The sequence below is a fragment of the Paroedura picta genome, chromosome 6, assembly GCF_049243985.1.
Source record: "Paroedura picta isolate Pp20150507F chromosome 6, Ppicta_v3.0, whole genome shotgun sequence".
Lineage (NCBI taxonomy): Eukaryota > Metazoa > Chordata > Lepidosauria > Squamata > Gekkonidae > Paroedura > Paroedura picta.
The window spans coordinates 64,023,776-64,145,671 of record NC_135374.1 but is presented as its reverse complement, the minus strand read 5'-3'; the positions used below and the strand labels follow the sequence as shown (position 1 = coordinate 64,145,671).

The 121,896-nt window shown below is 42.3% G+C and overlaps 1 protein-coding gene across 5 annotated transcripts; it reads right to left on the bottom strand.

Annotated features, from left to right (window-relative positions):
* Window positions 1–747: 747 nt before the first annotated feature.
* Window positions 748–107,169, bottom strand: AGPAT3 (1-acylglycerol-3-phosphate O-acyltransferase 3). Of its 5 annotated transcripts, XM_077342835.1 has the most exons (10): window positions 106,395–107,091; window positions 96,682–96,794; window positions 33,490–33,716; window positions 25,618–25,787; window positions 24,060–24,221; window positions 23,276–23,429; window positions 19,918–20,020; window positions 13,990–14,065; window positions 6,569–6,767; window positions 748–3,844 (listed from the first exon to the last, which is right to left on the bottom strand). In XM_077342835.1, exons 3-10 carry the CDS (start codon window positions 33,665–33,667, stop codon window positions 3,756–3,758), a joined length of 1,131 nt encoding a protein of 376 aa, XP_077198950.1. In that variant the 5' UTR covers window positions 33,668–33,716; window positions 96,682–96,794; window positions 106,395–107,091; the 3' UTR covers window positions 748–3,755. The 5 variants fall into 5 exon arrangements, with proteins under 5 accessions (XP_077198950.1, XP_077198952.1, XP_077198949.1 ...); XM_077342837.1 differs by lacking the exons at window positions 96,682–96,794; window positions 106,395–107,091 and adding an exon at window positions 107,151–107,169; XM_077342834.1 differs by lacking the exon at window positions 96,682–96,794 and having other exon boundaries at window positions 106,395–107,090.
* Between the last annotated feature and the right edge of the window lie 14,727 nt (window positions 107,170–121,896).

The following is a 121,896-nucleotide window of genomic DNA, read 5'->3' as shown; positions in this document are numbered from 1 at the left end:
ATTTGGATGGGAAGCCACCAAGGAAGGCTGCAGTTGCTATGCAGAGGAGATCAATGGCAAACCCTCTGCTCTTCTTTTCCTTGAAAACCCCCTCGTCCTTGTCAGTTGTGACTTGAAGGTACACAATTGTCAGTGGTCCTACTGGCAGTTCTGTGCCATGACTTTGTTTGGTTTATCATCTTATTCGTACCCTACTACTAATTTTATTCTGCTAAGCTTTATTGTATTGTGTGTTTTCTCAGTGACATAACGTGATTTTTAAAAAGTTATTAGGACTGTGAGATGTGAGATATGTTTATGAGTAAGGTTATGTTGCTGAATGAAGGTCTGGCACACTCATTAATGGTAATGGTCCCAATACAACAGATAAGGCCCATAAAAAGGGCTGCAAATTAAGTGCACCTAATGACAGGCTCACTTGCAGGCAATGGCTTGGGCCCAAAGGCTTCCACAACTAGCTTGGTAGACCCAAGCAGGGAAGGAGGGGAGAGGGAGAGAGAGAGATTGAAAGCATTTTTTGACCAGCAGCTGTTCTCCCTTTCCTTCCCAATGCCGCTTTGCAACCCTCTTTTGGAACTGAGGGAAGTTAAAAAAAAAACAGTGACACTGGATGGGCAGCAGGGGAGTTTCTATAATAGGTTCTGCTGGGCACCAGCCCTTGGTGCACTTAAAATAAAGAGAAAGGGTAAACGTGTCATGCTTGAATGATGATTAAAAATGAATAATGATAACAATAAAAAAGAAAGCTCATGATATATTTGTTTATTATTGCTCTCAAAGGGCTTGGTAGTCAAATATACAAGCTATGTTCTATTAAACCAGAAGAAAATAGTGTAAGGTATAAAATCTATGCTTACTGTTTCAGTCCAAATCACTTGATATTCTTTATGAGACAAACTTACTGCTATTTCCAATAATATTCTTTCACACGCTGCATATTTATTTTAAAAACCTATTTGAAGAGACAAACCAAAGTTCAAGCCAAAAAGATGAGCTGTCATGTACTATATTGTGCAATACAGTACACATCAGTTTTCAAAATTGATATGTCTTTGGAGAATTGCGAACAAATTAAATGTGTTTACTGTGATTAAGAACAGAATGATTTTGCATGATATGAAAAAGAAAGGAGGAAATTAATCTGCTTTTTCTCCCCAAAATGTACATGCATCACTCCCCTTAGCTTTAAACAGGAGTTATTCTGTACAGAGTGGAGACTGGACACCCATTAAAAAGATTTTGTATACTCTGTCTTGTCTTTTTATAGCCTCTTCCTGCTCAACTACCACCACCACCTTTGCCCGACTAAACTGTTAACATTTCTTGCTCCATCCACCCCTAATAAATCCTTTGATCACATAGAATTGTACACATAGCTAAGGGTCTTCCTTCTTTACAAGCCCTGCTTTGTTTTTGATACTGAGTGCAATTAACACATATTCAACATCATCTTCAGAAAGCAATTATACAGCATCTATTTTTTTAAAAAAACCTTTCCAACAAGCGACTTATTTACTAAGTTTTTTAAAAAAGCAAGTTTGCTTGCCCTCTGGTTAGAAATCAGAGAAAAGTAGAGGCTTATTTGTTCATCTGGGTAGCTTGGTTTAAAAACAAAACAAAAAGCAGAAAATATCCACTGAGTTATAAAACCCAGTCATGGCTGGAATTTGTCCATTCCTCAAGAAGTACATTTTCAACTTCTAATGAAGTTAATAACAGCTGTCCGTCCTTAGAGTACAGGTAGATTTTATCGCCTCTCAGGCAGCACACTTTGCCTGTTCTGGGCCTGATAGTGCAATCCTTTGGTGGGGGAATGGTGCAACAAAACCAGGTGGGCTGTGATCCAAAGTACATATTTTTCCAGACTTCAAAGTTGCTAGTACCAAACAAATTTTGAAAATTAATAATCCAGGTGGATAGACCTGCATGCAGTCAGAGCTTTTGCTGCCACATTTTCCTCCTACTGAAGAATCAAGCACCTGTTCAGTAGGAAATCTAGCATCTCTCTTCAGCAATAGGAACTGTGAGAGCAGAAGGGACAAGCCAGCTGTATGAACTGGTTTTCAACATACCATTCTCTCCCACACATGCCTATCAGTAATTCTGATCCTGCCCATAAGACCACTTTAAAAACCTTACATTCAGAAATCCCAAAGCAGTCAGGTACATGAGAAAGCAAAGGTAAGCCATCTCCATAAATAATTTTTCCAGTACTTGAAGGAGCAAGCAAAAACAAAAGAAATCAAAGCATATTTTGAAAAGTCTTAAATGAGCTCCTACAGGTAAAAAATGTAACATATAATAGGTAAAGTAAAATAGTATGCAGTTACCCATGGGTATATGAGAGAAAGGAAACCAGTGACTTTATACAATTAAAAGCTTCTCTTCAATAAAATAAAGTGTGCATTAATATCACATCTAGCATAGCTAGTTCAGCTTTGAATTCTGTTTCCAGAGTTCACAGATTTTCCTGATCTGGAGCTGAAGACAGAAGTTTATCCCTGTACTGGAAGAAGGTATATGCCACTGCCACAGAGTTACAAATAGCCCCTTTTAAAACATAAACAAAACAGCAATCTGCTCATATGCAGCTCCTGTAGATATGCTTTGCATCAGATGACAGGAACCACAATGATCTTACTAATTTGTAGCACAGTCCACAAAAATCTGAACTATCTGGAGTTTAGATGTTAAAGACTTTAGAAAGCATTGAAGTGGCTATTGATTTGGGTGTTCATGTTGTGCTAGGTAGGTAAATGACATTCTAAACCTTAACACATTAACCTGGAAATCCACTGGACTTCAGATGAAAATTCTTTCAGGTAACCATGGTTAAGATTGCAGCCCTGGAAGTATAGTACTCAATGTGTACTATTTCATATGTATATATTTTATTATTATTTTCAAAAACAAGGTATTTTCCCTATCCCAGTGCTGGTTGAGGCTATTTTCATCATAAGCCATGCAGGAAGCTGAGCAGAGAAGATCTTTGGAAGAAACATCAAAGCCAGGGGACTGAATAGCTCAGGTCACATAAATTCAAATGTCAGGGTATAACTTTTAAAAAATAGTCCAAGATATATGTTGGAAGCTGAACCCAAGCAGTTTTTTAGTGGGACACACAGAATGAAGGGGGTGAAAAAACAGTTGAAACTATATTCATACTAGTCAAGTCTGGCCTAAAGAATGTGCTTATTAGTAAAGGACTTGGCCCACAAAATTTCATTATCTGTTTTCTTTTGGAAGTTAATAGATATTACCTAAAAATTCTACAGAGTTTACCAGTTGGCTTCTCTCCCAAGGAACAGCTGTAAATTAACTGGAGATGGTGTTTTGCTTCAATATATGCATTTAAAAAACAGATATAAAAACTGGGTGGGGGAATGGTTTTAGCAGAATGAAATTCAGTGGCTCTCCTTGCAAAGCAAATGTTGGACTCCTGAAAAATAAACCAGTTACCTGAAGGTGTATGTAGCTCCACCCATTAGTTCCCTCCTCCCACCTCTCCCAAAGCAGAAAAGGGTTGGTTTTTTAAGCTCATTTTCTCCCCCAAACAATGAATACAGTTTTCCTCAGGCAGGTAAGTAGTCAACTGTTGCCTTTTCTCTTGAATGTTCCATTTTCTTCAGTCTCGGCTCAAGTATTATTATTAGTTATCAGTTAATAAGAAAAGAAGATAAGTTTTCTAAGTGTCTTTCAGTGAAGTTAATTTGATACCATAGTCTTGTTATGTGTTCGGAACTGCAACAGTAAAATTATTTCTTCTTCTTGAATTCTTGGTTGCCGTAGCTGGAGCCTTTTTCTATTTCTGTTACTCCTATCAGTCTACGAACTCCAAAGGAAGCTTTAAAATAAAAAAGGAGAAAGATCACAAAGTTATTTCAGGAGTTATTCTACAACTTGCCAATGGTACATTATAAATGAAAAGCACAAAATCTCTGCAAGAACAGACATGTATAGTTAGTTGAATCCAACTATCCAACTGTGTAAATTGAAACAATTGTACTGAAACTGTCAAGATACTCCATTCTGGCCTTGCACATACAGGGAAGTGAATGCTTGCCTGCTTGGGGAAAGCCTCTGTCCTCAAGGACAGAGCTGTTTCCGCCTGCTCTGCCCTTCCCCTCCATCTCCTCCAAAAGGAGGGAAGGCAGTGAGTGCTTGCCTGCTAGAGGAGACTCTCTCATCAAGAGCAGAATTGTTGCCACCTACTCTGCCTTACGGACTTGTTTGTTAAGGGAAAGTAAGACTTGTAGAATTGGCTTATTTTATGTATCTGTAGAATTTGACTGTCTTTTGGGTGCTTTGTACACTGTAAGATACTTTGGATCCATATTATATCAAGAAAAGTGGATTGAAAAGTGTCTTAAATGTGTATAATATAATGATGAAGCATTCTAGGGATCCCCAACAGGTCACAGGTCCAGAAGTATCCAATGACTGAAGTGTTCTTTAATGCCCTTAATATGGGTTTAACCTGAACTCTGATCACTATCACCAGAAGATGTCTGCAAAGAATGCCAAATATTCTGCTGAATCATGACACTGCTTAAAAACAAGCTCCATTAATAGCAATGAATATCTTTCAATTTGCCTGCCAAACCCAAACCATCTTTGCATTCTTATTGCTTCTCTAGTGGGATTTGTAAAGAGCAGTGTTGCTCACAAACTTAGGTAGCCATAGTTGGCCACAGCAGAGGGGAAAAATGAACAAAAGCTGGGCTAATTCCTTCACCCCAGGCCTCACAAACAGCACGGGAACATAAACAGTGGGAACAATAACACTGTGCCTATGGCACAAAAAACACCACAGTGAATTCAAAAAGGGATTTTGTCTCTCAAGAGAAATCTTTTAAAAAGAAGGATCATCCAAACAGCTAATGCTGCTAAGCTGCAAAAAGCGGTTCACTTTGTTATTGGTTCATTTAAATAAAGCCACATAATTGCTTAACATTGCCTTGGCTTGTGATCTGAAAGAAGAGCATCACAAGTAAGGTTGCCAGTTCTGCGTTGGGAAATTCCTGGAGATTTGGGGGAGGTGCCTGAGGAGGGTAGGGCTGGGGAGAGGACTTCTGTAGGGTATAAATGCCATAGCCTCCATCATCTAAAGTAGCCATTCTCTCCATGTGAACTGATCTCTGCCACTCAGCTGTAATTCCAGAACTCTAGCTATCGCCCAAACATTGGTAACCTGAGCCACAAAGCCATCCAATGATTCTAAGAGAAAAAATGCCTAAAACAATCTGTGTAATGCTATGGCTGAAGAATTGACTTTGACCAAGGAAGATGCCGCTAAAGTCACTTGATAGCCATAGGCAAGTTATAAAATGTATCTATGTCATGCTGAGGCCCTGGAGATTGGGAAAGAAAAATCTACATGATAAACTAAGATAGTGAGTGAACTAAAACAGGCAGGCAGCAGGACCTTACATTCTGCCCAATTAATCCAGCATGAGCTTTCATGAGTCAGAGCTAACTCAGATGAATGGAAAGGAGTGTATCTGATGAAGTGATCTCTGACTTTTGAACAGATTAACATGCAGACTGTGACTAGGTTTCTCCAAGTGCTAATAGATCTATCAACCACTATAATCCAGAGAAACCAAACAAGAAATAAAAACTGCATGTAACAATCACATTCTATTCTCCCCTTGCCTTGCCCCCAATTAAGCAGAGCAACCTATCATGTTGGTGAGTAACACCAGTGTCTTATTGCACTACAGGCTGCTGCTGCTGCCTCTCTTAGGCCTCTTATGCACGGCGGCAGCTACTGCGCGCTGCTGCCATACCGTTGCGGCGGGCCAGGATGCCCCGCCGTTCCCCCTGTATGCACGGGGCAGGGTATGCTGGGCTGCTCCAGTGTAGCACATGCATGCTGAACGCCAGGACCAAAAGGTAAGCTGGCGCGGCGGGGGAGGAGGTTTGGACAGCCAAGGGAGGGAGAGGGGGGCCCAGGCCCCCTCCGCAAGCCCAGGTGGGAGCAGGGGGTCACCCCTGCCAGCTCCGGGGCTCTGTGGAGCCTACAGGGGCATGCGGTGTCCCTACAGAGACACCGTAGGGTCAGGGCTGGGTGGGCCGACAAGCCTGGTGCTGGCGATTACGCACAGCGCCGGCCCGCCACAGCCCCGGCTTACCCAGGAAGCTACGGAAGATCCTGCGGTCACTTACCGCGGGCCTTCCGTAGCCCTGGGCTGGGAGGCACCTGCACTGGCGGCAGCAGTGAGCATTATCGGTCATTTAACCAAAGCGCTGCTGCCGCCAGCGTGGGCATTATGGCCCGTGCATAATGGGCCTTACACACAACCACTTCAGCTCAGATCTTGAGTCCGGTGGCACCCTTAAGACCAGCAAAGTCTTATTCAAGGCATGAGCTTTCGTGTGCACACACGCTCCTTCAGATACAGTATTCCTCAGATACAAGAAGTGTGTGTGTGCACATGAAAGCTCATACCTTAAATAAACTTTGTTTGTCTTAAAGGTGCTGCTGGACTCTAAATTTGTTCTGCTGCTTCAGACCAACATGGTTTGAATAACACTTCAGCTCAGAATGCTTTGTCAGTTTTATTACCTGCTCCAACAAAGCCCAGGAATGCGAGAATCAGGAGAGGTGATCCACTTGCAAAAATTCCAAAAACAAATTTGAAAAGAGGAGACAGAAGAATTGTGGCCCAGAAAAGAAAGTTTAGGAGAGTCCAAGGTCTTCTGGGAGGCTTGAATTGCTGCCCCGGAAATACACCTTCTTGATTATACTTCTCTTGTAAAGCATCCTTGCAGAGAGAAAGGAAGAAAAGGTATAAAGAAATCCATGGGCTGTGTTCAAGTAACAATACTTAAAATATTTTATAGATTTCAGGGGTTATAGATATTCTTATACAGGCCTGCCGCTGTGATTTGTATTTTTTTTTTTTGGGGGGGGGGGTTGAACCATGATGTTAACAACAGCCACTGATGCATTTCTTTCTGCAGTCAGCCTCAATCTCTTCTTCATTCATTGTTGTGCTCTCTTCTTTCACATTTGCAGATCTTGTACTGTTCTGGGGTACTTCACTTACAGAATGCCAACAACATCAAAGAAACATGTGATCCATTGGATGAATAACAAAATGCGTACATTATTTCTTTGGAAGCTGAATGTGAATTATCCATGCAAATTCAGCCATCACTTATTATTCCTAAATTATTTTATTTATTCTATTTCTATGTCACCCTTTCCCAAAGGCTCAGGGCGACTTACAGGGTTAAAGCAACATAAGATACATTATCATTAAAATTATTAAATATGGTTAACACATTAAAATAATTTAAAATACTTAGCAATAGCTGTGTATTTCATCCTTATTTCAGGGGTAGAAGAAGGCCTTCTGTGTTTCCAGTGATGTTCTCTATTTGGGTGGGTTTTTAATCAATTAATCAATCAATGAGTCCGCTAGTTAATTAATTAGGGAATCAATTAGTGAGGCCTGCCTTTGTGATAGATCCTTTCTTTGCAACTGGCAGAACAGCTCTGACTTGCAAGCCCTGTGGAACAGTGTAGGGCCAGGAACCGTAAGCAGATTCTGGTCGCTAGACTGTGGCGCTCTCAGGGAGACAGAGTGGGAGAAAGAGTCCTGTAGATACAAATGTCCCAGAACACTGAGGGCTTTAAAATTTATCACAAATTCCTGGAATCTGATCCAGTGTCTAACCTGGAGCCAATGCAGCCGGGTAAGCACTGGTTGGATGAGCACTCTCCATGGAGACCCAGTTAGGACCCACACAGTTGCATTTTGGACCAGCTGGATTTTCCAGCACAGTCTCAAGGGTAGCCCTGCATAGAGCAAGCTACAGAAATCTATGCTGGAAGTGACCACTGCATGGATCGCTGTGGCTAGGGTGGGTGCTGACAGATAAGCTGCCAGTTGTTGTACCTGGCAAAGATGGTAGAATGCCTGGCACACAACATTTGTGACCTGGGCCTCCATGGAAAGTGAGGCATCCAAAATCACATCCAGACTGACTGTCTCTGAAGTTGTTAACTGGGCCCCATAAAGAAGAAGAGTTGGTTCTTATATGCCGCTTTTCCCTACCCAAAGGAGGCTCAAAGCGGCTTACAGTCGACTTCCCATTCCTCTCCCCACAACAGACACCCTGTGGGGTGGGTGAGGCTGAGAGAGCCCTGATATCACTGCTGGGTCAGAACAGTTTTATCAGTGCCGTGGTGAGCCCAAGATCACCGAGGTGGTTGCATGTGGGGGAGCGCAGAATTGAACCCGCATGCCAGATTAGAAGTCCGCACTCCTAACCACTACACCAAACTGGCTCTCGGAATTAAACTAAAGACCCGGAATTAACACACCCTCACCTAGGGCATGTCGACCCAGCCAGAGGACTTGGCTGGATTCAACTTCAGTTAACTCCACTTGAGCCACCCAGCCACAGCCTCCAAACTCCTTGCCAAGAAATCTGGGGAAGTCAACAGATGGCTGTCTATCAGCAGGTATAGCTGGGTGTCATTATTAATCTACCCTGTGGAAAGGACTCTACTTAAGCAGAAGACAAAAAACTCACCCTCCAGTGTGTATTCTCCTGATAGTTGTCAGGTAAATTTACAACTGGCGTTCATTGGCAGTTATAATTAATGATACATTATCTCTCAGCCCAAAATCAGAATGGGTACATGTAACATACACTTATTTTGAAGCGTATAGGTGTTCAGAAATATTACTTTAATTCAGAACCATTCTAAACTAGAACTCCATTGTTGGCCCTGGGATCAAGCAGGTTCCTTTGCCTAGTGCAAGTTACCAGAAACCATGTCAGAATGGAAAACATTTTTTTTCATTTAGCTACAGTAAAAGCAAACAGTCACAGGACACTCATATCCATCAAACCCTGTGTGTAAAAACAGAGGGTTATCTAGAATTGTGTACATCTACCTCACAGGCCTGGACCAATGCAATAATGCTACCCCTTCAGAGTCATTTCCAGATCCACTTTGGTCCTTTGCAAAAGTCTCTGGGCTAGCCTTGATCTCATACCTCTGACATGGAAGGGTAACCAGATCAGCATTCATCCTTCAAGTTTATACTAAACAACCTTCTATTTCTGGTACCAGCTTGGAGCAAGCTCTTAGAAATAAGACAGTGACCTATTCTAGTGAAAATATAATTCCTTAGCATATCTGAAAGGCACTCTATAAAAAATTTCCCCCAATGTTCCATTGTAGGTAAAAGGTTACATAGCAAGCAACATTTCTTAATACAGAGAAGAGAAATCAGATCTTGGTCTCCAATATGGAATTAAAGCCAATTCCCAATAATATGATCAATTAGAAAGTTGTAATCATTTCCTTTATCACCACTCCATCATCATCAGTAGCCATAGTGCTTGGATGCATAAAAAAACCTTTGCTTTCATAGTTTATTGGCAGTGTTTGCCTCCTGCAGTTACCATGAGAATTCACTTTTAGTCTTACTGTTCCCCTGAGAAACTGCAATGGAAGAGATCAAGCCAAAAACACTTGTGCTTTAATCAAAGTATCTCCCCATTGATTTAAGAGCTATATACAATTCACAACAGTAATTAGTTTCTGCTATTTCAGTTTCCACTGACGTGATGCATACAGAGAAACCAGTATGAATGTCTGCTCATCTTGGTATATGAATCTTACACCAAAGACGCAGAAAAAACAAAGTTGTACTTACCTGTTCATTACATTTTTTTAAATGTAGACACATACAGGAATTGTGCATGAGCAGACCTGCTATTGGAGAGATTATTATAGTTTAAAGCCTCCAGGAGACACTGCACATCAAATCTCAAGGCTCCTGCTCAGGGATGACATGCTCCCACACAGAAGCACCCTTAGCATCACCAAAGCCAGGAGGGAAGGTATGTGTGTCTGCACAGAAGATACTCAATGAACAATTGTTACAGGTAACTGCAACTTGGTTTTCATCATCAATCTTTTGTGTAGTCCCACATGAGGATTCTAACAAACTACTCATCAGGTGGTGGTGCTTTCCTCATTTGAAAACTAAATGTACAGCCTTCCCACCTTGAGCTTCTCACCTCACCTGAAGATCCAAAGAGTAATGGCTGACAACCAGGTAGCAGCTCTGTCAATAGTATTCCAACAAGGAAAGCTGCCAAAAAAACCATAGCTCTAGTAGAGTGGGTGTGGATGGTTAGCTTTCCCTAATGGTTGAGAGAATCCACTGGAACGAAGTTTGAGATGACGTCCTCTCTCTTTTATTGCGACCAGCAAAACATACCAATTACTGAAGAATTCCAGAGTTCTTCTAAGGTTGGTGCAGTGGTTAAGAGTTTGATGTAGTGGTTAAAAGTGGTGGCTTCTAAACTGACGAGCTGGGTTTGATTCTCCACTCCTCCATGTACAGCCAGCTGGGTGACCATAGGCTTATCACAGTCCTGTTAGAGCTGTACTTACCAAGCAGCTGTGTCATTCAGCTTCACCTACTTCACAGAGTGTCTGTTGTTGGGAGAGGAAGGGAAGGTGATTGTAAGTTGCTTTGAGACTTGTTTGGGTGGTGAAAAGTGGGGTATAAAAACCAACTATTCTAAAATTCTAAAGACTTTCTAACAGCTACGGAATGCAACAAACACTCATTTTCAGAGCTTGGTGAAGGGAAAAAGATGGACAAAATAATATTCTGGGATAAGTGAAATCTGGAAACTAGGCTTTGGGAAAAACCTAAGACTGGGTCAGAAGATTACCCTCTCAGGAAAGAACTTTAAAAACATGGTGTCTGCCTGAAGAGCTACTAACTCACTCTCATTATTCAAAAGCTTTAAGAAATCTTTTGGATAAATGATGTAAGAAGACTCCCCCATCAACTCCCCTATGATGGTCACCAGGTTGACCTTTAGTGAAGAAAAAAACAAATACAATGGCTATACAAGGGCCCAGTTGAAACACCCCCAGTGACTTAGCTGTTGGCTTATTTGTCTTTATTAAGGTCACCATCACATCAGTTTTCGTGGAAAAAAGCATGGAAATCTCAAAAGCTAAGTCCTCAGTCTTGTGCTTGGTTTCTGTAGGCAAAGCAGTTGATCTTGACTATGCATGGTGTTTAAGTACAGCAAGACTCACCATGGTATGTGCTGCACAGCATTGCAGGACCTCAGCATGCGGTCTTCAGTCAGGAGCTCAGAGAATGACAAAAGCCTCTCCCATGAGAAACGCTAGTAACTGGCCATGATGGTCTCATAATTGAAAATTTTGAAACTCAACACAGCCGAAGAATATAATTTATGTCCTAGGACATCTAGCGTTCTGCCCTCTCCATCCATGGGAGTGGAATGCTAAGCCTTTAGATTGCATTTTCTCAATAACTGAAGAAGATGGTGGAGGATGCATTGTTCAACAGTTAAAGGACTCCTCCTTAATTCAACAGAGATGTTCCACTCTTCTAGACGTGAGTTGGATGGATATAGGTTTCTGCCATAGTTCTTCTGTTAAGGTCTTCAAGCTCCTCTAACACCAGACAGGCAATGATACCTGGTGACTCTAAATAGAGGCAAATTAATATCTTGTCCTTTGGCTTGTGTTTGCATGTAACAATTTCTATTTCCAAGGACTGACCACCTGTTTCCCATATATATGGATACCTTCTGTAGGAGAGGCTGGAAAGGGCTCACCCACCCTCCCATCCATGCTCAGATACAATGTGGAACTGTCAGATTACACAGCAGGGTCCTCTCACTTCAGAACAGGTACAGGAGAGCGAGGCCTAAGTGACACAGTTGCTGAAGGTAGATAAGCAGGTGCCTGATGAGGGTAGGAATACAAGTTCATATCCCTGGAATGAGCAAAGATGTCACCCACTCCACCAGATAACCTGAAGACATCATATATAGGTGTGATGGCCATCACATATGCGATTGAGTCTGAGGCCATGGAACTGTTGCCATTTGCTCTGGATCTGAATCATGCAGGACTTGATCCACTGGTAAACCAACTTCTATCCCCCCATCCGAAATCAAAACCAGAGGGCATCTTGGAACCAGAATGGAGTCCTAGGCTTTTCCAGAAGAGCTGGAATAGGCTCAGGAGTGCAGATTTGTCTTTTGCTTTGTCTTTGGTCTTTGTCTTTGTCCTCTTAACTGGTGGCTCCAAAAGGCATGATGAGCTGGAGGAGAGTGCAAGCCTGATAAGACATGTTGCAACATGGATCCAGGCAGCAGAGCCAATCTTGTGGATGTCAAGAACATGACTAAGAATAATTTTTCCAGAGCCCATTTGGATGATGGCTCTGAAGTGTTGCGAGCTTTCTCCCAGAATCCCTTAAGTTTTGAACCCTACCCCCTTGAACTTTGAGGGGCAGGCCTTACATGTGAGGATGTTATGCCCTTTATCCAAACAAAACAGGCACAATCTGTTTGGGTCATTTGCCCCACAATGGGTGCACTTTTTGAAAAGTGCTTTTTGAGCCATTATAACACAGAAGCCAAAAACCATACCAGCAAAGCAATTTCTCACAATACAAATGACTGGCGACTCCATGCAAACAAGCATATCTTTCAACAGCAAATGAGGAACGAAGGGTGGAGGAGCTACTGTGCAGAGTCCCTGGGTAGGAATAAGTTTCTGGCTCCGGTGCAGATGTTCCCTGGAGGCTTTTAGCTGCAGGACCTCTTCAACGGCAGCCCTGTTCATGCACAATCCTTACTGTGCCTGCACAGAAGACTGATGATGAAATATAGTATACCCTCCCCTAGTATACATCATCACTGAATGCCCCTCAAATATTTCAGTATATAAATGAGATGTGCTGTTTTTCCCAGCTACCATAGCAGACAAGGTGACTTATTAAAAAAAACACTGTCCTGAAGGTAATAATCCAAAAAGGCAAGACAAGCAGAGCTCTACAAGCTTTTGCTCAAAAGAATACCCTCTTTATGAAATTAACTGGGAAATTACCACCTAAACGACAAATGCTTTTTAAAAATGCATGAAGAGGGAATTCACACTGCTACTTAAAAATGAATGGGCAACTCAAAGGGAGGACTCAACCAGAAAGTGCAAACTGAAACAACAGAAATCATGCCTATCAAAGGAGCAGGAGGATTTTATTCCCCACTTATCACTACCCAAAAGAGTCACAAAGTAGCTTACAATCACCTTCACTTCTTCTCCCCACAACAGGTAGGTGGGGCTGAAAGAGCTGGCTGATGGTCTCAAAAGTGTATGTTTGAAACCTGTGTCTTTGTGTCTACCTCATAAACTGACCTAAATAAATAATGTTACCTTGCTTGGCATAGTTTATCTCCAATATCTACGTGAAGCAAGGCAATGTTATTTATATGGGTCAGTTTATGCTACATACATACAATACATAGATATCAGCATACACTCAGCAAGACCTTAGGACCTGATAGCCATCAGCCAGTGTCTTCATAATTGGCTTGATTTTTATTTATAAATAAATTAAATAAATAAATAAATAAATAAATACATTTGCTGTGTGATACCTTTTTTAAAGATCTGGGGGGAAGTCTAGGTTATGAGAACTGATTCTCAGTGTTTGATGAATGCCTTTCCCTTGTTTGTTATCAGAAGCCACTGTAACTTGCAAGTGAGTATCAAAAACCCTGAATGGCCCTGTTTGCCTTCAACATGTCTTAATGCCCTCCCCCCCCCCAGTATATACATAGCTCCTAGATAAACTTAGCAGCCCCTCTTAAGATTCAGTGTTGTAAAGCAAGTGATGTGATTGTTTCAAAAATCAATTTTGGCCTTTTTCCTAAGATACACTGCTTTCTATAAAGAATGATGACATTACATAAGAGTGTATGGATTGTTATAGAAAATCTAGACAATGCCATCTTTTAAAAGACATTGATTTTTAAAAATCTGCCTTTCAAGTGGGAAGCATACTCATCACTCAATTATCATTTTGTAAAAAATTGCTTGTGCTTAGAAATGCTGTCTTCTGTTGACAGTTCATAGGATTGTTCTGTAAGACTTAAATCAGACAAATTATTCACCTTTTCCTGGTAAAGTTTATGAAGCCAGTTTGCTGCTTCCTTCTCATCCAGAGGGATATCTTCAAGAGGAAATCTCCTATTTTGTTCAAAGAGATTTTATTAGAATAGAAATATTGAGAATATGTACATTCAAGCTGCTACACATGATAAAATAGGAACTAGCACATTTCAGAATCCTGAATAGGGTTGTGCGATTCGGCCACTTTGGCAGCCGTTCCCTCCGGGCGCAGCCAGCGTCGCGCCGCGGGGGGGGGGGGAGGGCAGTGTTGGCAGCGGCGTGACAGCGGGCGCAACCACGCAGGCGTGGAATTCCATGCCTGCGTGGTTGCGCCCGCTGTCTCGCTGCTGCCGGCACCGCCCCCCCCCCCCGTGGTGCGGTGCTGGCTGCGCCCGGAGGGAATGGCTGCCGAAGTGGCCGAGTCGCACAACCCTAATCCTGAATTCTTAATACAAATAACTCATCTCTTTTCTTTTCACTTCCCAAAATATGCATTTATAAAGAAAAGGCATAAAATATGCACAGCTGTGTCAGTGTAACTCTGAATAACAGTATTTGGACCAAATACAATCAGTCTATCCAGCAATGATTAAGAATGTTTCCACTTTTCAGTGCCATATGTCAAGTATTAATGTCTTTATCCATGTGAAAAATGGCTTCTCCATATTTCTGCTATCAGATTCAAAATGTTGAAGAAGAAAGCTGGAACTCTTTCTGAGCTTCTAATTTTTAACTCTGCAGTGAAGTCACATTGGTTGAACTTTTGACAACTGCCAAAAATTTCATAATTCCTCCTACTTTATTACCTAGTAGTCTCAATGCCAATAAAGCTATTTTCCATGTATTTCCTCATCCACTTGCTAGCCACAAAGTGAGTGTTTCATCATATATGGCACTCAGTTGGTCTCTTGTGCTAAAATCATTAATCAAAATACAAAAAGTACTATCCATGATACTAATGAGCAGCCCTAATACAGCAGAAGTAGCAAAGCGCTACTGATCAAGCCTAAAATGAAAAGCCTTTTGCACCTATCCAACTCCCATTCTGGTAACGGCAGCTTGAACTAAGACTACCAAGTGATACAAAGAAACTCTATGCCACAGGAACCATGCAAAACGCTCACTTATTTCTAATTAAGTAGAATCATTCCCAAAGGCTATGCAAAACTGAGGTTGATCTCCAGAGTGCTTTCTGCTTAGACAAAAGGCTTACAAAACATATGAAGTTGACCCAAGTGGCACATATATTCATTCTATAAGGTACACTTCAATGGTTGAAAGTACTTAGTGTTCCCTTTCCAGGACAGCATCAACCCCTAACCATTCTAACTAGTTATACTGAACTATCAATAACAATAATAATCATTATTATTATTTAATTATTTAATAATGGTATCACTGAAAATCCTGCATTGTCCTTCATGGCAATGAATCTGCCACTAGAGAGCAGTCACAGCTTGTACATTTAGATTCAGAAGGATTAAACATTGGAGTCAGATAGGAAGATAAAATTCTAGAGGTTTGTCTTTGTTTTGTATAACAATACATGTATTGTGGGGGAAACTGGGTTCACATGGTGGTTTCTTCTCTCAGATCCAAACAAATGCAGTCAAATCTTAGATGACTGAACTCCAACTGCACTTAAATTGGCTAGATCAGACATTGTAGAAAATACTCCTGTTACAGTCTGTATAACGTTCATAATGCTCAATGTAAACCGCCCAGAGCTGCAAAGAAATGGGCTGTATAGAAATATAAATAAATAAATAAATAAATAAATTCATATTTACTGTGAAGCAACAGATGTATTTCAGCTTCCCTCTCTACCTCACACTGCTTCTTAATTTATTAGTTTGAAGAAAATTGCTAACATATAGAAAAATCTAGACACCATTTGAATGGCTGTGAAAATCCATCACAGATACATAGAATTTCACATCTAAAAGAGTGACAGGCCTGACTGGTGTGGCTAAAGATGTCATCCTGAGGGGATTGCAGTGCAATCACTGGATCCTGACAGGGGCCAATTGTGGAAGCAATTGGCAGAAAACGCAAACCCCACCTCACTTTTTCTACCCAGGAAGTCCTAGTGAACTCTTGGGGCCGTCTCCAATCCTTTAGGGAGTTTATCTCCCCGGATTCCAGGCTGTCAGCGTTTCAGGTCAAGAGGACGACCGCCATATTCTATCTTGGACTACTTTTCTTTATTTCTCTCTCAAAAGAAACTGCTTTAACCCTCCTCTACGATTTATTTACTGCAAGTGAACGCTGCAAGTGACTGAGTGGAGGACAGCATCTGGCAGCCTCAACGAAAGCCATTAATCAATGCTTCAATAAATTACAGCAAGTATTCTCTCTGTCTGAGGCTCTTTTCGCCTCTCTCTTTCCCTCCTCCTCTTTCTGCCTGAGTAGCCACCTCGAACTTTGCTCCAGGATGAGACTATTGGCTTCACTGACTTCAAAACGTCATCGACTAGTGCCAGGAAATCTTGATGTGCGACCAGCTCTTAAAGGACACCTTGTTTAGCTATACTAAATCCAACTTGCTGAAAGTGCTTTAGTTCTGAACTGCTCAGTTTTTAGTTTCCGTGCTGTTTTTTGGTCTTCTGTTGTTTCTTTTTTTGTTTTTTTCATCCTACACTGAAGAACATCGAAGAAATAAACAGACTTTTGCCTAGGACTGTATAGGACCTCTACTGGCTATTTGCAAAATTGTCTGAGATTGGTTGCTGACTTATAAGCCTAAAACATGTCTATGTTAAAAAGAATGGCCCATTTAATAGAGAAACAAACCCAAGATTTGAAAGCATTTACAGAAGGTTTGCTTAAGAATATTTTCAAGGAGATCCAAGACGGCAAGGAAGATGTTTCTAACAGGAATGATGGATCAATAGTGGTTGATGACAGCACTAAACAAGGTGGGAAATCATCAGCAGAAGAGAAATCTGAAATTTTGTAGATGGAAAAGGGGATGTCGAAACCTCGCAGCCCAGATAAGGTCACCCTTCTTAAAAAGGCATACAGCCATTTCAAAGTAACAGTACACAAGAATCAACCAAAAGATACATGGATCTTTTTTGAAAGTAATCAATTTAAAGGAGCTTCTCAGGAAAAAAATTGTATTGATATCAGAGTCCAGGAGGTGCAGCTGCCTCAAGATTCATCGGTGAATATTCTGCGGAAAAGAGTACAACTGCACTTTCTATGCCAAAGTCTACCTGGACAGAATATAAGTCTATGGGAACAACAAGATGCAGCAAGCCTCGATATGAAACCCCCTTAAGAAGACTGGGGAAGGGAAAGGAGAAGCAATGTTTGAAATCTTTTCTTCATTCTTCTTCTGTACTCTTTTAAAGGTAAAGGTAAAGGTATCCCCTGTGCAAGCACCGAGTCATGTCTGACTCTTGGGGTGATGCCCTCCAGCGTTTTCATGGCAGACTCAATACGGGGTGGTTTGCCAGTGCCTTCCCCAGTCATTACCATTTACCCCCCAGCAAGCTGGGTACTCATTTTACCGACCTCGGAAGGATGGAAGGCTGAGTCAACCTTGAGCCGGCTGCTGGGATTGAACTCCCAGCCTCATGGGCAAAGGTTTCAGACGGCTGCCTTACCACTCTGCGCCACAAGAGGCTCTTGTACACTTTTAATGCAATATAATTGTAAGTGCTGGAAATGTCATGATAAAGTGGGTGTTTTCCCCCCTTTTTTCTTCTTTATTAGTGTATTGTTATAGGGCCAAAGTTCATACTGTTCTACAAGAAATGTTCAATGTTAAGCATTTAATTCAAATCTGAAAATATGGTGTTGAATATCTGTCAGGATGGCTCTTAGACTGTGTCAAGTATAAAATGTCTTATAGGTGGTATGTGACACCAAAAGTGACTGTTAAAATTGCTAAAAACTATGTTAACAAATGTTGGAAATGTGGTAACGAAGTAGGCTTCTTTTCCTAAATGTGGTGGAAATGTGAAAAGCTTATAAGTTTTGGGCAAAAGTTCATACCATTGTGTAGTTAACGTGGGATCTTATATTTCCTATGTAAGCTGAATCTGTATTATTAAATATATCTCTGCAGTGCCTCCCAGCCTAAACTCAAAGCTTAACTAAAAGGAGGCACTTAATGGAGGGGTGTCTGCACGACAGGGTGTCTGCACGACCTGCATCATAGTAGCATACTCTGTCAGAGTATGGTATCTTAAGGTCCCTCCCTTGCAAAATTCTAGATAGTAAGGCAACATAAAGGCACACCTATAGCGAGGAAGAGTCAAATGTGAGAAGTAATTGGGGAGCTCTCCAGGTGGAAGAATGCTAACAAACTGAGAAGAATAAACACATCCAGCTCTACAGATTGTACTGGTGTCATTGTACTTAATCATTCTTATGGCTCCCGGTCTGGTAACTGAATAAAGAAGAAGAGTTGTTTTTTATTTCACTGCCCAAAGGAATCTCAAAGCGGCTTACAATCACCTTCCTTCCTCTCCCCACAACAGACACCCTGCAAGGTAAGTGGGGCTGAGAGAGCTTTGACAGGAAAGCTCTGTGAAAACAGCTAGGTGTCCATGGGCTAGTCACAGCTATTAAGGACCGTGACTAGCCCATGGACACCCAGCTGGCTGCATGTGGAAATCAAATCCAAATCACCAGATTAGAAGCCGCCGCTCTTAACTACTACACCAAGCTGGAGTCCAAGGAAAGATTGAAGAACTGTGGTCATTGCTTGACAGGTTTATCCCAGGGGGAAACATAGTTCTCTCCGATTTAGCCAGGTTAGCCCTCTTGGATGTCGTAGTGTATAATATACCAGGCCCAAGCTACAAGAGATGGTTGTCCCACTTAAGCTTGGAGGGCTACCTAATTGCGACACAATTAGGACTTCTGCTGATGGAACATGGGAATTTAAGAAGAACTGAATCAAAGAACTCCTCTATTTTGTCAATCCAGATAGCAGCCACACATAAATTTTGTATGGTCACCTTGACAATAGATACTTTGATTGCAGCTGGGATATATTAAATCCAAGTTGAATAAAAGAAACAACAGATAATATCTGATGCCACTGTAGTCAGTCTTTTAACATGAACAGCTACCACTGAGCAAGTTAATCTCTGGTCAAACCAGATATAGGGAACCTCGTCAATATAATTACCATGAATTTTCTGCATGTGGTGTACATGAAATTTGTTCCCCAAAGCAACAAACTGTTAACAATAGCCTCTATCAGAGAGGACAGTCCTGATGTTGTTCCTTATAGGAAATGTGTTTACTGCAGTAAGAGTACTATGGCTGGGGAATGAGACAGACAGAACTAAAGTGGCACAGCCCTCCCTCTTAAGAGCTTAGCTACTCCTGCCTCATCCCGAGATAGGAACAATTTCAGCCAGTCCTGCAGTCAGCCTATTCCAAATTAGTTTTTTAAAAACTTTGAGATGTTCAATTACCATTATCTATCTTGCTCTTCAGTTGGCCTTCTCGAAAAAACCCTGGACCAAGCTCATGCTATTGTCAGTCTTCAGAGAGGTACGTTCCTTAAGTCCCTCTGATAATCAGCATGTAACAAAATTGGACTATACTTTTGTATTTCTTAAATCAAATATACAAGAAGCAGCCATAAACTTGTATGGAACTTTATATAAACACTTTTGGGATCTGCACAAATACTCTAAAGTCTATAAGGAACCTAGCTGAAGCAGCCACCAGTACAAGTATTCTTTTAGAAAGGATTCATGCCGTATTGCATTGCCTATGATTATCCCCCAAAGCTCAAATATTAAATGCAAAATGAGATTCTTCTAAATAACACAAAAAGGTAAAGGACCCTACTTCCTTGTAGAAAGATCATAATAGTCATGGAAGCTTCACCACCATTTTTGGTCATAGTGACAACATCCAAATGTATGGCATGCGTCTCATGCCCAATATAAAATGCTTACCTGACACACATGTCAGCTTCATATTTTTTCCCATAAAGGATTCCTAATAAGGATGGGTTCTTATTTCCTCTGAAGTTTAATGTTACATCATATACTGCTGAAACTGTTGCAAGAAATAAGATATAGCTATTATTTCAGTCAGGATTTATTCAATCATTCATTAATTTAAAAAAGATAATAAAAAGAAAATATGGAAAAAATGATCACATATCCTAATTATATTTATCTGAAGATGATTATATATAACAAAATAAATGGAAATAGAAAATATTTTCCCCCAAAACTCCCTTCATTACATTGAAAGGTTTTGGGGTCATTGTCAGGATACAAACATTTTACATTTCATCAAATTCCATAATTGATCTGTTTGTCAACTGAATTATTAATTTCACCATTGCTGCATATGCAATACTGCATATTTTTGCCATTTCCACATACCTGTTATTACTTTTGGCAAATATATAATATAACAAAAATACAGAAGAGAAGATTATTAATAGTAACATAATAGAAAATTAACAGTTTATCTTCGAAATTAACTTCTTTACCCACATTTATACTCATTTAGAGCCGATTCTCATTCTTCATTATAATACAATTGTATATAGTATTTTCTTCTCCTTCGAAGTTTGACTCCTATGGATTCATTTATTGTCATAACACAAGGTTGGATACGAATGAATGGTACACCAGATAATGGATGCACTTTATAGTTCCCCAGTGATCTTGTTCTACAGGCCCAGCAATGGCCAAAATAAGAACTTAGCTGAAGTCCTACCAGCACTAAATTAATCTGGGCCAATCACATTCTATTCAATTCGATGAACGTGAGTCAGATCTCTAGCATGTTTAGTATATCATGATTAAACCAATATATTTAACCACTGTCTTCTCTATATAAATAAAAGAGAAACAGTCTCCAGGGTGGAACCTGTCTGGGTCTATCCGGGCCTGTCTGGCCCTGGAATGCAGGCAAATCTGGCCGCCCAGTGACCCCGGATTGGGCTGGCCCTTAGAGGACTGTTGCCCACCAGGCAACCATGTGTAGCTCGCCCGCCCTCACAACCACACACACGCTGGGCACGAAGGGTGACGGAACTGCGCCCACTTCCCTGGCCCTGTGTGCAGTGGCTGCAGTGCCATGGCAGCAGCGCGGGAGGAGGCTGCTCCACCAGTGACAGAGGCTACGGCTGGGACCAGGCTGCTTTCTCCTCTGTGCCTCGCCAGTGTTGGAGGCGGCAGAGGCACACATGGGAGCGATGTGCGGGGCCAGCCTACGGTGGGGCCCACTGCCAGGGAGAGCGGCAGAGAGCCCTGCCGAACCCTCAGTTGCAACGGAGAGGAGCAGGTGGGGCGGCCCCTCTAGCACCCATGCAACCCTGCATGCAACAGGCTTTACAGTGAGTTCGTTCATAAAATGAATGAGCCTCTTATCAATAACTCTTGTATTTCCACCATCTCTTCCCTGATGGGTCAGGAGAGCTTTCCATTTCATTGTAGTTTGTTGGGCTGTCTGAATTTGGGTGCCTAAACAAATTGTTATTGTTATGTGCAAAGTCGTGTCCGACCCATCGCGACCCCATGGACAATGATCCTCCAGGCCTTCCTGTCCTCTACCATTCCCCGGAGTCCATTTAAGTTTGCCTAAACAAATAGAGGCATATTATTTCCTTTGAACATGAATTTTAAACCATGATTAATATAGTCAATACCATGTCTGAAGGTTGCTTCTTTTCTCATGACCTGCATTCTAAGCAAGAATTAAACCATCATTCAGGCCAGAGGCCATCCACTTTATCACTGGGCCAGCATAGCCCAGGTGGTGAGGCAAGCCATCAGCAGACCAGAAAAAGTTCTGGTGGCTATAATGGTCAACCTGCCATGATCACAACAAACCATAATCAGCATAAACAAATCTGCTATAAACCTTACTCTGCTGAACTGTATTAAGATACCTAACCAATGAGGGTTTTAGCAAACTGGCTTATAAAGTCTTAGTGTCAAGTTACATCCTGGGTGAATTTTTTTAAAGCTATATTAAGTTAGCAGGATCTTCCCAACTCCCTGCCTCACCATTTTTAGCCATGTAGCAACTGATAGATCTTTTTAAAAACCCTGAGCCCTAAGGGAGGGTGGTATACAAATGTAAAAAACAAACAAACAAACAAATAACTAAATGCTTAACAAATTAGTTTCCAGGCAAAAGATATTACATTTGTTCCTCAGAGGAATATAAAGACTTTTATGTACTGAAAGGAACATTTTGTTCTTTAAATATATGAAGTACTTTATCTATTTTTAGATTTTTAGTCCACCCTGCCCCTATAATTCCAGCAGCTGATACTGGCTATCTTTAGTGGAAGGACATCTGCTTAGCATGCCGAAGATCCCAGTTTCAATCTCTGACATCTCCAGTTAAAAGGATCAGCTAGTAAGTGATGTGAAAGGCCTCGACCGGAGACCCTGCAAAGCTGCTGCCAGTCAGAGTAGACAACAGTGACCTTGATGGACCAAGTGTTTGGTTCCATATAAGGCAGCCTCGTTTGCATCTTACAGAAAGGGAACTGAATCAAAGACAATGACTGGCTGAGAGCCAGCCAACTAGTTCCAACACTTTACATTGTGTCATAGAGGCTCTCATAGATTGAGTACCAGGCACATAAACACTGCTGAAATAAGCAATGCTTAATAAGCATTTAAGTGTAAATAAGCTTCTGGCCGATTTCACTGAGATCCCCCAAATTTTCCCAGATTGTGTCCTGTAAATTCAGCATTGATATCAAGTTGCAAAAGAAATTTCTGGAAACCTCCCCAATGAATACTTAAGAAGAGGTTTATAATATTCATTAAGAGAGAGAAATGAGGGAAATGTGGGTAAAGACTGTTTTAAAATAATACTTATCATCCCTCAGTGGAGAAGGAGATGATACAACTTGCTAGGTCCTTCTAACCCCCAAATCTACAGTATTATTGCCTTGATATTGCTAGCTTTCAAGACATAGTAACACACGTCACCCGTAAATACTATTTAGCCAGCCATCTGTCCTATTTAACAGCCTGATCTGTGTGGCTTAACACATACACACACCTCACATGCCTGCTGGGAGTGCTAATGAGACAATGTTTGCACACCACTTTAAAAATGTGAAGTGCTAAGTAGCATTATTAATTTCTCTGAATTAAACGAAAAACTAATTAACATATTAAGATTATTTACAAATCAAATATAGTTGTTTAAATAATGTCCACTTAACTGATTGATACTAATTTTTCCATTTCTTAAAAAATATAGCAGCCAACGATGAAGACTGAATGATTACATTAATTGTGATGCAAGAAAGGCTAAGGAAATAGATACCTGTTCCCCTGAGACACTGGACAGCAGTAGTGAAGCCTTTGGTTCTGGGTAACAGGTGATATTTCAGTTTAGGCAATCCCTTAGATTCTGCCACCTCCATGCTGATACGATGCTTGGTGTCTGTAAAACGAGTTCCTTCACAATACAAGAGAAACTATGGCACAAAAACAAAAAAGGGAAAACATCCAGGGTTACCATTTAAATAAAGAAATCATAGTGTACATGTGACTGTTCTAAGCAACCTGCTATGTCTCATGACCTACATCTAGGCATTAGAGAAAGGACTGCTGGATACTAACAGCCCTAACTCATGGGTGCTTCCCTGAACTATCTCACAAGGCACCCACAGGGAGATCTCCTTAATGCAGGCCATAGTTCAGGAAGAAACCATACTCCCTGTACCAGGCAGCACTTTCCTACCAATGGTCTTGAATACCTTCCCTAGCTATCCCTTCAAGGCCTGGCAACTCATCTTCATCCAAAAGAGGCACACAAATACAAAGATAACCAGTCTGTTATTCCTTTCACCATATCAAGATCTTCTTCACCATATATGGTAAGACTTTTGATAAGAGATGCTATAAAAATTAAGATCTAAAGAAGTTCTGGCTATATAGCTATCATAGTGATGGGTAGTGGTGAAATGAGACTATATAGTATGCTATATATTAGACAGGAACCCAATAATGGTTCATTACAACCTGACAATGAAAAAATGCAAGACTATGTGTTTTCCCACTCTATTCAAAATACAGAAGAAAATGCTTTCCAAATGCTCACTTACCCACATATACTCTGGATAATCAGCCAAGAGTTTTAGCCCTTCAATAACAGTGTCTCGATCTTCTTCCCATTTCCTTTTGCAGAAAACAATCTCTAGGAAATACCACGTCCAGCCAATCAGGGGCACACATAGCAGCTCTTTCTTAGCAAGAACTTTTGAACTCTGAAAGAAATATAGAATGGCACCTATTTCTTGATCTACAATCGTACAATCTAGATCAGTAAGTCTGGTTTCTCAGGCAAAGAAGCGTAATTATAGATACACTAGGGTAGCGATCCCCAACCTGTGGACCGCAGACCACATGTGGTCCTTCGACTAATTGGAGGTGGGCCCCAAAAGACGCCTTCTTCCCCCCCCCCCCGGCCCTTTACTTCATACCCCCCGGCCCTTTACAACACACTTCGGGTGTCATTGCCTCCCATCACTCCCAGATGGGACTATCTCGTTGCAGAGAAACAAGCTCAGGGTTCCCATTGATTTGTCATTGTGATGAGTTAAAATTTCCATGAAAATAAAATGTTCCTCATGTTCATTGTTGTGGTATGTCTGTATCTTATTTTGAAGGGATGTTTAAACAATACCATAGCGATCAGAGAGTGTTAGGGCAGTGGTGGAGAGTAGAGGAGTAAACTACCCCCCCACCGGGCCTCAGTAAAAGGCGTTGAGTGGTCCCCGGCGTTGAGTGGTCCCCGGTGATAAAAAGGTTGGGGACCACTGCGCTAGGGGCCAAACCTGTTGCATTCAGGAATACAACGGGTGCTAGATGGAGGGGGGGTACATGGCAGAATTCTGCAGATAGCCTCCCCCCCACCCAGGACATGGAAAGGCTGCAGGCTGGAGGCCCCCGGGAAGGGAACTCACCGGCAGGGGCAGCTCTTATGCAGCAGGGATCTGCAGCCTCTGAGCTTCGGAGGGACTAGGAAGGAGGAGGGGGGTGGTCAGGGGTGGGGGATGGAAGGCGTTTGGCTGGCCGCTGGACACACAGGCAAGTCAGTTGGAGGAGGAGGCACTCAGGGATAGGAGAGCTGTCCTGAGTGGGTGTTAAGAGTTGAGCGGCACTTAAGCTATGAGACATGCTCCTCCTCCAAAGCTTTACCACAAATATTATGTACAACAGATGTTCCCTGTTACCTTTTAACTGGATATGCCAAAGACTGACTGAATCTAGGACTTTTTACATACAAAGCATGTATCAAACTAACACACATGAAGCTGCCTTATTTTGAACTGATGAAGTAAGTACCGTCTACAGAGTCAGGCAGCAACTTCTGAGGGTTTGAGGAAGAGATTTATCACCTACTATCTCATCCTATTTCTTTTGATCCAAGATTATCTGCATGCAGATCAGATTCTCTGTCACTAATCCTTGGTCCTCTACTGGAGAAGTCTATCAGTGAAAGTTTCAACCACAAAGCCACCCAACAAGTAGTTAGCAATACCATGATGTTCATCCAACTGAACATTTAAAGAAAAAAATTCCCCCTTCTTCCAAACACCAACATGAAAATAAAAAGTTATGGTTTATTAAACAGTAAGTTCAGAACTTATATGAACTTACCCCCAATACACCAAAGCGCTCTGTCATGGTCCAGCCACATAGGAAATCTATTTCAAAGTTGTGGTTCAGGATAATGATGACATGTTCTTTTCCAAACTTATCCACTGCAGCCTGGTCTGAGAACAAAGTGCATTCTGTGCCTGACCACCATTCCAGCAACATCACTAACTCTAGATCACAACAGAAAGAGACAAAATATCTGGTATAGCATCTTATTTTGCCATATATTGCAGTCTATTTCCATCTTGGCTTCTTTTCATGCTGCTCTTTTGCAGCAGCTGTCTGTTGTGCAGTTACATTGCTTCTGCTTTGTGCAATACAAGCAGTCTGCATAAGTATAGCCCAGGACTAATTTACTGCTAACGACAACTAGAAAATTGTAATCCCCACTTCACTTTTAAAGGTAGCATATTCTAGGCTTCAGAGGTGCAGAGATGTTTTAATATGCACTGGGCAGTTTCCAATACATGTTCCATTTTAAAAAATCTTTGATTTTAGTTTTTCTTTTCCCACACAATGCTCTAACATACAGAATAGAACACCCCTTCTGTGATGATAATCATCTCTCGCTCTCATACTCCAATTTCAGTGTCCCCATCCCCCCAAAAAGTCCTCTGAATATTAATTTAAGATTGGCCTTGCCTTTCAAAGTTACTACCCTTAAACATATTTTGGAAATCCATTTTTTTTCTCTGAGATGTAATTCAGTCAACTGCTTAACTAAACTGGAGCACTTAGGAATGACACAGGTCAACTGCTTAACTAAACTGGAGCACAACTGGCCATGAGATTGTATGCTCTATCCACTCACTGTTTTTTTAAATAGATGATGAATTGTGAGTAGGTCTAAACTGAGTTTCCATTTAACTCAGGATCCGTGGCCCATCTCAGAACCTGAAGGTAAGAGATTGGGGGAGGGTGGAGATCCTATTTGCCCTCTCTCAACTGAGTGTGGTTAAGCAAAATTGGTAGCAAAAGCAGTGTCTCCAGGACTGTTTCTGCACTGGAAATACCGCCCCAGCTCCTGTGTGGGAGCACAAATCTGGGGCAGACGAGGGGCACCAGGCTAAATGCTTTCCCCTGCAGGAGCAGGAAGAAGCGGGGCAACCTACCCAGGCTCAAATTCCAGCCTGTAGCCTGGTCGCCATTGAGGAACCTGTCGCCATTGAGGAACCTGTCCAGGCCTTACTCCAACCAACAAGCTGCCTCTAACTTGCAAGAAATATGTGTTTCTTTTAAGAGCACAGCTTTAAACTCCATAGAACATACAAATGTCATATTTTCTATTGAGAATACTAATCAGCTTCTGCCTCCATCATAATTTAAATTACAGTCAGTTACACAGCTGAAGGCAGATTCCTTGTTATTCTTTCCCTGCAATATAACCCTCTGATGATGTTATCTGAAGCCTTTGTCTCTGTATTTGCCTTTCATAAGGAGCACACAAACTGTACTCTACTTTTACTGGCTGCTTCTACCAACAGAAGGTAGTTTTTTGGGGCAGTGGGGGAGAACACAGCAGTAAAGATTTCTAAAGAAATCGTTACAGCTTGAAGTACTAAGGCTGAGAAAAGCCCAGAATCCGAACTGTCTCGGCTACAGGAGATCAGATATCTAATTCATCTATTAAACTGAAATTCTTTTTAGTTTCAAGCAAACCTGCCCCCTAAAAAATTCAATTAGAGATCTTGATGAATATATCCAGGACTAAACTTTATACTGAACAAGTGTCATTTTAAAAGACAGAAGAATGGAAATCAGAGAAATGCATAATTTACAAAAAAATTGGCTAGTTGGGATTAATATGAGGTAGACAGCAATTGAGTGCATTGCTAATGAACCCAGGCTTTAAATATCTTCACTTTAAATGTATTTTAACAATTGAATACTCTAACACCTTCAGATTTTGTTAATCTGTTGATCACCAAGTCTTCAGGGGAATTATTTAGCTCTGACCCTAGGCAAGGTTTTCAACCCTCAATTGTACAAGTGTTCAAGAATCACGTTTGGGTTCTGTACTAGAAAATTCATTCAGCAACACCTATCTAGCAGCATTTTTTACATTCTTTATCTTTGAAGACTGATACTTGAAACAGTTCTGTACATCTATTTTTGTAAGAGTGACAAAATGTTTTCTAGCAATAGACTTCACAGTCTAACTCAGCCTTTTGACCATGGAGACACCCCTGAAATTTCTTCAGGCTGTCAGCTGGCCACACCTCTCTTTCATACCCTATGGATGTGACATGTCACCTGAGAGTGATATCACCCAGGTGAAACTACTGCTTCATTAGCAAGCTTTCTGCCACAAATGAGGCATAATGGAATTGGACACCTGGGTCCAAGTGAAACACATCAATCACTGTAAGGATGGGCTTGAGTCACAGAAGGCTCCTTCTCTCACCTACCCAAGGCTTGGAGCTTGCCAGGGCAGGTGCTAGACTGCAGAAGGCAGTCCCTGCCATCCAAGACCCAGAGCCCACCAGGGGCTTTCTGCAGCCTAGTGCCTTGCCACACGCAGGTGCCAGACATCAGAAGGCTCTGCTCCCCACCACCCAGGGAATGGAGCTTGTGAAAGGCCCCTGTATCACTCCCAAGTTAAAACAAAAAAGCACCAAAAGACATCAACACGCCAACTCCAAGGAAGGACTCTTCTTCCTTTATGCTAGTTGCCATCAATGACACAGGTCAACAAAGAGGTAGGAGCCTTGGCCAGCAAAGGTTTGAATGGCTGGGGACCCTTCCCTTCCTGCCCCCTCCAGGGCCCTCATTGGCCACTTTGGGAAGGTGTGGTTCAACTTGCCCCTATAAGGGAGTTCTTAAATAGGGGGAAGGCAGTATATAAATCTAATAATAATCCCCAAATGCCACGGTACACCTTGGATGCACCAATGAGACACCAGTGAAATAAAACAAAATAGTACTAATACCTTAAACGTGCTCCTTAACTGGGCCAGCTATGAAATGTGGCCAAGGAAGTTTAGAAGGCCTATGCCTGGGTCAGCCAAACTCATAAAGGATAGGTCTACCAATGGCCATGATAGCTAAATGGAACCTCCATTTTTAAAGTAGTTAATCTCTGACTAGCAGATGTTCAGCAATAACAACAGAAGAGAGCTGTGTCTGAACTCCTCAGAAGCATCTGGCTAGTGACTGCTACAAGACTACTATCTTCCTCCTGATGGATGGCCATCCTGATTCTCCCCCAGAAGCATTACCCAGCTCCCTGGAAGCACTGACGAGGTGACTCAAGCACCTTCAAAGTTCAATTCTTCAAAGGCAGAGATCCTGTGGCTGGGCAGGAAGGGTCCAAGCGAAGAAGCACAACTGCCTAACCTGGATGGTGTGCAGCTATCAGTGGCTCAGTCCACCAGGAACCTGGGCATGATCCTGGTTGCTTCCCTTTCAATGAAGGCCCAGGTCCCGAGAGTAGCGAGGCTGGCATTCTACTACCTTTGCCAAGCCAAACTACTAGCACCCTACTTTGCCCCAGTACACCTAGGCACAGTGATCCATGCAATGGTCACCTCTAGGCTAGACTTCTGCAACTCACTCTATGTGGGCCTACCTTAACTTTGATCCATAAACTGCAAATGGTCCAGAATACAACGGCCAGGGTCCTCACAGCAACACTATGGAGGTCCCACATCCAGCCCATTCTCCAACAACTGCACTGGCTACCAGTCAAATTCTGGATCAGGCTTAAGGTCTTGGTAATTACCTTCAAGGCCATACACGGACCTGAAGAACTGTCTCTTTGCCTACACCCCTCAAAGAGCTCTGCACTCCACCACCTCTAATAGGCCACAAGGAAGTTCGCTTGACCTCAACCAGGGCTACAGCCTTCTCTGTCCTGTCCCTCATCTGGTGGAACGAGCTCCCAGAGGAGATGAAGGCCATAACGGAACTAGTTCTGCAGGGCCTGCAAAAGGGAGCTCCTCTACCAGGCATTTGGTTAAGGTTGACTGAAACTAAACAGCATCTACTGGGCCCCCAAACCTCCCTCCCTTGAACCCATACGACGGATCTGACTAACCATGGAGATGTTAGATTGTTTACTATGTTAGAATGTTATTTTCTCTGTTTATTATTATTATTATTATTATTACTGTTATCTTCATTCATTTTAATCACTGAGTTTGATGTATTGTTCTGTTTACATTCTATGTGAACCGTCCTGAGCCTTAGGAGAGGGTGGTATACAAATGTAATAAACACACAAACAAAACCTTAGCATGATGCATATGAATCAGTGCAACTAGTCCTATGATCTTAATTTTTTTAACCTTGAGGGCTGTGGACTGGTAAGTTACTCATATTTTCATTCTGCACCATAAAAACAAACCCGACCATTTGAATAGCAGGCAGGACATCAGCTAACATTGGGTGGAAAATGCCACTGCAATTCTTTACGCAATATGCAAAATAAGCCCTAAGAGAAACTGTGAATCACTCTATAATTATGTAGACTGTAATATACAGAAACCTCACTAACAAATCCTCTTCTATTTGAATAGACTATTATTGCTATCAGACTAAAAACTGAACAAGCGGAGCTCTTAAAAAGCACAAGTCATCTGAAGATAACGGGATGAATAGGGTTGGAATATAGATTCCTCTCATGAATTAAATACGCAGCAAAGTGTTTTCTCTAGGCAGGAAGTCAGACGAAACATCAGTGCTGCTTTACAACAGGAAGGAGCTTTTCACAGAAGTGCAGCATTGATAATTTTAGTTAAGAGCAACTCAGCAAGACATGGAAGCCTCCTGTGGGAGTGAGTCTGTGAATGACTTCTACAAGGTTGGCATCCCACAGTGGGAAAAGGGATTATGATTCCAAAATTAACACATCAAATAACTATAATGCAAGATGGTCTACCATTTATGTTTAGTTTCCTTTATAAAAAAATTAAAGGTATCTAGAAATTAATCCCTGGAAAGCCCATCTAGACCGTTTCCACACAGGCAGAAAAGACCAGGTCAGCGCTGATATTACAGTGGGGCTGATTCCCATTTCCATGCAACATTGGTGCCATCCTGGCTGATGCACTGTGGGCACCAATGGAGCCTGTCCAAGGGCAGACCCATGCGCACAGGGTAAAGTTGGGTTTTCCAGTCCCAGCTCCTTCCCCTCCTACACTGTCCCGGAGGGGACAGAAAATGCCCCACTCAGCTCAGAAATGCTCAATGGCACCACAGGGCCAACTGGGGCATTTAAATTTTTTTCACAAAGGTGGGATTGCATGACAACCTATCAACCCCTTGCTGTGAAGTGCAGTGGAACCTTCCTGCCCAGGCTTCCTCTGTGTGGCAGCAGAAATCTGGGGCAGACTGGGTCTGTCAGGGGATATCTTCCCCCATGAGGACCCAGGAAGTGGCAGGGCTAATTACCCTGTCACAAAGAACCAGCAATGGCCGTGCAGAAAAGGTACTAGAGAGGTTATTTTGACTACAACCACTCTCAATAGCCACAACAAACAAGTTGTTTCACATCATCTTTAACTCAACACTCACCAGCTAAGGCAGTTCACCTGAAAGTCTAGTGGTGTGTTTTAGGAAGTGATTCACTAGGGATGTGAAACAGTCCCAGGACACAACATTCTCCAGAGTTGTACATGGATCCTCAAAAAGATTTGACATAATTATCTATCTATTTATGTATGTAACAAAATGGTAACTTTGTGCTGTAACTTGTAGTGTCCAGGGAGTCAGACTAGAACATGGGAGAGCCAAGTTCAGCTCCCTGCTCTCCCATATTTAAAACCACTCTAGGATAGTCTAAGGGTTCTTCTACACCAAGCCTCAGCACAGGCACTGTTGACTGTCTTCTTTTGTCACACAATAACCTGGTTTCCCCTTCCAAATGCAGAAGGAAAATCAACATGTTTTCCAGATAAGTTCAGTATGAAGGAGACTGTTCTTCATGGTCTAAGGCAGGGGTAGTCAACCTGTGGTCCTCCAGATGTTCATGGACTACAATTCCCACGATCCCATGCCTGCATGAACATCTGGAGGACCACAGGTTGACTACCCCTGGCCTAAGGAACAGGCTCTTTCCCAGCACTTCTACCAGGGATCCTTTCCTGAAGATGCCATGGAATGAACCTATACACGTACCAAACTAAGTTCTGTGATTCTGTAGCTTCTCTAATGGCAACTGTCTATGCTGATCACATCAGCCTACCAAACTGACATTCCACCTCTCACTAAAATGGTCACCCAGTGAGAATTTGAACTGGACTGTCCTTTGTAATTCCCCCCACTCCAGCACTATTAAATCTACCAAATCCACCCATAACAGGAGCTTCAAATGGAAGGTGGAGTCTATGCACTATTCTTGTATTAACATTCTCAGTAGGAGCAAAGGGAGGAGATATAAAGAGGAGAAAAGACAGACCTAACCATTATACAAAACTTACATTCTCACAGAAACAATTGTAACAAAGCAAGGACTTCATTTTGAGAGATACTAACAGTAGATCATGAGACTTGTAAAATTACTTAAATGAAAAGAGACCATTTGGAATTCACTTAAGATATAGCTAAATACTACTTAACTGCTTCCAACTATTTCTGCTTGCATAATTTTCTAATCGCCTTCACAAGCTTCAATATACAAACAATACATTTTCCTTCTATCCTGTTCTTGCCAGATTACTGGAAGCTGCCAGTTCTTCAGCATTTTCACTGGGGAGAAGCCTCCAGACAAGCCAGTATTCAAGAAAGCTGCACACAGCACATGCACTGGCTGTCAACCTTCCTGTACTTTAGGGGAAGAGCCAGGGATGGACTGAAGGCAGAGAGTCTCAGAAAAGAGCAATTGACTTGGCTTCTAGAACAAATGAGTCAAGAATTAAGAAGAAGGTGCAGTCAAGTTGCAACCAGCCTATGGTGACCCCAACATGGGGTGTTCTAGGCAAGACATGAGCATAGGTGGTTTTCCATTGCCTTCTCCCATGTAACAACCCCTGTATTCTGTGGTGGTCTCCCATCCAAGTACTGACCATGGATTTAGCTCTTAGGCCAAACTGAGTTATTTAGGTTGCCGAGTTGAACAAATAGCAACAAATAACTTCACTGAAGGCCAGGCTGAAAAGATTATCTTGAAAAAGTTGACAGTGTCTTTCCCCTTAATATTTTTTTCAAATAAGAGAATAGACCTCTTCCCTTAGAGCAGGTTATAAATTAAAATGTATAAATGTATTTGAAAGATCCTAAAACTTTTGTTCCAAGTTAACAACTTATATCCCAAAGTCAAAATGTAAGTGAGAGAAATTTAAGATTGCCTTAACGATTATTAAGAAAGAAAAGAATCCCCTCTTCTCCAGCTGGGAGTGATGTTGGAGAGTGGCTTGCTGGAGCTGGTACTAATGTGGGGAAAGGAAAGGGGGGGGAAATAACGGTCTGTTTGGCATACCTGCTGAGTGGAAGGAGGAAAACAATACCTCAGCCGTGTACACGGGTGGTTTTCTGTGGAGTTTGGAGGGGCAGGAAACAAAGAAAAAGTAACAAATCCTGGCACAACTGCGGCATCTCCAACTTCAAGAGTGGAATAGTGTGTTCCTCCAGCTGCTTCTTACCAAGTGCCTACTCAGGGCCTGCCTCACTGTCTCTCTGCCTACTGGCATACACAGAATATGCTTTGGAGAGAGAAGGAGAAGCTGGGGAGAGGGAAAAAGTTGGTTGCCTGCAGAAGTTATCTCCCCCCCCCCCCCCCAGGCATCACTCGTCTTCTCATGAGCAGCAGCTCCATGTGCACCTGCCTCCTCAGGTCCCTCCTATTCCCATCAAACCATGTCCCACAGTCTAAGGACCTCAAGTGCAAAGCGCAGCCATTCCTTGTTCACTGAACAGAATTCATAGCATACTCACGGCTCCACAATGAGTAGGCAAGACGACAGTTTACCCGTCGATAAAACTGCTTGTTTATAGGCCAGAGGAGTAGCGTGCATAGCTGGATGAAGTTAATGATGAACCCACTCACAACGAAGACAAACCCAATCAGGAGGTGAACAATAAACTGGGTCTTCAGAAACGCAATTAAACCCATGATAACTGCTTAGTGGCGCTTGCAAGGTCCTTCACTCAGAATAACAGTCCTATAAAAAGAAAAAGAAAAACAGCACTTAGCAAATAAAATATCCATGGTTTAGAATAATTTTTTTTTAAATCTCCAAGCCAATGCCATTTAGGTGTCTCTTAGCTACAGGTCAAAGCTTATTTAGGGCTATGCCACAGCCTATTTTCCAGCAATAACAGGAGGTCTTGTTGTCAGTAACAACAATCCAATTCTTGTGTGCTTGCAACTCCTTAGCAGTAAGCTCATTTCCTAAAAGCCCATTATAAATGATTTCTGAAGGCCAATTCTAAATAATAATGATTTTGCATGAACTGCATAATAAAGAATGCTTTTTACTGTTAAAATGTTGCTTTTAGAAGCACTTCAATTTTAATATTACACATGGCTGGCAAACCTTCCAGGGGGAAAAAGATCTGCCATTTACTAAAGCTGGATTTCACCTTCCTCCACACCCTGGTGAAAGAAACAGTTGAGAGAACAAAGAAGAAGAGTTGGCTCCTATATGCTGCTTTGCTCTACCACAAGGAGTCTTAAAGCAGCTTACATTCGCCTTCCTTTTCCACTCCCCACAACATACACCCTGTGAGGTAGGTGAGGCTGAGAGAGCCCTGATACTACTGCTCGGTAAGAACAGCTTGATAAGTGATGTAGTCAGTCCAAGGTCACCCAGCTGGCTACATGTGGAGAAGGAGCGGGGAATCAAACACCGCTCACCAGATTAGAAGTCCGCACTCCTAACCACTACACCAAGCTGGCTCTCAAAGTATGTGCAGTTAGCAGGCATCAGACCAATAGCCTCCCCCGTAATGGGGAGGCTTTCTTGTCTCATAGCTGCTAGCCCATATTAGGGTGTGGAAGAATCACCAAATGTAAAAGTGAGACTGGCCACAACAACTTTATCATGTCGGAAATGGGTGCTTCCACGCTAGCACTCACATCCACTCAAAGCGCTGTTACAAAACTAGCGGTTGTCCACCAATACTATACCCTCCAACAGCGCACCTACTTTACTGCTTCAGGACACTAAAAAAGCACTTCTGTGCCAGGGAAAATCAATCATTGTATCAACAGTAGCTGGATCCTCTAATCCAAACAGCTAATTTATGTTTGTATATATAACAAACCACAAGCAGCTCTACAGCAAATGCTTCCACATGAATGTGCAAATTCTACTCCTTAAGTCTTGTGTATTTGTCCTATGAATACTGGTAGAAACTATTCTTTCAGCGAGGGTCACAGAAGGTCTGAATTCTAGGAAAATCAGATGGAATAGCAGCAGTTTTTAAAAATAGAAGACAATTTCCTGCAGGTCTTTGTGTTGATCAAGGAAAATAACAGTTTATTTTAATTTTTAACTTGTCAAAATTTCAAGCAGATGCCTTTTGTTCCAGTTCTGGAAATCTGCTGTATATCTTTAATACCATCCCTGTGTTGTTCAACAGAAAGAGACATGAAGGAGACCCACACAGACTTGCCAAGGATAGGAAACCTTGTCCCCCTCTTGCTAGCCCCCCCCATGCTCCATCATCATTGTTGCCATCCTTCTCCCATCACTGAGTTCTCCCTCAACACACCCATCACTACTTCTTTCTCTCCCCCCCCTCCTACTGCTTTTTTTTGTCCATTGTTTTTTAAGATGCCTCACTATGCTGCTTCTAAGCAACCCATAGCGTTGACTATGATCTTGTGAGATCTTGGTCAGTTTATGAACAGTGTCTACACCTGTACATATTGCTTTTCTCTTTTGAGGGAGTAGCATTTTTTAAATTGATGTGATCTTCCTAGAAACCTAAAACCTCCTGTCCGGTTTTGTAGAAGTGTCTTCCCTTTCTGTGCCTGGCCTCATTGTGCAGACTTTCTGATTGCATTCTTGGACTAAATTCAGAATGAGATTAATGGGTAGGCTGGTTCTGCATTGAGCAGAGGGTTCGACTAGACGGCATGTATGGCCTCTTCCAACTCTATGATTCTACTGAATTTTTATTATGCTTGTTCAGTGGCAGCTGCCACAAGGGGGCACAGTGGGTGTAAATAATTCAGTTTGCAAGGGCAAGCGAAAATAGTTTGGTCAGCAGGGATCTGCTCACTGGGATGATTTGTTATCCCTAGAGAGGCAACGTTTTGCTGTCACCCACCCACCCAAAAGAAAGGTTGAGCACAAAGGTAAATAAAGCCTTGATTTGGAGGCAAAGAATGGGCAAGGCAACGGAGTCAGAATATGAGAAAGGAATTTGACTGGCTGTTTGGGGGCAAAGAGAAACTGGCCCGGGTAGTACATTCTGTGCTTTGATACTTCAGACAGCCGGTGAGGGCTATCATGGCTGAACGCTCATCCATCGGGATTGACACAACCCCCCTCACAAACTAAAGTTCATCACAAATGTTGGTTGGTTCATGGTTTGTGAAGTTATGTTCACGAATTGAAGAGCCGCCATAAATTTCCGTAATTTTTTATACAGCTCATGGTGGTTCATGAAGAGCAGAAATCAGGGGTTTAATGGCTCTTCACAAAAAAACCCATCTGGGTGGTGGGGAGCTATTTGGTTAAATAGCTATTTGTTTCAAAAGCAGCAGGGAGAAGAAAGCAGGAGGTTCAATGGCTCACAGACTGATAAAAATCTGTTTGATTCACAGACTGGTATATCGGTTTGTTGTTGAACCATAAACTGAATAGCAAAATGCCATTCAGACCCTTCTCTATTCCTCCACAAACAGAACTAGAACAGCATAGACTCCTTTTTCCCTCACTTCTAAACAGGATTGTTCAAGAGGGCTTTAGTCCAGAAGAAGCAAAGATTCATCTCTGAAAGTGACTTAAACAGATATGTCTGCATGAGTTGTTTCAAGTTTTCCTTTATTCTACAATCCAGCTCAACAGTAGGGTTTTTTTCCTTTTGGGGGGGTGTCTAACTAGGAATCTCTGCTGTTTGATCCAAACTTTATTAATCTTGTAATCTGATTACTGATTTATGCTTATAATCTGTCTTCAATCTTGGTAAGAAATGTGAACTAATAGTGAAAATAAATCAAGAGTTTCTTATATACAGGGAACATTTGTATATGGAGACATCTTAACACCGCCCGTGGCGCCACGGGCGCCACGGACTAAATAAAAGGCTAAGGGGTTCTAGGGCGGGATGTGTCCGTGATGAGGAAGGGTCCGGGTGGGACCCTTCCTCTGGACAGACAATCGGAGGGACCAATCAGATTGGTCCCTCTGAATCCCAGCCCCAGGAACTCGCAGTTGCTCCTTTGCCGCTGGCCTCATGCATCAGGCCGCCCACAAGGGAGCCCCCTGCAGCCGCGTGGAGCGCGGCTGCCGGGGGCTCCCTGCCCGGCGGCCTGACGCAGCGAGAGGCGCAAAGCGCCTCTCGCCGCGTCAGACCGCTGCCCGAGGCTGGATCCCCGAGCCCCAGCAGCAGCGGCGTCCCCCAAGGCCAAAGAAAACCAGCAGAGAGGCGTCGGGGAAGGGGCTGCCCAGCAGGCGCCTCTCTGGGGCTGCGTCTCCTCGCCCACGGTCCTTCGCCTCCACCCACGGCGCGCTGAGCGGACCTCAGCGACGGAGTCTGAGCTGCCTTCCCGCAGCCGGACCCACCAGCCCCAGCAGCAGCAGCAGCTACGTCCCCTGAGCCAGCCAACAGCCACAGAGAAGCCTCGGGGAGGGGGCTGGCCAGCAGGCGCCTCTCTGGCCCGTGTCTCCTCCATGCTGCCCGGCCTCCTTGGCCACGCCCGCGCCTTTAACGGCCAGGAACAGCGCGAAGCCGGTGAGTGTACCTCGCGTTCTCACTCACCTTTGGAGGGAGGACTGCGGCGCCGCTTTTCGGGGGGAGGCTCTAGGAGAGGGGGTGGGTGGGACCGTGTCCCTTACCCTTCCCCCTTCTCCCCTTTCAAAGCCCATTTTTATAAATGGGCTTTGAAACTAGTATTCTCCATAAAGAAGCATGCTGTCTCAATGAGAACAATATTTAGAATGATTTAATGTCTTTATGCACTGCACTCAGCAGTGGCCACAGGATGGGAAAAGGTCACTTCATATTCCAATCCCAAAAAAGGACAATGCCAAAGATGTTCAAACTACCGCACCATTGCACTCATTTCTCATGCTAGCCAAGTTATGCTCAAAATCCTACAAGTTAGGCTCCAGCAATATGTGGACCAAGAGCTTCCAGAAGTACAGGCAGGATTTCGAAGAGGCAGAAGAACTAGAGATCAAATTGCCAACATACGCTGGATCATGGAGAAAGCTAGGGAGTTCCAGAAGAACATCTACTTCTGCTTCATTGACTATGCTAAAGCCTTTGATTGTGTGGAGCACAACAATTTGTGGCAAGTTCTTAAAGAGATGGGAATACCAGAACATCTTATCTGTCTCTTGAGAAACCTATATGCAGGTCAAGAAGCAACAGTGAGAACCAGGCATGGAATCACTGATTGGTTCAAAATTGAGAAAGGAGTTTGGCAAGGCTGTACACTGTCATCTTGCCTATTTAACTTGTATACGGAGCACATCATGAGAAAGGCGGGGTTAGAGTCGTCACAAATTGGGATCAAGATTGCAGGGAGAAATATCAACAACCTCAGATTTGCAGATACCACCACTCTAATGGCAGAAAGCGAAGAGGAACTAAAGAGCCTGATGATACGGGTGACAAGTCACAACATGCTATACTGCAAATGAAATTTTACATATTTTAAGATCCTATCAACTGTTCCCCCCCCCCCCCAATATATCTCTCTTCAGCTTTTAAGTAGTTCTTATTTTCTACAGCTAAACTATGATTATTTATTCAATTTATGGCTGTGAGAGTTGGACCATAAGGAAGGCCGACAGAGAATGAGGTGGCTGGATGGAGTCACTGAAGCAGTAAGTGCAAATTTAAATGGACTCCAGGGAATGGTAGAGGACAGGAAGGCCTGGAGGATCATTGTCCATGGGGTCGTGATGGGTCGGACATGACTTTGCACCTAACAACAACAACAACAACAACAAATGCACAGGAAGAAAGTTGATTCATTTGAAATGTGGTGTTGGAGAAGAGTTTTGCAAATATTGTGGACTGCCAAAAAGACAAATAAGTATCTTCCAGATCAAATCAATCTTAAAATTTCCCAAGAAGGAAAAATAACTAAATTGAGCCGATTGTATTTTGGTCTCATTATAGGAAGACAAGACAAGAGTCAATAATGGAAAAGACAATAATGCTAGGAAAAGCTGAAGGCAGCAGGAAAAGAGGAAGACTCAAGAAGAGATGGACTGACTCAAGCAAGGTAGCCACAGCCGCATTTAGCAAGACCTAAGCAAGGCTATTATTGATAGGGCACAGATTCTGGTGGGTTGTCTGAAGCAACAGAACAAAGTTTGAGTCCAGGAGTACCTTTAAGGCCAGCAAAATTTAATTCTGGGCATACGCTTTCATGTTCATGCACAATTTATCAGATACAATGAAGCACATGAAGGCTTATACCCAAAATTAAACTTTCTTAGTCTTAGAGGTGCCACTGGACTCAAACTTTGTTCTAACGATAGGACACACTGAAGGTTATTAATTCACAGGGTCATCATAAAATGGAAGCGACTTAATGACACCTAATACACATGTGCATGCCATGGTACATGTTGGGTAGTGCACATGGTACATGTTGGGTAGTGCAGCTCCTTCACTATCAGTCACACACAAGCACCCTGGAGCATGACACAGCCTTGTTCAGTCACAGACATGGCTCAGTGCAACTTCCATAAAGAGCAGATGTTAAGTCCTAATCTAGCTCTGACCAAGATAGCCCAGGTTAGCTCAATCTCAGAAACTAAGCAGGGTCAGGCATGACAAGTATTCAGATGGGAGACTTTTAAGGAATATCAAAAGTGTACCAAGGTCCCCTCTAATTTTTCCCCCCAACTGGGTGGAGCAGTACACATCCTGCGCAGAATATAACCGCTGTAATCTTAAAATGGACAATGGGCATTGCAAGACCCCGCATAACTCTAGATTGTGGCTAAGTGGAGTGTCCTGTGTTAATGAGTGGCTGCTCATGCACATAGCTCAGATGGAACTCTGGGCATGATGTGGAGACAGGCAGTAGCAAACCACCTCTGAGCATCTCTTGCCTTGAAAACCCCATGGGGTTGCCATGATTCAGCAGTGACTGGACAGGACTTCCCTCCACCACCAAGTCCTCTCTTCACTACGAGGCTTTCAACAGAGCCTTGAATTGTTTGATGACACAAAGCTGGGAGAAAATGTCTGAATTTCTTCCCAGCCCCTAAGCAGAGACAATGGTATGGTTTGAACATAAAGAGCCATGGTAAAGGTATATCTCGACAGTTGAACTCTGAAATATGATTTGCAGTCACTCAAATCCTCCTGAAAACTGTTCCTCCTATAAAATGACAGTTTTCTTATTAAAAGGAAAAATTATTCCACCTCCTACTCATCAGCCACTCCCTTCTGATCACTAGAATGCATCTCCTCACATTTCACATCACTACGCAACTGAGTGGGTTTTGATTCATTTCCGTATCTGGCCTTGAAAACAAAAGAACGAGAAGAGTAATAGACGTAACCAGCCTAATGCTGTCTCAAGCAGGGATGACAAAGGATTTATTTATTTATTTATTTATTTATTTATAAATAATTCCAATTTATTGTAACCCCCCAAAGGCTCAAGGCGGGTTACAACATTCGGATAAAAACCCCAATACAAATCCCTTAAAACCAACATAAAATCAACAATACAATACAATCAACCCCATAAAAACAAAGATGCTGCGGCAATAAAAACTCCTCCTAGTCTTCAAAACCTCACAGTACTACCTTCTAGAGGGGGAGGGTGCACAGAGGGAAGCTTTTAGAGAGAAGATCCCAATGTTGATCCTTCTGGACGTCCATAAGCTGGTTTGCAGGTCTCCTTCGGTTTACAAGGCACATCTCACCCATATTGGGGTAGTACATCACAAGGTTGTAGTCTGCAGAAGTTTGAACTGCATGCTATCAGATCATTCTGGTCCTGATTCAAAGGGAGTAGGTTGAGCTTTTTCAGCCTGGAAAGTTAACTTCCCACCCACAAATGTATAGCCTAGTTATGAATGCATTTCTATTTAAAGAAGAAAACCCTTACTACTTCATAGCATGTCTATATAGGACAGTGTTGCAAGCTGGTCTCCTACATACAGGCAAATTGAAGTGAATGTATGAATCCATTTTGCCCAACTGTTACCTTCTGAGCTACTTTTGCTAAGATATAGAACTGCGCAGTCCCCTGGAGAACTTACTGCCCATCTGTTCCCCTGAGCACATTCTCAAGCTGTATACATTTTAAAATCAAAATTAATCACCATTGTCCTGAAAGACAAACAGACTTTTAAACTATTTTCCTTTCAGATGGCAGGTGTGGGGTGGGAGGAGGAGTCATTCCCAACATAGGATATGCTTCTTCTTGCTTCCCATTGCATGGTTTCAGTCTACATAGAATCATCATGCCATTCTTGCTGCTAGCAGTTTACTTACCACTTGTCAACATAACTATTAATCCCACTGAATGTGCTTTTTCAAGTTCAGTAAAAGTAAGCAAACAACAACCAAGCAGCAGAAAAGCTAAGTGCTCTTCATATGTGGAGATGGTTCAAAGGAAGAGAGTCAACTATAGAGCTGGTTTCAGACCATCATTGCTGTGCCCTGGACCTGATATAACTAGTTACCTCCTCACTCAATGTTAAGTCCATAACTCCCAGGAAAACTTTCTTATATAATATATTACACTGACCTTTCTAAAACCAATACATTTCTGCAATGGTGCCTTTCCATTGTGGAGAGTCTGAATTGGCCATTAGAGCACAGAAAGAAATATTCTCATTACTGTCACCGGTGCACAAATCAATTCATGGAGGGAGCACCGCAGATAGGTTAAATTCTTGCAGCCATTTATTAAACTGTAATTTCTGGGATTGATTTTTCCATTAGACTGCTTGTTTCTGTATTTCCTGTGCCTCCTGCTAAAAAAGCCTCTGCATTTGCAAATACTGAAGATGATGGTGCTTGGCATCTTCTTGATGCCTGGCCAAGCTGTGCAACTCAGGACTAGTCTTTAAAAAAAATTCTAGTTCTCAAAGCCATGAAATAAATTTTGGCAAAAAGCTTACTTCTGCATGCCCTTTGCAGTAATATTTCTCAAAGGAACAGCTACTGAATATACATATATCCCTTTAAAAGTGCTGGCAGGGCAAGAATATGTTACTGGGTAAGTTATTTCCTATCTAAGACCACCACACTTATGGGGAAAGGCAGAAGAGACCGTTCCTGCTTGAACAGAAGGGTTGTATCTCAAAATGTGGTACTCAGGCCATTGACAGGGTAAGGACATGTCCTCTTCTGTCCACCACTATACTCATTCAGCACAGAACCCGTCCACTCAGCACCATACAACAGCAGCCATCAGAGGCTCAAGCCTTTTCTGCTGCCGTGTTTTGTTAAAAAGGGCAACAGGGAAATCCCTACATACATCTCATGCATGTGCATCACTTAGTTCCATCACTCTTTGGAATGCTCAGATGTTCACTGGAATTTTAGAGATTAGTCATAGACATACCTACACTGGTTGCCTCCTGCAGATCAATGCTTATTTGGAGACCTCATGGAGCACACTTTAAAAACCACACTGACAATAGGTAAGTGCCACCATAAATACAGTAACTGTCCCCTTGACAGTTTCAGGTGTACAACTTTGTTGGTCTCAAAGGTGCCCCTCACCTCAAACCTTGTTGTGTCCTCCTAATTGTACCAAATGATTCATGAGAGCAAGATACTGATTGAATGGAAACCTAGATATTGCAACTCTTTGTTCTCATTCGTATTCCTAGTTTCAGAATTGCAGAGATCTAATTTTTCTTCTTCTCGCACAATTGTATGAATTCATCTCCAGCTGTTTCTACGATGAAGAAATAGAAACAGAAGGGCTCATTGTAGATAAATAGGATGGAAAGCAAAAGCCCAGTTAACACTGAACAACTGTAAGTGCAGACCAGCTGCAGCTGCCATAAACTGCTGTTTGTAAGCAGGCTCTCACAGGGAGCATGCCTGTAAGGCACTTCAGCAGATGTACAGAGTAGCATTCTTGACACAGTGAAGAGCAAGCAAGAGTTCACTCCTGGGCTTTAGGCCCAGCAGTGTAAATTAGCAGGTATATCAAGAACAGAAAGTATACAAGAGGACAGTTGGATGGGGAAAGCCATTTAGAAAGCTAACAGCAGGAGTTTGGGGCAAGAGAGAAAAGCAGAGTTATGAGTAGAGTACAGATTGCTGTGGCAAACTACAGGAGGATTTGGGTTGCCTGGAAAGGGTCAGCATGTCTGTGGGGTGACAAAAGAGTACACATGTGAACTTTTGCCATTAGTTTGTTGCCTCCATTACAGTGGAACAGTTACTTCAGGCAACAGACCCCTGAGCTCCAGTGCAAATGGAAGTGTGTCTTTCTGGTGTTGTGCTTCAGATACAGAACTGTCAGCCTTCAGTACTGGCTACTGTGCACATTTTTGAATGCCATCAATTCTATTGTGCTTACAAGCCTAAATGGAAAAGGGGCATATTTTAAAAACCTAATCCAATGTGTTTTGGTAGATTTTAAAAACTGCAGCAGCAAAATACTCCAGGAATCAATAAAGAGCTATTTCTTATTAACCTCCTCATGAAAGCCAAGCCAGGGGCATTTCTACAGATTTTCCAAGCACATCACCTTAAGAACAAAGGATACAACATCTGCTAATTTATTAGAGTAGAGAACAACAACAGGGACCACCAAATAAAACATAAAAATAGTATGCTTGGTTAAGCCTTGTAAAATATTGTAATAAAAACAGAATAGAAGCAGCAGAGTAATTAATAATTAAATGCTTTAATGTCAATATTCTACATTTGTTATTTGTTTTAAAGTTGTTTTACCTTGTTGGTTTTAATGCTGTAAGTCACTGTGAGGCATTTGGGTGAGCAGCAACTACAAAAATCTTATAATAAATACATACATAAAACAAGTATGTATTTATTTTATTTATTGCCTGAGTGGGATCCCAAGTAGCTTTTCAATGTTCACCCTTCTAGCCTCACAGCCACCTCTCATAAAAACAGCAAGCATTAAAAATAAATTAGTACCTACGAGCAGTACAAAATATACAGAACCACATCAGGGATATGTTCAATGCAGCTTTTACCAAATGTCTTCTGGAGTAAAGCCCTTTTGATAGATGTCCGGAAGCACCACCTCCTAGAGCCACTGCTGAAGAATGGTCAGAAGCAAAGCTAATGCAAAAGAGTGTCTTCCGGTCTCCTAGCTGGAAAACTGTACAAAAACCTTCAGTGTGGCCCAACCACTGGCAAGTGAAATGCCATGCTCTCTTTGTACTGAATAAGCCCCATTATCTTCATAATGGATTTAGTGCTGCAGGGAGGCATCAAGAATAGAAATAAAACTTATTTCTCCTCAGTCAGGGCAGGCACATGCAGTGATCTACAGACCACACCACATTTCCTATTTTTGGTTCTTACAGAACCAAACAGGTACACTAGTCTAACATTATGTGGGTAACGTGGTTCTGAAAGCATTCGACTCGGTCCAATGTACATTTGGGAACTATGACTCATCATGCAGAGCTATTGTAAGGACAAATGAACTGAGTTCATATATGAAATATTACAAAACAAGGGATTAAGTTTTATGGTACATCATGAATATGTCAAATAATTTTTAAATGATCCACACACTCCTATATCCTCTGCTCCAGAAAGTATATTTATCTCAACACTACTATCAAAATTTTAGGAAGTACCTGCAAAGTCTTCAAATAAAACAAAACTGGCACAAACTAGTTCCAAAATTAGGCATCATTGTGGAACAACAATGGATTCCCATAATCAAACATTATAGACGGATTCCGGTGGGTTGGTCTGAAGTAACAGAATGAAGTTTGTGTCCAGGGGCACCTTTAGGGCCAACAAAGTATAGTTCTGGATATAACCATTACATATAAATGGGGTGGGGTAAAATTGCCAGGAAGGGATAATTGGAGTCAGGATACATGTGTAATTGAGCAATAAATATATCTAAGATTGGAAAAAAGCAGTTGGTACAGACTTTGAATAGCAGCAAAATTAGCATATACACAGATAATAAAAGAGTTAACAGATCAGAGAACTAAGTGATTTAGCATGTGTAATGAGAAAAGGACCCAAGCCTTAAAAGGCTGCCATATTGAGGATGGGGCAGAGTTGTTCTCTCTTGCCCTAGAGGGACGGACCAGAACCTATGGGATGAAATTAATTCAAAAGAAATTCCGTCTCAACATCCGGAAGAAGTTCCTGACAGAGCGGTTTCTCAGTGGAAACAGGCTTCCTCGGGAGGTGGTGGGTTCTCCATCTTTGGAAATTTTTAAACAGAGGCTGAATAGCCATCTAACCGAGAGGCTGATTCTGTAAAGGTTCAAGGGGGTGGCAGGTTACAGTGGATGAGCGATAGGGTTGTGAGTGTCCTGCATAGTGCAGGAGTTTGGACTAGATGTCCCATGAGGTCCCTTCCAACTCTATTATTCTATGATTCTATGATTCTAAGCCTTGGAGTTCCATTGTCCTGAGTGTTGTATTAACTTGTAATTCAGTAATCTCCCATTCTAATTTGTTTCTGAAATTCCTTTTCAATAAATCAGTATCAATAAATCAATAAATGAAATGATGTTGCAGTGTTTATTAAAATTTCGGAGAGACATTGTTGATAGTAACTGGGCAACAAATAAATAGCTGAAAGATATATAATTTATAAGCAGCCAATGTACTTATTTAGCCTGCTAATAAAAAATTATGTTTCCAAACATATAGCAAGTGATTTACAGAACATAAATGAAGGGAGCACTACCCAAAATCTCTTCAAAGTAAGTGACAGCAACATTTGAAAAGAATTTCCTAGATTGTAGATACATACAAGGCCACACAGAGCCTCTTGTGGTGCAGGGTGGTAAGGCAGCCGGCATGCTGTCTGAAGCTCTGACCATGAGGCTGGGAGTTCAATCCCAGCAGCTGGCTCAAGGTTGACTCAGCCTTCCATCCTTCCGAGGTCAGTAAAATGAGTACCCAGCTTGCTGGGGGGTAAACAGTAATGACTGGGGAAGGCACTGGCAAACCACCCCGTATTGAGTCTGCCATGAAAACGCTAGAGGGCGTCACCCCAAGGGTCAGACATGACCCGGTGCTTGCACAGGGGATACCTTTAGCTTTACCTTTTACAAGGCCACACATAGTTTAGCAATACAAATCAATCCAAGGAGGAAGCAAGACAGATCTGTGGTTACCTGCAGGAATAACAGAAGCAAAGGAGTAGGTAGGGGGAATAGTCATCTGATGAGTCTTAGTTCCACCAAAGCATGTGTGATTTAAATAAATACAAAAGCAATAATGAGGTCCATTCAGAGATGCCTAAAGATCTAGTTACATAGACAGAAAAATGGTTCTGCTCTGTAAGCAGAAACCTCAGCATGCAAGAAAGCCACTTCAAGTACCTTGCCACTTAATGGAACATTCACACTTCTGGGGAATATTAAAAAGAATGCCTAGAATTCTGCAAGTGAAAAACTCATTTAAAAGAAAAAATTAAAAGATGCTTCTTTCCAAGTAGAAATATACAGCTTGTACAAGAAAAACCTATTGGAACCAGATTCAAATAATTTTAGAGGGGATGCTACAATTTTATTTTTAAATGGCAAACTGGTATTTCAGACATGCCATACTGCAAATTAAGTTTTACATATTTTAAGATCCTATCAACTGTTCCCCCCCAATATATCTCTCTTCATCTTTTAAGTAGTTCTTATTTTCTACAGCTAAACTATGATTATTTATGATTATTTATTCAATTTATAAACAACATTGATTACAGCCATTATTTCTAGTGCTATCCCTTTGAACAGGTTTATTACCAGATCAAGATGTTAACATTGGGGGGGGGGGGTGTTTAAATAATTAAAATGTTAACTTGAAAACAATATTAGTTTAATGAGACAAAGATGATATACATGAAAGTACACAAATCTTGAAATCCAGAGATGCCATAAAATGACCATGAGCAATAAATGATAGACATTTCTGACAATACAAAGCATGATCAGAAAACAGAGAATCTTACCCAACAGTCAAATTTTCTTTAGAGCTCCAAAACAAATGGGTCTATACACAATGGCTCAACACATCTAAAATTTGCTAAATCATAAAGGATACTGTATCTTACATTAGGCTTTATTAGTGAGTTATTTGAGAAACCTAGAACTTCCCAGGGATTTCTGAAACTACTTCATTTTCATTTACAAGCTTTATTTTTTTTTTTTGACAAAATAAATTTTATTCAATCTTTGATTATTGACAATAGTTGTTCATGTTATAATTACATTTCTCATTTTCTCCCTCCCTCACTCCATCCCCACCCTCCACCCTACCTGCCGTTTCCTTATAACTCTTTCAACCATGTACACAGCTTCTTGATCCCGCTCAAGGCTTTATTCTTACTCTCCCTGTTCCCAGTCGACCTCAACCAATGGAAATACTTTGTCCAATTACTATTTATCCTTTCCTTTTTCTCTTCCCATAAGGCCTCCCCTCTTAAACAGATCACAATTTCAGAGCTAACATCCTCATAGAGATACTGAAACCAGCTTTCCCATGTCCACTTTGATTTATCTTTCCATCCCCTAGCAACAGCGGCTTGTATTGCAAGTACCATGGCTTTATATAATTTGAGATCCTTTTTTTCCTTTAAATCATATCCCAAAATACCTGCAAACAGCATATTTGCTTCTTTCACTATTGTAATTCCTAGAATATTTTCCATTTCCTGAATTATATTTCTCCAATATCCAGAAACTTCGGTACACTCCCACCACATATGTATATAATATCCCTTATCCTTTCCACAGTGCCAACATTTAGGGGTCAGCCCTTTTATCATATACGCCAACTGGGCCGGCGTTCTATACCATTTCCAAATTAACTTTCTAGTCATTTCCTTATATTTGTCTAATTTTATCTGTTTATTTCCCTTTATAATTTTATGTACTACTTGATCAGGCAATTGGATGTCCCTCTGCCATTTTATTTGAATCACACGTCCTATATAATCCTCATCGCTTACCATTAGCTTATATAACACCCCCACTACTCCTTTTTTTGCAGTTTCCATTCTTTGCATAGTCCCCTTCATCCGACTATCCTTAGATAATATCCCTAAGCGTGAGAGTTTACTCATAGCCTCGTATAGTCCGTGGACCCTCAACCAATTCCTTTCCCCCAACAATTCCATACATTTTTCTTTTGATATCATTACTCCCGATTGGTCTAATAAATCCTTTACTCTATTCAACCCTTTCTTTTTTAAATTTTCCCACCATATAGGGTCATCTAGTTCTTGTAGTAATTCTACTGGTATCCATTTCACGAAGTCTGCTGACCATACTCCTTCCCATCTTTTCCAGGCTCTGAGGGCAACCGCCCTCGGCCCTGTTGTTTCTTTAGTTTCTAATGTTAAATTCTTTGTAAACACCCCCCATTTTCCTTTCCCCTTATTTACTTCGTTTTCTATCCTTACCCATTTTCTTTCTCTGTTTATCTCCGCATCCAATAAATGTTTAATTTGAAATGCCTCAAAGTATCTCTCTAAATTTATTAGGCCCCATCCCAACTCCTCTTGTGGAATATAAATTAATTTTTGTTTAAACCTAGCTATATTTTGCTTCCAAAAGTCCAATCCCTCAGCTGTCTATTCCATTCCTTAGCTTGTATTCTTGGTACTTCTGATGGGAGTACCTGGTATAAATAGCTAAGCTTTGGAATTAAAAACATTTTAATTGCTCTAATTTTAGTTAATATATTCATTGTTTTAGACTTCCAAGCCTTCATGTTTCTGCGTATCTTCTTCCATATTTCCTGGTAGTTATTTTTTCCTATTTTGTTTATTCTTTTAAAAATTTTTATGCCTAAGTATTTTAACATTTTACATCCCTTTGGTATATCTGTTTCTTTCTCCACTAATATCTGATCCCCCTTAGGTATGTTAAAATATATAATTTCGGATTTCCCCATATTGACTCCTAACCCTGAATATTGTTCAAAGTCCTTTAATATTATCTTAATTTCCTTGGCTGCTGTTAGTGGATCTTTAAGTACCAGAAGAATATCGTCTGCAAAAAGATTAAGTTTGACCTCTTCCTGACCCACCTTATATCCTTCTATTCTAGGGGAGTTCCTTATTCTATCTGCCAAGATTTCTATAGCCATTACAAATAATAGGGGTGACAATGGGCAACCCTGCTTTACCCCCCTTGAGATTGGAAATTCTTTTGATCTGCCTCCATTTATCCATAGTGTTGCGATTCCTTGTTTATAAAGCTCTTTTACAGCTTCCAAGAAGCTCCCTTCTATTCCACTATCCCTTAGTGTTTCCCAGAGAAAATTATGTTCGACGGTATCGAAGGCTTTGAATATATCTAGTTTCAATAGTGCCAATTTCTTTTCTTTATGTTGCTGTTTATGTGCTAGTACATTTAAAATATTCCTTATTGGGTGGAAAATTTGTCTGTTTTTAATAAATCCATACTGGTCCTCCCCTATTATTTTTGGTAATATTTTTTCTAATCTGTTAGCTAAGACCTTGGCGAATATTTTGTAATCTTGATTCATCAAACTAATAGGCCTATATGAGCCAACATCTTTGGGATCCTTAGACTGCTTTAGTATCACCACCATCTCTACCTGTTTCCATGTATTGGGGATGTTTCCGCCTGTCATTATATCGTTAAACAAATATGCCATTTCTGGTATTAATATTCCACTCATTTCTTTATAATATTCGGCCGTATATCCATCTGTCCCCGGGGATTTTCCTATTTTTAATTGTCTAATTACCCCTTCTATTTCGGATGCACTTATATCCTTATTAAGGGATTCCTGATCTTCTTTAGTTATTTTTGTGTACCACTTCTCCTTGAGTTGCCCTTTTCCTGAGGACTCATATAAACTTTGGTAATATTTGACAAACGCTTCTCTTATTAGATGCGAATCCACCAGCTCCTTCTGGCCCTGTCTTATGCTTTTTATTCTCTGTTTGTCTTTTTTCCTCTTTAAATATTTGGCTAATTTCTTTTGTGAGTTTATATTTGTTCTATGCCATTCGCTTTTAATTAGGGTTTCCCTTTTCCACACTAATACTAAATCTTGGGAGTCTAGATCATTTTTTAAGATCTGGATTTGTCTTTGCCGTTGTGTGTCAAATTTATTTTGCTGGTGTGCTTGCAGAATTTTTATCTGCCCCAATTTACTTTCAATTTCTTCATCTCTCTGACGTTTTAATAACTTTTCCGTCCAGATTAGGTGTCCCCTCATAACGGCCTTCGCTGCGTCCCACACAATATGGGGCTCCGCCGATCCTATATTTTCTTTAAAATAATATTTTAGCTGTTTCACTATATTTTCCCTGTTTTCTTTTTTACTTAGAACTATGTTTTTGTATCTCCACCTCCCTTCCGATTTTTCCTTTTGTATCGTCAAGTCCACAATAATTGGAGCATGGTCCGAGATCAATATTGGCTGTACTCCTGCGTCATTAATCTTCAGTTCCTGTGAATCTGAGATCAAGACATAATCAATGCAAGTATATTTTTTATGTCTCGCGGAAAAAAAGGTTGGTCCCGATTTTTTGCCCATTGCTTCAAACACTTCGATTAGGCCCCATTTCCTGACCTTCAATGCCGAGAGATCCATATTAAAGTCCCCTGCCATGACTATTTCTCCTTCGCTATAAGCCTGTATTCTTTGCAGGATTCCCCGCATGAAACTCTTTGATCCCACATTTGGTGCATACACATTAACCAAAGTAAATATTTTTTTATCTATCTTGCACTTCAAGAAAATATATCTACCTTCCTTATCCACTTTACGCTCCAGTACCTCCAGATTCATATCCCTTTTTGCCAAGATGGCTACCCCCCTTGCCTTTGCCGTTCCCCTTGCCTCTGCCACTACTTCCCAAAGTGGAGAGGACAGAATTGGTTTAATATCTTTTCTGGCCTTATGAGTCTCTTGAAGGTATATTAATCCTACCTTTAGTTTCCTAGCCAGAGCTATGAGTCTATATCTTTTCACGTTTGAGGTCAGACCGTTCACATTCAGAGACAAAAGTTTGACCATGACCCGAACTGTACCTTTTATAGTTGAACAAAGTAACAGCAGTAATCCCCACCCTGTGCAAAGAGTTCGTACACACAGAAAGAACCTTCCTGTTCCCTTTCCACTCCTCTAGGTTCCACTGGTCCTTTCCCTCTCCCCCATCCCTACTTATCTATTTTTATTTATTTTTACTATTGAAACCCAACACTTTCTCCCCCAAAATTAGTATTACAGCTTTGGACTAGTTTGCACTCGACGTTTTTTACCCCTCCCTCCTGAAATGGGAGAGCTGCTGCTCTCTTCTTCTATCATTCCCTCCTCTTCTTCCTCTTCTTCTTCGTCAGGGGGCTGAACCCCCAAATCAGCTAGCATTTTTGACGCTTCCTTCTCGTTTCTTGCCATGTATCTTTGTCCGTCTCTGAACACTATCAGAGTAGCCGGATATCCCCAGGAAAAGAGAATGCCTTTTTCCAAAAGTTTTTGAGTCCATGGCTGTAGCCTCTTCCTTTCCTGGAGTGTCTCTGGAGAGAAATCTTGACGTACGATCACTTTCCGGTCTTTATACTGAGGCTCCTTTTTCTTTTTAAGTTCCTTGAAAATTGATGCTGCTTGCTTCTCCCGTGCAAACCTCACTATAATTTCCCTTGGAGTCCCAGAAGCTCTCCTTTCTCTCACCCGATAGGCTCTTTCTATATCGTTCTCCTGCAGTTCCAAACCTTGGTTTTGCAGCCATTTTAACAGCTCTTTCTCCACCTCTTGCCGTGGGATATCTTCTGAGAAGCCCATAAATCTCAAGTTTGATCTTCTTGTTCTATCACTCAGTCGCCCCATCTGGGCAGTAAGTTGATTTATCCTTCGGTCATTGTTATCTGCTTTCCTCTTTGCTTCCGCCGCCACCTTTTTTGCCTCTGCCATCTCTGCACCGACAGAATTCACTTCAACCTGCAGGTTACTAAGGTCCCCTCTTATATTCTGTTCCATTTTAAACAGCATTTCTCCCACTTCCTTTAGGTTTTTCGGTGGATTGAATTGTGCAGGTGTGGCCATTTCCACGCTTGTTACCAGCAGCCTTGAGAGCAAGAGAAGCTAATTAGCAGGCTTTTTAGTCTTCACTTACAGATTCTGAAGTTTTCCTTGGCAGCCGTCCAGATGAGGCTTCCGAAGATAACAAATTTATTTCCCAAAAAGCTGTTTTGTTAATTTGTTGGGTTATAATCTCTTCTGTTGTCGGAGCGGGGAAAAAGGCGACCTCTTCCTTCTACCGCATGCGCAGAACCTCCTCACTTATACTTCATTTTCATTTACAAGCTTTAAATGATTCCCCATTTCTGCTATTTTCTCACTTCCCATACTTTGCTATGAACATCTTCCCCATACATCCATTAAATAAGACGAAAATGGGACGAAACAGCTAATCCTTCAGATTTAAGTGCCAGTAAATATGCAAGTATCACCAGTAGAAGTGCTCCGGTGGGATAGAGGTTTCTGCTACTACACCAGACAGAAAAACACATCCATTTACAAAGGTAAGACCTCCTGGTAGAGTTGCATGAATGCAAGGAAGACATCATTGACTTCATAGGAAAAAAACTAAAACTCTATCTGGAGCCTCCACGAAACCCAATTGAGGCAGCAGACCTTGTAATTTAGCACTGGGTCAATACTGACCAAGTCTGGTTTGCTCAGAAATGGGAGATACCAGCCCTGCACCATGCCCATCAGAATGGAGAATCAAATCTTCACAAGGCCAGAATGTGGCTACCAGGATCATGTTGGCATCTTCTCTCCTGTCTCTCTCCATGACTCTGAAGAGGAAGGGAAATAATGGGAGTGAGTAAAACAGCGCCCTTTGCCATGGGATGTGAAAAGCATCCCTGATACAGCCCTATGAAGATAGGTTGAGGGACTTGGGCATGTTCAGCCTGGAGAAAAGGAGGTTGAGAGGGGACATGATAGCCCTCTTTAAGTATTTGAAAGGTTGTCACTTGGAGGAGGGCAGGATGCTGTTTCCGTTGGCTGCAGAGGAAAGGACGTACAGTAAAATGAGTACCCAGCTTGCTGGGGGGAAAACGGTAATGACTGGGGAAGGGAATGGCAAACCACCCTGTATTGAGTATGCCAAGAAGACGCTAGAGGGCGTCACCCCAAGGGTCAGACATGACTCGGTGCTTGCACAGGGAATACCTTTACCTTACAACGATATAGGCTAGATATCAGGGAAAAAATTTCACAGTCAAGAGTAGCTCAGCAGTGGAATAGGCTGCCTAAGGAGGTGGTGAGCTCCCCCTCACTGGCAGTCTTCAAGCAAAGGTTGGATACACACTTTTCTTGGATGCTTTAGGATGCTTTGGGCTGATCCTGCGTTGAGCAGGGGGTTGGACTAGATGGCCTGTATGGCCCCTTCCAACTCTGATTCTGTGAAAATCATTTCCCACCCAGAACAAAACCTGGTGGCCTTGGCAGTCTCCCTTTTAGTAAACAAGTCTATATCTGAGACCCCCCCCCCCATTTTCCCCATAGGATAAAGACCAGTTCCAAATAACGCCAGTTCCAAGAGACCGCTTACCTATGGGAGCTTCTGTTCCGCCTAGCGTGTCTACTTCCCTTTTCAAAATTCCAGCAAAGTGGGCTTCATCACTTCTGACCACATCACTAATGCTTCCAGGCATAGCACCCATCCCTACTTGCTTGTTCAAGCAGAACATAGTAACCATGTTGTCCATTCGGACCAGAACAGAGTAGCTCCACAGAACATAGCCATCACCTCATTCAGCCAGATACAATGGCAACATCAATTCTGGATAAGGATGCGGGAGCTGTGTGGCCATGGTCTGGTAGCTCAGGTCCCAAAGTGTAGAGGGTGTGAACAGTTGCGCCAAAGTGTAGAGGGTGTGAACAGTTGCTGGGCATTTATTTACCTCTCGTGGTGGTGGTAGTAATGCATTACATTCCTGTCTTATCTGAGAGTCTCCCAGGGGATGGACCCGAACTAGGAAGTGTTTGTCCTGTGTCTGGGTGGAGTTCATTAGAAAGTCCATTAGTTATGATTTTGCGTGTCTTATCTGATGAACTGTTGCCGGGTGTTTTTGGAGTCGATGTTTTTTTTTTATTCTGCTGTTTTTTAGGGCTGATAGCGAGGTTTTATTGATTTTCAGATGCTCTTTTTGGGGGGTTGAAACTGTATCACTGTTTGTCAATGTCAATGGCATCCATGTATAGTCTAATATAGTCGCTGTTTGTGTTGTCCAGTGTTTGTGGTTTCAAATAGAATTCTATGTGCAGATTGGTTAAGAACATGTTCTGTTACTGCTGATTTCACAGGTTGTTTTAGTCTGCAGTGCCTTTCATGTTCTTTTATTCTTGTCTGAATGCAGTGTTTTGTAGTCCCAAAGTATACTTGTCCACAGCTGCACAGTATGCGGTATGCTCCTTCAAAGGTGAGAAGGTCTTCTGTTGATTGTAGCATGCATTGTATTTTTCTGGTACCCAACTAGATATAGAACCTGACTCTGGCTGTGAAAACTTTTGACAATTCAATTTAAGGGCTGCTTTGCACTTCGAAGTCCAACCCCCCTTTGGCTTTCAAAGTGACGCTTTACGAGATATTGTGTCCCTTTCCAAACAGAATAAACAAAGATCATGGTCATCTGGTTGAGTCATTCTGGAATTATAACAGATGCATTTATTGAATAAAGCCCTCTGAGCCATGCCAACAGAGAAGAATAGGGGGAGAAAGCTGCCTACTGCACAGGAGGTGGGGAGTGTAAGGCAGAGAATCCAGATCTACAAACCATCACAACTGAAAAATGGCGGAGATCCAAGGCATATGGTTTCATGAATGTTTCCTCTACTGCCCAGGTCACAGCCTTGCTGAAGGACCCTTTGTGGAATACAACTGAGGAATCCTGCGCACGAGTGGAGTGTGCAATACTTCCAGTGGGAAATGCTTCCCCATGGATGACAGCAACCACCCATCTGGACAAAGACTGGGAAGAAGGAGCCTTCTCTTTCTCAGCCTCTAGTACATAAAAAGTACCTATCTTTATGGAATAGCCTGGCCTTGTCAATACAGTATAACAGAGCCCTCCTATCATCAAGTGTATGTAGTACTTTCTCAGTTTCAGACCCTGGGGAGAGGGGAATTTGTACACTACCTTAGTTCAAGGCTAGGATGAAATACTACTCTCCCATCAAAAACTTTGAAACAGGAGGCATCACCCTGAAGACCACCAGCTCACTCACCCTCCTGGCAGAATGACTGCCACCCAAAAGGCCACCTTTCTTAAGAGCAATGCCAAAGGACACATGGCCAGGGGTTCAAGCAGAGATTTCATCAAGTTGGGCCAAAACCAGTGTCAAAGACCACTGAGGGAAAACATTTGAAAGTCCCTTACTTTCATATATATCTCCTCATGATATGCCACAATAGCTGGGAGGTAGGTCATAACTGATGATACAGTTAACCCTTCCTGGGCTAATGAAAGTAAATACTTCAAAATGAGAGGTACTAGGCAGACAAATTGAGGCAATCCCTTAGATCAGGGGTAGTCAACCTGTGGTCCTCCAGGTGTCCATGGACTACAATTCCCATGAGCCCCTGCCAGCGTTTGGGGAATTGTAGTCCATGAACATCTGGAGGACCACAGGTTGACTACCCTTGCCTTAGATGACATCCAAGTTTCAAAACTCAGCAGTTTTGTACAATAAGAACACCTCATAGAGGACTTTTGGGTTTGAATCAGAACATCCCATGCCTCAAGAAAAAAGAAGTGCCTTAGGACAGTGGTCCCCAACCTTTTTATCACCGGGGACCGGTCAACGCTTGACAATTTTACTGAGGCTGGGGGGGGGGTAGTCTTTTGCCGATGGACGTCGCCACTGCCTGAGCCCCTGCTTCATTTGCTTTCCTTCCAGCACCCTTGACTTCCCACCGCCCACTGTGGGGGGCGCTGCCAGCAGCAGCTGCCACACTGAGGGGGAGCCCCAGTCATGGCGGCCACTGGAGAGCACCAAAGGTGAGCCGGTGGCACAGTGGCAGGGCAGCCTCCGAGGCAGCAGCCAGGGAGGAGGACGAGGAGGAGCCACGGCCTGGTACCGACTGATCCACGGACCTGTCCCGGTCCCCAGACCGGGGGTTGGGGACCACTGCCCTAGGGTCAGATCCTTCATGATGTAAAATGTACCTGTGCCACATATAGACCTATTTTTCTATTGAACACAAGATTACAATATCTTTGCAACAATAATGGCAGAGAGACCAGGAAAACATATACCAAATTTTATACACAAGGATCATATCAGGTTTGTCCCAAAGATGTATGTGACAGATAACTTACAATTCATAATGGATGCAGCCGAATTTGTGAAGAAGACGAGAAAGAAAACTGATTTTCTAGTCTTAGATGCAGAGAAAGTGTTCTACAATTTAACATGGCCTTCCTTACTAAAAGTACTCCAGAAAACGGATTGTGGCTCTGATTTTTTGAACTGGATACAGAGCATATATATATACAAATCAACAAGATTTTAATCGAAAAACTAAAGTAGTAATCACATTTCAAAAAATTATGCACCAAGGATGTCCTTTGCCACCATTTATTCTTGCAATGAGATACTGGCTATAAAGATCTGACGGAAGTTTGGGCTGGGTTGCCACCAATATGCAGATGACACCCAGCTCTTCCTCCTGATGGATGGCCACCCTGACTCTCCCCCAGAAGCATTAGCCAGCTGCCTGGAAGCAGTGACGAGATGGCTCAAGCAGAGTCGTCTGAAGCTCAATCCTTCAAAGACGGAGGTCCTGTGGCTAGGTAGGAAGGGCCCACGCGAGGAAGCGCGCCTGCCTACCCTGGATGGCGTGCAGCTCTCTACGGCTCACTCCGCCAGGAACCTAGGCGTGATTCTGGACGCCTCCCTCACAATGGAGGCCCAGATCACAAAGGTAGCGCAGCTGGCATTCTACCATCTCCGCCAAGCCAAACTACTAGCGCCCTACCTGGCCCCGGAACACCTAGCCACAGTGATCCATGCGACGGTCACCTCTAGACTGGACTTTTGTAACTCGCTCTACGCAGGCCTGCCCTTAGCCCTGACCCGGAAACTACAACTGGTTCAAAATGCAGCAGCCAGGATCCTCACAGCAACACCGTGGAGGTCTCATATCCGGCCTATTCTCCACCAGCTGCAATGGTTACCAGTTGAATTCCGGATCAGACTAAAGGTTCTGGTTATTACCTTCAAGGCCATACGTGGTCAGGGCCCAGTGTACCTGAGGGACCGCCTCCCCGCCTATGCCCCCAAAAGAGCTCTGCGCTCTACTACCACCAACCAGCTAAGGATCCCTGGCCCTAAAGAAGTCCGTCTGGTCTCGACCAGGGCCAGAGCATTCTCTGTTCTGGCCCCTACCTGGTGGAACGAGCTCCCAGAAGAGATCAGGGCCCTGACGGAGCTTAAACAGTTCCGCAGGGCCTGCAAAAAGGAGCTCCTCCACCAGGCATTTGGCTGAGACCAGACGTAATCAACAGCGACCAAGGGCCCCTGCTCCCCCCCACCCCCCCTCAGAATTCAATAAATAAACCACCCCCCTCAGAATCCCATCAATAAGCCCTGGACCTGTTTGTAGTACTATATTGTTATACCGTTATATTGTGCTGTTATTTTGGTTACAATTATTAGTTATCAGTTATACATGTTACAGACTGTTTTATCTATCGTTCTCTGTTATGATGTAAACCGCCCTGAGCCTCTGGGGAGGGCGGTATATAAGTATGATAAATAAATAAATAAAATAAATAAATAAGATGCTAGGATTAAAGGAATAGAAGTGGATAATGCAGTGTTTAATCTGAAAAACAAAATAATTATGTATTTTAACAATATTGAATCTCCAAAATTGCTGCAGTATATAATGGAACATATTGAAGAATTTAGAATTCAGAAAGTTGCTGGGGTGAGTAAGGGCGACAACCTGCCCTCTGGATCCCTGTCCATCTTGGTTACTCAAAACGAATGACCAGAGGATTGGGATTCCTTCATGAACAGCCACCTGGACTCCTCCCCCCAATATATTTGCCAGATGTTTGGAAGCTGTAGCTGGATAGTTAGAGCAGAGCTGCTTGAAACTCAAACCCTCCAAGATGGAGATCCTGTGGTTGAACAGGAAAGGGGTAGGATAGGAAAAGTGCCTTCCCATCTTTTCAGGGGCTCAACTTAACATCTCACCTACAGCAAGGAATTTGGGGGTGATCCTGGATGCCTCCCTATCAATGGAGGCTCAGGTCACAGGGGTAGCGTGCACAGCATTTTACCACCTACTAGCACCCTACATGCCTCTGGACTATTTTGGCCACAGTGATCCATGTGAAGGTCACCTCTAGATTGGCCTTCTGTAACTCACTCTATGCTGGCCTACCCTTGTCCTTGACCTGGAAACTCCAGCTGGTGCAGAATGCAGCTGCTAAGGTCCTCACTAGTTCGTCTTGGAGGACTCGCATCCAGCCTGTGCTGAGACAGCTGCATCGGTTGCCAGTCTTGGCCCAGATCAAGTTCAAGGTTTTGGTTTTGCCCTTCAAGGCCATCCGTGGCTTGGGCCCTACCAACCTGAGGGAATGCTTGTCTGCTTATGCCCTCTGCAGGGCCCTTTGCTCTGCTGGTAATAATCTGCTGGTGGTCCCTAGCCCCAGAGAGGTATGCCTGGCCTCGACCTGGTGGAATGAACTCACAGGAAAGCTGAGGGCCCTGACGAAGCTACCAAAGTTCCACAGGATCTGTAAAGTGGAGCTCTTCTGCCAGATCTCTGATTAAGGCCAGGTCTCTTAAGATCACTAGGCCCCTCCTGAGGTGACATTACATCATCCAAAGACCCTCTTAACGTCTGTGGGGAGGACTGGAGGGTTTTTCTGCCATATGAGCTTTTTGGTTTAAGACTGGGGGTTTATTGTGTTTTATCCTGTAACCCGCCTTGAGTCTAAGGAGGAAGGCAGATTAGAAATCTAATAAATAAATACATCTTCTCTGGCTACAAAATTAACACAAAGAAAAACAAATAATATTGAAGTTTCTAATGTAACAAGAAGAGGATTTCATAAGGAATACAGAATGTACAGCTGCCACCAATCCTATTAAATATTTGGGAATAAATGTGAGTGGGCTAAATTACAACATTTAAAAAATAATTACCAGATCATCTGGAAGTTGATACAAGCAGATTCATCCAGATGGGAAAAAAATTAAATCTCCTGGCTGGGCAAAATTTTTGTAATAGGATAAACGTATTGCTAAGACTTTTTTGTTTTTGTTTCACGTGTTACCTATACATATAGAAGAACATTGAAAGACAGATAAGTAAATTTATATTGAATTGTAAGAAACCAAGAATAAGTTTCAAAGTATTACAAGATGAGAAAAAGAGAAGAGGGCTAGCAGTTCCAAATGTAAAAGTATATTATCAAGAGGCTGGCCTGGTTTGGATTGCTGATTGGATTAAAGAGTCAAGACAAAGAATAGTAAAACTCCAATCAGCGGACTTAGATGAAGATTTACATAATTACATATGGATTAGGAAATCAACTACAACAACTATAACAAGGAAGAAGCCATATAATTAAGATGGACTGTTGAGAATATGGTTCACATGGCGGAATTTACTAAGCCATCCAAATATTCCACTCATGTCTCCAACAGAGGTCTACTGTGATAAGAACACCAGGAATAATAATGAATTATTAATATACAGGGGCTTTACGCACCGGGATCTTTGTAGCAAATTGGTCACTGAATGAAAAATCGCCATTTAAAATAGTGGAATTCGTCGTTATGCATACCTGCCTTTGTAGTGGAATCCAGTTGCATTTTGTAGCGTTTCCCACAGGCTTCCGGTCTCGGCAGAAATCGCTAGAAAGGAAGCGCTATTGCCGAGCTCGTCCCGCCCCTGGCCGTCAAGCAGCCAATGGGCAGCCGTTAGCATGCTCCCAAACAGCCCCTTTCCCTTTAAGAAAGGTTTTTTTAAAAAAAAAAACAGACCCATTGCAACGAATCTGTGTTAATTCGTTGCAAGGGAGAGACCCATCCAGCTGCCTGGTGTGTTTGAGCTGTCGTTTGATCGTTGCCACGCTCCCTCCGAGTGAAAAAAAAAATCCCCCCCCCTCTCACGGGCCCGATTTTTGGCTGAATGAATGTGTAAAAAATAAAGTGACTGCTTAGTAGTGTGCTTAGTGACTGAAGTGTGCTTAGTGACTGAAGGGGAGGGACTGAAGCCGGGGAAGCCTCTAAACTGAAAGAGGCTCGCTGGTGCGTTTATCCCCGCTCGCTCGGAGAAAAAAAAAATGGTGATCGCTTCGCCGGAAGATCAGAGAAGAGAGCCAGGGGGAGGGACTTTGTAGAAACCGCAACAATGTTAACGCACAGGTCTTTTTCGCTAGTGTTGCAGATTGGTTGCAGGAGTGTATCGCTTTCCGGAGGGTGAATCCACTTTTGGGGATTTCCCTGAAAGCGCTACAAGGAAGCGCTTTTTGCAGATTGGTTTCAGGTGTGTGGCAGATTGTCGACGACGTTGTGCAAAACAGCAAATCAGTAGCGTTTTTAATTGGCAACCATTGTGCTGTTTTGAAGGCGTGCAAAAAGCCCCTCAGTATCATGATAAATTCTCAGGGAAAAATTAAGTCATGCAAGATACTAGGGATGAAGAAATAAATACTCATTGGTTGTTATATCACCAATTAATATCCAGATTAAAGAAGGTCATACACACTAAAGAGTGAGCTTTAAAAGAGATGACAGAGCTTGAACAGGTGATCACAAAACAAAACAAGCACTTTTACAGTTAATTTATAAGGCATTACTCCAACTAGAAACAAAAGAATAAAAAGTGAAAACATGTATGATTAAACACATGCAGGATTTTAAAGAACAGATGTCTATGTGTCAACAAGAACTATTATGTGAAAGATATCAATTACCAGTCTGGCATTAAGAAAAAACTGGTACAAAACATTTTTCAAACAGTATATAACTCCAAAGGATATAGGGAAAGCAAACAAAAATTACAAATAAAACATTTCAAATATCAAGATATAGATGGAACTTTTTCATATGTGGTGGGCATGTAAAAAAACAAAAAGGTACTAGAAATACCATGTTTCCCCGAAAATAAGACATCCGCATAAAATATACTGTAGCAGGATTTCTAAGTATTTGTACAATATACGCCACAGAAGTATAACTGTGGCTGCTATTTTATTCAGCACTGTGGGTCTCTCTCCCCCAGCATCAACAAGCAACAGTCTGTGCTAGGGTTGTGGCTGCTTCGGTGCCCATGGACGCCTGAGGCGAACAGCACCACGGCACAGAGGAGAGGGGCAGAGCTGGCACCCGCACGTGGGCACAATGCTCTGCGCCTGCGTTCGGGCACCAGCTGGCACCCTGCCAGCATCAACACCCCACCCCTCCGCACCACAGCACTGGCTGCCCCAGTCTCTCTCACACCCCACAAATACCAGTAAAGCTGCTGCTCCTCAGCACAGACAAGCAACAGTCTATGGGTCTCTTTCACCCCACACACACACCTCTGTGGATGGCATTGACTTCTCAAAGTACCAATAAGACACCCCCTGAAAATAAGCCACATCGTGTCGTCTTGAGGAAAAATAAATATAAGACAGTGTCTTATTTTCAGGGAAACACAGTAAGTACATGGAGAAATTCAGAACATTTTAAAGATTAAATTCTATGGAAGCTTAAGCTAAATTGCCTAACTATTTGCCAAAAGTTTTGGAAGAGATATTCAGATATATGTTGACAGCAGCTGGAATTATCTATACAGCCAAATGGAAAGCAGATATTTGCCAATCATTAGAAGAGTGGAAAAACAAGCTTGCTGAGTATGTAGTGATGACAAAGCTATCTTATTTGAGAAAAAGATGGCTACAACATTAGAGAGATAGAGTGCATATTATTTGTATTAAAGGAGATATATCAAGATTGAGTAGTTTAAAATGTGTATATAAATATTTTGCAATGAAGTAGAATGAGAAATAGTTTTAAATGTTCAATATAAATGTATACCAATATTTTTTTATAAATGAAGTTTTAAAAATTTATGTAATGAAGGGGTGTTGGGGGAAAACATTTTTCTATTTTTTGTTTATACAATTACTTTTTACTATTTTATTTCCTTATATTTTCTTTTATATTATCTTTGTCTTTAAAATATATATTTTTAAGGGTGAGTACCCCAATAGAGAGGATGTTCTTGGAACAGAGGTTGCCTCCTTCACTGGTCCCAAAGATGGCTTGTGCTGAATAGAGTCCTTGGATCAAGGAGAAGAGGGGCCTGATGATAACTTCTGATTTCAACAGCTTCTCAAGGTTCTTGTGTTTATAGACAGCCTTTCTTAGGAGGTACTTCCAAGGAACTATGTTCAGGTGATATAGGTATAGAGCCTCAACTCTACCTGTTTTTTGTGTCAGACCCATACTGGTTGGGTTCCGTCTCAGAGGCATAAGAATTGAGGAAGGTTGGATCCATCTATCATGGGCCAGTCACCATTCTCTCAGAGCCTTCTCAGCCTTACCTATCAAATAAGATGTATGTTGTGGGAAGAGGAAGGGAAGGCAAGGCAACTGTAAGTCGCTTTGAGACTCCTTCCGATAGTAAAAAGTGGGAGGCAAAACCCCAGCTCCTCTTCATCAATAGAATAAAGATCCTTCTTGTGAGCAGTGCCAGTCAAAGGGTTTTTACTTAGTGCTATTTCTGGTCAGAATTTGTATCATGCCTAGCTTTTGGAAAACTGATGACAAATAGAGCAACATGAGACATTGTCAAGGGATAGGGGGTATTTGTCATACTTGTCCATGTGTGGGACCTTCTGGCCCACAGGATCTGTATTTTTGAAGTGTTTTTGTGCCATATTCAGGGTGCCATGCTCCAAGAAGGCAGTAGATTGAGGTAGGATTAGCTGATGGACGCAAGTGGCTGTTGAAAACAGAGGGGCATTGACAGAATTTCTCTCAACAGCAGCAGAGACTGAACTGAGGAAAGGGCACTCTGCCCCTTCTATATCATACTGGGAAACGCAGGGAAACAGTGTGGGAAAGTGAGACAGAGTGCCATTAGACATTTTTGAGGTTAAAAAAAAACTCTTCATGACAGGCCTGCGTGTGCACTGTACCCATGTGTGATTGCACAAGGACCATGATGATGAACTAAATAAAAAGACAGAGCTGGTTCTTTATTTGGGGGCCCCAGGAAGAGTCTGTCCAGGCCTCCATTCTCCTCTGCCTACCACCCAGCCCTCCCCATGCCTCTTCCCACCCAGTATACACCTGTGCATTCTTTCCACACCCCCTAATGAGCCCTGCACTCACAAATGCTTGCTTCAGCTACATCCCCATTCTCTGACAATGATGGCAGCTTATACAGCTGGGAACACAGATGGCAGATTATTTTCAAGCAACTAGGTAGGCAGCAAGGGAGGCACATGATCATTGATGGTAGGCCCTGCCAGAAGCAATGGGCCCCAGGAACTACCCCATCTCAAGATGTGCTGACAGCAGCACTTGTAAGTATATTTCATAACAATTCGTGACTATTTTATCTGTTGGGCACATATTTTCCATCAGCAGCAGAGGTCTAAAGGCCATCACTGGCAAGAACAAATTTTTTTTAAAGAAGGTCTCTTGTTTAACAGTACTCACATGCTGACAGACCCCAGAGATGTTAATCGCCAGGCCTTCAATTCTCCAAGTCCAGTAAAAATGTACAAAAATTACAGTCCTTGGCCCAAATAATATATATTCCAAGAGGTTATAAACTCAATTACTCTCTCCTAAACTACAAAAACTTTTCAATTTAAAGGAGAGGCAATCCAAGCAGAATTTGAACAGAGCATTTATAAAAGGGAAAAATCTGTCAAGTGCCTGCTTGCATACATATGGTAGTCAAACTGATACATAGAACTCAAGCCATGGAAAAATCCCTGCAAATATATAGGTCAGCCAACAAAACAGATCATATGCGCTCAAATCCAATTAAAGTTTGCTCCTGTTTTAAGAGTTCCTAAAATATTCACATACGCAGGCTACAAACACAGACAGGGTAACTTACCCATTAGTAAGTGATCAATGCAAGCCAAAACAATCTATTTCATGGGTTCTTAAACTGTCCATAGATCCCAGTGTGAACAGGGAACAAAACCAGGATTTTTTTCTTCTATTTTTTTACTTTGAAAACTGTCTTTATTTTTCTTTTATTAATTCAAATTATGTTTGTTTCTTTCAAAAATATAAGGTAGCATGTACAGGTAACAGAATTGTCACTGATGCCATGTCATTACATCTATAATAGTTTTTCAGTTATAGGAATTAAAGAAAACGTGTCCTGTCATTAAAAGTATGGATATTTCTCTTTGAGTCACGGTGAATTTGATTGATTTCTTCCCCACAGCTATCTCGTGGTAGGGTTACATAAAAGATAAAACCCCACATAAAAATTAAAAACATAATCAACTTCCCCTTACATTCCTTAACAGTGACAACCCTCATCTGATAACGTAAGGTACATGATGGGTTTTTTTTAATTATTTAGTCTGCCACCACGGATCTTTGTGAGTTAGTGTTTTCAACAGCTGGTGCCATCAAAACAAAAAGCTGAAATTGACTGGATGTCAAAGACAGCACACATATTGCCATATCAAAGACAACTCCACAGTTTCAACTTCCCATTCAACAGCAGCAGCCTTCTCACTGAAATTTACTTCTGCACAGAATTAAAGTTCACTTTGTTTTATTTGCACCATTCCAATTTGTTTGTTTTTTTCTTTCAGGAATCAATTTGCAAAAGGACTTTAAATTTGTCGATCTGTAAAAGAACTGCAATTTGTAGGCATTCTTTTCATTATGCATTGGTCTACTGCATTTCAGTGTATTTTTATATTTTACTTTCATTGTTGGTCTTTTGATGCTCATGTTATATTCATACATTTCTTTTCTGACTTTTGACTTCTGATTTGTTTAAGTAATTTTGGACACAAAGCTTTAATTGAGATTGCTATTCTGCCATGGAAGTTTGTTGGGTTACTTTGGGTCACTCATATACTGTCAGCCTATCCTGACTCACAGGGTTGCTATGAGGTTATACACAAGAAGGGAGAACAAAGTAAGCTGCTTTGGGTCCCTGCTGGAGAGAAAGGCAAAGTACAAATGAAATATTGGGGGGGGGGGCATTTTGGGGCTCTCAATATTTGCAGGCCAAAAGCCCTGATAGACTTGGTCTTATCCTAGACTACAGTTTTGCAAGCTTCTGTTCAGTAGCCACTGGGACACCAGTATGCAATTATCAGCTCTGGCTAAATAATATCCCACTCTGGCCTCTTTTCAGGCATAATAGTATCCATATCTTTGCACAGCAGTAATTACATTTTTAGGGGATTTTTTTAAGGCTAGATTTAAATAGGTTGCTTTGATATCAAGAAAACAAAAGATCATGGCAAAACTAGGCTAATCTCTAAATATGCAAAGCTAGCTACCAGCAATCTCTGATCTTATCTTAACAGGCCATTCTGACTGAAAATAGACAATCTAGAGAAGCAACATATTCTACAGAAACTGTGTTAATCAGGATAAACGGAGAGTCATCTGAATCATTTTGCTTGTTTTCTTCAAAGCAAACAAATGAATTCTCTGTCATTGGTGCCAACTAGTGTTTTTTTCATAAATGCTACCTAACCTTGACTTTTCAGCCCACATTGTGTACAAATTATAACAATTCTATGAGGGCATAATCATATTTCTTTATATTTTTTCAGGAAATTTCTCACCTATAAATGTATACACTTTCAATAATGTAAATATGGAAATAAAGAATCAGCACTGAATTGAATTAGATGTAAAGAATGATTTTTTAAAAAATAAACACTGATGCTACATTCAGTTTTAGATCATACAACAGTATCTGTGAGGGGTCCTTACTCAACACTGCATCGAAAATTCTTTCTATTACTTATTCAACACTACTTATGTGAGATGTATAATTATTATTCTTACATTGATTACTATCAAAAGTCTGTTGCTAAAAAAGAACTTTGAATCTCTATAAATAACCACTCCAATTCTAAATAATTAATTATGTAATAAGTAACCTTGTTTTTACAATATCTGCTTTTCAATGCCCGGGTTCAACAAAAATGAACATACGTCATTTCCAAACGTGGCTGAAGAGTCATTTCCGTGCACTGAGATTATACAATGCTGGGACATAATTTTTTTAATACAATACAAATCTAAACACTTGCCATTTTTAAAATTGTTTTCATCTTATTTACACTTCAGAATTTGATGGTCTTGTTCCAATAAAGCATTTAAAACTTTCTTTGTAAAAAATGAATGCAATATTTTTCTGCTTATGTAGTGTAATGTATTTACCACATTTTTATCCCACCCTTCCTCCATTGAATTTAGGGCAGTTACACGGTTTCTACCTCTTCTACTTTATCCTCACAAATCTATGAGGCAAGTAGGATGAGAGTGTGTGACTGAACACCAAGGTCATTCAGTGACGTTCATGGCTTAGTGGCAATTTGAACTCGGATCTCCCTAGTCCCAGTATAGCATTTTGGACACTGTAGCTACACAGAAGTTATTAGTATGACCTTTGACAAAGTTATCCCATAAGAAGTGGCTCAGTTTCATGAGCATCCAAAGAATTATGTTCTCATCCCCTTCCTGTTATATCATCCATCGAGCTAGTAATTTCTGTGCATACATGCAATTTATCAGAACAATTATGTATTATACCTGATCATTGAGTCTGAACCAGTGGAAGGAACCAAACAAAACGATCAAACAATAAAGCTTCCAGAAGCATTCTTCATCTTATAGAGGAAACATTATAATTTTATCTATGCATATAGCAAGCATATGCTGGTCATTTTCAAAGAAGGAAGGAAGGAAGGAAGGAAGGAAGGAAGGAAGGAAGGAAGGAAGGAAGGAAGGAAGGAAGGAAGGAAGGAAGGAAGGAAGGAAGGAAGGAAGGAAGGAAGGAAGGAAGGAAGGAAGGAAGGAAGGAAGGAAGGAAGGAAGGAAGGAAGGAAGGAAGGAAGGAAGGAAGGAAGGAAGGAAGGAAGGAAGGAAGGAAGGAAGGAAGGAAGGAAGGAAGGAAGGAAGGAAGGAAGGAAGGAAGGAAGGAAGGAAGGAAGGAAGGAAGGAAGGAAGGAAGGAAGGAAGGAAGGAAGGAAGGAAGGAAGGAAGGAAGGAAGGAAGGAAGGAAGGAAGGAAGGAAGGAAGGAAGGAAGGAAGGAAGGAAGGAAGGAAGGAAGGAAGGAAGGAAGGAAGGAAGGAAGGAAGGAAGGAAGGAAGGAAGGAAGGAAGGAAGGAAGGAAGGAAGGAAGGAAGGAAGGAAGGAAGGAAGGAAGGAAGGAAGGAAGGAAGGAAGGAAGGAAGGAAGGAAGGAAGGAAGGAAGGAAGGAAGGAAGGAAGGAAGGAAGGAAGGAAGGAAGGAAGGAAGGAAGGAAGGAAGGAAGGAAGGAAGGAAGGAAGGAAGGAAGGAAGGAAGGAAGGAAGGAAGGAAGGAAGGAAGATCCATAGACAGTAATGTGATCCAAGAACGCCAGATCTTTTTCCCAAGATTTACAAAGCCATTTCTTTCCCATCAAACACAAAAGATTTTTTTAAAATACTTCTGAGCTCTACGAATGATTGGTAGGCCCATGATTAGGAGAAAAGATCCACTCAAGCAGAAACAGGCCTATATTACACCACAGGCAAAACAGGCAAATTTTAATACAATACACAATCCCAACTTCACAAACAGAAAAAAACCCAAAGTTATTGCGTCAAGCCCTACTTACCAGTACACGTAGTATGATACAGCCAATGCAATCAAGGTAGCACAAATTCCAGCTAACAAAACTGCTCCTGTCTGGTTTGTCAACATCTTCCCAAATTGTGTTTGTTTTTGCAAAATTAAAAAGATGTGGCGGGAAAAAATGGAATGGGAACGAACGGGAAGATGTCAGTCTCTGTTTGAACAAACAAATCAGTCTTGACAAGAAGGAAGGATTACGATGACCAAAGCATACTGAGGTAAATCTGGAAACATGGCTGCTGCTAAAAGCTGCCTCCTCAGCAACCTGAAAAGCAGGACAAGTGTCTTCTCTTGTTGTCACAGCAGGCAATTTAATTACCCTTCCAAGTTTTTTAAGTCCTAGAATCATAAGGACTCAATATAAACCTAGGTGTTCATGAATTAAGCAACAAAACAGTAAATGCCCAGCAATAGATATTACACTATCAGAACTAATATATCTAGTCTTTGCCTTAATCCAATAATCGTCTTATGGCAAACTGCCATGCTACAGCTGAGCAGAATATCTTGAATTGTATTGTTAGAAGTGGATGGGGGAACAGCACAAAATACAATCATGCTTTGGGAATTTTAAAAGGATAAATCTGTTATTCAAAACATTTGAACAAAGCAACTACTCGATGGTCAGGCACCTTATATTTTATCAACTTTAATGCAGCAAATACATACTTCAAACATGCAGTACCAGAAAAAGCAGAAAAGCAAGCATCCCTCCCCCTTCCTGTCCTTTCCAAACCAAACAAAAAATATTTACTGCTTCAACTATGGTAGATCAGAGCACAAACAGTAAGGAGAAGGCCAACCAGCAGATGGGTCACAGACATTTACTCATTTAAACACTTAATAACCCCAGTGAACTGTAACAAGAGATGATACATAAAAATATCATTAAATATGTAATATAAAACCATCAATACCAGCAGGTAACTATAACCACCATTAAAAATCCATTAGCAAGAGATACAGTTTGCTAATTAATCTAAACTGCCCTGACCTGGATTGCCCAGGCTAACTCAGCCTTGTCAGATCTCAGAAACTAAGCAGGGTTAACCCTGGCCAGTATTTGGGTGAGAGACCTCCAAGGAATACCAGGGTCATCATGTGGTGGCAGGCAAAGGCAAAACACCTTTGAATGTCTCTAGCAGAGGTTACCGTAAGTCAGCCTGCACTTTCCCCCACGGAACAATATAGTGAAAGGCACACTCAAACTAAAACCATCTTCATACAGAACCTTCACTAAAGGACTGAGTCAACAAAGCTTTCAGTCAGGGTACAGCTGTCAGGGTTCACATAAGTTCATTATCATATAGCTGACCAAAGAAGGAATTCCCCACCTGAGACATCACTACTAGGAAGGCCCTGCCCAAGTTTCAACAATGGCAGCACATGTAACGGGGTAAAGGGGTGGGTTTTGGAGGGTGGGAGGGGAAACTTAATGGTATGTTTTATCTATTGTTATATTTTAAGTTATGTTGTAAGCTGCCACGAATTAGCTGACTACGAGCGGCGACACAGAAATCTTTAAACCGCTCCAGCGGAGTGGATTAAATAAAAGGGTAAGGGCTGTTGGGGAGGAGTTAGGGCGGGCCCTGTCTGGGATAAAAACTCGGAGGGCCCAATCAGGAACCGCGGCCCTCTGAGTGTCCATCCAGGGCGAAGCAGCCAATGGGGAGCCGCGCAAAGCGGCTTCGCCCTGGATGGACACTCAGAGGGCCGCGGTTCCTGATTGGGCCCTCCGAGTTTTTATCCCAGACAGGGCCCGCCCTAACGCAAAGCGCGGCTCCCCATTGATTGCTTCGCCCAGCCTCGCCGGGCCAGGTACTTGCCGAACAGACTGCACAGGCAGCCCAAACAGTAAGTCCTCCGGCCTGCCCGCTCCTCCACCTCGGGAAAAGAGCCGTGCCGCCACTGCCTGGCGCACCCGATGACACACACGCTTGGACTCCGGTCCCCCTCGCCTCCAGGTAGGCCGCGCCTAGGGGGGGCCCGGGACGAGCCGTTAGCGCCTGCTGTATTTAGAGTACAACGGGCTTAATTTCTAGTTAAATAAATAAAATGGCAATCTACAACAGGTCATGTGGAGCCGGAGGTTTTTTACATTTCTACCAAGGCCAACATTACAGAATTGAACATTTGAAAGAACTTACAATGTTAGCCATTATACAGCACAATAAAAGAGTTAAGTAAAAGCTTCTATTTGCATAAAATGAACTCAAAACCATATGAGCTCTCAATAGGCTTTGTAGAAATGTTTAAAATATCTATATCATTACAGGTTTTGGTTCTTGCTAGGATGTGAGCCTTGGCTTGGCCACCTCGGCAACCACCAAAGCCCACGATCACCAAAGGAGGCCAGCACCACAGCGTGGTGAGGAGGGGCGGTGGCGGTGCACCAACCACCTCGGCCTTCAGTGATCGCCATGGTGGCTGAGCCAGGCCAAGGCACGGTCTCGGCCCTGCATATCAGAGGTTCCACCTATCTGAGAGTGTTTTGTTCCAGTAATACCAACAAACTGAAGATTCTTGGCCCTAAATTACTCCGATTGGCCTCTACCAGGCCAGAGCCTTTTTGGATCTCTCCCCAGGCATATCAGGGGCCTGTTAGAACTATCCTCAGGGCCTACAAGATGAAGCTCTTCCACCAGGCTTATGGCTGAGGCCAACTGGGAATCACTAACCATCAACTGGGCTTCCCCCTCCCCTTCTCCCCCTTTTCTCCTCATACCTCTGTTATATAAACAATAATGCCTGAAATGAAATAAAACACCTATTGGTCCTGACAACTATTTTAAAAATAATTTTAAATTAATTGATGTCTTTATATTTTAATTATTTTTAACTGTTACATTATGATGGCCAACACTCCAAGATGGCAAGTCCAAAAGGGATGGTATACAAATGGAATGAATGAATGAATGAAAGTTTATTTTGGTCTCCAGATTACTTTCAAGTTGTCCTAATTTCCCAATATTAAGACTAACCAAAATTGTTCACTTACCCTTTGGGAATTTGAAAGAAAAAGCATACGGATCAATTAATACAACTATGCGGTTAAAGACTGTAATCATACATGCTACCAAAAACTGAATTATCCAGTCTATTCAGCAACAGCTGCAGCATTAAAAATGTTAAAAACTGGAACCTAAGACATTCCCCACATGCAACCAGCTGGGTGACCTTGGGCTCAACACAGCACTGATCAAGCTGTTCTGACTGAGCAGTGATATCAGCGCTCTCTCAGCCTCACCCACCTCACAGGGTGTCTGTTGTGGGGAGAGGAAAGGGAAGGCGACTGTAAACTGCTTTGAGACTCCTTCGGGTAGAGAACAGCAGCATATAAGAACTAACTCTTCTTCTTTTTCATCCCAGAAGTGCTTTAAACTTCCTGCATAGTTCTCAACATGCTTATCAAATCTCCTGGGTCTAAATCTCCTTAATGAATACAAGAGGGAAACAGCCATTTACATGGTTAGAAAATCAAATGTTAATTTTGTAAATGCAGAAAAATGTAAAATGGGCCATTTCAGGAACTATATTGATATATTTCTGCATTCACAGAGTTCCTCTGGACAATAGTAGGAGTGTGAAGCTTGGATCACAACTTCAGCAGTTTTCATAATTTCCAATGTATACTTCAGAATGCTGGAAACCTTCAAAATTCCTACGGATAAAATCTATAAGATCCTAGATTGCACACTGTATGTCTCTCATGAACACAAAAAAATAGCACAATATAACACGTGGAACTATTTGATCTGAAAACATACTGTACAACTGAGAAGAGTAGACCTGTCTATATGTACATTTGTTTTAAATTATACTTTGTGGATCCTGAAGGGAAAAATCTGAAAGAATATGTTTGATGAGGGAATTAGAATGGGGCAATAATTTCCTCTTTCCTTCTGGAATGCTGCATTTTAAAGGTCCTCAAAATTTGATAGAAACTTATCAGATTGAATCTTCTGGAACAGATATTTAATTCCAATCAGGATATAGGTAGACAAACCATCACTACAGGACTCATTCTTTTTTAATCTGACCCTGTTTAACATTATATAACATTGGTCACCACTGTGCCTGCTTATGTTTACCAGGCAAAGGTGTGATCTGCCTGCATCATTCTTCGGTCATCTATTGGGTCTTCTGGTCCTCTACTGGCTTGGGTAGCTATTAAAAGGTATCTGGAATATTTTCCTCCCTGACACTTGCTTTGAGTTTTATTTTCTTCACCAGGGATTTTCCTCTGGGACACCTTCTCTCTAGATCAGGGGTAGTCAAACTGCGGCCCTCCAGATGTCCATGGACTACAATTCCCAGTAGCTTCAATTCCCAGGGGCTTCTGGGAATTGTAGTCCATGGACATCTGGAGGGCCACAGTTTGACTACCCCTGCTCTAGATCCTTTCTAGAACCCTATTTCTACTCTTCAGATCCTATTTTTCCAGTGATATCTCAAATGTCAGTTCAGGCTCCACTCAAATTACTTGGACTCCCAAGTTAGTTCCAAGTGGATATGTACAATATTCATATATACTCATTCAAGCAAATTAAAGCCTTAGCATGGATTGTGAGGGAGCATTTTGCCCCAGTGGTTGTTCTCCCCGCTTTTTGCAGAGCTATTTTCTCTTCCCATAAGAATGGATTTTCATGTGTGCACAATGTTCCAAATCTAATGGTCTTGTCTATAAAGGGTTAAATGTGCAACTCTGTTTCTATTTCAGATGCTCTTTTCCAGAAGATACATATTTTTATAACAAAAATTTGTATATCAAGTTCTCTCCAAAGTAGGACAATTCTCCCCCTGCAAAACAGCAAACTTTCCCTTTTTTGCAAGCCCTGACAGCACACTCAGTTTGCTAACAGAAGAACAAAACAAGAACTGTCATCCATGCTATTCTAGGGAATACCATCCAATTTCATCCCATGCTCTAAATCTGGAAATAAAAAGAAAGCCAACTAAGTTTCTTCCTCGTAACTCTGGATCTCCTTGTAAAGGATTTAAAAATAGATGCAAAGCAAATAATCTTAGAACCAAACTTCATTAAGAAGAAGAAGAGTTGGTTCTTGTATGCCACGTTTCCCTACCCGAAGGAGGCTCAAAGCAGCTTACACTCGCCTTCCCATTCCTCTCCCCACAACAGACACCCTGTGAGGTGGGTGAGGCTGAAAGAGCCCTGATATCACTGCTCAGTCAGAACAGCTTTATCAGTGCCGTGGCGAGCACAAGGTCACCCAGATGGTTGCATGTGGGGGAGTGCAGAATCGAACCCGGCATGCCAGATTAGAAGTCCACACTCCTAACCACTACACCAAACTGGCTCCTGTTGATTGCTGTAAGTATTGTCAACTACTCATTGTCCATGGGGTCGCGATGGGTCGGACACGACTTCGCACCTAACCACAACATTGTCAACAGTTAAATTCCAATCAATATTAATTCCTTGTTGCAAAGAGCTATTCTACAGTTACAGCCCCTTTTTTTAAAAGGAGTACCAGCAGTGATCAGAAATGCGACATTAAGCCTTTCAAGAACAATGGGGCCCCTATTTGAACTATTTAAATAGATAGCTGAATTAGAAGGAGGTTATTTTTAACACCTTGTTATTATAGTGTATATAAGTAATATGATGTACAAACTATAAAAATTCTATTTCTTTTGAAAAATAAAAATTCTATTTAAAAAAATGCGACATTAATTCATATATTCAACACTGAGCACAGACTGTTCAAGCTTCCCTGAACACTAGTTCCTTTATACATAATAGTTTGAGAAATGGCTTAAACATACCTAGCTATTCTAAGCCAAGAAGCATTTCAAAGAACAAGGAACAAAAGGATTAATATCCTACCAACACAACTCAGATTTATTAGCTTCTACTGCTGAGTCTCAGTAGTCATGGCAATAGCTGAAGCATTATCAGTGGCAAGACTATGGTATTTTTAACAAGCTGTCTTCAAAACGGTCCTCCATGCATAATAATGGAACGTGGCAATAACTGTAGATAGCCCCTTTTACAGCACCAAAGGCTACAATCAAAAATATCCCAGGAACTAGAGGGTTGGATGTGTGTGATTATTAGTGCACTTTGCACATCATTTTCATCGTGACAGATGCCCAAAAGCAGATGATGGTCACACTGCCCTTATGGCCCACAGCATTAGTCAGCTCAAGAAAAAATTAAGTATAAAGGATCTGTGTTGTCTTGTATTCTTTAAAGTGTCACATACATAGATGGCATTACATAATAAAATAGGCAGGCAAGGTAAACTAATTCAAGCTAATTCAAAACTAATTCAAATTATACCAACTGATCCATTCACAATAGGACTACCAGCACATTTAGATATCAAGTTAAAACTTTATAGCATTGAGAACTCAGAACTCTTTAGTAGTTAATAATAAAAGTAAAAGATATATTAAATTATAGCAAATCATTCACACTTAAATACTTATCACTTAATTTCTATGTATACTACGGATATTTACATAGTTTCTACTTTGCTATTAATAGATATCCATTTATGCTATGATTGGTTAGCGGTTAATTATGCTACATTTTGGCAGAGTAAAACCCTACCTTAGAAGTTACTGCACTCACTCTAAGAAGAAAATACATCGTTTTTCCCCTAGTGATCCTCAATTTCTTTACAGGTCATTAAATATAGAGGTTTCTTTTCACTTTGCTTAGAACTGGTCAAAGGAACTGGATAACGACAGCAGTTCACACATAGCAGGGAAGGAACACAGAGAGGGGCACAGAGAGGCCTCCCATTCCAACACTCTGATTCTACTTTAAGTAGGAATTAGTCTTTAAGTTCCCTCCCCCCCAAAAAACAGAGTTTCTACTAAACAGTAGGTCTTCCTTTCTCCTGTCTTACTGGAATACATAGACAATATGATTACAAAACAGAGTTCTTCTACCAGGCATTCAGTTGATGCCACGTTGTGGAAGATCTGGGGTCCCTCCTCAGGATGTCCTGAACACCTATGGCAGGAAGCACCCTCCCTCCCAAGGCTGGCAGACAGTGGGTGTAGGGGAAGAGCCATCAGTCCATGCTGGACTGGGGAAGGGGGAAGGATCAAAATGAATTATGCTGCCTGGGAATTCTGTAATTTTATCGATGTTTTTTTTGGGGGGGCACTGTAAACCGCCACGAGCTGGCTTTGTCTGGGACTGGTGGTCAATAATTTTTTTTAATTAATTAAATATCACTATGATCTAGGGTTGGGCACTTCAGTGTCCAAAGCGGCTATTCCTGCACGAAGCAGCCAGCACCATGGTGTGGGGGTGGGTGGGCAGGTGCTGGCGCACCAGTTGGTACACATGCACAGGCGCAGAGCTCTGCACCTGCACATGTGCGCTGATTAGCACACCAGTGCCCATCTCCCCCCTCCCTCCCCGTGCTGCTGGCTGCTTAGGATGGGAATGGCAGTTTCAGACACCGAAGCACCCAACCCTACTATGAACTACAGAAAAACCTTGATTTAAAAGTATACTAGTACTAAGCCTTTTAAAATTACTACCTAAAAACAGAATGTGTTGCATTCAGAATTGATAGAACTCAATAGAGGAATCAGCCTTCTATTTTCAAAATACTCAGTTAGAGATTATAATGATTATAAAGTATAATTATACATTATGATTTATGTATTGTATACTATTTTGCATTATTATATGAACAGCAAACTGTCACTGCTACTTTGTGACAACTATTGCAACTCATTTAGTTGAATTTCTGCAACTTTGATAAAACGCACTTTGCTAGTAATAGGTATCCATTTATGCTATGATTGGTTAGTGGTAAAAGGAAACCAGGACGACAAAAAATGCAGTGGTTAGATACTATCAAAATGGACTGGCCAGAACATGATCCAACTAAAAGAAGTTGTGAAAAACTGAAAATCATGGTGACAGTTGAGCCATAGGATCACCAAGAGTCGGACTCAACTGAATGGCTAACATCATCAGATATCAACTACAAATGCGAGCAAATTGTTCTATTCCATTAGAAGCTGTCTTCCTCTAACTCGGGGGTCATCAAACCCAGGTCTGCGGCCCGGTACCATGCCGCAAAGGACTCATTACCGAGCCACCGGCAGCCGCGCCTGCCTCTGCTCCCCCCCCCCCCGCAGCGAGAAGCTCGGCCAGCCACTTTACTCGCGGCCCTGCTAGCTTCTCGGTGCCAGAGGGGAGGAAGAGGCAGGTGCAGTCGCCGGCACGCCAGCGGATGCAAATGTGCATGCCCGGAGCTGATGTTGCCACAAACACACATGCACTGCAACTGCGCATGCACATTTGCATGCAGCCAGCTAACGCCAGCTCTCCCCCACCTCCGCAGGCGGTCCTCAACCGCAAAAAGGTTGGGGACCGCTGCTCTAACTGAAAACCCCTCTCTTAGCAACAGACCATTGGATATCATCCATTTATACAAAGCATTATTACATTCTTAAAATGCAGACAGCTCCTTTATGGAACAGATGTCAAAATGCCTTCAAGTTAAGAGCACTGATTGCTCACAACTGCTAAGGATCAGTCATAATTTAGAACTATCATATAACAATTAGTATAAACCATCTTTGTTATACTTCTTTCAAATCTATCTGGCATCTGCATTTCAATCATCATCACAGTCAGGAGTTCTTTGGAATCCACAGGTGGGTTTTGGGGTTTTTTTGGCATTTATATCCCAGCTGTCTTCCACCATGGAGTCTGTAGCCTGAGAAATGCAAGTTTAGGAACAGGTATTTTCTGGCATAACATTACTTGATCTGATCATACCAATACATACATTGGATCAGGTTGATATAATGAGGTGTCAAACAATGTGCAACAACGTTAAACAAAATATATTTTCGACCACAACAAAGAACAAGTCTAGTGAATAGAACATGAGGGCCTGATCACTGAATTTTTAAACTGAAAACCTGTGTTTAAGCTGATGTACAGAATAGTTTTAAAATATTCTTAAAACTGCTCATTTTTATGAACTGATCATTATGAAACAGGTCAAGTGAAGCTGTTGCCCAGAACTTAATATCTATAAAGACTAGTCTCCCAATGCTATGAACACTGTTTACCTATGCACTTGTTTCTTCTTTTAGCTTGGAGGAATATGGTGCTGTGATGCATCAAAGTGACTCAGCCAAGCATCTGGAAAACCAAAGAAGGAAAGTACAATAAAAAAGCTCTATCATCCTTCTGGCTGCCTGGTTAAAGTGTGATTTACTGCAAATAATAAGTAAAAGCAGTGTGGTACAGAAATTAGAGAGCCAGGATCTAGAAGACCCTGGCTCCAATAACCACTCAGCTAGGGAAACTTGGTGGGTGACCTTGGGTCAGTCACACACACTCAAGCTTAACCTCACACGATGGTTGTGAGGATAAAATGTAAGCCACAAAGTAAGTCCCCATTGTGAAGTGGTATATAAGTTCTGGAGTTCCTCCGGGGTCCCTCTTTTCCCTGATGTTGTGTAAAATCTACATGCCCCCTGTGGCAGAGATTATCAGGAAATTTTTAGTTGGGTGCCACAAATATGTTGATGACACTCAGCTCCACATCCTGTCTAAAAAGCAACCAAAGGTTGACCTTGTTCCTGGATGCTGAGGGGAACTGGCTGGGGACCAGCTGGCTGAAGTTGAATCCCTCTAAAACAGGTCACATAGCTGGGTGAATCTGGGACTTAAGAGGTGGCTATTTTTACCAGCAGTTGATGGGGTCCATATTACTGAAGAAGACTCAGTTAAGAGCTTTGGGATGCCACTCAATCCTTCCCTTGCCTTGGACAAACAAGTGTCCATGGTAGGGAACCCCTGCCACCAGCAGCTGATCAGCTGGCAAGCAAGGGGTGTCCATGGCAGATACCTAAGTGCCACTCAGATGTCACTGGCATGATGTTATCACTTTCTATGTGACAGCAGTGATGAGGCCTCGGCTGTCTCCTTGTAAGTACCCTCCCAGGAGGGACCTGGCTACCCAAGTCAAAATTGAGGTAGATAGTATTTTAACATCAGCGATCATTGTTACGTGTGGCAGGGCCCTCTGCCTCACTGACAGCACACTGTCTTCTATAACCAATGGCACCCCACAATAGTCAAGGCTTAAGCTAAAGCCAAAATGACACTACTAGGGTCGGCCGAGCCAGGCCAGACTCCTTCTTGCTCTCAGCCCTAGGTCTGGAAATGTCAGCCTCTGCCTGACCCAGGTGCCTCCAGGTTAAAGCTCACATCTTAACCGCCCACCCCATTGTATTTCTAATCAGTGGACTGGCTTCCTTCTGTTTGCCCAGAAGCTCCTAGGCAAACTCTTTCTCTTGTAAAGTTTTCACACTTGGTCCCACTGCCAGAAAGTTTCCTCCAACTAGCTAAACATGATGGCTTTCTTCCTCAGAGCCATTAAAACCTTCGTCCAAACCCATATACGGACCATCCCCGCTTGGCCAGGTATTATCCCAGCCTCTGGGGACCCTGGAAACTTCCAGCACATGCTCACCTGAGTCTTATCATGTAGGGCAGCTCCCCCAAACCCAATATAAACAATGGCTTTAGCAAGCCCCTATGTGCATTTTGGATATGGGATTCATCTGAACACCCTGCATGGGTTCCCCATGCAGCCTGCTTTCTCTTGCTTAACATCTCTACAGGAAATGGTAACTATACTGGACCTTCCTTTTCCCACCCTATTCTTCTCTATCTGACAGCTTGTTAGTGTGTTAGCTATTTTTATGCTTTTTATTATTTTCTTTTCAATAAAGCTTATATTACTATTTTACCATTTACATTTGCATCTGCCTTGAGTTCATAAAGGTTAAATTGACCCTCGTATACAACGCTAGTTACCCCCCTCTCACTGCATTTGGGCTAATCTTCCCCACAAGCTCAAGTACACACGTCTGAGGACACGTGTACATATATGGCTTTCAATTGAATTCCAAACTAGGCTTAAGGTTCTGGTAATTACCTTCAAGGCGATATGCAGTCTGGGCTCAGTATACCTGAAAGACTGTCTGTTTGCCTATACCCCCAAAACAGCACTACACTCTGTCACTGCCAATTAACTAGTAATCTCTGGCCCCAAAGAAGTACATTGGACCTCAACAAAGACCAGAGCCTGCTCTGTACTGGCCCCCACCTGGTGGAACAAGCTTCCTGAAAAGATGAGGGTCCTGGTCGAACTCCTAGAATAGTGCAGGGCCCGCAAAAGGGAACTCCTCCACCAGGTATTCGACTGAGGTTAATCTGACCTAAAGAACACCCAGCGGTCCCCCCTCAAGCTATACCCTCCATAATCTGAAGGATTCTGGCCTCCCTAGTGGTTGTTCTATTGAAATTGTTCAATGAATCAATTATAGCAATCAGTTAAACTTATATTTATTGTTAGAACTGTCACAGATATGTTATGTTGTGACTCTTATTTAATATGACGTTCTATGTTTCCCAAAACATTCCATGTAAACCACCCTGGGTCATATGGAAAGGGCAGTATAAAAATCTAATTAAATAAATAATGCAGTGTAGTCTGGAACAGTATATATATGCTTTTCTCTTGTCTGCAAACAGAAGCCAAATGCTCCAAAGAAGATGATGCCCAATATGCTTCCATGCTTGAGAGGACAGGCAGGTGGCAGAAGGGCAAGGTCTCAGCTAACTGTGGTCAACAACTGATTATCTATTTGCCTATTAGTCTCTTAATGTGGAAATATTTATGTTTCCCATGGAGAATGTTTCCCATGCAATTCAATCTGAAGTGAATACAAACAAACCCAAATTGCTGTTTTTTCCTATTTATCTCTGGAATCTGTTAACCATTTTAATTATGTTGTACGTTAATTTACTCTCCCACTTTGCCTATAAGTATGAACTGATTACTTCCATTCCACACTGTTATCTACAGAAGTGTGCATGCACACGAAAGCTCGTACCTTGAATAAAACTTGGTTGGTCTTAAAGGTGCCACTGAAATCTAAATTTGTTCTACTGTGCTCCTCAGTTGCACTGGAACACACAGGTTGCAAGACAGTGCCCATTAGATGATGTAACCTCAGCAATTAAGTAGCCTGTAGAGTTAGTAAACAGACAACAAAAGCCAAACAGCAAAATCATCTATAATACTCTTTAACTATGAAATTATAGTTACATCTATTGACTTCTAAACGTATTTTGCCACTTGTCTTTGTGGAAGTTTATGGACCACACAGTGGGAGTTCTAGTCTAGGTTAATAAATGCAAAGAAAATAAGGAGTTGGTGGGAATTCTGAGTATTTTATACAAGACTGTACTATTCCAGATTTTTATTCGCTGCATCTAGAATTCCTTACCATAATATTTATTGTTCATTTTTATAATAGTCCTCCAGAGAGTTACTTGAGGTAGTGTTTTTCTGTGTTAATTAGAAGAAAGCCCACATGGGAGGCAGATAATACCCCTGTGTAACAAAACAGCTTAATTCTTATTAGATCTCAGCAGACAGATGCAAGGAATTCTTGTCATTTTATACTTAAGCCAATTTTAAACTAAAGTTGTTTTTTAGTAAAATTTAAACTATGCTCAGTCACCATATTCACCACCACAAATCCTAGGGGATATTGCTTCTGCACAGCAATAAGACAAATATTATTGTTTAGATTAGATAGATGGTTTTCAACTTGTTTGTCATTAACCACATTCTTTTAAAAAATGAAAAAGAAAGCTTGTCTTCAGGAACAACATCAGCAACATCTCAATCTAACATCTGCCAATCCTTTACCATATGTCACCTTTTCCAAAATACAGTCTACAAAAATTTTAAATATGATAAGAACATAACAGAAACCACGTTGGACCAGGCCAACAACCCATCTACTCCAACAGTCTGTGTCACACAGTGACCAAAACCCAGGTACTACCAGGATGTCCACCAGCTGGGCCAGAACTCCAGAACCCTTCCTCACTGTTTCTCCCAAAGAACCAAGAATACAGAGCATTACTGCCCCAGACAGTGTTCCATCTATACCTTGTGGCTAATATCCAGATAAAACTTGTTAATAAAAATAAAACTTGATTGAAATTTAGTCCAGTGACATTTGTCATGTTGAACAGAAGACAACCTAAATGCCAAGAGGCAGAAAGGGACACTGGCAATTGTGTGAGTGTTCCTTTTGCTCTAAGACCAGGATGGCATTTTGACTTAAGTGATTCTCAGCAGGACAAACTTATTCCAGGCTTCCTGTCTCCTTTGTGGAGTCACGCACTTTCCTCAGTTTGGCACTATCTAATACTAAGTAAACCATTCAACATTTTTAGGAAGAAAATGAAAAAATGTACACCTAAACTTAACTCTCTCTAATCGTAACTCTAACCATTCCCTAACTCTAGTATGTTTACCATAACCACTCCCTAACCCTGCAGCCTGCAGCCTTTCCAGTCTGGGGAGGAGGGAGAGGCCATCCACAGAGTTCTTCCACACACCCCACCCAATATAGTGCCTATTGTATTCCTGAATGCAACGGGCTTTGCCCCTAGTTTATTTTATATTTGTTTGATTTATAGACTGCCCCTTTCTAGTTATGGTTTCAGTGCAGTTGACTGAAGGAGACCTAAATTGTTCTCTTTTGATTTTGTAATACCTTACATGACCGGAAAAATAAGGGCAATAATGCCTTAAAAAATATGCAAAAACCAGTCTTGTGATTCTGAACACATCAGCTATCACAGAGCAATGTTTTTACTTGGCAGATTAGAAGGCTGGGCAATTGCAGACAATGTTTTCCCTGAAAATGGATTAAGTGCAGAATTTTCATTAACTTTAGTATCATAATATAATAACATCTCCCCAAGAACATCTTCTAAGTATCTATAGGAGATCACATGTGTAATCAATATTGATCACTGCTGAAACACTCTTTGATTGGTGAGGTGTCTAGATTATTTAGTTAAGAGTAAGGAGTCTCTTTGGTATCTTCAGTTGGCAAATAATCCTTGTTGCTGCAGCTCCCAATCCAGTCTAAAAGCATCTTATTTTTCTCAAGTATATTTGTTTGAGGGAATGACTTTCGAAGTGGATCTCCACCAGTACCATTGGATAGATAATATCAAACCACAACACCTAGTGGGGCAATAGTTATATATATCTGCATAGCACCATCTGACTGCACGTGCCTACATTATAAAACTCTTGGCCAATGTGTTCTGCTCCTGGACCTATTTGTACTATTATACTGTTCATAATGTTGTACTGTTACCACTGTTATTATCAGTTAGTAATACTAATGTTATAGTTATTTATATTTATGAATTGTTTCTTATAGTTTCTAAGGGCAGTATATAAATATAATAAATATGCCTGTAGGTAAAGCCTTAGATACTAAGGTGTGGGAAATTCACCCATCTCAAACCCACAAAGACTTATATTGCAATAAATCTGTTCCTGTTAAAGGTGCCAAAGAACTCTTGTTCATTGCTATTGGGAAGTATCGTAATTAATAAAAAGCATAATAGCATAGTTTCTATTCCTGAATCCTACAGTGGCTGCATAGATGCCTCTGAAACTCAAAAGCAAGGCATTTTGGCAGCTGCTATTCTTTGCTGTTTGTTCACAGCATCCAGTATTTAGAGACATATTGGCTCTACATTTAGTGATACTCTAACCATTTCTCTAGAGGGAACCTTGCCGCCCCGGCTCCTGTGTGAGACGGAAACCTGGGGCAGATGAGGTGCACTGGGTCAAATTTATATTTATTTATATTTATGGATTGTTTCTTATAGTTTCTAAGGGCAGTATATAAATATAATAAATATGCCTGTAGGTAAAGCCTTAGATACTAAGGTGTGGGAGCAGTGCGAGAGCAGGAAGAGGCAGGGTAACCTGCCCCAGCTCAAACTCCAGCCTGCCACCTGGCATGAAACCTCCAATGTGGAAATGGTATAAGAGAACCATTTTCATAACTGACTTTTACTTAGAGCCATGTAAACTTGATGCTATTATGCTTGCTGTGAGGTGGTGATTTCCATAATTTAGACCTTTTCTGCACACTTGAATCACTCCTGATTCTCTTGGGAATCAATCCACAAGTGTTGGAATTCATTCACGCAAGCTTCTTCCACACATCTGCCCTTCCTGTACATTTTTACAGCTGTGGAGTCAATTTATTTTCTTCCACACTTGAATAATGGCTTGAATAATTAGGATTTTCAAGGGAGGGTGCCACTGTCATCAGTGTCATCAGAACACCCCCTTTGTTATTTTTAACTGCCTTAAAGCATCACTATGTTGCTGTCCTCTTTTTTAAAAGTCTCTAGGTCCTTCCCTCAGAGATGACTTCCTCCTCAGAGTTCTGCAAGAAAAAGTTACAGATCATTTTTAATGAAAGCTTGGAATTCAGAGAAACTACTTAAACTATCCTTACAACAATACAGTGATATGGTGATAGTGTAGAATTTTTAAATAGAATCAGGAAAAATGCCCAAGAGAATAACCAAAAAAGAAAAGAAAATTAAAGGGAGAAAAACGCATGTGGAAATCGGGATATACTGAGGTATGAAAAGGTCCCATGCGGAAAAGAGCAACATTATGAAGTACATCCTTTCAAAAAACTTGTGCTCCTACTACAAATTTTCATTGGGTAAACTAGATTACTGGTCCTATAAGTAAAATGAACATTTCTCTGTCTGTTCCCTCCAGACTCCATGAAAGCTGGACAGAAATGATTTTCAGAAGCAGCCATGCCTATAAAGAAATGTTAGATTTAACTCTCACAGTTCTGCCTAGAAAAATAGGAATCATAATATAACTTGCAGGGTTGTGGTGAGTGCAAAAATAATAACCATGATATTTTAAAATCCAGAGCGATAAAGAACTTTAACTTTAAAAACTGCTAGAAGAAAAATCATCTTGTGGTAGAAATGAAAAGGAAAAACATTTGTTCTCGGTTATGAGAGTAGCAAAGACTTCATGAGTAGACGTCGTGAGTCCTGTATGTGAACAGGAGCCTATTTTGCAGGGCACAAAGGATAACTAAAAGATCAGAGGTGTGATAGAAATAATATTTCACAATTGATAAATTCTTAATTCAAGTTGTCGCAGTGATCTAGTTAACATCTTTCAAAGTCCCTGCCATGCATTTAACCCTTTCCAGGCAATCCCACCCCCTTTTTTCTGGCAGCAGCAAGCTGCAGCTGGGAGAAAGGGGGATCTGAACTGGCTGGTTAGTGGCATTTTTGGCTCAGTTCAAAGTTTGTTTTTACGTCCATGCTCATCCCTTCCCTCCCCCACATTACTTCAGATGCCTGGATAATGTGAGACTTACAAAAGAAGGGGAATGTCTCTTATTCACAGCTATGCCATTGGAGAACTGGGCAAGGCAATGGAACTGGGAGAGTGGTCTAAAATCCAACCAACATAAACACAAACAATAGTCCAGTATCTTCCAGACTCTCCCTGCCCTTCCCCAGTTATTGTGTGGCCTGAATGTATTGTATCAGGGGGCCCTATATCTTTTCTCAGCTATAACAGTGAAGTTAAGCTACAGAAGTTTTTTCCATTCTAAGTTTGGTCAGGTTGTTCCAAGCTCTATTGAGGGCAAAGCAAAAGCCTCTGCCCCCTTTGGTTTTTCAGAAAACTAGCCTATTGGTGTGTGGACTTAAATTTTCCTACAGGGCTGCTAGTGTCAGGTAACACTTAAGAAATCCTTCTTAGCGAGAGACTTGTTAATTGTTGAAATATCATTCCTCACTGCTTTTGATAAGAATGGCCAGCAAACTCTACTCCAGTAATTCAAAGGTTGCTTAGTTGCATCATATTTCTGGGCCTTAAACTTTGTGATCAACTTTCTTCTCGCTCTCACTGGCTAAAAGGACGCAAGCAATTTGATGTAAGAGCTCAATCAGTCTGGATGCAATCAGCCTGGATGCATAAATTGGATGTTCTTGGCAACTGAGTAAAGCTATGGAGTTGTGCTTTGAATCGATATGTTTGAAGCATTTAACAGATTCCAAGCATCACAGCAAGTTTCCAGATTTTTCTCCAGGATACAAAAGCATACATGGCTAAGGCAATCCTGGAAATAAACCTTTAAGTAACCTTTCAGAGGCTTAGCTGAAAGTATATTTGGCCCTAGTTAGGGTAGAGATGTATGTATTTTTCAAATCATTTGCCATTGTCTGTTTTTTGCATTTTAAAAAGCTGTCTAGTATTTCCATTTTTATAATCGTACAGAAATGTGTGGTATTCACATCTTGCCTACTTACATTCATGTTTATTGTGAACACACAAATACACAAAGTCTTATTCAGGTGGGCAGCTGCGTTCGTCTAAAGCAGAAGAAAGTTTGCGCTCAGAGGCACCTTTATGACCAACGGAGTTTTATTCAAGGTATATAAGCTTTTGTGTGCAAGCACACCTCTTCAGATAACAGTGAAACAGAATTTCCTCATGCATAACATATAGGGAGAGGAAGAAGGTGGGGGTTAGTTCCAATACTGCCAACTAACCTGCTTTTGGACTCAAACTTTGTTCTACAAAGTCTCAATGAGAGTGTACCAGAGTTCCCATGGAAGTAAGTTTCCTTCCTCAGACACTAGATTAGATTTGGTCTGATCATGATTCTCTGGTATGATATCAAAGTTACATTCTCTCTGTACCTCTAGCTCCCAAGCCGTGGGGATTTATGGGGGCCTAAAAAACAGTTCCTGAGAGGGGAGGGTGTGACAGGTCATATCTACCAACTGAGGGGACCCACATAACCTCTCATGACTTAGGGGGTTCTGGTTTGTTTAAGCTGTACCAAGAGTGAAGTTTTGTGGTGAGCAAGAACACAGATTACTGAGGAGTTTTATGTAACAAAGACAACTTTTTATTTACAGATTGGTTATCGAAAACCGATCAGGAGCACAGGTCTCCAAACAGTCAAAGGGGAAGCCTGGGTGAGACACGTATGGTAAAGCTAGCTATGGCTTCAGATTGTGGTTTGAATTCTCTTTACTACTTGCAAAAACAAACAGTTACTATGCTGTATCCTTTCACACAAACACGTCTACCCCACATTTCCCCTGAAGTTGTCTGGAACTAATTCCCACAATATTTCCTTTCAACATTTCAGCCATTCCCTCAGAAGGGTGATTGGATCCCTTAAGCTCAGGGATGGAACAGCTGAGGGGCTGGTTTTCCCCCTTCTGGGGCAGGATAGGAGAGCTTCCTGTCCATCACAGTAGGTTTTGGGATAAGATTGAGAAAGTATATGGATGTTTTAGAGCTGTAATTTTAAAGTAAACTCAATTTCTCCCCCACACTCCCCTCATTACAGTGAAAATAAAATAAATGAGTAATTCCCACCAAATAAATTCTTGCTTCATGGCACATATAAACTTGTACTAGTATCAGAGAAGTTCAGTTCTCTGAAGCCAACTGAAAACAGTTTTGGCCATGCTGACCTAGGCATGAAGAAAAACATAAATCAAATGGATAGATATCAATTACAATGGGAAAATATTAACAGGCAGAATAAGCTATGGTCCCCTTCCTTACCATGAAAATGGAACTGAAGAGGAACACTACTTCATTTCACTGTACAAAAAGAGACCATTCAGCTGCTGGGTATGCCCAGTATATGGCTCTGTCTGAGTTCACTGAAATGAGACATGAACAGGAAATCTTTGCGTTGCGTGGAAACAATCACAAGGTCTACATTTCCTGTTTCATGTCCCTCTGCTCAACTTAACTTTTGTTGTAGTTACACTTGGCAATGTACAGTGTCACGTTACGTCAAAGTGGCCTAACCATGTAACATTTCCAAGGACAATCCTTTAGGAGGATTCAGCAGGGAGGAACAGTCTGTTTTTCAGATGCCTGCATCACAACAGCTACAGTTTACCCTTAAATGGTGATGATCAAGTTAGACATCCCTATACGGCAGGCTTTTCCAACCAGGGTTTCATGAAACTCTGGGGTTTCTTAACAGCCCTGGAAGAGTTTCCTGAATAGGTGGGAGTTAATTTTTGTATTTTAAATTTAATAAACATCTGTCGAGTGATATGACCATATATGGTCATGTTGACCTCCCCCCCCCCCAAAAAAAATGGTCAATTATGGGCCTAGAGATGGTGGGAAAGGAAGGGGTCCTAGATGACACACACATGATTCCTGAACATATTCTGCATGATGGTACCATCTTTCCCTTTAGCTCCACCTTACATACGCTTTTCCCTTCCTCTCTCAACAAAAGATAGCCTGTGAGGTAGGTGGGGCTGAGATAGCTGTATGAGAACTGTTCTGCAAGAACAGATCTAAGAACTGTGACTAGCCCAAGGTCACTCAGCTGACTGCATGAGGAGTGAAAAATTATACCTGGTTCCCCAGATTAGAATCCACCACTCTAGTTTATTGCACCATCTGAAGCATTTGCACATGCCTATGAGAATATACACAATAGGATGACTGGGGAAAATGTTCTACTTGGAGAAGGGCCATGTACTTCTCAGAAAACAAAACTAAATTGAAAGATATTCTTATGTTAGTGCAGAATCCTGCAAAAACTGTGGCAACTAGAAAACATTAGACTTACTAAAAAATCTACAAAATATTGCAAGGTATAAACAGCACTGAGTAACAGCACTAGCAACTATGTTCCTTCTGGTCATTTTTTGTTGGCTCGGTTTTTAGTGACAGAACATTGGATTGGATCCAAGTATCATATAGCTTGAGTTGCTAACCCAAGTTAAACAAACTGTCCTATGGCTCAATGTTAGAACATATGTTTAGCATGCATGCAAAAGGTCACAAACTCAATCCTGGCATCTCCAGTTAAGGGATCTTGGGTAGAAAGTGTTGGAAAAGACTTCTCTTCCAAAGTGCCACTCACAGTCAGAAGACAACACTGAATTTACTTGTTATAAGGTAATATGTTTAAATGTCTCTGAAGTATTTTGGCAAAGGAATTAATCCTAAAGCAAATAATCCTGGAAGAGAATCGGTGTAAAAACACACACACAAAACAAATTCATCTGATCAGGATGCTGCAACAGATTCCTGACTCTTACTATTCTAGGGATCAGCATGAATGTCTCATTTGTTTTCTTTCAGAGAGATGCCAACTCAAGACATGTACCTTTATTTCTCTGTGCTCTAATGAGAGACATGTTACTAATTTGCTGGGTCTATTAATATTTTACCAGTGAGTCATTCAGCAGTCCCTTCACTAGCAAATTTGTAAAGAATCATGGGATAACTTTGACTAAAGCCCAGCTACCAAGAAGAGTTATAATAGATTATATCACTATTTGCTTGAGGAAGAATCTGCTTCTCAACTATCATTATCAGAAGACAAACCACATTCCCTTTAAGTAGAGATCATTAATGAAGAAACAAACTGATTACCAAGCATACACGATGTTCCTTTGCCATGAAAGGCAAGGTGAATATTTAGGTGAAGACATCAGCATTTTGAATAAAACCAGATTAGGCCAGGCATTAATTGATTTTAAAATATCGTCTACCAATGCAAATAACTGAGACACTCAAGTTTAAAGGCAAATGAAACTTGCCTCATTCTTATGGATCCCCTACATGGCTTAGCAGAAGAACATTGTTCCATTTGCAACAACAGCTGCGATTGAAATGAGATTATTTTGGTGTTAACTTGGGTGTAACACACACACCATTTCTAGAGCAACCCTGAGGGCTGTTAATGACTTCATCTGGAAGATGGTCTATTCTCTGAGCCCCCATCATGCTTCTTCTGTGTTACTGTTTACTCCCATGTGAAAGTACATGTCACCATAACTAATGAAGACAATTCCCAGGTTGTTCAGACACCCTTTAAATAAAATGCCAATTCAATTCAGTTCTTCTATTCATGTAGCCTAGAGAATTTCCAAAAACTACTTTTACTGGAACTAAGTTGAGATTTGCACTCTAGGGCATGAGGCAGAAAGAAAATAAGAGCTAGCATTAGAACTCACTGTTTACAGCTGATCAAGCATAATATCCTCCTCGGGTCAAAATTAAGATCCCAAAAAGTTAAATCCTCTCCTGTACAAATCCCATCAAGAAGGGAGTTGAAGAAGTGGCAACTGTAAGTAATGGAACTTGTTTGAAGGTCATTTGGGGAAAAGAAATTGGATTTAGGGTGCCTTCCCCAATCTTGGTTTCCAAAAAATTACACTGATATGCAGCTTTCCTTTTAATAAACTGCCTCTGAAAAATAAGGAGGGAAAAACACTGAATACTAGAGTCATTAAACTACACACAAAAGACTTGACATCCTGGACTCTGTGAATAATCTTCCATAGCACACTGATAAAACCTGGCTACTCTTACTGGGAAACACTACAGGGAAGGATGAGCATCACAACCACTAGGTAAACATGATAAGAGTATTCCTGGCAACAAGACATACAAAATGACAGTATCTCAATTTAAGACTAAATCTTTAGATACCTTTCCTTGAAAAAAAAGAGCTGCTGATGTTTATTTTTAAGGATCCATACAGCATGCAATGTTCCCCTTCTCATTAAGGAAACACAGAATTAAAATCTTTTCATGGCTTCCACAAACTAATTAGTCTCCAAGGTTTGGTCCTTGTACTGAGAAGTACAATTCACCACTAATACCCCCTGCCCACTGGAATACTAATGTAAACAATGAAGTGCAGACGTAAAGAACTGTTAAAGAACCACGAAAAGTGGCAGGAATGTATAGGTAAAGTGGTTTGGCCATACAGGAACCACAAATCTCTAGTACCAGAAAAGAGACATCGCTCATCTGAGAGCCAGTTTGGTGTAGTGGTTAGGAGTGCAGACTTCTAATCTGGCATGCCAGGTTCGATTCTGCACTCCCCCACATGCAGCCAGCTGGGTGACTTGGGCTCACCACAGCACTGATAAAACTGTTCTGATCGAGCAGTGATATCAGGGCTCTCTCAGCTTCACCCACCTCACAGGGTGTCTGTTGTGGGGAAAGGGAACGCGGCTGTAAGCCACTTTGAGCCTCCTTCGGGTAGAGAAAAGTGGCATATAAGAACCAACTCTTCTTCTAATAGTTTTAGTGCTCCAACATTTTTAACATTGAATGGTTAGGAGATATATTATGACATGTCACTGAAAGTATAGAAAGGGTGCAAAAAGTGCAACAAGGATTAAATGACTTATGAAATGAATAGGCTTGTTTCCCCACCCCCTACAGCTTTCCCCTCAATTTTGAATGACACATAATCACTACCACTACCCCTGAGCCACTCACGAGGAACTGATAAAGAATTTGCATGTGGGAAGAGAGAGGGCCATTCCGCACAAGGACCAATGTTGCCAAATGTTCCCAGAATGCAGAAATGCTATATTAAATAGTGGAATTTCATCATTCCGCATACCTTTATTTTTAGTGGGATATAGAAGTCCCAGTAGCGTTTCATTCATTCCCCACAGGTTTCCAGTCTCGCTGGAATCGCAACAAAGGAAGCAATTTTTTCCCGGACTTCTTCCTGCCCCTGGCTGTCAATCAAATGGAACAGCCAATGGGCTGTTGTGTTCATGCTCCCAAAAAGCCCCCTTCCCTTTAAGAACTGTTTTTTTTTTAACCAAACACACCCGTTGCAACGAATCTGTGTTAAATCATTGTTTCGGAAAGACTTTTGCTGGCGTAGGAGCTGGTGATTAATCATTTACATGCTCCTCAAGTAGGAAAAAAAATCCCCCCTCCACAGGCGCAATTTGTGGCCGAAATTACGGGCAGTGCCAAACAGGGGGCTGTGTTGTGCTTGGGAACTTAGGGAGCTTTGTTTTACTTTAAATCACTTCTGTATAGAGACTTTAGCCAGAGAAACCTCGCTCGTTCGTTGCTTTTGCAGGTGTAAGGGGAAAAAAATGGCAATCGCTTCTCCAGAAGTTCGGGGCATGAGTGGGGGATGGACTTTCATTCTACTGCTACACTGAGAACGCACATGTCTTTCGCTGGTTTGTTGAAGTTTGTGCACAGAAGTCTAGCGTTTTTTTCAGGGGGAATCCACTTTTCCCAATTCCCCGAAAAGCGCTACAACGAAGCGCTTGTTGCAGGAGTGTTGCAGATTGTGTGCGATGTCATGCGGAACCTTGAATTTGTAGCATTTACCAAAGGTAAGACTTCTGCTATATTTAAGTCGTGCGGAATGGCCCAGAGAATTGCCCACTTACCTCAGCACCATGACCCATGACAGAAACTCTAAAAGCTTTTGAAGGCCCATCTACAGCATCTGGGATCTTAGACCCCCAGGGTTTACATGAGAACACCAACCTTGGTCCTTAAATACTGTTCATTTTATATCCTATCCTACAGGGTAAATTATATCCTATCCTACAGGGTAAATTATGAGATTTCTGTCTGAGCGAATAACTTATTTCACATGAAGGTGGAGTTACAGCTATTTAATAAATGGATAACTCAAGAACCGTCAAGTTAGCACACCAAGCAACCAAGACAAGCTGCCTGCATCAAGAAGGTCAAGGCTTAAACTGAATATTTTTACTCTTCTAGAGCTGGAATAAAGCAGAGCATATCAATGGGCTCTAGACAATGATTCCTCAAACTAATGTTGAAGAATAAACTCAGGTAGATTTACCATGTACAACAGGTTGCAAGAACACATTTTCAATCAAAGCTGATGCATTTTAGGAGCAGACTAAACTAATGACACCAACCCAAATAGTACCCTGATATGTTACAATGAATCCTGGTGGTAACCGTGCAGGTAGAACATAGGTTTATTTTTTGCCTACTCTTTCACTTGGCTTATATTAAAAATACATGACAAGGGTACCATGGAGGACAGGAGTTCACAATTCTTTTAAAACAAGTTGAAAACCAAGACATTTATATTTTTATTTTCCCCATAAATATGCTACGTTGTACAATTTTATGCCAAGCCGTAAACTATACGGCATGCTGTTAAATCAGTAGTATATTTACATTTGGTAAAGTACTGCACTTTTTAATTTTTCTCAACAAATTCTCCCATGGCTTCAGTATGTCCAGAACCTGTACATGTGATTGATTCAAAGAAATCTCCAAGCAGAAAGGGAGGCAGTCCCAAGAGACTGAATGCCCCTATATTTAAGCACTCGATGCCTGCATAGTAAAAGCACCACTCTTTTCCACAGTTCATCTAAGTACTAGGTAGAAATTGACACGGTTCTTTGCTTTGGGGAAAAGAGACTGAAGTAACCCACTGGCTATTCACTGTACTGGATATTCCTCTGGGACAGAGTGGTGCCTGCCGTCATTTGCTGTCCTTCAGGGCCATCTCTAAAGACAATGCAGGACAAAAATCTAAATCAAGAATTACTAAACGTAGCCAGCTTTCCTTCAAAAAGCAACTTCTTCCTATTTACTTTCTGACAAGGTCTCCCCAAGTTTCAGAACAACTAAAGATATACTCCAAAACAGGAGCTTTTTGCTCTATAGTAGTATAAAAATACTGAAAAAATACACTATTTGTTCTTAATATATTGTCAACATAACATTACCATAAAACAGCCAACTACCACCAAGTAAGGACATTCACATAAAGTTCTAGCAGGCACCAGCTTACCGACATTTCCTCTCATAGGATGGATACCTCTTAAAGTGGTACCTGCCAGCATACTACGTATCAGTCACTTCCGAGAGAAAGCTTGCCTCTTAGATGGCTCCTGCCACCTACTGGAACTCTATGGTGACAAAGCAAACACCAGTGCTCTCCTCATTTAGCTACTGTTGCAACAGCCAAATCCAAGATTTTCCCATTACCTTAGAATCTTCTGCTCCAAGTACTAGGGAATATTTTAAATCAAAATGCTAAGTTTATATGTAAAACATGTTCTGCATAATGTACATCCCAATATACATGTGTGAATATATACACTCAGAGTAACTACTGTTTTGCTTGAATTAGTAGAAAGCTAGAAGAGACTAAAAGTCACCTGTTCTAACCCAGGGAGGGGCTTTCGACCTTTTAAAACCTGCGGGTGGAATTCTGGTACACAGCAGTGGGCACAACACGCACCAAGGAAGCCCAAGTTTTAGTGGAGAAGAGTCATAATTTAAAATACACTGAGAAGGGGGTGAAATAATAAAACAAATGTTGTGGTAGCAGCCTCCACTGAAACAGTGTTAATCTAATCCACATAGACAATCAGATCTCAGTAGGTAATCAGAAATCCTAGGTGGGCAAGAGGCCAAGCTGGCCCTACCCAGTTTCTGAAAACACTTCATGAGTGCCACAAAGAGTCTTGACAGGTGCCGTAATGTCCATGGGCACTAAACGGTTTACCTAATCCTTTTCCAGTCAACTTTCGCTCAACCTTCCTAGTCTGTATCTCAAACAAACTTTCTATATGGATTTAATTCTCATGCATATTCCATAGTACACAAATGCATATATGTCTATTTTGTACACCACTGAAAATGTTACAGGTGCACATCTTTGATAAAATGACATCCTGAAAATAGTTTTATGCTGTTAGAATGCCGTTAGCAACACCCTCACATCCAAATCTCTCTAGCATCCTATTCTTATGCCTGCAAAGCACTTGAAAATCACTACGCAACAGCATTCAGCCTTCCACCTTATCAAAGAAATGAGCTGTAAACCTTAACTTTCCATGCTTTGAGACATGAATGACCTAGTTAAAGTCTGCTTTTCAGAGAGTTCACAGATATGAAATAAGATCACTGGGTCAGCAACTGTTATTTTAAATGTTACAAGTTGAGCAAACCAATAGATCTTGTATAAGTCAAATGGAGCATTGAACTGAATTGCTGAATTGACTTTTATGGTATTTTAATTAATAATTAGTAATAATTTTATAGTGATTTTATATGTTCAATTATTGTATGTAAACTGCTCCAAGCCTGCTCTGCAGGCAGGAGCAACATCCATACAAAACTAATAGATAAAAATCCAGTGAACAAAGTCAGGTACCTCCTCCAAAACACCTATTTATCTCCTGTTCTTCACTTTGAAAAACCACATTATTATGGTAGTGGACTATCGAACACTTCGCTTCAGACATCTGCAGGCAATTTACAGGCACACATAGGAACAGGTACAGTTTGCATTTTGTCTAATCACAGGATCATCTGTCCCTCTTAATCCCTCTTAATAAAACAGTAAGAAGGGTTGGGGTGGGCTGAGTCCAGGATCAAAACTCCTGGATTGGCCCCTTGGCCCCGGACTGACAAGCTGAGGGACCAATTGGAAGGCACGAAGCGCCTTCCAATTGGCCCCTCATCAGGACAGACCAGAGTTCAAGGGCAATCTGGAGAAGTGGCTGCCAGTCTGCTCCTGACCACTGCAGGGAGAGGAGGGCTGCCAAGGAGAGTAGGGCTGCCAAGGAGGATGAGAACAGAGGCTTGGACAGGCTGCAACAGCCCTTTTTGCCCCAAGGCTGTCCTAACTGTCATGTCCAACTGAAAAAATTGCCTCAGAACCCTGACAGAGCTGGCAGGAGGCTGCAGAGTGCTCCCCCTCCCCCCCCCCCCTTCAGGCCTTCTGCGAAGGAGCCTCTGACAGGCCCTGACTGAGGGGAGGGAGGCCTTTCCAAGAGCAATGCAGGGGAGCCTGAGGGCATTCCTTTTGAGGGGGGGACTTTCCCCTTCTGCCAAACAGTTGCCTGACAGGGAGGCCACAGAAAAGCCCCTTCTCACTTAAAATACTGCTCTGGCCGGGGGTTAGACACAGCCAAGCCATGTGTCTTTCTTCTTGGCAACGCTCTGCAGATTTGAGGCCAATGCACAGCGTTATTCTGTAGACGAAACTGGATGCTGTTGCAGACATTTTTTCTCCTGTTTCATCTGCACAACAACCCTGTGCAGTAGGCCTCAAGTCTTTCAATTCAACAACAACCTGTGTGGGAGGCCTTAAATGTTTCTTCTCTTCCACAACCCTGTCCAAAGTAGCCCTTTTCTGCCTGGGGAACTGTTCCTTACACTCTGCAGGTGAGCTGTAATTCCAGAAGCTCTCCAGGCCCCACCTGGAGGTTGGCTACCCCTGGGTTGGGAATATTCCTGGAGGTTTGGAGGTGGGACTTCAAAATCGTACAATGCCTCAGAGACCAGCCTTCAAATGGGCCATTTTTGCCTGCAGTTGGTAGGGAGTGGGGCAGGTGTGTCCCTCCTTGACTATGGGCTATCTCCAGCCCTTACCAGCAACTGTTTGTATTCTGGGGCGCAGAAAGGCAGACCAGCATCAGTCCTGTGAGTCTGGAAAGTGCAGGAAGATCTAAATAAATATTTACAGCCTGAAACTGTAAATAGTGAACAATTAAAGGCCTGGAGAATCATGGGAAATAACTTTTTTGAACCCTGGCCTGGAAAATTAAAAAAACAGTACAAAAAATCTTACTAAGGTCAAGGCTGCTGTGCACAGTCTTCCTCTTAGGGTTGCCAGCTTCCATGTGAGGCTTTTTACCTCACCTCCCTCAGGTGGAGTCTGTTATGGGGAGAGGAAGGAAAGACGATTGGAAAATGCTTCAAGACACCTAAGGCCTGCTGGGTCACTGCGGCCCATTCCTAGTTCTCTCAGACCTCTCACAGCCCACATCCCTCACAGGTTGTGGGGAGATGAAGGGAAAAGGTGTTTGTAAACCGCTTTGAGACTCCTTTGGGTAGTAACAGGGTACAAAACTCCATTCTTCTAAAGAGCAATCATGAAAGAAGCATGTGGGCACATAACATTTTATCAACAGTGAAAAAATGGAAAAGAAGGAACAGGGTGGACACCTGTGTGTATGAGACTACCCCATGTGTATTAGGGCAGAGGGGCATTTCGGTGTCTGTGGCCTATTTCACACAAGGGAAATGATGCAGAACTGGGAGGAATTGGTTGCCTTGTAATCTTCCCCCAAGAAGAGTCTCCAGTCTGATTTTCCCTTCACATATCTGAACACATGGCTCTGGAAAGCTTATCTGTAACCACTATGCCACAATTCCGAAAGGTCAGTCCTGTCCCACACTCAACAAACATTCCAAACCACAGGTTTTTGACACCTGTATCTACACACCCATGCCCTCATTTGCAACCACAACCTCCCACACAACACACATTCAACCCCATGCCCTTACAGACTGGACAACTCCTCCCCTTCCTCTTCCCACTGCCACGCTCTAGCGCCCGTTGTATTCTAGGGAAAATTCGTACTTCATTCTAGCTTGTAGCACTTTCCTCCATTTTTAGACATACTTTCCTAGCTACCAGCATACATATCCAGGAGTCCCATTCCAAGACTCCAAGTGTGTAAAAAGAAGGTTTTACAGTCCTGTAACAATGCAGGTCAATATTTGTTCAGGGAGGATAGAAGGCAAATAACTCACTGAAACCAAAGCTCAAAACATTCTGTGACACTTGCCTGCAGGAGTGTTGAATGGTTAAACTAAGAGAGGTACATGTTTGGACTTGGACTTAGAGATTAGGTCTAATAGGATGTAATCTGCGGTTACTTCAATGATTACAAATACAGGAATTACTCTTGATCACTAAAACTCCTACAAACTGAGAAAACTCTGGTTTGGCTCCAATAATCCTGCCACATATGTACAAGGCAGACATATGCACTACTCATTTCAATACCTTTCTTACTGAAACTTCCCAAAAGCCTGAAGTGTCGCTTTGGGGTAAGGTGCAAGAGGTTGGATGAGATGGGAAAAATTTAACAAGACACACTCCATATAATCAGACATCTGTTTCTACAGAGGAACTTTTGGATTCAAGCTTAGATTTACACTTTATCCTGGAAGAAAAAAAGGGGAACTCCCAAGCCATTTTTAATAATGGGGGGAATTACCTATGCTATGAATGCAAAAGGGGGGCTGTGAAACCAATAATTGCCAACTCAACAAACATAGCTGCAGATATTTGAGACAAAAGCTTCATACTGCTAAGAACTGAAAAGTGAAGCCATAGCTATAAATTAGAAAAAACATTTTGTGACTTGTATTGCCCTTCAGTAGTGATGCTTCTGGACTGACCAGCTTGCCTGTTCACGAACATTCCATCCTCTCGGAGAATAAAGCTGTCAGAATGTTTGCAGCCCAACTCCTCTGACAGAAGGGGAAGTTCTCTGTGTGGCTTTGCTTCAGACCTGAAAGATAACAATAGCTTTCTGAAACATAAGTTGCCAGTTCTAGTTTAGGAAATTCCTTGGGATTTGTGGGCAGTGTTTGGGGAGGACAGACATGGGACACCATAGAGTCCACTTTCCTAAGCTGTGTGTATTTCCAGGGGAATTGATGTTAAAGTAGTCCAGAGATCTGTTGCAATTCCTGGAGATCATCATGTACTACCTGAATGCTGGCACCCATATGTGAAGAAATAAGAAGCAGTCCCAAAAGGAATGAAAACAAATCTGGGACAAATAAAGGAAAAGTACAATGCAAGCAGACCAAACTCTGAAAGATAGGCATGCAAATGAGATACTTGAACAGGACAAAACTGATTTCTAAAACATAAGGCTTTTCCATCCATTGCATTAAGCCTTCCATCATTACTTTTTACGTAGAATCATAGAATAATAGAGTTTGAAGGGACCTCTTGGGTCATCTAGCCCGATCCCCTGCATGCGGGGGGGGGAAGTGCCGGTGGTGGTGGGGCGCAACCTGGCAGCTGCACACAAGTGCAGAGCTCTGTGCCTGAGTGTATGTGGCAACGGGCGCGCTAGCACCCTCCCCGCACTGTGGCGTTGGCTGCTTCGGCCTGAAACAGCTGCTTTGGATGCCTAAGCGCACAACCCTATCTCTAAATGTGTTTTTTGTGTGTTCTAGCATTTTCCCATTGATACCACAGGTCATACACACAGTAACAAAATATAAGACCAAGGAAACGTGGGCAAGATGAGACCTTGAGAGTTGTGCAGTTCACCTTGGGAATAAATGTGGGGTCTGAAGAGAATCACTGAGTGTTTTTGGAACATACAGAAGTCCTTCCTGAAAGACTGAAACATGAAATGCTGATGTTGTAGCCACAAGGAAAACTCGTGAAGCGGATCGAAAGGTGCCCGTGTCAGGGCCTTCAAAACCGTGGACAGTTCCCAAGAGGGAAAATGGTGACGCAGCAAGGAGGCCAGCTGGGTCAGACCCTTGAGGAACTTACAGTCCTTTCAAAGGATGAGGATAACCCCCTTAAAGCAGCATGGACAGGAGCAACGAGATGGCACTCAAGAGAGCTCGCGAAGCATCTCTTGTGATTCTCTCAGGAGCTGTGATTGCCAACTTTGATAGAGTTGTGTGGGCTGATGATCTATTGAAAAAGCAGGAGCCAGGGAGCAGGGAGCAGAGTTCAGCTTACTTGAGAATTAAGCGAGCAGCGGAGGTCATAGCAGATGCAAGCCAAGTTACTATACAGTTTGGGGCTCGGGCCCAGGCAGCCGCCCTTGTAAATCGACAGAATGTGTGGCTCAAGCACTGGAACGTGGGTGTGTGGTCAAAGACTACCCTGGCCAAAGAGAGATTCTCAGGGCACCTGCTGTAGTCAAACCTTGAGAAAGTTTTGGTGGAGACGAAGGATAAGAAGAATGTTTGAAAAGGGGACACAACTAGAGACCGTTTTGGTTGGAACCTTCACATTAAATGAAAAAAAGACATGTTTTTCAATTTGTATAACCTTTACTTATTGCAAATCATTGACATTGTTACTTTATTGTAAGCCTACAGGACAGGTTTACTTTTCTGCCCAGTGTATAACTACAACCACTTTTCTTTGTTGTTGCCCATTCTCCTCCCAAGCATGAGTGAGGTCTCTCGTGGTTTCAGTGCCTAGGAGAAGGTGGGGCCTGAACTCTTATCTTAAACTGCCTCCTGTCTCTCTCTCCCTCGGTCCTCCTCAAGTCTGTCAGTTAATGCAGGTAGCGATGTAACTTTTAGTGATATGTCATATCTGGTGGTGCAGCAAGGAGGCATGGCCAGTTGACATAACTTCCAGGGTGCCTCAAAGCGTGAAAAATTATTTCAAGGGCATCTGCATGGTCAAAAAGTTGAAAAGAGCTGGTATAAACAGATTCTATTTTCGTGTTTTACGAAATGTCTAAGCTAGCTCAGGTGCTCTTAATTTCAATGGGAGAAAATTAAGTGCATGCCTGCTTCTTTGAAAAGACTAACAAAATTTAAAAGAGCCAGACCCTGATGGGATTGTACCTGTAATTTGAAGATCCACAGAAGTTTTACGTAGTGGCTCATAATACATAAATCGACCAACATCCACAAAATATATCTTCCGTCACTGAAAAGTGGCTGCAAGACTGTTAACCAGCCTGCGGTGGGCCTCTTAAGGAAAAATGTGATCCCAGAAACATTATTAATCTTAAATATCCAATAAAGCAAAACAATTTCACACACAACAAACAAAACTTTTTCCTCACCAAGCCTACTCTTCTTATTCTTCAGCTTTCTTCCTTCTTACAACACATGCATCTCTCATACCAGCATCTGCCCTGATGCCCAAGGGGCATGTTACATGTCAAAGTATTAGGCTGCCACTGGCTTAACTGTTCTGATTTCACAGAAGGACCAAGCAGCCAAGTGCTTAGAAGGACTTCAGAATCTGTAGACTCTTAAATCCTTAAGAAACTTGATAAATTTAACAACATCTTTCTCATTCACATTGTAGGTTTCTAGACAGGTGCAAGCCACTGGAGAAGTTCTGGCACATAACTATGACAATAAATAACTCACCAGAGCCTATGTAATGTTACACCCTATAAAGAGGCATAAAAATATATCTTGCTCTACAAACCCATTTTCATACAAATACATGCATCATAATGAAACCCTTAGTTAGAACAATCTTTGCAATAAAATACATTCGAGGAAAGCTACAATATCTAGTGTTCCTTTGTAAAGTCTAGTAATACTACACCAGCCAAATAAATAGCTCCAGTAATAGATATAAATTAAATACTCAGTAGCTGTTCATGGGCAATGATCAAGCAAGTGCTGAAACTATTTGCAGTTAATGATAACTTTGGTGGTTTTAACTAAAGTTAAAATGTAGGTGATGATTAACAAAATTTGTCTGCTGCCTTTCTGCCCAACAAAGCAGCTAATATCTTAAAAATAAAACATTTAAAACAGTATGTTATGTACTATCAGATAACTGCCAACACTATGAATTCATGAATTCCAAAAACGCCTGCTTTGCAAACTCATAGCCATGGCTTCCTTTATTCAATCCCTCTCAGAAGCCTCCTCTTTTCCTACTATTATTCATAGAACCAATTAAAACCAAGATTTAAAACTATATTATATATTAAAAGCACATAAAACAGAAAGGGAGGCAGATTACTGAAGGAATGCCATATGTAACAAAGTCTTCACCTGTCAGCAGAAGGCAGTGACAGAAGGGAACAGGTGAGTCTCTCTGGGAGAGAGTTCCAGAGTTTTGGTGCCTCCACTCAGAAGACCCTCTCCCAGGTTGCCACCCGCCTAATATCAGATGGCAAGGTCACCCAAACCAGGGCCTCAGAACATAACCTGAACAGTCTGGTAGGTTCTTATAGGAATAGGTGGCCCTTTAGTCAGTGTTATACATTTGAGCCATAGTCCAGGGCTCCAATGCCTCACCAGACTGCTAACCACACAAGTTTACCTCAGTAAACTGGAAAATGCTCTACATGTACAAGAAAAGGACACTTTATGATCATGAAAAGACTGTTCCACAAACTATTTTCAATCCTGCATCTTACTTCCAAAGGGATCAAGCAGCAAAAAACATAATCACATGATGCTCAGAGTCTTCACCTGTAAGGGGTGAAGGGAAGAAGTGAACACTTGATATAAGTTAAACCACAACACAAACACAACAGAAACTATACCATTGGAGGCATTCTTGTAACACTCAAAAATGCCCCAAGATCACTTAAGATTTAAACCAGAGTATGTCTACAAAATGTAACAGACACCAATAACAAGGTACTTGTCATTACTTAATCATTTCCCATACTCAGGGGTAGATATGGGTCTAGAAGCATATACTTGGCAGAAGCAATAGCTAAGTTAGGTAGATCTTCCTTATTTAAATTTCATGGCTTCCCAACCACAACTTCTCTGTCTGCCAGATTATAATGTAAACTGTTTTCAGGCAATTAGGAAATCTCTGTGGGGTGAGCATCTGAATGTCTCAAGGAGGGAAGGGGAGAAGAATGATGCTATTAGACAGGCAGAACACATTTAAACATAAGAAAAATAATAATATGCTGGTTTAGCACAGTACATAAAATGCCAAAAACCAAAGCAAGAAATTATAAAGCCCATAGAAACTACCTAAGGCATTCCTTAGCTAAAGGTTCTATCAATATCACATCACAGTTAATATAAAACCTATATTCACAGAAAGTGAAACCCACCACTTAAGAAAAAGATTCTTCATTGTACAGCAACATTAAATCCTGCACTAAACAGAGCAAAACTTTCCTTTTAACAATGGACTAATTAATGAGACTGAGTGCCAATCATAGTTCTTCTGAAACAGCGCAGGATGAAAAGCAGAAAGGAAATGCCCAAGATCAGGGGCTCAGTATCCAACAATGGGCAACAACTCTCCTTCATGTGGGTCATGAGGACAAGAGTGGAGAGGAGAAACGGTGAGCTGAGAGAGAAGGCACTGGAAGGCTCCACAACCAGCTTTAATTTGCCTCTGCATATGTGCAAGGTGGCCAAGAAACACATTCCATCATTCCTTACTGTGATTTATGGACAATGAACACGAACAATTACGCACTTGTTCAGTGTTCACTAATGTTCGACTCCTGCATTTTATGTTGGGAAGCAGGAAAGTAGCAAGGAGTTGCTTTATAAGTGCGTCCAAGAAGTGCAGTAAATGTCTAAGTAAGTCTGTTTCAAAAGGCTGGAGAACCACATTCCTAGATAAAGTGCCATTTACACAGTCCAGTCTTGGCTGTTCATGTAGCCCAGTGGTTCTCAATCTGGGGGTCAGGACCCCTTTGGGGGTTGAATGACCCTTTCACAGGGGTTGCAGCAGGGCGAGCAGCTTGGCTGGGGGGTGGGGGCGGGACACCACCACTGTTGCCGCTCCTCCTGCAGGCACCTGTGCTTGGCTGCCAGCCACTCCAGCAGCACCTCCAGCGTGGCGCCGTCTTTCGCCAGGTGCTCCAGGTGGCCATGCAGCTCAGCAGCCTCGGGCTCCAGGTGGCAGTGGCGCAGCTCCTGCAGCTGTGTGCCCAGTCTCGGTTTGTACCCCGCCCTTCTCTCCAAGGGGTCCCAAAGTGGCTGACATCACTCCTATTTCATCCACACAACAGCCTTGCAGGGTAAATCGTAATAGAGCGTTCAAGGTGGAACTGAACTGAGAAACCCTGGGGAAAAACCAATTTATATACAATCATGAACAATGGATCTTCACACCATTGGTCAGTTTTGGTTTGATTTCTGTGAAAGAACACTTGCATAATTTTATGGGTAGGAGTCACCAAAACATGAGGAACTGTGTTAAAGGGTTGCGGCATTAGGAAGGTTGAGAACCACTGATGTAGCCAGATCTCAGAAAAGCCAGGAAATCGATTATCAAGTTGTCCTGTGATTTAAATGCAAACAATAGGAATCAAATTTCATAATCATTTGATCCAATACATGCTTGAAAGGCCAAGATGGGCATCTTGAATTCCAAAGCAGATATGCAGGGCATGGATATTACCATCACAGACAAATATGAAAACTACAGAATATTTCACTTTATTCAACAGGAGTCACTTGAACAAATTAAGACATGTCTGCTAAATATCTGGCAAATATAGACATATTGTTGTGTAAAGGTAAAGGTATCCCCTGTGCAAGCACCCCTTGTTGAGGTGACGCCCTCTAGCCTTTTCACAGCAGACTCAATACAGGGCGGCATTGCCAGTGCCTTCCCCAGTCAATACCATTGTGTACACTTGCTTAAAAATCACTTACTGTGCACATTTATAGTGGTGGGGTAATACATAATCACTACATTTCAAGTTTTTAGCATGTCATGCTAAGGCAAAAAGGTTACTCTAAAATATAGATCAAATTGAGCATATGGATCTGATTTCTACCCAGCTTCTACTGATAGACACTGAAATCTTGTGACTGATTAATGAGTAGTTCTCATGAACTGCAGGTAAGAGTCAAGATAATGTACAAGAATCTCAAGAAGAGCTGTTTTTATACCCCGCTTTTCACTATCAGAAAGACTCCCAAAGTGGCTTACAAATACCTTTCCCTTCCTGTCCCCACAACTGACTTAATCATATGCAACTATCCCCCTAAACTCCCCCAATTTAAAGAAGTCTTTGGAGCAGTGATATATCTCTTATCACCCTTAAGCAGATTGTCTACCAGACTACAAATGAAGTTTAAAACTAGACTGAACCTAATCAAGGAGAAATTTGTCGAGCAAGAACAATCTGCAGTTATTCCACCATCACTCTTTGAGTAACTTTTCCTAAAGCAAGCAAATTTTACCTAGGCCTGTTGTTGGGCATAACTTTCTATTAAAGGGGGGGGGGAGAGATTTTTCAATAGTCAAATAGCAGCTTCTTCAAAGGCCTTATGGAATTCTCCTCACTATGAAGAGCTGCTAGTATTAGCCAGTGGACTCATCACAAGATTTAACCAGGCAAGTGGAGCAGAAATCTCAGGCCACAAGTTGTTGGCTTCACAATTCCTAGACTCCTGCTAAACTGATCAGGGAAGCACAGCTAGAACAAGCCACATAAATCTGACCAGATACCAGATCCAACACTTCTACTTCCAGCCTAGCACTTACAATGAAGTATAACTGAAATCAGATCTGAAAGGCTGTATCTGTAAAATATACAGACGAAACTATCGGCAAACAGTCAAACTGCCACATATTAGGGCAAAGAAGCAACCTCGCATGACTGGAGAATGATCACGGAAGAATGAGGGTGTACGATCCTTTCCTCCCATTACCCTTCCACAAGCGAAGTCATACCTTGCAAATGCAATCAGCTGGGAAGGGGTTTGGGATACTGGTGCAGGACTTGTACATTTCTTCACTTGAGGTGATGATGGCAATTTCCATCACTGAAGGAGGACCAGAAGAAAAGCTTAAACAACAATTATTGTAAATCATTGGTTTTTATTGTCATTTTATGGTTTTAGGGGACGGGTTTATGTAAGCCGCCTCGAGCCTTCGGGGGGAGGCGGGGTATAAATATAAATATAAATATAATAATAATAATAATAATAATAATAATAATAATAATAATAATAATAATAATAATAATAATAATAATAATAATAATAATAATAATAATAATAATAATAATAATAATAATAATAATAATAATAATAATAATAATAACTTCAAAGCAGTCCTTCTCCCGACCTTCACAAACAACAGAATAGAACTTCTAATTCAGTTATAAAAGTTGTAACAATTTCCAATCATGCCAAGTCTTATTGGATCTAGCACTGGTAAGCCTTCCTGTCTGCAGCACTTCCGACTACTATCCTAGTGGAAATCTCCCCCAGAAAGAGTCACACATTAAGTCAGAAACCATCAAGCAAAGAAGTCTTTTGCATTAAGTAAGTTTGCTTAATCATGAGTAGCTGCCACCTGGCATCTTAAGTGCTGACAGGTTTATCACTTCCTCAGTCATTTATGAGACCTTAAAACAACAGAAGAAGCAGCTTTTGTTTTTGTCTCTTCTTGGACAAGATGACAATATAGTCTTGCAGCCAAGAATGGCACATTTCCTACAAAGTGGCTAATAATACCTGTAATATCCCAGGACTGCTTTTACAGTGTTTTGGGCAAGTTGCTCTCCTTGGAAACTACTGCGCATCCCCACAATATAGATGCCATAGTAAAATGAAACATGCCACAAGGCTGCCATGGCACAAGTGACTGAGGCAAATGGAAAGTCAGACATAGTGCACACTTCCTATAGTAGATGTGTTAATACTACTTTAGCTGAAACACAGTAGATGTGGTGTACATAAACATTTGCTGCTCATTGACAAGATAAGTAACTATCTAAATTTACTACCAGCTTTCCTATGTGTAAAATGTACTTTATACAACAATAAAGAGGAAAATGTGCATAAAAGGTAAAGGTAAAGGTATCCCCTGTGCAAGCACCGAGTCATGTCTGACCCTTGGGGTGACGCCCTCCAGCGTTTTCATGGCAGACTCAGTATGGGGTGGTTTGCCAGTGCCTTCCCCAGTCATTACCGTTTACCCCCCAGCAAGCTGGGTACTCATTTTACCAACCTCGGAAGGATGGAAGGCTGAGTCAACCTTGAGCCGGCTGCTGGGATCGAACTCCCAGCCTCATGGGCAAAGCTTTCAGACGGCTGCCTTACCACTCTGCGCCACAAGAGGCTCATCGGAAAATGTGCATACTAGGGCTAAACTTAAAGGGAAAGAGAGATGGACCTTAAACCCAAGATAGATATAGATATACTGATCAAGTTGCTAGCTTGAGGGCATGCCATTTGGGCCTAGTGAATTAGCAACATCTTTCCGCATAAGTAGCACAGCTTGAGAATCTGTTTCAATAAACTTAAAAGTACAAGTGTTGGGTTAGGAACAATCATTTTATCAGACACCTGTACCTGATAAGAATTCTCCTTATAACTTGGCAGAACAATACAGCCAATGAGCTAGACTAGACCAAGCACAAAATCAGAGACTGGGCAACTGCTGTGTATCAGCTGTCAGAGAAAAGCTCACACAGCTTTGTATGACACAAAAATTTGGCAACAAAAAACAGGTTTGTGCACTAAATACGCAGAAAACAGCTTAGTAAGTAAAACATCTCAGCCTTGAGGCCTCACATGCCCTGCCCTTCTATGTTTACATACAATTCACCCCATCAAATTTCTTCATTAAGCCAAACCAAGCAAATCCTTCTCACTCTGCAATTTTCTGCATGTTTTCACAGAAGGGAAGAGGTATGCTGAATTACTGGGGTGGGCCTTCATCAGCCACACTGCGCACTGGCACACAAATTTAAGAACCGTCTAGCTTTCAGCTTCTTACTTCTGCTCAATAGAAGAAAAGTGTCTGGGGGCATTTTATAGGCCAGCAGATTCCCGCATGCAAACATAAAGGGAGGACTAAAAGGCATAGGCCTCTACAGCCAGCCAGTGCCTCCTTACCTCCAACCCCCAGCAGAAAGATACACTTGGAGCAGTAATGCTGCGGGAACAGAAAGGTAAAGCCTCAAGCGATGACAAGGGTGTAAGTGAGGAGACCACGGCGGATTCACGTGTGCAAGGAAAGCCCTCGACAGATGTCAAAAGAAAAGGGACCTGAAGTGTGCACCCCACCCCGGCAGGCGACTGGGAAGCTCTCGGGGCGCTTGCTGGGCACGGAAGCTTTAGGCAAAGGGACTACACGGTGGGCGGGTGGGACGCGACCCGAGACGGCGCTCTCACAATGCAGTGTAATGGGGGAGGGAAAACCCGACTCCTCCATGAAGGCTGCACATGCAGAAGGGCAGGGGCGTGTGCAAAGAGAAGTTGGCAGCCCGGGAGCGAGGGATGCGAAGGGAACGAGGCTGCAGCAGAGCGCGCGCGAGAGGGAACCAAGGGCAGGCTGAGCTCAGCCCCCGCCGCCGGGCCAGCCGCACGCGAACAATGCCCGGGCTCCTCGGGGGGAGGGGGCGGCAGAGGAACCCGACCGGCCCCGCTCCACGGCCCCTCCTGCCTCACCCCAGCGCGGCCCAAGCGCCACAAACCTGCAGCCGCCTCTCCGCGGCCCGAAGTGGCCCTTCTCGCACGCTCCAGCTCCGCTCCGGGGGCCACGGCCACCCCTCTGCCTCCCGAGGAGGAGGAGCAGCAGCAGCAGCCGCCCTTCGCCTCGCTCCCTGCCGCCGCCGCCGCTGCGGCTCGGGGAAGGCGGGGGCTCTTGTAGCGGCGCCCGGCTCCGGCGCAGGCAGCCTCGCGTCTGGAGTGCGGCAGAGCCAGCTGCCTCCCTCGCTGTGTGCTCCCCAGCAGCCGCCACTTCCTGTGCAACTACAGTTCGGGTCCTCCCGGGCCACCGGGGGCCGGCGGGCGAGCGGGCGGGCGGCGAGAGGAGGACGCGGCAGAGGACGCCCGCGAAGCGGTGGCGGGAGTCGAGTCCAGCGGCCAAAGCGAGGCGGCAACCTTTCCTCCTCCTCCTCCTCCTCCTCCGCCGCCGCGGGGCGGGCACTCACAGTCGTAGGCTGGCGGCGAGGAATCCGGCTTAGCCTCTAGCGGGCCTTTTGCGCCGGGGCCGCCTCTCCTTCCCTAGCCCAAGGCCCAGCAGCACGAGCCTCTCCGGGCTTGTCTCCAGGAGGAGCGGGGACTGGAAAGCCGCCGCCTCCGCAGTTGCATCTATCCCGCGTCGTCCCGGGGTGGGCACAGAAGCGACACCCTCCCTGTCGCCCAGCTACAATAGCGCACCAAAGCGCGCTTCTTCACACGCCCCCTCCCCCAGCCTCGCATTTAACGAAGAGCGAGACGTCACGTACGTAAGATTTCACCCTTGAACGTCGATAATTAATCCGGAGTGACTCCCTAACGCAGCCTTCGGTTCCCCATTACTTAATGCGGATACTCAGCCTCGCCCTACGTATAAACGTGCGGGGTGGGGTGGGGGGATTAACCGCAGTTCTGCCACCTTGAGAGCGAAGATTACCTTTAAAATACGGAGCATGGGGAAGGGGCTCCATTCTCATCTGTTGTTTAAAGAGCAGCCTCAACCAACAGCCGAACATGTGTGGTATTCCAGAGTATGGATCTGTGCATTTTCAGATGTGGTTGCATAGAACATCTCTGCATAGAACGTCTCTGGAGAGTGCCTTTCTTCCACATGCTCATTTTAAATGCCTGGACAGTAGTGAAAAACTTTTCCTGCATAGGGGACCTAATCCACAGCTGCCCTGACTTCTCATGTAGATGACAGCCACATAGAATGGGCACGTTTTGAGGTCTGTCTCCACTCTACTAGCAATAGGGTAGCTTTCAACCCATATCAAAACTTCACCGATGTGGGAGAGAGGCTATTTTCAGGGCAGCTCCCCCACACACCATGTTTTTAAAGCTGTAGATTGACTTGAACTCTGGAAAGGCAGCATATACATTATCACAACAAGTAAAATGTTTATAGACCACTTTTGCATTCTGCTTCAGTGCACAGGGCATCAAAACTAGTATCCTTGACTGTGCCAGAATCTGTAGATTCTGCTTCTACCTCTTCCTCTTGACCTGCTCTGTGTCCCATGGCCTGAGCCAAAGTCCACTCTTGAGTACCAGGATTACAAGAGTAATTAGCAAAACTTGCAGTCTTACCTACATATGACTCCTGTACCAACACCTCTTCTCCCAATTTTTCCCCTTGTTTGCCCTTAACATTTTACTCTTGCTGGAGAGAAAAAGAAGTGTGGCAACAGTCATTCAGGTCCCAAACACTGCATGATCCCACTCACCCCCTCTGCCTCACCTTATTCCACAGTGATCATTGGACTGCCAGGATCAAACTTCTTTTTGCCTTGTCATATTAATAACCATTTTATTGGGGGAGAGCTGTTTTAAAATGAAAATTTCATGTAAAAATCATTAAAAGATTTTTAGAAAAAATCTCAGAAAAAAAGGAGAAAACAAAATAAAAGGAAGCCCAAAGGGGGTATTGAACCACACACTGATTCAGAAGAGCCCAGATGCTTACCAGTTCTGATCCTCCAGGTGCTATTGCTGTCATGGAAAACCCTGCCTACTTTCTGAGAAGCTTGATGGGCACCAGAGGAAGTTGTTGAAACTCTGTTGTGCAGCTCAGGGCCTGGGCTTGCCTATCATGATGTCCAAAGAAAGGAACCATCTCACCCCTGATTTATTGGTCTCTTTCCTGGATTCTGTGCCCTGGGATCCAATTTCACAATCATATAGCATTGTCCTTGGTTGAGTGTTCATCCCTAGGGACTGAAAAGAGCTCAATTGCTATCATTATTACAAATTGGTGTGATGATCACACTACTCTCACACAACTCTAATGTAGATATGTGCCAGGTATTTTGTGTTTAAGGCTCCCCACTGCACATCTAGGGGAATTTCCAGGTTATGACAAGTCTGAGAAGAATGGCCTTCTTGTGAACAAAGTAAGTCGTATCTACTAAGAAAGGAATACATTCATTATTGCCACTGGAAGGTACATGATAGAGCCACTACACTTACTTGAAAGAAAGACACTCCTGAATGTAAGAGGACCTTTATAGAAATGTTCTGTGCACAAAAACATTATTGAGCATAACTAATATATGACACACCTTTTATTTATTTATTTATTTTTGATGTAGTGGTTAGGAGTGTGGACTTCTAATCTGGTATGCTGGGTGCGATTCTGCACTCTCCCACATGCAGCCAGCTGGGTTACCTTTGGGCTCGCCCGGCACTGATAAAGCTGTTCTGACTGAGCAGTAATATCAGGGCTCTCTCAGCGTCACCTACCTCACAGGGTGTCTGTTGTGGGGAGAGGAAAGGGAAGGTGAATATAAGCCACTTTGAGACTCCTTCAGGTAGAGAAAAGCGGCATATAAGAACTAACTCTTCTTCTTCTAAATACTGTAGGCTGCTGAAACTGTGAGTCTGTGTAGTGCCTAGATGTGTGACCTAGGATTCCTGTGTCAATTCCTTTGGTGCTGTGAATTAATTAAAAGGAGCGATTAAAGAAATAAGAAGTTGGATTGAAGAAGCAATGAAAGGCAGGGGCTCTACTGCACTGATTCATAGAAGAAGCTCTGAAGGACTCAGGGCCTGTGGAGCCAGACTCCAGAAGCGTGCATTGCAGAAGGAGCAAAGTATGTGTGATTGAGCTAAACTGTTCATTAAGTTAAACAATAAAACATCCTTTTAGGTGCAAGAAAAGTACACTTAGCCACAGCTAATAACAGCTGTTCCCAGGAAGAAAGCATGGCAAAACTTGAAATTTCTGTTTTAACACTCTCGGTTACTTCACACAGACATATAACAAGGATGGACACACTTCAGAATTTTGACCTTAGCAGAAAACCCTTCTATAGTGAGCAACAGGTGAAGATAATGGAATAAAGCAACAAGAGAACTGCCCCCTACAATTCCATCACTGAGGATTACTATAGACCAGGGGTAGTCAAACTGTGGCTCTCCAGATGCCTATAGATTACAATTACCATGAGCCCCTGTCAAAATGGTAATCGTAGTCCAAGGACATCTGGAGAACCACAGACCACTTGTAGCATAGACAGATACACATGAGAACCTACAAGGATTTGCAGGAGGCATCTCATTTTGCCCTCCCCCTCTATTTCCTGTTTCCCTTTCCTAAAAGCCCACATAGTCTCCTTTTGTTCTTCTTCTTGTAGGATTGCCAATCCTGGAGATCTCTTGAAATCATAATTCCAACTACAGCTCCAGGTTGGGAAATTCTCCAAGATTCAGGGCCAGAGTCCTGGGAGGGCAAGGTTCGGGGAGGGAAGTAACCTTGACAGGCTTGCTTCCCACACGCAAAAGTTTGTAACCCTATTTTGGGTGGTGGAAACGGCTGCTTTGGGGAATGATATTGCATATCCCTCTGAGGTCCCTCCCGAAGATACCCCCCCCATCTCTAAGAATTTCCTAACCTGGAGTTGGCAACTGTATCTTCTTCCTACTCAACAGTCAATGCACTTATATCTGTCTTAACCGCCCCCCCCTTTCCCCCCTGGTAATTGTGCCAGGCCACTTGCCTGGTAAGATACTAGGGTTACCAGCTCTGGATTGGGAAATATCTGGAGACTCTAGGGGTGGAGCTGAGAGTGGGTAGGATTGGAGGGCAGGGTTGAAAATCCCTGGTTTACATTATTGTCATCCCCTTTTTAACTGTGCAACAACTCAGTGGGGTAGGTTAGTCTGTGACTAGTACAGAATTAGCCAATGAGCTTCCACAGTAAAATAAGGATTCAAACCTGGGTCTCCCTGCTCTAACTGCTGCATCACATTGGTTTTTGTAGGAGGGTGCTCTTGAATAGTAGCAAGCAACCAGACCTAGTTGAATCATTCAAGTTTATTGGTATCAAGTCATGCAACAGTTGTGTCCAGACCTAGTTGGGATCTGGAGATCTTCCAGAATTATAACTAAACTGCAGATGATAGAGTTCTGCTCCTAGAGAAAATGGCTTGCTTGGAAGGTTGGACTCTATGGTATTATTTCTGGATGAAGCCTCTCCCCTCCCCAAACCCCACCCTCCTCTGACTCTACCGCAAAATCTTCAGACGCTAATATGGCCCGGCCCTAGCACATCCTTAAATGACAAAATGGGCTGTGCCTCCTCCTCCCCCTGTTCTTCCTCCTTTACTTGCAGAACCCAGCCTGGAATACTAAGGCTGCCTAGCATCAGCCACTCAAAGAATGCATTTTTAAAAACTACAGGAGCTCCTTTTATTATTTTGGGATTTTATGAACTCCTTGGTGTATTTTTCTTAGATATTACATTTTTCTGCAAATTTGGGACCCTTTTCAGGTTTGTAGAAAGATCTATCCATTCACAGTTCCAGTCACTGGATTGAAGTATTCAAAGATTGACTGACTTTGCTATTGGAATCTAGTATTCTGTTCTAATGTGCGATGAAACATTGTTTGTTCCATTCCAAGATATCAGTTTATACATTTATACCTTGTTTTTCTCCCCAATAGGCATATAAAGTTTACAACATTATTTTCCCCTCTTCCACTTTATCCTCACAATACCAACTCCAATAGGTAGATTAGGCTGAGATTATATGATTGATGCAAAATCAACCTAATCTTGACAGAGATTAGGTTGATTTTGCATCAGTCATATAATGATCTCCCGGAAGAGCTGAGGGCCCTGCCGGAGTTACCAGCTTTCCGCAGGGCCTGGAAGAAGGAGCTCTTCCACCAGGCGTACGGTTAAGGCCAGGACAGAGTCCCGGGGGGGTTTCCAACTGGATCCCAGTTCCATCAGACCAGCTCCTGCGCTCACTAAAGGAAGATCAGGGGCCCATGCTGAACAAGGTGGGATCAGAACAGATTTATAAAGGATGTCCAGTGCTGCCATTGAATTGTGGTATTGTTTTATTGTTTAAACTGGGTATATTGGGTTTTTACTGTTTTTAGAATTTTATGATGTAAACCGCTGCGAGACCTATCGGGGAGCAGCAGTATAGAAATCTATAAATAAATAAATAGAGCAGTAATTGGAATCTGGGTCTCCCAGATCCTCATCCAGCCCTTTAACCACTATGCTGACTTTGTTGACTTTTTCTTTCAGGGCAGAGAATGTGTGATCCGGTTCTCTCCACCATTGTTAAAAGTTAGAAATAGTCCACATTGCATGGAGGGAAAAAAACAGTTATAACCATAATGATAGCGGTGGACATTCAGCATTAGACTCATGAATAATACTGGTCTTTTTCTCTACAATATGATGGCGTTCAAGATCAACAATTTTACTTTCATAATGTAATGTTCTTTTAATAAAACTACAGTCGCAGCTATTGGCCAAGGAGAAATAAGTGGACATGTTGTGCAATGTTCACTCTATACTTAATTCCCACTTAACAGCAGAAATTTTGAAAATGGGGCCATTATTTTATCAAGCTGTAATATTATACAATTTTGCAAAATGTGGCCTTGATTTTATCTGGTCCCTGAGGGACTTTGGAAATTCATTTCAAATATCCTAATATATAAGGTGAGATTTCTCACAAGCAGACAAATTATCTTTGAATGTTAGACAATGTGCTGGCTGCATCCCAGGTAAGAGAAGGGATTTTTTATTTTATTTTTTTAGCACAATATAAATCCCTGATGCTGCAATAGTTCTCCTGGCCCCAACTCACACTTTCTGCAGCTAGGAGAGAAAAGTAGCACAACACATGCAGATTTTGAAAGGAGATATGCTCGAAATGCCACCCTTTCTAATTTTCTACCTTGGCACCATTGCTTATCCTGAATTATAAAGCATAACTGATAGGCACTAGGCTGAAATTGGTAATGTGTTGGGTTTAGAAGTAAAAACCCTGTTTGAAATTCTGGTTCAGAACTAATTCATATTTTACTTTTTTAAAACCTGGGTGCAAAAAAAATACACTCTCTACTGAGAGCATTCCATTGAAGGGACACTTAACCCCCCCCCCCCCTTCTACTCTGCATGTGGAATGTCCCAGGCTCAGTCTTTGGCATTTGTAGTTGAAGAATAGCAAGGACTGAGACAGACTTTTCATCACCAGTCAGAGAAGACTGTGAGCTAGATAGACGCAGCCCAACCTGGATGCATCATAATGGGAGGCAGTATATACATTGAATTAATCAATTAATTGATTAATGATGAGCTTAAGCCCTTACAGATCATGTAAGGTTGCAGGGTTGACCCTGGCTAGCACTTGGAAAGGTGACCTCCAAGGAACATGAAGGTCATGATGTGGAGGCAAGCAATTGCAAACCACTTCCGAATGTCTCTGGCCTGGCAGCCAGATAATCTTAGGCTCCCCTACTAATATTATACACATGCCATATGATAAACAAACAATATGTTTAAACTGTTGGAAATGAAGGACTTTGTGCTGTTTCTCATCCTCAGACTCCAGAGGAGAATTGTGCCCAGTAAGAGTGATATGCAGGTTAGGACCTGTGCATCCTTTCCCTTTTATTGTTCTGATGATGTTGTCCTTTTGATGTGTTCATTGCTGCTGCTAGGGACAATAGATGAACTTTGACTCTCCAAAGTTTATACCCTGCAAATCTTGTTGGTCTGTAAGGTTCTACTGGACTCGAATCTAACTGTTCTAATGCAAACCACTTTCAGGGAACCTTCGTTCCAGCTAACACCTTCTCTCTTGCCACCGTGCAACCGTGCAATAAGACATGCTTTCCTGTTAGTCAGATTAGATTAAAATGTTATCTCTACTCTATCCTGTCTAGAATGGAGTTCCTTACACCAGTGGTCCCCAACCTTTATTAGGCTGGGGACCGGTAGGGCATTGGGTCGCGCCCGCAGGGACCGCTCCCGCGCGGGCCACGCCCATGCTTCGGGCCGCGCCCGCGAGCCGTGCCCGGCCGCGCCCGCGGGCCGCACCCGCGGATCGGGCCGCGCCCGCGAGCCGCGCCCGGCCGCGCCCGCGGGCCGCACCCGCGAGCCGCGCCCGGCCGCACCCACGGATTGGGCCGCACCCGCGGGCCGCGCCCGCGGATCGGGCCGAGCGGGCGCGGCCTGCACGGGCGTGGCCCGGCCCTGATTCCCTCCCCACCCTCCCGCAGTAAGTAGCTTCCCGGGCCGCAAGCTTGCGGCCTGGGAAGTTTTTTACTGCGGGGGGGGGGGGCGGGGAGAGGGAGCCGCGGCCCGGCGCCATGGCCTTTGCGGCCCGGTGCCGGGCCGCGGCCCGCAGGTTGGGGACTACTGCCTTACACTAAGGAATCGTATTAGTGTAATAAGGCAAAAGACTCTGTGGGAACTTTATTTCCCCAGTAGCAGCCAACATACATCCACTGTGCTGTGTACCTTGCACGCTCTGTGAATTAAAGCAGACAGCAATTATAATACCACCCCTCTCCCCCAAGCCTGAACAACAACGAAGTGCAGTCTGTGTGCCTGGTCAGAAGCAGGTGATGCTGTGGCCCTAGCCTCAGCACTCTGCACACACTCTCTGCTGTTAGGCTCAGTTGACTGGGGCACCAGATTTCTGGCTTTCAGGGCTATTTAGAATAGATTTCCTTTCCCACATTGTGCAGTGGCAGGAGCTACACTGTAGCATCTCGTCACTGTAAACTGTTCTGTTCCTTATATGTGATTTATCTATGTGGTATGAAGATTTTCTATGGTAAAGGGCACATTTTATTCACATTTCAGGGACATGAAGTGGAAAATGCTTTTTTGTTTGTCTAAATGAAGGATTTCCCTTATTTTCAGTCATTTATTGATACTGTACTTTAAAGTTAGTATTTTGGACGTATGAATGTATTTCAGAATCTGAGGAGGTCATTGGGGTATGCCCTTTATTGTTTAATTTTCTTTTATACTCATAACATCCCCTGAGCCCAGTTCTTTGGGCCAAGCTCAGTAGCTGCAGTAGAGGGTGGGAAAGGCAGAAGAGTTCTGTGTTAGCACATGTAGCCCTGAATGGGGGAACAGCCAGCAGAGTAGGGACTATTGAGAATTTCAGCAGATGCAGGCTTTCCTCTCACTTTTTCCATAGCCTAATTTCTGCCCCCCTCCCCCCATTCAAGAGGGACAGGGGGAAAATATGTAGGGAATACATTAAAGTATGTACATGTGGAATGTAGGGGGAAATATGCAGCTTGGAATGTAAATTCCCAGGTAGAAATTGGTCTGGCTCTGATTTTCTAATCACTTGCCCTCAAGCCCAGTTCCCATACTGCCAGCATAACAACTGAGTGCAGCATCATAGACTTAAAAAGTAAAATATATCGGAAGCCCATACCTATAAGGAAAGCTTCGAGCAGATCAGAGAGTATAGGCAGCATGTGCCAAATATATGGGTCTTCATTGTGTAGATGAGCAGCCTCCTGGACAGTATGGAGCTCACTCTGGTTCAGCGCTAAAGCCAAACTGGTGAGGGAAGTTTCCTACCCGACCAGAGGAGATTTAAAAAACACACCTCTCCTTGACTGAATGGGATTCTTTCCTCCCCACCGTGGAATAAGTTGTATGCCCAGGCCCTCATGGAGAAATGGTGGGCTAAGAATATGATAGATGGTGAGAGTAATTTTATCAACACTGCCCAGAATTTGCTTTCTTTCAGCTGCCTCTCCATTGCTTGCTTCCACGGTGTGCAGAGGTTTTATCCCCCCTAGATGTATATGTGCTTAAAACCTTCCAGATTTAGTGAATGCACAAGACAAGTTTGTAATATGTACTCACTGATCTATTATAAAATTTGAAGAAGTGCTTCATTAAATTGTGACTTGCAGTTTCCCAAGCTTAGCTCTGTGGCTATAATTTACAGGCATTTCAGTTACAGTTTTGCACCTCAGTGAAGACTGCAATATAAAATGAATATGTAAGATGATGTGTGATTACATCAGACATCAACTATAGCCAGTCATTGTGTCTGCCTTCCAAGAATTATGCAGTGTAGCATAGTGGTTTGAATGTCTGACTAGGGATGGATAGATCTGGGTTCAAATTTGTTGGAATATGCAAGACCTGCAGTGTGCATGATTGAGCAGAATATAAAGAGTGTCCTACAGGGTCATTGGATGAGATGTGTTTTAACATAGCATAGAAACTTCCTTATGATTTTCTAATAATCTTCTCCAGTGTCATGATTGACTCAGCAGGAGACTTCCTGCTCCTTTGAGCATGTTTCCTCCTAGCTTGCCTCCAGAGCAGCAGTTAAACAGAAGAATGTCTGTAAATAGTGGAATAGTCAGTGCTAGCTTTCTCTCTTTCTATACATAGTTGTTTTATTCATTAAGAAGCCTGGTGCTCTGCACTCTTTGCATATTCAAAATCTCTACTCAATTATGTAGCGTATTATCTTGGTCAGTCTCAAAGGACTGCACTGGGAAGCAAAAATGGTCCAAGACCAAGCTAAGCTGAATGGCTTCAGCAACAGAATAAGTCAACATCACAGGAGCCCCTTAGCTCACACCTGGCCAGTGGTTCCAACAGTGAGCATAAGAAGAAGAGTTGGTTCTTATATGCCACTTTTCTCTACCCGAAGGAGTCTCAAAGTGGCTTACAATCTCCTTCCCTTTCCTCTCCCCACAACAGACACCCTGTGAGGTGGGTGAGGCTGAGAGAGCCCTGATATCACTGCTCAGTGAGAACAGCTTTATCAGTGCTGTGGCAAGCCCAAGATCACCCAGCTGGCTGCATGTGGGAGAGTGCGGAATCAAACTCAGGATGCCAGATTAGAAGTCTGCACTCCTAACCACTACACCAAGCTCCCCCAGTGCTGCTTCCTGCAGGAAGAGGCAACTGGTGCATCAGTGTCACCTTTAATAGTTCAATCCCAGTGGTGCTGGCAGAATTGTTGGGCTCCAGCTCTGCTTACCTCTGGCTACTAACAGTTCTCCGGGTAGCATCCCACTGGAAACTTCCCAGCAAAAGGGAAATGACCAGTCTGCCCCTGCTTTCTCTATCTCAGAGGATGTTGCAAGGAATGGAGGGAGAGACTTCTTGGACGTAGGGGAGGATAAAAATGCAGTAGATATATAATGGTACTGTTAAGACGTCTGATATATAGTTTGCTGGAGCACAACTAGATGAGCTGAAAACCGTTATTTGCATCTTCATCTTCTTCTACGGCTATTACACCAAAGACAAGTGAGATGGAATTATTACAGTTGAGGCTCCCATCTGGCAACGGTCAGGTAGATTTCCTGCCTGCTTCTGTGATGAGCAAAATACAGCATTTCTTTGTTCACCTTTGAACAACCAGGTACGGCATTTCCAGTATGGAGCACAGCACCCCCAGGGATACGCTGAAGGAGACCCCGGGAGGGTATTAAAATTCTGTTGCCAAATGAATGGGAAGGTGAAGATCATTTCCCCATCTGTGATGAAACAGCATCTTTGCTGGGTATTTATAAATCATCTCTACCAAAAATGTCTTCTCTCCAAGGCTCTTAAAATTACTACTGTTAAGGAAATTTATTTTTTCCTTAAAAGCATCCCAAATTAATCCCAGTCATGTGTTACTTTAAAATATATTTCCCAACCTTCTGCCCCCATTTTTTTAAAACAAAAATATGAACAGCTTAGATTGAAAGGAGGGATGTAGTCTCAGCATAGTCAATGATATTTCAGGAATGAAGGTAGATTTAAGTGGGTAGTTGTGAAGCAGCAGAGCAATATTTGAGTCCAGGTCTTAAAGGGGCTACTGGGCACAAACTTTATTTAGAAAGGATTTAAAAAAAATGTTGAGTGTCTATATGCAGTAGGTTTGTCTGCTGTTTATTTCTATGCTGGGCAAGTGAGTGTTATTTATATTATAAATGTGATATTGTAATCTTTTGATGTTTTATTGAAATTTGCTTTGATGTTACAGTCTGTATAATGTTCCATGCATAGGGCCCCTGGGTCACCCTCTCCCCCCACCCCTTGGCACGGGCCGCAACCTGAAAAAGGTTGCGGACCGCTGCTATAGAGAACACTCAGAATTTGTACATAGTTATGCCTGGGTATCTTCATGTCTGTTGCAGGGCTGTTGCCACCATTTCAAAGAATAAACTGGGCAATTTAAAATGCCGTGACACTAAGATCTGATCCTAATCAGGCCTGCAACATGGCATAACAAGGCATTCCATCCCCACCCCACCCCACCCCACCCCCCATGCCCAGGAGTGGTTTAAGGATTTGCAGCGATAGAGCCAGTTTAAGAGTTTGTGGGGCCTTAGCAGGGAACAATTTATATTTTATTTAGATTGATATTTATCCCTGCCACTCCCAAGGCCAGTCCAGCTCATGGCGGTTTACAGTAAAAGAATTGCAGTGGGAGCAGCCAGACTGGGGCCAGAGGAACTCCCCACAGTGGAAAGGGGTGTTACTACAATTGTGCTTGAGAAGGGGAAAGGGGTCGGAGAGAAACTACAGGCCTGTTCCATGGCGGTGGGAGGCCCCTGGAAGTTAGGGTCCATAACACATGCTACATTTACTACATGGATAAACCAGCCCTGCCCGTGCCCCTTTTCAGGTGCTGAAACACTCACTACTTGTGTTCATTTTGACATCTGAAAAGGTATCCAGTGGGGGAGGGGGGAGAGCATCTCACCATGCTAGAAGCCTAGTCCTTTGAAACCTTTTTAATTGCCCATTTTAGGTTTTAAAATTGTCATTTGTTTGCATGATAGACACAAGGATACCATCACTTTTGATTTGGTCCTCAGAAAGCTGAAGTCATAGCTGCAATATTTATCCAAACTGGGTTGCCCAGGTAAGCCTGAACTGTCAGATCTTGGAAGCTAAGAAGGGTCAGCCCTGGTTAGCATTTGAAGAGGAATACCATGTTCATGACACAGGAGTAGGCAAAGGCAAAACACCTCCAAATCTCTCCTGCCTCACAGCCAGACGATCTCAGGATCTCCTGTCTATATTACACACATGCCAGATGATAAATAATAATTTGCTCTTTAGCAGAAAGTTTAGTACTATTATTGGTTGTGCAAGCAAGCTGTAACTGAGGGGCTTTTCGCACCGGGATCTTTGTAGCAAATTGGTTGCTGAATGAAAAATCGCCATTTAAAATAGTGGAATTCGTCGTTATGCATACCTGCCTTTGTAGTGGAATCCAGTTGCGTTTTGTAGCGTTTCCCACAGGCTTCCGGTCTCGGCAAAAATCGCTAGAAAGGAAGCGCTCTTGCCAAGCTCGTCCCGCCCCTGGCCGTCAAGCAGCCAATGGGCAGCCGTTAGCATGCTCCCAAACAGCCCCTTTTCCTTTTAGAAAGTTTTTTTTTAAAAAAACCAGACCCATTGCAACGAATCTGTGTTGATTCGTTGCGACAGAGAGACCCATCCAGCTGGCTGGTGTGTTTGAGCTGTCATTTATTCGTTGCCACGCTCCCTCCGAGTGAAAACCCCCCCCTCTCACGGGCCCGATTTTCGGCTGAATGAATGTGTAAAAAATAAAGGGAAAATACATCAGCAAACGGGCTTCTCTTGTTTGTGCTTAGTGACTGAAGGGGAGGGACTGAAGCCGGGGAAGCCTCTAAACAGAGGCTCGCTGGTGCATTTATCCCCGCTCGCTCAGAGAAAAAAAAATGGCGATCACTTCGCCGGAAGATCAGAGGAGAGAACCAGGGGGAGGGACTTTGTAGAAACTGCAACAATGTTAACGCACAGGTCTTTTTCGCTAGTGTTGCAGATTGGTTGCAGGAGTGTATCGCTTTCCGGAGGGTGAATCCACTTTTGGGGATTTCCCTGAAAGCGCTACAAGGAAGCGCTTTTTGCAGATCGTTTTCAGGTGTGTGGCAGATTGTCAACGACGTTGTGCATAACGGCAAATCAGTAGCGTTTTCAATTGGCAACCATTGTGCGATTTTGAAGGCGTGCAAAAAGCCCCTGAATGTTCAGCTTCCCAGCAGCTACACTGTAAGTTCTGAACCACATCTGTACAATCCCTGCAAGTTCTTTAACATCTTGTCCATACACAGCTTAATGATTTTGCTATATAAGCAAGGGCATAAGGCTGATTACCAGATATAGATTAGTTCAATCTAGCATATTTCCAGTAACCACTAATGGTTGTGAAAGTTAGACAATGAAAAAATCAGACAAGAGGAGAATCAATTTATTCGAACTCTGATGTTGGAGAAAACCTCTGCGGGTTCCATGGACAGCAAAAGTCACTACAGCACATATAGTCTGATCCTGCTCACTTACTTTGGCCATATCATGCGTGCTGTGTTTTCTATGCTATGCAGATAATTCACATTCTTGTTTGTTTTATTTCTGCTACAGTGTGTCCTCATAGTTCTCTCTGTTTAGGTGGAGAAGCTGAACCAGCAGAAACCATCCCCTCAGTGCTGGAGCTCTGCTGCTCATAAGTCTGTTCTCTCACTAGAACATTTCACACATATTACTACTAATTCACTGGATCTATTCTTTCATTTTTACCTTCCACTTTTGCAGTTCAGTTTCAAGTCAGTAGGAACTGCATAACGTTTGATTCATTTGACCCTAGTTATTCTTGCCTGTCTAACACTTTAGCTTTTCAGTTATAAGAAATGTAAGCACTAAGTAATGCCACTTTAGAAACTGTCTCTGGCCTGTGATTAGAAAGTTTGGCCTATTTGATTCTGTGGTGTAGCACCCATCCACATCAGCCTAAATGAGCTAAACTTTCCCTATGAGCAGACAGTGAATGTATGTGCCAGTTGATCCTCGGCATGCTTATTCAGAAGTGTCCCACTGAGTTTAATGAGATATACGCCCAGTGAAGGCTTTTCAGACTGCAGCCTTAGATGTAGATGGGGAGAGTTCCTGGACTTCAGAGAGGTCACTTCACATTGCAGTCAGCAAAGAATATTAATGGAGGGAAGGAAGTTCAGCAATGTTCCAGAGCCTATTCTTTGATACATTCAAAGTTAATTTTTATTGCAAACATCTTTCAAATCATGCCTTCAAAGAAATTGTACTACTGCTGTCTATGCAGAGCAAAGGGACACTCCCTTTTGAAACAGAAGAATTTCTGCCTCTTACAACCCCCTTAACTGCATAGTTTGTTGCCTGTACAGCAGAGATCTCAGCAGATGTTGCCATTGTTCCTCAAGAAAGACATATCTGGGATGAACTCTGACTCTAAGGCATCTAAAGGAAAATCTTGGTTATTTTAAATACCTTGACTCCAGGTATCCAGTGGTCCTGAAAAATCTAAAATATTTTGGGGATTTTTCAGGCTTGGCCATTTTGGTTGCTGGAAAAATTAAATAAATAAAATCCATGTGAATTAACACCTGAAAAATGCCAATGGGGTATTACTTGAATGCATACTCCTGCTCCTTAGTTGCCAACTAAGAAAATGATCAGCAAAGATTCTCACAAAATCCTAATGAAAATAGTATTCCATAACACATCACTGCTCATTTTGTCCCAATGTTATAGCTTTGCAATATTATAATGAAAAAAATTGTGTTGTATCATAGTCCATGTTACACCTTTAAAAATTTCTGGGTCACTCAGAAGGCAACCTGATTCTATCAAATTATAATAGTGATTAATAATGAGTGCATTGTCTTTGCCTGTCTTTCTAAATGGATAACTGTGGGTGGGTGGGGGGTGTTAATATTTGAAATGGAAAAACAACCAAGGGTGGAAGAGTTGAATCTCCTGTCCCCACACAGCTATTCCTACAGTTTTTTAAATGTTGCACAAGAGCTGATCATGGTTATCCCAGTATCTATTCTAGTTAGGCTTAGATATTGTGGAAACTTACTGACCTCATTATTATAACCCACTATTATAATTTTATAGAATCATGGAACCATAGAATTGGAAGGGACCTCCAGGGCCATCTAGTCCAGCCCCCTGTACAATGCAGGAACTCAAAACTACCTGCCCAGCCAGTATTGTGAATCAAAAGAATTGCAGTATATGCAGAAAATATATATGACTAAAATAAAGGTGGTATATACAAACTGCCACTTTTAGAAGAGGGCCTTTCCCATTCTATGCATTGAAACAATATTAGATTTGTATTCTCTTATTGTAGTGCCACATTTGATTAATTTAGCATTCTGATATTGATTTTTTTACTTTCACCTACATACCAGTTCAGGAGGCA

Coding starts and splice junctions, on each gene's coding strand:
- AGPAT3 (XM_077342837.1), bottom strand. CDS start 33,667: ATGGGTTTAATTGCGTTTCTGAAGACCCAGTTTATTGTTCACCTCCTG. Junction 20,021..23,275: donor CCAGTGTCTCAGGGGAACAG/GTATCTATTTCC, acceptor TTCTTGCAACAG/TTTCAGCAGTATATGATGTA. Junction 6,768..13,989: donor ATAAACTTTACCAGGAAAAG/GTGAATAATTTG, acceptor TCTCTCTGCAAG/GATGCTTTACAAGAGAAGTA.